The sequence below is a fragment of the Cibotium barometz genome, chromosome 32 (assembly GCF_041138505.1).
Source record: "Cibotium barometz isolate CiBa-2024 chromosome 32, ASM4113850v1, whole genome shotgun sequence".
In the NCBI taxonomy this organism is placed as follows: domain Eukaryota; kingdom Viridiplantae; phylum Streptophyta; class Polypodiopsida; order Cyatheales; family Cibotiaceae; genus Cibotium; species Cibotium barometz.
This window is the reverse complement of record NC_141077.1, coordinates 27,619,795-27,763,973: the sequence shown is the minus strand read 5'-3', so window position 1 is coordinate 27,763,973 and position 144,179 is coordinate 27,619,795. Positions and strand designations below refer to the sequence as shown.

Sequence of the window (144,179 nt, the reverse complement as noted above, 5' to 3'; positions counted from 1 at the left end):
TTGTACATTTTCAACTCTTCATCTTATGTGAGCATTTACTCCTTTTTGGATACCCAAAATATCTCATATTTTTAATATTACTCATAGTTTTTTACTAATAAACCTTGTACATTTTCAACTCTTCACCTTATGTGAGCATTTACTCATTTTTGGGTATCTTCTTTTTACAAATTGGATTTATCTCCTCCCTACACATGTATTGATGCTATTGGTCCATAAGAACCTTAATTGGACCATAGTCTAAAGATTTTCTGAAAATCTAGACCCTTAGACTAAGGTTCTTTATACCTATTTCCAATTAATTCCAATTGCACATTTGAAAATTCTTTTTGAATTTCTGTTTCAGGGAAATTCATCTTAATTATATGAGATATTTTTCTATCCAAAAATATTCGAAATCTGAATATTCTCTCTCTAGAATATTTTCTCTCTCTAGGTTAAAACAGTTAGAAACAAGGTCTTTATATTTCTGAAGAGTGATTGATTACAGGGGAAGATACTAGACATCAAAAAAGGGGGTTGGGGGGAGGAATCTTACATTCTACCCCACTTAAAAAACGCGAGATGTCCTCATCTCGCAACTTGGAATAATTTCGCAAGATGCACGAATATGAGACTTAGATGAAAATTTTAATCAAGATTAACCACCAAGAAAAGTCTTAAAGAGGGCAAGATAAGAACAAGATTTAAACTTTATTCATTCTCGAAACTTATACAGTAAAGATAGAAGAACTCTTTACACTTCCATAAGCCCGTCCATCATATGGTCACAAAAGCAGTCCTCACAAGCTGCACAAGTATAGGGTAACTCATCTATGGGAATGATTCTACTGGTTATTGCCGCACCTATCTCAGTGGTATGAGGTGATCCAACAAAAGGACCTCTGAGAGGTAAGCCAAAAACGGGGTAAAGGCATATCTTCTCATGAGGAAGAAAACACGCCAGTAAGAAGACCCGCTCAGAAAACCCAAGATGCCTTGATCTCATGACGCAGTAGTATCGGGGACCCAAACCCAAGGCTTCGATAACCATGGCCAAGCGGACATTGTTACGAAAGTGCTGCTGACCCCAAGGTGTTACCCTAGTTATGTTTTGATAGGTCCGCCATTTGGTCTGCGCTACAGAAGTTCCTAGGTGAGGAAAAAGTGAGCGCTCATACTGTTCTATAAATTCTTTCTTCACAGACTCTCTTGCGTCTTGAAGGTGAGAAATCATCATGGATAAAACTAGTTCTTGTTGCCAAGCCATGAAGGAGATTAAGAAAGAAAGGAGATTGATGGGAGTAAGATTACTATGAGCGACAAGTAAAAGTTACGACTTATATAAAGGAAGGAGCTAGCGTAACCTAGAAGTCAACGGTAACTTGCCACTGAAGTTTTACCGTCTTTCCATGATTTGTGTTTGACACATTTTTCTATAGAAGACATTAAGAATTTCGAGATGAGGAGATAAAAGAAACTTGTAGGCTAAGTCACTGACTTTCATTGAATTCAGATATAAGGGTCACAATATCTGGGGGATAACTTCTTATACTCCCCAAGAGATAAAGAACTTCTTTTGGGCCGTACTCGAATGAAAACCAAAACCTTGGTATCCAAAACACCGATTCTCACTTCTGGACTCATTGTTCTAAATCCTTGAAACAGGTGGGACTCCTGAGAAGTATTCTAGGGAAAGGGTCTTCCTTTTTTAAACAGAAACTTTCTTTTATTTTAGAGAGGGAATAATTATAAGATCAGAAAGGGAGATTCTTACTCCTGTATACCTCGAAGGCTGGGGAGGAATCTTACATTCTATCCCACTTAAAAAGTGCGAGATGTCCTCATCTTGCAAGGTAGAGGACAGCTCTTTTTCTTAAGATATAATTTTATTCTGGGGTTCCTTATATTCTGGTCAACCCAACAGAACACTAGGATAAATATCCCTTATATAGAACTCATCATTAAATAACAATTCATTCAGATCATATCATTCATATCTTTAATATGATAATGATCCATTAGACCGAAAAGTTTCCTTCGGAACATTCCTCCACGGAAATTTCAATCAAGCAAGTTCTCAATTTGACATCCCTTAACTTGATCTACCGGTCAAGTATTAACAGTAGCAATCTAACAGTACAACCCACTAACCTCATAGTGATTTGCTGAATTCATTATCATCATTCTAGTTATGAATATCATTACAGGGACTCGTCCCAATCCCCCTCATTGTGGTTTCATTATATTTCAACTAATTTTTAAAAATCAACATTTTTCAATCAGCATTTTCAATCAGAATCCAAATCAATTCATCAATTCTCAAACAGAATTAAAAATCATATCAATCACATTCGAAATCATCATCTAGATAGCATTAACGCTTATAATTTCAAGTCTTAGATTTACTCGTATATACTGTCAGTAAAGAGCTGCAGTATACTCTCGGTATATACGGGTAGTCACGGCCCTTGGAATTATAAGGTAAATACTATCATGTCTAGGCCTCAAGCAAGTCAGGGATTCTATATAATTGCGGTACTTCCATCTGAAGACCCAATTACCAAATTACGAGTTTCAGTTTGAATATCAAATTGTATGAATTATCTCACACAATTATAACCTTTTTGTGTTTCTTGATAAATTTTTGATATATTTGTCTTCTCAGTTGATCTTTATTAACCAAAGGCTCTGATACCAACTGTAAGATCCCTGTTCCCACCGAGCAACAGATTCGGGATACTAGCAACGGAAGTAACACTTCTCGCGCGGGACAGGGGTCCCACACTCGGGGCCTCACCCACGGATATCCGGATAAGAGACTAATCCGTCGGTTGTTCCAAAACCGAACCCGAAAAAAACTTCCTTTACCGGAAAGCACGGGCGATTCCACTAGGATAACTTTTTACTCTAATGTAGTCAAGATCATTTCTGATCGAGCTGATCCAATTGCATCTATAAGATACATGGTCAGAATAAGGAAGAAACTTGCACTTGGATCATTGGGATCAACGCTTTTTTCCCCATTCAAGAGGCACAGCCGTTGATTCCTATCCATAGAACAGTTACTGTCCGGGATTTATTTTATCTATCGTAAAAACAAAAGTTTGAGTCTCGATTTACGGATCCATCAGTCCAGCCTAACCCCATCCGATCCCATGGGTTAGCCAACCGCCCAACCACTGTAGTGATGGGATCCAATTTTTAATTTGGTTAGGTTTTGTCCCGGGTACCAAGGAAAAGAGTTCCAAGGCCCCCTAGCCGGATGTTCATGCAAAATAAAACTAGTCACACCACTCACACACCCAATATGAAATTGCCTTTTCACAGATTCAACCAGTTTAAAACAATCCTTTAATAAAACCATAGTATCACTGATCACCATCTTCCAATTTATCCAGTTGATTCTTAATTTTCCCATCATTCCTTCATCAGAGTATCTATGGCATCATTGGCAACTAGGACGCTCACCACCTGTCCACACAGGGGCCGTTTCCTAATCCCTAGCCCATAATACTCGGCAATATAATCACTTATCAAGATGGACTCTCGTTGAAGATCAGCAAGATCAACCAACAGATCCATATAAAGAGCCATGGACTCATCCATTGAAGACCAGCAAGGTCAATCAACCAGATCCATGCCCGATTTCAGAAAACAACTCCAACTCTGTTCCAATATCTTCCTCGACGCACGCGTGGGTATCCTAGGCGACGACCCAGAGCCCGAGCACCGTATGGTCAGCACCCTCTAGGATCCTTCGCAGGTGACCTAGCGCTTCACTCATAGGCCGCTTCCTTGGCCCCTCATCCACCGTACTGGAAGCTCACCATTTTAATCGCACTGAGGCTGGTCAAGACCTCGGCCGACCTTGCTACGCGAGACGTCCTTCATTGACTCTCCGTCAGCAGTTGCAACTTTATCAGGTAGGTCTTCACGACCTTAGTCACAAGATGGTCACAATGCTTTCCCAGTAATCTTGACATAAAACAGTCATTTACAAACAGCATTTACAAACAGTCACAAAATATAGTTTCTATATTAACTCTCATTTTTCCACATTATCCCTCATCAATCCACATTGCTTATCCCACATTCCAGTTATATGTGTACTCATCCCATCACTTCATTTTCCCTCTCATCACTTCAGATTCCTTCACATCACATATCATATATTCACATCCATACATCCACATCCACATCCACATCCATACATCCACATCCACATCCACATTCATACATATATCCACATCCACATCCACATCCACATTCACATCCATACATCCACATCTACATCCATACATCTATTTTCACATCCACATCTACATATACATATACATCCACATCCACATTCACATCCATACATCCACATCTACATCCATACATCTATTTTCACATCCACATCTACATCCATACATCTATTTTCACATCCACATCTACATATACATCCACATTCACATCCACACATCCACATCTACATATACATTCATGCATCCACATCCATACATCCACATCTACATCTACATGCACATTCACATCCATACATCCACATCTATATGCGTACATTCACATCTACATGCATACATCCACATCTCTATGTATACATCCACATCCACATTCACATTCTCCTCCATACATCTACATCTACATGCATACATCCACCTCCACATTCACATCTACATCTATACATCTACATCTACATGCATACATCCACATCTCTATGTATACATCCACATCCACATTCACATTCTCCTCCATACATCTACATCTACATGCATACATCCACCTCCACATTCACATCTACATCTATACATCTACATCTACATGCATACATCCACATCCACATCTATACATCTACATCTACATGCATACATCCACATTTCCATTCACATCCACATCTACATCTATATATCTACATCTACATGCATACATCCACATCCTCATCTATACATCTACTTCTACATGCATACATCCACATCTCCATGCATACATCCACCTCCACATTCACACTCACATCCATACATCTACATCTACATGCATACATCCACATCTCCATGCATAATAAAATTCTTTTAATTAATCTAGGATGATAGTTCCTAGAATATGGTAGGAAGTCCTCTTTTTATGCTTTGAATGAAATTATTTTATGCGTAATTTTTATAAAAATTTTGCCATAGCTCCGCTGCTATGACTGATAAATCTCAATTTTTCTAAGGGGTAAAGCTTATCATTAAGGAAATAATTAGAATGGTCTCTAATTGGATAATCAATCCATAATGGATTGAATCATCAATATGCATAAACTAAAAGTATAGAAAAAAAAAGCCATTAATTTGGCCTCAAGCATAACTTAATTTTTGGATTAAGGAAAAGCTTTATGAAAAGCTTCATTTGGATTGAGAATGGGTCATGAGTATGACCATTTCTTCAGTGAGAGAGAGAAATTACATAAAAACCATTAGAATTTAAACATAAATGGAAATTAACTTCAATAGCATTTATTAAATTATGTAACTCTTCACTACTATTCACCAATTAACTTCAATAGCATTTAAAAAACCATACCAATTAAGCTTCTCAAGCTTGAGAGGGGTTGAGAAGAGAGAAACATTGAGAAATTATAGAAAAATTCAATATTCACTAATTACCTTACAAATTGCTTGATTCTTTGTTCACGGTAGAGGCCCCCAACCAATCAATTGGTTTAGTATGTTGATGGAGCCACCAATGGGAATTGAAGAAAGAGAGAAGTATCAAAAACTAGTGAATTATTAAAGAATTCACAGTTCTTGGCTTAGGTAGAGTAGAGTAACAATGCATAAGACACTCTATATTTTGGCTTAGGTGGAGTAGAGTAACAAAGCATAAGACACTATATATTTTGGCTTAGGTGGAGTAGAGTAACAAAGCATAAGACACTATATATTTTGGCTTAGGTGGAGTAGAGTAACAAAGCATAAGACACTATATTTTTTTCAACAAGGGGAGGCTTCTATTTATAGGAAAATTTGAGCTCCTAACCAAACAAACTGATTCTAGAATTTTCCAAGTCAGTTTGGTCACTTTTTGACCATTTTTAGGTCAGTTAAGCTAACTTTTTGGAACTAGACTTGAATGAGGAGAGAGGAGAGATGAAATATCTCATATTTTTAATATTGCTCATAGTTTTTTACTAATAAACCGTGCTAGAGGAAGATCTAGCTCTGGCAATCTAGTTGTGGCATAATATCCTTCTAAAGAGTCCTTATAGACCTCTTGAAGTGGGTCATCTTGTAAGACCTTTGTCACTGGAATTTGTCGTACAAACTCCCATTGGTTCTCAGCCCCCTGATCCATTTTGCTCTTGCCTTTCCTATCCCTTTCCAAATTTAGATCTACAAGAAGTAAATCATCTATGGATGGCTTTGAGGACTGGGCATTGGATGGTCCAAGCATGTGTGGCTCAATGAGCCAATCATCTCTAGACTCCCTTGCTCTAGAAAGCTTTGATAAGTCTAAGAACTCGCTTTTAGAGAGCTCCCCTAATTTGTCTACATTCTCTGGATGATAGGTGACTTCGTAGTAGCGAACACCATCTCCACCCATGTACATGTTACCCTGGTCATTGACTAGAGGTGCTCTATCAAGTTCTGAGAAAAAGTCTACGATCTTAACAAGATACTGTTGTTGTGGATCCCTAAAGATCTCAGCTCCTTGAGCATTCGTGTAGACATATTGAAGTCTCACATTGAGTGGTAACCCCATGGTGTCGGCTTCAAATGGATTAAAAGATCTTGTGGGTGTCCTACTTGGGGCTAAGGGATGACTATTTGACGGCCCTAGATTGTCCATGGACAATGAGCTAGTTGTTCTGGAAAGGGTATCAGATTGGGATTCGGAAAAGGTTTCAGCAATATCTGCCAAATTTCCTACCGATTGGGTCCCACTTTCCTACGTAGGTACTCTAGAAGGTGCCCTAGGCCCTATGGCAGTGTCTATATGACGTCCTGACCGCAAGTGCATAAGGTCAAATTTTAAGGTTTGTTTATTTATATATATATATATATATATTTATGTATATATATATATATATATATATATTTAAACCCTACCTAACCACTAAATGCAGCTAACCTGAATATGTGTGTAACTATCTATTTTTTTTTCCTTTCTTTCTTTTCTTTTCTTTTTTTAAATATTTAAAAAATATATATATATATTTATGTATATATATATATATATATTTATTTTTAAACCCTACCTAACCACTAAATGCAACTAACCTGAATATGTGTGTAACTATCTTTTTTTTTTTTTTTTTTTTAATTAATTTTCATGTTTTTATATTTTTTTGGAAAAAAAATAAAAAAAAAGAGAAAAAAACCATAAAACAATAAAAATAAAAAATAAAAAAAAGAGAAAAGAAAAGAAAGAAAGAAAAAAAAACAAAAAATAAAAAAATAAGATAGGTATTTACACACCTATTCCTGATAGTTGCATTTAGCGGTTAGGTAGGGTTTAAAATATATATATATATATATATATATACACATAAATATATATATATATTTTAAAAAAATAAAAAAAATAAAAAAAACAAACCTTAAAATTTGACCTTATGCACTTGCAGTCGGGACGTCATATAGACACTGCCATAGGGCCTAGGGCACCTTCTAGAGTACTTACGTAGGAAAGTGGGACCCAATCAATAGAAAATTTGACAGATATTGCTGAAACCTTTTCCGAATCCCAATCTGATACTCTTTCCAGAACAACTAGCTCATTGTCCATGGACAATCTAGGGCCGTCAAATAGTCATCCCTTAGCCCCAAATAGGACACCCACAAGATCTTTTAATCCATTTGAAGCCGACACCATGGGGTTACCACTCAATGTGAGACTTCAATATGTCTACACGAATGCTCAAGGAGCTGAGATCTTTAGGGATCCACAACAACGGTATCTTGTTAAGATCGCATACTTTTTCTCAGAACTTGATAGAGCACCTCTAGTCAATGACCAGGGTAACATGTACATGGGTGGAGATGGTGTTCGCTCTACGAAGTCACCTATCATCCAGAGAATGTAGACAAATTAGGGGAGCTCTCTAAAAGCAAGTTCTTAGACTTATCAAGGGAGTCTAGAGATGATTGGCTCATTGAGCCGGACATGCTTGGACCATCCAATGCCCAGTCCTCAAAGCCATCCATAGATGATTTACTTCTTGTAGATCTAAATTTGGAAAGGGATAGGAAAGGCAAGAGCAAAATGGATCAGGGGGGCTGAGAACCAATGGGAGTTTGTATGACAAATTCCAGTGACAAAGGTCTCACAAGATGACCCACTTCAAGAGGTCTATAAGGACTCTTTAGAAGGATATTATGCCACAACTAGATTGCCAGAGCTAGATCTTCCTCTAGCACTTGTGGTGGTAGTCGAGAAGCTTGCAGAATACAAGAACCAAATCGTTGATAAATGGGCCAATGAATACCAAACCTTAGATTGGAAGGAGATTCGGGAGCTCAACAACTAAACAATTAACTGAAACTGAAACAACAACTATGAGGAAAAGTAATGTACTAGGAGCTCCTAAATGGATAACATCTGGGAAGGAAAACTCCAGCAACAAAGGTAAGAGAGAGAGAGAGAGAGAGAGAGAGATTACAGTACCTGAGTGCTTTCATCTGCTACAAACGTGTTGTTGATCCAGAGATCAATTGAGCTCTCTTTTGTCGGCATCTTCTTGTCCACCCAGCCTCGTGTAGAGTCCTCTAGCTTATCAAAACCGTGATCCTCCTAAAACTTTTTGAAAGACTGATCGTCCAGGACTAATCCATTATCCCTATACTGCCTTGCCTTATTGAAACACTTCCTTAGACAGTCTTTGCCATCAAAATTCAACTTGAGGGCCTCTTCGTTTCACTAGAGGCCTCTGAAACAAATCCCTCCTCTCCATCATAAAAACTGGCTATGGTAGATAGAGCATAGTCTTCACGTATCCCAAATGTATTCTGTAGGTCACTCAAAAGGAGATACACCTTCCCACCAATTTCGAACTCTGGGAGTACAGGCAGGATCAGCTAGCTATCTTCAACATTGAACTCCTGTAGATCATCTAGCATCTTCGAACCTTGACTCCTAAGAAGAACCAGGTCTAGGGTCTTCACTTCTTCTGCCTCCCATTCAAGTTGGACCTCATTAACAACTTCTATGTCTTCGTCATTAGGCCGTGGCTGGTGGTCTCATCTGCAGGCACATCCTCATCAACAGTCTCCTTGTAGAACACCTCTTCCCCTAATGAAGGGAGAATAGTGTATAGACAATGAAGAAAACATAGGAATCTGATCGATTCCTCCAGCAGCCTACAGTGCCTGGGGTGTATGGAGCATGTCGCTTTGCAGTCAAAAGGAAATTGTAGATACCTTTTTTGGAGAAGATTCAGGTACTTGGAACTTGGAGAGAAATCCATTAAATGTACATACTCTCCCACAAATAGGGACTCTCCCATTCCTGAGAGAAGCTTCAAAATCAGACCTCTCCTTTGATAGAAAATCTGCATGCTGCTCCAAAATTAACGAAATGTCAAGTGGCCTATTGAAAATATCAGCCAATATATAATACTGCTCACTAGCCCCAGAAGCGTAGACGAAATCATCAAATGATAGTGACTGATCTTTCAAAATCCCTGTTACAAACTCCTGTTCCTTACGAGTTCCTATAGAGAAATCAACATCCCGTTTTACTGACTTCCTTGCCACGATAGGAATCAAGGACAAGTTTGGCATATCCTTATTAGCTTCTACCATAGAATCTAAGCTATCAGCACTACTGTCATAATCCTTGCTAGCCTTAATTTGTTCCTTGGAATAGGGATCCTCTACTTTAAAGGCACAAATCTTTGGAACAACACTGGAGGACCTGCTTAATTCTGCAGACTCACTATAAAGTACAAGACCTGCAGAACTCTTGACATGCCCATAATCAAATATGGAAGACATTACTGCAATTGGTTGAGCAGATTTAGGTGCTTCACTCTACACTATAAGAGGCAGTGTCGCTTGAAGAAACAACTGAACCTGATGAAAAATCGATCAACCTCTTCTTTGAAATCTTTGGCTGCTTATCCAGTATATCTTTCCGTCCTCTAAAGCTATACTTTGCATCCATTTCAGAAGACTTTCTTTTAAATCCCCTCGACCCTGCATTATAAGAAACAGATATATGATTAATTTATAAAAATAGATTGCAAAATAGCTATGTGTCAATCTGTGTGTGTGTGTGTGTGTGTGTGTGTGTGAGAGAGAGAGAGAGAGAGAGAGAGAGAGAGAGAATACAAGTAGCCATTTGACACGAAGATACAAAAATAAGAGCTTTGAAATTAGAATATTGCGTCTTTTAACTATCAAAAGCAAGCTTGAATATAGTTTACGTGCACATGCAAAATCTCGTAGAGGCGTATCTATGCATATATACAAATTTACAATTACATAGATATACCAATATACAGACACACACATAGAAAAATATATCTACACATATAAAAACATATAGACATGCCCACACACACACACACACTTATATATATATATATATAAATATATATATATATACACACATATATATATATACACACACATGTATATAAATATATAAATATAAATATAAATATATATTTGTAGTATATACTTAAGGATATCTATATCTGTATGTGTGTGTGTGTGTGTTTGTGTGTGTATTTATGTATGTAGCCATTTGACGCGAAAACGAAAAAGTAAGGGATTTCAAAACAGAATATTGCGTCTTTTGGCTATCGAAACCGAATTTGTTTTTGTGAGACCCCTGCCCCACTCCACGGTGCCCCCTCCGAGGGCACTGGTTGTTATGTGAGTGTGTGTGTGTGTGTGTGTGTGTGCTTATAAGAGCTTAAGCTCTCTCTCCAATCCCAATTTTTTCATAGTATCAGAGCCTAGTTCAGGCTAAGGAGCTGAGCAAAAAAGAAAAGGAAGCTACGAAGGTAAAGAAAGCGATACTACATGGCTAAGAGCATCATCATCTCCTTTCCTTCTTATTTTGGTACGCACACCGTGTGGATAGCTCTAGGAGCTACAAGTCTCCGATTGAGGAGCTGTCTTTACAAGTGTGGAGGTACCTATATTCTGTGCAGTTTTGCAGCTAGATTTGCATTTCAGGCGCATTTTGGCCTCTGTTTGGCCACGCAAGGTGTTTTCAGGCACTTCTGGGAAGTTCTAGTTTGGAACTATCTCTGTCTGAACTCTGGTCATCGCAATGCAATAGTATATTTTGGGTGTGTAGACAGTGATTGCACATGTATTGCTGATTGTGGTTGTATGTATATGTACTCTGGTCGTGTATTGTGACATATAAATTATGCAAAAGTACTGCTACTTTTATGTTGTAGGTTGCATACAAAAATTATATGTTTACGGATTTCTTATTGTTGCAAGCAAAGACGTTTGATAACATCAACCACATTGTGTGAGAAGCTTGACAAAAACAACTTCCATGAATGGAAGTTAAAAATGAACAATTTCCTAATGGGAAAAGGTTTTTGTGACTATATTGAAGGAGGCAATAAGGAGTTAAAAATGAACAATTTCCTAATGGGAAAAGGTTTTTGTGACTATATTGAAGGAGGCAATAAGGAGCCTCTGGAATTGCTGAAGAGAACACTACTCCAACAGAGATAAAGGCATTTAAAGACTGGAACCAAGGTGTAAGAAAAGTCATGTATTGGCTTTCAAGCAGTGTGAATGACACTATGAATAGGGCATGTACAAGATCCCACCACAGCAATTGCATGGAAAAACCTGGCGAATATGTTCTAGCACAAAGGCAAGAAAGTTACAGCTAAAACAAGAGCTGCATACAGTGGAGATGCCCATCAACAATGAGTATGCATTGAAGATCAAGGGTATTATTGAATTACTTGGATCTATTAATATCTCAAGGGAAGATAATGACTTGGTGAGAGCATCTATTTGAATGGGCTAGGCAAAGAATACAAGCCATTCCAGACCTCTATTGCTACAGGAGAGAATGTTCCCAACTTTCAAGATTTGGTGTCTATGTTAATCATAGAAGATAAGTATTTGGGTGAGGACTCTTTCTCCCAAAGCAAGAACACTTCAGAAGAGGCCTTCTACTCAAATTCAGGTAGAGGTCATGGTCGAGGCCAAGATAATGGGAAATTAGAATTATGGACAACAACAGTCCAATATTCACAGCAAAGTAACAAACACACACGGGTGAAGAGGTTAATCTCAAGGCAAGGGGAGCTAAAGAGGACAAGGTAATTAGAAAATACAATAATCGAAATCACGTTCAAAGAATTTCTTTTATTGTGGCAAACAAACCAGGTCACTTTGTAGTAGAATGTCGTAAGAAGCAGAGTGACATAAAATATGGCAGGTTGCAGCAAAACAATTATGCATCTTCAACAAAAGCAAGCTAAAGATAGATATGAGATTTTTTTAATTATATGTAGTATATGTTGAATTCAGTACTACAGATATATCCACAAACGGTGATGATGTATGGTATGTGGATTCAAGAGCCTCTAACCACATGACTTATCATGGTGAATGGTTTAAAGATGTCAAAAATATGGAAAAACTAGGTTATGTAGAGATGAGGAATGACATGACTCATCCTATTGCTCATATTAGGAATGTGCCATTGCCTATACATGATAGCAAGGTGAGATACTTGGCTTATATACTTCATGTGCCTAACATAACAAAGATTTGGTTTCAGTTGGGCAGATGATTGATTAGGGTTTACAGGTACGCTTTAATCCTGAGGATTGCTATGTTGAGGACTTCAACAACAAATGTTGTTTGGTTGCAAAGAGCAAAAGAGTGGGCATAATGTTTACTTTGGATGTAAGCATGCCTGAGGTGAAAGTTGTTATGTTTGCACAAGGTGCAAGTGTTGTGGCTGATATATATATTTGGCGTAAATGTATTGGGTCATATGAATGAGCAATGATTGAAGTCTATACAAAATCCAAAAATTGTTACAGGTTTGCCAAAGTTTAAGGTGGATGGAATGCATAAAGTATGCACAGCATGTCATTTTGAAAAGAAAACAAATAATATATTTCCACATAACAGGAAAGCAAGAGAGAACTTGATGTGGTGCAAAGCATGTCCATTTAGAAAGCAAACAAAGAATGTATTTCCACGTGACAGGAATGTAAGTAAGAGAGCAATTGATGTGGTGCAAAAGCATGTCAGTTTGGAAAGCAAACAAAGACTGCATTTCCACACAAAGAGAATGTAAGTAAGAGAGAACTTGATGTGGTGCACTTGGATGTATGGGGACCGACAAAGATGATATCAATGGGAGGATGTCGTTACTATGTATCTTTCATTGATGATAACCACACAAGGAATGTGCGGGTCTATTTCATGTGAAAGAGAAAAGTGAAGTGTTTACTTAATTTCAAAATTTAAGAATGTTGGACTAAAAAGCAAATAGGTTTGCAGGTTAAGTGCCTATTAAGGTCAGATGGAGGGAGAGATTACTTCTCCAAAGAGTTTAGTGAGTACTTGAAAAAGCATGGAATTCAAAGGTAATTCACATGCAGGTTAAGTGCCTAAGGTCAAATGGAGGGGGAGAGTACTTCTCCAATGAGTTTAGTGAGTACTTGAGAAATCATGGAACTCAAAGTAGGTACACTTTGCAGCAAAATGGTGTTACTAGAATAGGCACATTGCAGAGGTTGCTCATGCATTGCTGGGCTGAGAAGAGCATGCCTCACCATTATTGGGCTGAAGCAATTATGACTATAATTTACATTATGAACAGGACTCCCATAGTGGTAGTGCATAGTGTAACTCGAGGAATTATATTGGTAGAAAACCAAATTTATCATACTTGAAAGTGTTCTATGCAGTAAGTTGGATCCACATACTTGAAAGTGTTCTATGCAGTAAGTTGGATCCACATGCTAAAAAATGTGTGTTCATTGGTTACTCCCTTGAGCAAAAGGGTATAGATGTTATAACCTTGTCACACATGAGACAAGGGTAAGTAGGGTGTTATCTTTGATGAGATAAGCAGTTGGTATGCTGTAAAAGACTTGATTAGGGTTGTTACATAGGAGCTGGTGGTTACGCAGAATATAGGTCAGCAATCACAATCATTGAGTGGACCAAGAGAGTCTAGGTCTATTGATAGACCATGGAGTGACAGGTTGCATTAGAAAATCAGTATTGAAAGTTCGCACAATAAGTGTATCACATAAAGGTAAAATGAAGGTTGATGAGTCTCTTAGTATGCTTGACATTTTAGCAGGGCATTCATATATTGATGGAGAGTATAGTGACTCAGAGCAGAGCCTTGATGAGGAGTTTAGGATTCTAGGTATTAGGACACCTAGTGCAAGGAAGGGTAATGTAACACAAGGACACTAAGTACATATCTAGGTCCACGTAGGTCGGGTAGGGTCAAAAATCCTACTTAGATATTGACGTATGATGGTTATATAGCAGCTCACCAATATCAACCCACATGTTTTGAGGATGTTGTTGGACATGTACATTGGGAGAAAGCCATGGATGAAGAAATGGTTGCATTGGATCTAAATAAGACATGGGAATTGGATGCATGGATGAAGAAAGTCATTCGTCGTGGCGGCGGTGATGAAGAAATGGTTGCATTGGTGGATGCAAATAATACATGGGAATTGGTGCCTTTGCATGAGGGTAAAAAGGTTATTAAATGTAAGTGGGTCTACAAAGTGAAGCATAACTTAGATGGAAACATTAGCAGTTACAAGGCAAGAGTAGTTGCCAAAGGTTACAGACCTAGGGCATTGATTATGAGGAGGCATTCAGCCCCATTGCCAAGATGGCAACAATGAGTATCGTTAATTGTAGCATTGGCTATGTTAAAAGGTTGGGTTTTGCATCAGATGGTTGTAAAGAATGTGTTCTTACATGGTGAGTTGCAAGAAGAAGTATATTTAGACCAGCCACCTGGTTATGAGGATTTGAATCACCCAAATTATATGTGTAGGCTATGTAAAGCCTTGTATGGCTTGAAGTAGGAACCAAGAGCATAGCATGATAAGATCACACAGTATCTTATCACCATTGGTTTTTATATAGCACATGTTGATCATTCACTCTATGTGCAAAAGAGTGATAAGGGGATTGTGGTCATCACCATCTATGTGGATAACTTAATTGTTGGGGGTGACAATGAAGAGGAAGTTAAGAATGTAAAGGGTCTCCTCAAGAAAAAGTTTGACATGAAGGATTTGGGTGAGCGGAGATACTTTCTTGGCATTAAGACCATCAAAGATGCTTCTTGAGAGAATATGGCTATCACAGAGATAGTATGCATTAGACATGTTTTCCAAATATGGTATGGCTAGTTGTAAGCCCCTTCTATATCATTGGATTAAATGGTAAGCTGAGTGCAAACGCAAGCAAGATTTTGGAGAATGCCATTATGTACAGGAAGATAGTGGGAAGATAGATCTACATGATAATCACCACGCTAGACATGAACTACACAATTGGGTTGGAGAGCCAATTTATGCAGGTACCTTGGAAGTCACATTTGAAGAGTGTGAGGCACACATTATGCTATGTGAGGTCCACAATGGATTATGGCCTCTTCTATGAGGCTGGTATATAGTTGCAAGTGTATGGATACATTGATATAGATTGGGTTGGTAGTATCTTGGATAGAAGATCTACTATTGGGTTTATGTTTTCCTTTGGGAGTGGTCTTATTACATGGAGCAACAAGAATTAGCCAGAAGTATTATTGAGCAGCATAGAGGCAGAGTATAGGGGTGGTACAATGGCAACATATGAGATAGCTTGGTTACGTAAGCTACTTGGAGATTTAGGGTTACATGTGGACATGTAGGTTGTCATCTATTGTGACAACCTTAGTAGCATCATATAGTTGGCCAAGAGCCTAGTGTTTCATGCGTGGACCACATAAATAGAGGTCCATTATCACTTCATCAGAGAGAAGGGCTTGGTAGGAGATATTGATCTCGTATATGTTAGCACAATAGAGAAGAAGATATCTTACATTTTCACCAAGGCTTTGGGAGCAGAGAAGCTTTGCAGATTCCACACTATGCTTGGAGTCTTGGAGATGGAGTTGAGCTTGAGGGGGAGTGTTAAGATGTCAAGCGGATGGATGGGACACAACTGGTGTCAGATTAATTAGGATGCAAGGACAACAACCCTGCAACAATTGCGAGGGAGTGGGGAGCAGCCTCCTCTCTGAGAGGGTGAGGGTGGTGGCACTTGGGGGGTGGAGAGGTTGGAGAGGGGTGAGGTGGAGGAAGAGGGGTGGGGATGGCGGGGTACCCTCCAGATGAATGGCTCTAGGGAGGTCAGTCCACCCTGCAGCATGATAGATGACCTTCATGAGGAGTGAGGCTGCTGCAACTTCCCTTGTGGGTTCCACACTGTGTCACGGCTCTATGTGGAGATACTCTGCCCAATTCACAGGCACTCCTTGCTAGACCTTGGCGAGTGTAGATAGGTGGCACCAACTAAAACAATCGATCCAACGGGTAGTGAGAAGAAAGGAGAGGACACACGCGAGCATGACCAACTCCTGTTGGGTGATATTGTTCCACTCGACCCCCTCCTTGGTGGTGGAACCCTAGTAAGTGCCACAAACCTAGTGCATGGCATTAGCGAGGCAAACATGAGGCTACTCCATGTTTGGGAGATGGAGTGCCTCCTAGACAAGGTTCAGATTGAGATGGAATGTCTAGGGGTGGCCCTCGTTATCCAGAACCTGTCCTATATAGCCATCTTGGCGGCATATGTCTTTGTGAGAAGAAGAAGGAGTTTAGCAAGTATGGGCCCTAGGATTCCAGTGTGGGTAGGCCACTGATCATGATTTGCTCTAGGCGGGCCAAGATTGCCGGGTCCGCAATTGCCCTATAGCATGGCGTTATATAGTAAAGGAGCTTATGCTCCACCTTATGATTATTCTTCATAAGGCTATGGACCATGTGGCCATTGACCTGGCACATCAGAGTCTCACCTAGGTGTGACAATTGGGTGGGGTGCTTTCCATATTCTTCAAAATAGCCCCTCATGGGGCGCTTCTTCTTCTAGGGGGTATGGAGGAGGACCTTGTAGAGAAGTTCAAGTGCGCCGCCATGTTGTTGAGAAAAAGAGGCTGGGGGAGGAAGGTGAGATCTCGAGAAAGAAATTGGCAAGAGTTTAGCTAGGGAGAGAGGAAAGAGTGAGGGAAATGAAGTGGTGGGCCCCTTTTTATAGATTTCCAAGAAGGGCACTGGCATGTCTTCAAGATGGTACAACCGTGGCTTTGTGATGGTACAATCATGTCTTCAGCATGGTACAGCTGTGACTTTTTTTTGACAAGGAAACGACTGTGTCTTTGGGATGGTACGTCCATGGCTTCTTTTTTAACAAGGAAATGGCCGTGTATTCAAAATGGTATGGCCGTGGCTTCTTTTTTTACAAGGAAATGACCGTGTCTTCAGAATGGTATGGTCGTGGATTCTTTTTTGACAAGGAAATGGCCATGTTTTCAGGATGGTATGGCCATGGCTTCTTTTTTGACAAGGGAACAACTGTGTCTTCAGGATGCTACGGCTGTGCCTTCTTTTTTTAACAAGGAAACGGTTGTGGCTTCAAGATGGTGCAATCGTAGCTTCATGGATTTTTTTTTTGGGGGCACCTTATAAACAGGTTTTGTACCTAAAGGCTATGTAGCTAGCACCCCATTGCAGGTTTTGTACTAACTCCTCGCCCACAAAGGCTACAAGGATGTCCCAATAATGACTCTCTTAGAAAGATGGTGCTTGGGGTGTGATGTTGATGAGCATGACTACCACTATAGACCACCACAATGTCTGCAAGTGGAGGACCACATGGCCCCAAACTATAGCTCTAAATATTTTGCAAAACCAAAAAGCTAATGTCATGTTCTTACTCCCATCAATGTAGAAAAAAGTGGCCATAAATAGCCATAAAATTTTGAGATAGCTTTAGAGGAGGCCTTGTGCTTATCATTATAGTGTACGTTTGTACAAATCCTCTTCCTATAGTCAATCTATGCTACATTAGTTTTTGTTTAAATTTGGTGAACCTAGGCTGATGACCCAATACCAATTTAGGAAATAGAGGACAGACTTTGGCGCACGTATGCCACCCAAGGAGAGCTTATAATTTCCATGCCTACTTTAGAAAGAGGTCTAGAGGGATCAGATTAGTGCATGCTCTCATACATGGGTTTTTAGTTATCTACACTTTATATATATCAAACCTTTAGTGTGATTATGCGTGAACAATCTCCACAAGGTACCCCCAAATGTGTGAACACTCCACAAAACACAAAAAACATAAAAACATGCTCACAAAACACTAAGCATGTGAACAATCCCCAAATAAAGTGCCAATGATTTCTAGTCAAGATCTATGGGAGAGAGTGTCGAAAAACATGCCCATTAGTCTTATAAGGTGCCTATAATTTGTTAAGATTTTGTAGGCTAATGGTTTTTAGTTAAGATTTTATATGCTAATAATTTGTCAAGATTTTATAGGTTAATGATTTCTGGTTAATGAAGACCTATACATGATCTCCTTGCAATTCTTCAGAAGGCTTCTTCTAGAGCATGTGGAGAAATTTCCAAATTTTTGAGCCAAATTTATGTTGGGAGTGTGCTTCAAGACTCTTGAAAACATACCCAATGGTGTCAGAATCAAATGGGATTTGATATGCACATAGTATAGACACTTAAGACCATTGGCATGTTTTTTGACACACTCTCTCTGTGCATGGGACTATTTCTGGGTAAGGTAGGCTTTCATAGATCAAAAAAGGATCTCCCATGCACCATTTAGTAGATAGGGTCTTCTCTGCACATGTTCAAAAGTACCTAGACAACAGGTGTACCCAACCTCCGATGATTCTGACATCATATACATTTTCCAACAAAGCAAAAGTGGCCTCTTAACAACTAGAGATTTCTCCACCTTCTCTGAAAAATACCTTTTGGTAAATCATATACTTCCATGCTAGTACACAAGAATTCCAAGTAGCAGGAGCTTGAAAACCCCACCAAATGAAATTTGGAGCCATGCCGAGCACTATACCCTAGTTGGTGGAGGATTAGGCAATTCTCCAACACTTAGATTAGATTATGCAAGAGACTACTACACGAACCCCCACAGGTGTCTGTTTTCCATGCCTACTTTGGAAAAGGCCTTATTTTACTCAAAACTTGGTATATCTAATATTACATGTGTAAAAAGATACATACATCATCAATCATAATTTTAACACTGTTTGACATGTTTTCATGAGTCGCAAAGTGGCCTCCCAACAAAGGATTAGCACCCTTGATCTAGAAAAGGCCTTTTGCTTGTCATTTTAACATGCATCAACATTCATGTAGTTGTGATTCACTATCATACAACTTTTTTACCAAATCTCAAGTTGAGCGTGTTGTCTTAGATGCTGGTAGGTTTAAGCTCCCCTAGGCTAACTATTTTCAATGCCTAGTTCAAAAGGGCCCTTAAAGGATTATATTACCAACTAGAATTCACATGGCAATAGAAAGTTACCAAGACTATAGGCCTATCAAACCCTCGTCTAATTCAACACCATTTGACAACCTCTTCCATCCTACTAAAGTATCCTTGCTACTACACAGGTTTTATACCCATGGCTTGAAAATTTGAGATTTTCCACGGGACATTGAAAGGCCAAAGAAACTCTGATTAAGGCACAACTAGATCCAGGGGTTGCTACCACATATCAAACCTTGGTTGAATCCCAATACAATCAGTGCGTAAACAAAGCCTCGGATCTACCTTTGCAACCTTACATTAAACCTAGTTAAATATAGATTTTTCTTTTTCTCACTTGGACAAGGGCAACTAATAAAGTCAAATGGGTATAAGGCCAAGTATAAATGTTGTCAATTGCCTCTACTTGAAGTCTATAAAGTGCCTTAAAATTCAGATGCATGCAATTAATCTCTATTAATCACAAGATTAAATGTTGAAATTTATTCTCTTCCAAATCCCTCTTTTCATGCCCTAAGTTCTTTTTGTTTATTTTTTGGGCAATATCTACTTGCTTTCTATGATTTTAAATCTAAAAATGGGATTTTTATAACCTTGTAATTAAATTACTTAATTAATCATTATTTTTTAAGCTTAAAGATTTTTATGATAAAAAATCTCCCACCAACATTTGTAACAAATTCAACACACAAAAGTAGGGAGAGATATTATCTTTTAAGTCTACAAAGCCATATTTTCCAAATATATGACCAAAACTTGCTAAAAATAGGCCAAAGTATTATCAAAATTTGTCCATAGGTAGACCTTAACAACCTTCTCCATATACTACAAAATCTCGCAGCTTTTTGCATGGATTAATAATTGGAGTGGAAATAAAGGTAGCAACACACGCATAGATATAGCAAGCAGGGATACAAAAAATCACAACACTTAAATTAGATCGATGAGAATAAGTGAAGTGACATAACAAGATCACTTACACACTCACTCATAAGAGTGTACACAATGCTCATGGAAAAAAACCTCTTAAGGAGGAAAAAAGTTCCCCAGCCCATTATTAATGGCCACACATCACTACCATATAAACGAATAGAAATTGTACAAGTGATCACACAAACAAACACAAACTCTCCCTCTCACATACACACACATACACACTCACACACACACTCCTTGAATTGTTTAGGTTGGCCATCTGTAAATGAGAAGTTGTGCTTGATGAACTTTAGAATGTGTGTTTGAAACATTTAAAGAAAATTTTTACAAAGCAACTACCTACACAAAAGTTCTTTTCTTCTCTTTTTCATCAGTGTGCCCACTTCCACATCCTTGAAAACCTTCAAAGAAACCTATAATTTCTCCTTAGCCACCTCTTGTAGGAATAAGGATAGTCTTTTTATATCGGAGTCCTCATATTTTCCCATTACACATTTATGCATGTGGAAGGTGTCTCCAATAGGTTTGGTACAAAATACAGGCTCCCAAAGACATGTAATACTCTTGTATGCATGCTAGGAAGATTTGCAACCAAGTGTGCCTATCTAATAGGCACATATTGAACATGTACAAGCGCATGCTGGTCCACAAAGGCCAAATAGGCGATGCCACATTTGATACACCACATCCTTAAGAAAGGCCACCTTCCACATTTATACATGTGGAAGGTGGCTCAAATAGGTTTGGGACATAATACAACATGCCAAAGACTTGTAATACTCTTATATGCATGCTAGGAAGATTTGCAATTGAGTGTGCCTATCTAACAGGCACATATTGAACATGTACAAGTGCGCGGTGGTCCACGAAGCCTAAATAGGCGATGCCACATTTGTTACATTGCATCTTTAAGAAGGGTTTATAACTAAGTGTGCCTATCTGATATTGAACATGTACAAGTGCATGTTGGTCCACAAAAGCCAAATAGGTGATGCCACATTTGATACATTGCATTCTTAATAAAGGCCGTCTCAACATGCATTGATGCAATAACATGTATACCTATCCTTCAATCTATGCACACAAAAAATGGCTTGAGCCACTCAAATGAGCATGTATTTTGAGGTCTCGGTGCACATCCTTGAACTTGTGGAAGAGCTTGACCTGCAATGGCATATACACTATAATATGCAACTCAATTCATCTTTTTAACAATTGTCACTATGTTAAAAAAGCATGAAGCGCCAAAAGAAGGTACATGTGCTATGAAGCACTCATAGCAATCAAAGGGTTTATACAACATATGAAATACTTGAAAGCAATAGAAGGTAACTAGTAGACTACAAAAAGGAACATGTGAACTGCTTAAAAGTAGTAAAAAGCAGCACACATAGTAAAAAATCATTATGCCAAAATAGTGGTGGACTATTAAAGGTACTAAAAAGTTTGGTTACAAGCATTGAAATCATTGTAGAGACTAAAAAAGCATTCCTATGGACCACTAAAAAGTAGTCATGTGACTACTAAAAAGCAATCATGTGACTACTGTGACTACTCAAAAGTAATCTTTTGACTACTCAAAAGCATTCATGTGACTATTAAGAGCAGTATATGGAGTGCTAAAGAATAGTCAAGGTAGTTTGTGAATTACAAAGGCTAATTACGAGTAGGAAAGTAGTCTAAAAACTACAAAAAGCACTATAAAGACTACTAAAAAGTGTTAAAGGAGTTGGTAGACAAGTGAAAAGCCTTGAAAGTAGTGTATGTTCAACATAAAAGCATAGTGTCTACTAAAATGAAATATAAAGTCTGCTAAAAATCATTTCCTAATATAATTACTAAGCTTCCTTAAGTATTGTAGACTACCAAGATTCACATTATAACACTCAAAAGCAATGTTGACATGTAGAGGGCATGTAGACAATACTAAATAATAGCTATTTAACTAGTATATGTACAAAACCTATGGTTCATGAATGGGATGCTTTAGGTGTTTCTGTCTATCCTCTTATGACATACATATTTCTTGTTGAGAGATACTTGTGTTAACAGTCTAAAATGTAAAAAGAATGTCCACCTCTTGTGTAAGGGTGCTAGTGTAGTTTTGTCTTGAGTATGTTAATAGTGGCAACAATCCATCCTCTTTAATGGATAGGCAAGATTTGGCTAAGTAGAAATTCCTCCTATGGATCCTCAAGACTTTGCAGCCTTCACAACATTCAAATCCTAGGATTCACCTAATCCATCATCATGGCAAATCTTTTCAAGAAGAGTGCATTGGAAAATCTTCACTACTTCACCAGGGTTAAGGTATCGTAGATATTTTGGACACAATTGTTGCTTGAACATTAAGCTTGGCTACTTCACTAGGGTTAAGGTTTATAGATATTAAACATTAAGGTCTTGTCTTGATACTTCATTAGAAAACCTTGGCTACTTCACTGGGGTTAAGGTACTATATATATCAGACATAATTGTTGCTTGAACATTAATATCTTGTCTTGCTTCTTGCACATCCTTGAAAACGGGATGAAGAAGGATCCAATGGAATATTTCCTTTCTTGTGGGCTGAGTTGATTCCCCTTATCCATTGAAAGATTTCCTTTCTTGTGGGATGAGTTGATTTCCCTCGTTCGTTGGTCAAAATAGCATGCCACATCATCGTCAAATCTTGTATTTATTAATATGCATTCAATGCCCGCCTCTCATCATGTATCTCACATTGATGTATGGTGCACATTTGTATGGCCCCCATTGTGAGAAGAAGCCATTAGTGCACATATCTTTAGGGGAACCCCAACTTAGATACTAGAAGGGGTCGTATTTGTGTAGGAGATGATGAGGAGTACAAGCATTAGCTGCCCCGGCTGAAAAAGGTATAGGAAATATTCCCTTGGATATTAATTTCATCATTAGTGGGTAGTAGTTGGTTGGAAAGCCTTATGGATGGGTGGGCGGTGAGCCATGTTAATGTAGCGTAGCCACCCACATCTTAGACGTGTCCACTGCACTACCTATAGCACTATAAATGAACATAGTTGGCACAAGCTAAGGCATCCAATGCCTCCTATACTCTCAGTATGCCCTCCATCCAAAGTTTATCTGGATTTTCATCTAAGCTCTACACTAGAGCACACGAGTGGACAACACCATCATATTGTACCTATCTCTTGTTTGGTATAATTGGAATTTTAAAATTCTCTCTATTGCGTTGTTTAGTGTACTTTCTCTTACTGAAACTCTTTCCATTATGCCATATTCTTATATGGTATCAGAGCTATAGAGTGCTCTTAGCAATAATAGTACACAAAGTCTAGTCTTTCTTTGCATAAAAGTAGTTTGGAGTGATGTCTATGTCAGGGTAAGGCACTATTATTGTTGTTGCTGCTATTCCAATGCTACGCATCCATCCACCTATCTTCACTAATGGCAAGTTAGATGGAAAAAACTACTCTTTGGAAGTTCAAAATCAACTCCATCCTTGATTCCTATGAGTTGTTGGAGACCATTCTAGGAACAGACCAAGAATTGGTGTGGAAACCATTGACCCTAGTGATAACACAAGAATGATTCCACTAGATGATGCTCTTCTTTAAGCATGGAAGCGGTGTAATGCAAATGCACTTTGTGCCATTGTTAGCAGTGTAAGTGATTCTATTCTTACTCTGTTTAACACATAACCAAGGGGCATATGTGGCTTGGACCATATTGAGAAATGAATATGAGACTCGGAGTCAAACCAAGATTCAAAACCTGGAGAATCAACTTGCTGCCTATTGAAAGTTTACTAAAGGAGAGGTTGCAGAAGTGTTTATCTCTCGGATCAAAAACATGCAAGACCAGATAGCTAATGTGGGAATAATGAAGACTAGCAAAGAGTTAGCTTCTACCGCAGAAGTATGATGGCTTGGTTACACCCAGATTAGAGTACCACCTCCTTCTTTTGAAGAATTTAGTGCTATGCTATTTGATGAGGAGATGCGGCTAAAGATCCATGATAGTGGTGACACCGCATTTACGGCCAATGCAAAAGGAAAAGGCAAGGCTACTTCTAAAGACAAGGAGAAGAAGAAGCCCATGAAGAAGAAGTTTTCTGGTACATGCTACTATTGTAACAAAAAGGATTATGTTATCAAAGACTAAAAAGAAGCACATTGATGAGAAGAACAGTACCATGAAGACTTCATGGAAGGGAAAGGAGTCAACCAACAATGCCCAAGTTGAGCAAGGAATCTGGGTTACCATAGAAGAGGTATGCTCATTCGCCTCAAGCTCCAGTTATTATTAACTGTTCATGAATTTTGGATAGTGGGTTATCCTCCCGACATATGACAAGCAAAAAGGATTGGTATAGTTCTTGGTAGCCTTTATAGGAATCCATCAATGTTATTGTCAGGAATAATGCTAAATATCTAGCTGAAGGGTCTGGAACCATCTCGTTTGTGGTAGCTATACATGTGAAGAAAAGAAGCTATCCGATATGCTTTATGTGCCTCAAATAAATAGAAACCTGCTCTCAATTACAGCAATAATAGATCATGGCCTTGAAGTACGCTTCAAGAAAAGAGGAGCAGAGATTCTAGAAGCTAACGGGAAGACAGTTGGCAAAGGTGTGAGGAATAACAATTTGTACAAGTTGTTGGCACAAGCAAACTTTGCATGAGAGATTTAGTCACATCGGATTTGCTGTGTTGAAGGAGATATATAAAATGATGATGGTATAAATTTTACCTACATTTGCAAAATTGCAGGAACCATGTGAAGCTCACATGATGGGCAAGCAACAATGGAAGGCATTTCCACAAGAGAGCAGTAAACAATCAAGCAAAGTATCCTCTAGATCTGGTACATGCTGAGATCTTTGTGGTAAGATGCCTACTTCTCCATTGGGGGGATCTTCTTACTTTATGCTATTAGTTGACGATTACAGTAGGAAGATGTGGGTTTATTTCCTCCATGAGATAAGGTTGAAGCTTTTGGCAAATTTAAACAGTGGCATAAATTTGTGGAGAATGAGACAAGACAAAAGGTGAAGAAGTTCCAAATGGATTGAGAAAGAAGGAGAATTCACTTTGGGTGAATTCAATGAATACTACAAGAAGCATGGCATCAAGCGCCATCTCACTTTGCTACTCATACGCCTCAACAAAATGGAGTCATCAAACACCACAACCGCACAATCATGTAAATGGCAAGGTGTATGATGAAAGGGAAAGGGTTACTAAACTCTTTCTAGACTGAAGCAGTCAACACTATAGTTTACATTCTTTACAGATCCTATATAAAGGTGCTCAAAGGAATCACACCATATAAGGCCTATTTGGGTAAGAAGTCTTCACATTCTCATTTTTTAACATTCTATTATGAATGTTACATGCATATACTAGATGCAAATAGAACTAAGCTTTTTGCCAAAAGAAAGAAATGTATCTTCCTTGGATACAGTATAGAGTCAAAGACATATCGGCTATTTGATCCAGTGGCTAAGAAGATAATGGTTACCCGAGATGTGGTGTTTGTGGAGCATCCACATTAAGTGGAGGATAGGGTTAGTGGAGGATAGGGTTCCATCCACTTTATCATCAAATGGAGAAATAATCCACCATGTGCCCAACCCAAGCACTGGAAAAGTAAAGGAGGAGGAGTTTTTGGATGATGATGACTCTTAGAAATCACACTAGCCTTCCCATGCACCTAAAGGACAGTCACTTCCTACGTGAGTAAGGTAGCTCTTTGATGATCACAACCTCTCACCTAACGTTGCAAAAACCTCCCACCTACGTGAGTAAGGTAGCTCTTTGATGATCACAACCTCCCACCTAACGTTGCAAAAACCTCAGCAGATTGCTTATAAATATCAAAGAGAATAGAGAAGCAAAGAGGTCTTATGAAAACATTGTCAATATGGCCTTGATGATGGGCTAAGATAATGGATTTAGTGAAGGAGCCCACAAATGTAGAAGAAGCTTTAGCATATCCAAAGTGGAAGGTGGCAATGCAGTCAGAGTATGATAACATTATCAGAAAAAACACTTGGGAGCTGGATAATCGGCCACCAAAACGAAAGGTAATTGGCACCGTGTAGAATACTAAGTATAAATCCGATGGTTCATTGGAGAAAGACAAAGCTAGGCTAGTAGACAAGGTTTTTCAAAGTTTAAGATTTTGATATCAATGAAACCTTTTTCCCAATAGCTCAAATGACTGCTATTCGCACAGTACTTGCCTTGGCTGTTAATAAGAAGTGGCCAGTTTTTCAAATGGATGTAAAATCAACTTTTTTGAAAATGGACATCTCAAGGAGGAGGTGTATGTCACTTAACGACCAAGGTTTGAGCTCCCTAAAGTAGAAAATAAGATTTGCAGGTTAAAGAAGGCTTTATACGGGCTAAAACAAGCCCCAAGGGCATGATACCAAAGAATAGATACTTTTTTAAAAAATATTGGTCTTTCTAGAAGTGCATCTGATGCTAACTTGTATGTACTTAGAAAGGATGGCAAATATGTGATAGTTGTTCTCTATGTGGACGACTTGATTATCACACACAACCATGAATGATTCAGCAAACACGAGAAAGGCTTGGCTTTGCGTTTAAGATAATAAACTTAGGGCTCTTGCATTATTGTTTGGGGATTGAGGTCCGGTAGGAGTTTGATAAGATCTTCATTTCTCAACAAAAGTATGCAACAAAGATCTTGAAGGCATTTGGTATGATAGACTGCAAGCTAATAAGAACAATATGCAGTTGGTGTGTTGAGCAAGTTCTCAAAACAAACCAAGGGAAAGTCATTGGAATGCAGGCGTGTGCTCAGGTACATCAAATGTACCATTGAGTTTGTAATTACATACATGTCTACTGACTCCTTAGTGCGATATTACGATTCCGATTAGGCTAGAGATTGTGACACTAGAAAGTTAGTTTCTGGAAATTGCTTCTCGCTTGGATCCTATATGTTCTCTTGGATTAGCAAGAAGCAACCCACAGTGGCACTTTCTTCAACTAAAGCAGAGTATAAGGCCACTTGTTTTGCTGCTTGGTGAGGTAGTATGGTTGAGGAGGATTCTAGTATATATGGGAGTTCCAGAGTGAGGGTGGCCACACAAACTTACAATGCAAAGAACCAGAAAGTTAGTGGCCATTTCAAAGAACCCTCTATTTTATGCTCGCCACATTGAGATTCAGTATCATTATGTGTGGGAGTTGATCAAGGATGAGATTGTGGAGCTGGAGTACTGTTCTACGGAGTAGAACTACACCCACATCTTCACTAACTCTCTTGAGAAGGACCATCTCACTGAAAATCTTCATGGACTTGGCATTAGGCCAATCTTCGGGTGGACATTAAGGTGGGGTGTTAGCATATGTTCAATGCCCGCCTCTCAACATGTATCTCACATTGATGTATGGTGCACATTTATAGAGCCCCCATTATGAGGAGAAGCCATTGGTGCACATATCTTTAGTGGAGAGCCCCAGCTTAGATACTAGAAGGGATCGTAGTTGTGACCATTAATAGTTAGGAGATGATGAGGGGTACAAGTGTTAGCTACCTTGGTCCGAAAAGGTATAGGGAATATTCCTTGAAATATTTCCTCAGATACTAATTTCATCATTAGTGGGCAGTGGTTGGTTGGGACGCGTTATGGATACGCAGGGGGTGAGATGTGTCATTGCAGCATAGCCACCCATGTCTTAAATGCGTCACCGCACTACTTGTGGAGAACTATAAATGGACATAGTTGGCATAAGCTAAGGCATCCAATTCTTGTGAGTATATATTCCCTATACTCTCAATATGCCCTCCATCTAGAGTCTATCTAGATTTCCATCTAAGCTCTACACTAAAGCGCACGGGTGGATAACGCCATCATATTGTACCTATCCCTTGTTTGATATAATTAGATTTTCAAAATTCTCTCCATTCTCTCTATTGCATTGTCTAGTGTACTTTCTCTTACTGTATCTCTTTCTGTTGTGCCATATTCTTATAGTATCTTCTTTTCTCATCAACTCCAAAATTCTCTTCAATTATAAATCCTTGATTTTTGGCACTGATTCCTTTTCCTCGAAGCCTCATAGTCCTTGAATTAATGATGACCATTGAATGACTTGTATGGGAGCTACATTGTGTAGCTGCCAGTACGAGAGGATTGAATGCACCTTCTTATTCCAACTGCATTGTTGTCACTTCATATGCATTGTGAGACATAAGGGTCATCTCCATGTTCCACAAAGACCTATAAGTGGAAATAGCATGGAAGATAAAAACTCCAAGGCTTCAATGACTATTAGAAGTTCAAAGAATTTAACCAATACAAATACCCTTTATACAGAATGCATTTTTCCAATGTAATGAAAGTAGAAAATTCATCAAATACATTAATGTAAGGGTACAAGTCTTGTACATGTATACCATTGTATATATCCAATGTCAAAAACTATAAATTAACAATACCATTACTATAACAAGAACCCTTATCAAGAAGGCTTCAAGGGCTTTGATGCCATTTATAGGTTGTAATTCAATAACCATCCAAACAAGTTCCAAACCCCAGCTAGGATGCTGAGACAAATTGAGAAAATAACTCATTGATTAGAGGAGTGGTAAGAAACATTGTTTAGAAACTATAATAAGAGCAAACAATGCATATTACAATATGTAATATAAATTAGTAATGGTCTCTTACATATTGAACAAACAACACACGCACACATACAAAGAGAGGGAGAGGTAGACTATTCCATTGTTAACCTTAACAACACACTCACACACACAAACACATGCACACAAAGAGGTATTTTCATATTGATTCATGGTGTGTGTGTGTGTGTGTGTGTGTGCAAGAGAGTGAGTGAGAGAGAGAGAGAGAGAGAGAGAGAGAGAGAGAGAGAGAGAAGAGAAAGAAAGAAAGAAAGAAAGTTGTATTAACATCTACAAAAGGCTAAAATGACCTATGAGACCAAAATCTTACATCATGTCCGTGAAATACATCATCGTGGGTACTAAAAATAAAAATCAAAGAAAGTAATAAGAGCTGAAATGTCAGATCTGGTCCCAAAACAAAAAATGTGTAATTCTCATATCACTCTAAAATATCCCGCATGGGACGCTACAACATGGCACCCAATGTAGTAAATCTGGGCCGGCGGGAGAAAGTCCTGTGGTGGTCGAAGATGATGGCTTTGATCCTCCGATAGTGATGCGGGCGTGGGCTAGGACCACGAGGTCGAGGGCGTCAAGCTCTACATAGCTCAATGGCTCTGTCTAGTGTCACTCCTCTCGGCCGAGCTCCCACATCAGCTTGAAGGTCGGGTGTAGTGGGTGAATCTTCCCTCGTCACTCTAGTCTAGAAGAAGTCTGTGAGAGCTCTCTATACTGGTCCTCTGATGGGTACCACTGGTCTAAGCTACAAAAGGGCTATGTCTGCGAAGCTCCAAGAGGAAAAGTCCCAAGCATCTCTGGTGTAGGAAATTCAAGATCCTAGAAAGTGGTCCAAATCCATCTCGAAAGAGGCAGTGGAAAATCCCCCTAATCTCATAGTATACTTGGCATCTACATACATAGTGGGTCTCTATCTTAGCCTCTGTGTAACAAAGCTAACATATCATGCCCTCTGGTGGAGCTGCCCTTGGCCCATATCTGGCTATCTCCACTCTCAACTAATGGGATGAGGTGTGGATTTGCACATTGCACCCCAAATGACAGATGTGTATCCATGTAGTGCGGGTGTGTGATGAAGTCATCCTCTGTCAAGCAAAGAAAATGGTCCTTGTAAAAGGCCATCTTTATCCCAAGGGGCTAGACGGGTGGGTGCCAAATCCTCTAAGTATCCACTCTCACGATGTCCTTCCTAATGACCCTGTTCAGCTCTGTGCGGCGGGCTGAGAGCAAAGGAGGTTGCCTCTATGCTATACTAGGACAGAGGGAGTGCCTCCATCTGCATGACATGCATACCAAACTAAGTGCTCACCTGGGTATACCAACATGGCGTGCCTCCGTCTAAGCTTTCTCAAGGACTCTAGGGTGAGTGAGCATAGGGTATCTATCTAATGGGAGCTCCCATAATCTATGCCAGTATGTCACTGTCTGGAAAATAACCTCTGTCACAATCAGTGCAGCCCCTATCTCCACCTACATAATCTCATGTGGCACTGATGGCTTACTTCTAATCGTGCGTGAGATCATCATCCCTAGTGGCCTCTCCATCATCTTCCACCCATCATATACACCCTCTTTGTGTGTCTCAGCTGGCTCCTCCCTCCATGACCTCCTGTGGTATAAACTAGGACCCTAGAAGGGAGCTCCATATAGTAGTGTGGGTGTAACTAGTGTGTCAAATAGCCAGAGCTTCGTCCTCAGCTCCATATAGTAGTGTGGGTGTAACTAGTGTGTCAAATAGCCAGAGCTTCGTCCTCAGCTCCTGAAACTGTATCTGTGAGCATTGCCTCTCAAGTGAGCCCAAGGCTACATAGCCACACATCAATCTAGTTTTGGCTACCATTCGCATAGAGAAACATGGCCCGATAAAAGCGATCCCAAGGTATACATAAGAGGTCACATGCTCCACTGGCTCCCCACTATATGTAAATTGTTGTGCAAATCTGCATATCCACTTCAAGGAGGTGTTAAAGATCATAACCTTGGTCATCCCAAGGTTTACAAGATGAGGTCCCGATCCTCACAAAAGGCCTATAATGCATCCAAGTGTCTCTGCAGTCCCTCTAGTAAGTTAGAAATGAGGACAATGTCATCTGCATATAATAGAATGGGTATCAAATCTCCTGCCAAAAGTGCTCTTGGACCTCTGTGTCTATCTATGTAGTCAAACACCTCATCAATGTAGAGCCTAAATAGATTGGGAGATAAGGGACAACCCTGTTTCACCTTGATAGTGCTATGTATGTCCTCTGATTCCCCTTGGGGCCTGCACTATGCCAATGACAGACTCATAGATTATGAGTCTGTATGTCCTCTGATTCCCCCTTAGAGCCTGCACTATGCCAATGATAGACTCATAGATAATGAGGATCCCCCAAAGCATCTCTGCTGTCGTCGTCGGTACTCCCATGTCTTGCAGTCTCCTCATCAATCTGGCCCATGGGGCTATGTCAAAAGCCTTGCGAAAATCTACAAAAAGCAACAGTATATCCGATGCCCCAAAGCATCTCTGTCGTCGGTACTCCCATGTCTTGCAGTCTCCTCAATCTGGCCCATGGGGCTATGTCAAAAGCCTTGCGGAAATCTACAAAGCAACAGTATATCCGATGCCCATGTGCTCTCCCCTCCTCAATGATACCTCGATGAGAAGATGTTGTCCAGTGTGGAGTGCCCTCTCTGGAAACCTACCTACCTACCCTGGTGGTATGAGTGTCTGCTCCTTCGCCCATCTACTGAGCTCATGCTCCAAGATCGATCCATAAATCTTGGCCCATGTGTGACTAATCATAATAGTCCTATAGCTACCAGGATCCATGGGGTCCTCTGCTTTCAGAATGGACACATTGATATTAGAAGACCAAAACTGGCGGGAAAACCCTCGCATTGGGCCCTATTAAAACATATGAATGAGAAGTGGAGCCAACACATCCCTCGCATGTGAGAAGTGCTCGACAATCAGCCCATCATGATCCTATGCTCTCCCATTCTACATCCTGTCAATAGCATTTCTCACCATGCTCAAGTGGGAGAAGGAGGACTGGGGGGGCGAGGCTCCGGAGGGTGGGGAGAGGTGGTTGTCTGGGACATGGTAAAGGGAGGTGGTGTATGCATGCCATATGTTGGGTGAGGTGATCGGGGTCAGTGGTGGGCGACGATCTTGGAAGAGCCTCCAGGCCTCCTTACAGTTCCATCCTAGAAACAATTGGTATAGCTCCTGCTCGAGGTGAGCTAGGTAGGCTCACTTCTACCTCCGTATGAGACCATGGATCATCTGTCATGCCTGCTAGTGAGTGGTGAAACCCAGAGCGACCTCCTGCTCTGTAGGCGGGCACGGGTCTCAAAGCACTCCTCATCATACCAATTGTATATAGATATATCATGCTAAAAGCAAAAAGGGATTTTGTATGGATATTTCCTAAATTTGGAATAGTAATAGCATGGATAAGTGCTTTTTGTAGAAAAATTAATTGCATGAATAAATGCTATATTTAAGAAAATCGATGTAGACATCAACATTGAGAAGACCTTAAAATAATAAATGAAGATATTCCAACCATCAACATACAACCATATTGATTGTCTTACTAAGATATTAAAAAAACAAAAAGTAAGTAGACCTTCATAAGAGAGTAGATAAAACCATGATATAAACTGTGTCGTCCAACGACCTCTCCATGGCGAGCCGAGTACCTAGACCTTCATAAGAGAGTAGATAAAACCATGATATAAACTGTGTCATCCAACGACCTCTCCATGGCCAGCCGAGTACCTAGCCCAATGCTTCCACGGAGAAGCTCCGTTTGGCACCTACCAAGATGAGGCCTAGATGCTCCGCCTGCAAGATACCAACATGAGAACAACACCCTCAGAGAGTAGGTGGCAGATACCCAGAGGGAGCTAACCGTGGGGCAAGGGAAGCCAAAAGCCGACCCGTCCATTTTACTAGCTTCCTCGACTCCCTCAAAACCCAAGACCTCAAAGATAAATCCCAAATCAGCTTCCTCGATGCCCAGTTCAAGGCCCATACCATCCCCTCCCCCATTACCATCCAGATCAACACTGAAGTCTTGGCCGAGCTCTCCAACACTTTTCATGATGACCTAAGCCGTCTCTGGGACCATCTCATGGCGTACTTCGCCTGCTCCTCACTGGCCAATGCAAGCAGTTGGCCATCCAGCCAAAGGAGGATGTTGACTTGGATGATGAAGGCAACATGCAATCCGGGGGCACTGAGCCAAACGCCCACTCCACTACAGTCTATTGCTCCAAATGCCCTGACAGATTTGACCCGATCCCCACCCCCAAAAGCATCAACCTCTACCGCCTACTATGATGACCTTCTCATGAAGATGGATAGGCTGGAACAAGATCTTGCCCGATGCAAAGCACATAACACCAAAGTCACTGCCCTAAGCAAGAAGCCTCTAATCGAGCCGCCGAACCCGAAGGAGCCAATTGACATGGAGAACCTGCAGGCTGGCGATGGCGCCCTACTCTGAGGGAGCCACATCTAAAGAATATTCGGCCACCATGGCCCTCTTGAAAGACCATGCGGCGGCCCTCCAAAGGAACTACGATGAGCTGCACAACCAGATGCGGCGGCCCTCCAGAGGAACTACAATGAGCTGCACAACCCGATGGCCACCATGAAGATGGTCTACAAAGAACAGTCCCTCCAGGTGGTCTGGGGGTGGTTTTGGTGTGAGGGAAAGTAGCTCCCGAGCGGATGTTTGAAGGGTGGCTACAAGTTATGTGGTAAGCTCATCAAGTGGTATGTGTGGGTCAAGGTCATAGAGGGTGCGAAAAATGTGGTCAGAGTAGACGAAAGAGGTATCCCTGGTGAAGTGGTATCTTGGGTGGCGGTGGTGTGGTTGTTGGAACATGAAGTCAAGGTGTCCTAGTGTGTACTAGGAACTAGTCTTTGTGTGTGAGTTGCCATGTGGCACTCTTTCTATTATCCCATATAGTTGGGTGTCATTGTAACACTTGTACTTCACTTCTATATAAGTGAGGTCTCTATCATGAATAGATCATCCAGCAAGCTCTCAAGTCTTTTTATGAACACAAGTCTCAATCTTGTGGCCTAACTGAACTTGAGTCTATGTCTGAGTAGTTAGCTTCTTCATCATGCTTGTCTTTGTGTTCTTTCCGCCTTAGCTTAGCCTTGCTCAGTTCTTCCTGCTTTCTAATCTAGCTTAGCAGTAGCTTCCATGTTCCTTCATGTGGTATCAGAGCCACGCTACCCTCGTCGTCACGTTGCCTCGTCTTCCTCCTTCTAGCCTTGATGTTGCCCTGATTCTCTTCTCCTTGCCTCGTCATTAGCCTCGTCATCTTTGCCTCAAATCTGCCCGCCATTGCCTGCATTCTACCAGCCATAAGCTGCCCCAGATCTGCGCCATTTTCTTCTCCAAGATCTGCGCCATTCTCCACTGGAAGTCTGCCCCACATATGTGCCACATTGCCTGAGATCTGCCCTCTATTTCTGCCCCAAAATCTGCGCCACATTTCCAGCCATCTGCCTCAGCATCTTCCCATGAATCAGCCCGCCATTTTCAGTTCACTGTCTGCGTGTATGGGAGCTGCGTATTGCTAATCTTCATTTCGAGTTGAGATATCTCTCAGATTGATTCATCATGATGAATCCTCACGCTGCCATTGAGAAGTTCAATGGCCAAGGATTCCACACCTGGCAAATGAAGATCAAGTTCCACTTGATGAAGCACAATCTGTGGAATCTGGTCAAGGGAACTTCTTCATCAAACGAGAAGGAGAAGGAAAAGGAACCTCAACGTCTCGAGCAAGCATTCGCAATCATTGCATTGGGTCTTGGAGACAATTATCTGCATCACATCTCTGATCTTGAAAACCCTGCTGACGCTTGGAATGTGCTTGACCACTTATTTGGTGCAAGTAGCAAGCATTCAAAGTTGTCACTCAAGATTGAATTCTTTGAGTTAGATCTAAAACCTGGAGCACCTTTGGATGCTCATATCAACAAAATGCGAAGCCTAATGAATCAATTGGCTTCCGTTCACTCTCCGGTGACAGAAGATGATGCTATGGCAGTGCTTCTCAAAAGCATGCCTGAAGATTATGACAACTTGGTCACGACACTGAAATATGGTCCCGATCCTTCATTTGAAGGGATCATAAGTGCATTGCAGGAAGAAGAAAGGAAGCGGGAGAAGCGAAAGGATCACCAAGTGGAGGGAGAACAAGCTTTGGCAACCAAGTTCAAAAGGATTTCTTTTAAAGCTTGTAGACATTGTGGCAAAAACAATCATGATGAGAAAGATTGTTTTCGCATCAAGCCATGTGGGATTTGTGGCAAGAATGGCCACTCTGAAAGTAACTGTTTCTCAAAGAAAAATTCAGCAAATATGGTGGAGGACACAAGTGATGAAAAAGCATATATGGTAGATGATAAAGATTTCTGTTTCTAGGGTTCCCTGCCTGGATCATGTTTCCAAAAAGGATTTTTGTAAACCTGTTGCAACCGCTATGAGTATGCAAGGGTATCTTGTCTTATCTGTTTGAACCTCTCAGAGGTATCTATTATATTTTGTGTGTTTGTCCTGGTATATCCCATATTCTGTACCTACCCAAGGATGTCCAACTTGCATGAGAGACTAGAGCCGTGGATTTATCCTTGACCAGAGACCCTGGCATGAGAGACCATGAGCCTATGATTTATCCTTGCAGTATGAGGCATTTCCTTGAGGGGGGATTTGTTGGGTATATCAAGGAACTGCATCTTTTATAAACTCATGATATCACTCACCTTTCCTTCATGGGGGGGTGTTGGAACATGAAGTCAAGGTGTCCTAGTGTGTACTAGGAACTAGTCTTTGTGTGTGAGTTGCCATGTGGCACTCTTTCTATTATCCCATATAGTTGGGTGTCATTGTAACACTTGTACTTCACTTCTATATAAGTGAGGTCTCTATCATGAATAGATCATCCAGCAAGCTCTCAAGTCTTTTTATGAACACAAGTCTCAATCTTGTGGCCTAACTGAACTTGAGTCTATGTCTGAGTAGTTAGCTTCTTCATCATGCTTGTCTTTGTGTTCTTTCCGCCTTAGCTTAGCCTTGCTCAGTTCTTCCTGCTTTCTAATCTAGCTTAGCAGTAGCTTCCATGTTCCTTCAGTGGTAAAGCCAACGGGCTAGATGGTGTATTGGCATGTGAGGGAGAAATCCAAGTATGCATGATCAGCTTGCAACATCAATGGGGTTGGGCAAAATGGTAAAATCTGAGATGAAGGGTATCAAGGAGAGAGAGCCCACTAAATAGTCCACTACACTAGCTCCATGTCCAAAGGGGTAGCAAGTGAAAGCGCTGGAGCCAAGCCACCGGGCGAGGCCATTATAAATGGCTAATCCATGAGCTCTTCCAAGGGCTAGGAGGTAGTCCCCATAGTCTATACAGGCTTTCATGTCCTATGATGTCTGCTCGAGATCTATGCCCATAGTGTCAATCTCCTCGTACATGGGATCCTCTCTCTCAAAGAAAGGTACACGTGCACCGGCGGTGCAGGCATTAAAGTCTCTAGCAAGGATATCCCCTAGATTAGAGAACTCCAAAATGTCCTCATAAAGTGGCAGGTATGGAGACTCCCCCCACGGGTGGCATATTTGGATGTGGATGGCGCAAAGTAGCACACCGCAAGAAGGTAGATATCTCTAACCATCTTCGTCCTGATCCTCACCCTCATGAACTATGCATCCTCATCCCGTCTAACCACATGTATCACATGTTGTAGTCCCTCTCTGTATAATATGGCCACATCTCTTGAACCTCTAGCGCTGCCTACTGTGCGTGGCTGTGGGCAGTGGTGGACAGACTCCCATCTATATCCTTACACCTCAGGTAAATGGCTCCCCTGGCACTGGTGTGTCTCTGTATAAAGGACCATGTCACGCCCTCTAAATGTTGCTTCAAACAGACCTGCATCTATTCGTAGAGCGCCATTGCAGTTCCAAACCACAATCTCTAGTGTGGTCCCATAGGTCGTGCACCATCATGGAGAGCGCCGCTCGGTGATAATCACCCTCCCTTCTCTGTACGCTGCCCACTTTCCTGCCCTACGTGCTTCCAATATGCGAGGCGTGCACTCACTCATGTGTGCCACCTAAGCTGGTGTAAGGTCATCCTTAAGGTAAGTCGTTTCCCCTTTTAATGTCTGTCCTTTGGTGAGGAATGCCTATCTTGCCTCTACCCCCTCAAACTTGAGGATGAGTGCGTGCCTCTTTGTAGTGTCTTTCCCCACCCTCATGCCTCAAGAAAGGGAGTGCCGGGAATCTCCATCTTCTTGCATAGAGACATGGTGTCTTCCTTTGGTGAGATCCCTTCCTTCCATCCCACCACTCTCACATTGAGTGCTCGGATCTTCTCTTCTCTTCTTAAAGCATGTTGTTGATGATATTCAGGATTGATGGTGGGTTTCGTGCCACTTGGCAACCTCAATCCAATTGCCCGCTTCTTTGACTTGTTGCTGCGTCTTCTCGATTGTTTCACATGTATTTGCTTCATTGGGATTCTTCTCCTCTTGGGCTTGGAGGGTCTACAATTTCTCCCTAAGTGTATTCAGCTCCTCGTTGAGGGATGGCTGAATTTTGCCTTCTTCATATTGGGTGCGTACCCTCAAGTGGTTGTTTTCCTCTTTAAGTATGGCTACTTGAGCCTCTAAATCCGAGATTAGGGGGGGCTTGATGGTGTTGGAGAAATCATAGTCAAGAGTGTACTAGGAACTAGTTTATGAGTCTTTGTGTGAGAGAGTGCCATGTGTCACTTTGGGAGTTATCCCATAAGCATATGGTACTTGAGTGTGTGTGTTCACTCTATAAGAGTGATGTACTTTCTTGTGTGTCACATCAATCAAGTCAACCTCTCTTGGTCTACATGTGAGTGCTTTTACATTGCTTTTATTTCCTTTCATTTCCATTTCAGTATGTTTGCCATCTTTCGTGGTATCAGAGCCAGCTCCCTTCCTCCTTGCACTTCCAAGGGATTGAGATGAGGGAGGCCAAGAAAAAGAAGCATGTCTCTCTCTTTCTCCTTAGAAGATTGCACTTCCCCTAACAACAAGTCGCTCTTCATCAACTGGTTGTTGCCCCCTCTCTTCATCAACTGGTTGTTGCCCCCTCTCTTCATCAATTGGTTGCTGCGGTTGCCCCCTCTCTTCATCAACTGGTTGCTGCCCATGCTCTTCAATTCTTCCCCTAACCATGATATTCTCTGCCCGCTCCACCTCTGCTCCAGCATTCTCTGCCCGCTCACTTTCTGCCTGCACACCTAGTTCTGTTCGCCATCTGTGGATGTAGACCTGCTCTCTTTCTGCCTGCACACCTAGTTCTGTCCGCCATCTGCGGATGTAGACCTGCTCATAAATTATGCCTGCATTCTCCTCCTGAAGGATGGGCAGCACGTATCCTTGTTGTGGGGCATGATTTTTTTGAGCAACGTTTTTTGGGGTCATTTGGAGCTGCCATTCGTCAGATAGAAGGCCATTTTTGTGGCGGGACTATTCAGCCAACTAATGTTGATGACTTCCATTGCTAAAACAGTAAGTTTTTAGTTCAAATTTGAGTCATGACTTCGCTATCTTCTAGTACAGTATTCATGGATAAGTTCAAGGGGGAAGGCTTTCCCACATGGCAAACCAAGATGCAGCTGCTACTTATGGGTGAAGGAGTCTGGGATGTTGTTGAGAATGACACACTTGATGCACTTGATCAACCCACAAAGAAAAATTTAGAAGCAGCAAAATGCAAAAGCCATTGCCCGCGGAATCTCTCATTCATCACGTTGACTTTACATCCACACGACTAAGGAGATCTGGCATCGATTGGAGAGAATCTTTGGTAATAAGGTCACTAATTCCAAAGTTTTTCTGAAATTGAAGTTTTATGAGCTGAAAATGCAAGACGATGAAGAGCTAAGTGATCATCTCTCCAAATTTAATTCTCTTGTTCAATAATTATTAAGTTTGAAGTGTTCTCCAGATGTGAGGACAAGATGGCAATACTAATCAAAAGCATGCAAGGTATTTCTCGCTTTGAGCAAACCATTGAAGTATTACGCCTGGCCGCTACTACATATGATGACTTGGTTGCTCTTCTCATTGAGAAAGACCACCAGAACAAGGAAACCACTTCTACATCCTTGACCTCCAGCACTGAAGAGGTGCTTATCTCCACTAGCAGATGGAAAGCCAACAAGAACATCATATGCAGATACTGTAAGTGAAAAGGTCATATTGAAGCTAATTGCTTCAAGAAGAAGGAGAAAGAACAAGAACAACACCATGCTACTATTCACCAGGCGAGCTTCCCGACCGCCATCGACGACAATCATGCACTTACTGCCCATGTCACCCTCGATGAGGATGACAAAGATTATTGTTTCTGATTTCTTCTATGTGTGTATGGGTGCTCTGCCCTTGCATTATGCATAAAATGGTTGAAATAAATAGTGTGATGTGTGATGGCCAATAAGGGACCTCTACCCTGGGTTGTCCCCCAAAAATGTGTATTGTTTTTTTTTCTTTGATATGATGTATTAACACCCATATCAGAGTAAGGGTGGGTGACTAGGGATGGTTCTCACTGCCGGTCGAGAAGTCACTATCAATCGGGAGGTGTTGGATAATTGAACTTGCTCTTTGCAGTATTGCGGTGGAGGGGGATTTGGTCTACTCCTTGCGTGTTAGGTCTCACACTCTTTGCTCTGAAGGGGGATGTTGGAGAAATCATAGTCAAAGAGTGTGTTCTAGTGTGTACTAGGAACTAGTTTATGAGTCTTTGTATGAGAGAGTGCCACATGTCACTTTGGGAGTTATCTCATAAGCATATGGTACTTGAGTGTGTGTGTTCACTCTATAAGAGTGATGTACTTTCTTGTGTGTCACATCAATCAAGTCAACCTCTCTTGGTCTACACGTGAGTACTTTTACATTGCTTTCATTTCCTTTCATTTCCATTTCAGTATGTTTGCCATCTTTCCTTTCTACACCTAGAGTTAGCTTGCTCCATTGTTCCTTCAGATGGCTGTTTTTATCTTCCGACATCTGATCCATTTCCTCTCCCACCTTGTTGCGTTGGCCCACCATGTGGACCTGCATCTCTTGCTTCCATTTGTCCATCACCTCTTGCATAGAGGTGTGCATCCCTTGTAAGAGTTCGTCCTTACCTTCTCCAAGCTTCTTTTGCAGACTTTCTATATCTGTATCTTGTAGTTTGCATATCTCTTTCATGGGTGGCTGCATGTTTTAGAATGGGGTCGCTGATTTTTTGTGTATTCACCTATACAGTGCTGTATTTCCTCTCCTTCTCACCCCTAGTTCTTGTATCCGCCGAAGAACACTCCATGTTGGTTTGCAGGTAAGAGAAAAATCACATTGGTAAGAGAGAGATAGAGAGAGGAAAGAGAGAGATGGGACCCAGGGCAGGTACAGAGAGGAGCCACAATACAGAGAATGGCGGGCGGGTGGCACAGGTGCTAGGCGAAGAGAGAAAAAGGCACTGGTTTGAAACCTGAAAACCTAAAATGACCAACAACAAAACCCTAAAAAACCGACTTGCAACAACAATGAAACCCTAAAACGACCCATCTACTAGCATCGAAACCGTCAGAGAGAGAGAGAGAGAGAGAGAGAGAGAGAGAGAGAGAGAGAGAGAGAGAGAGAGAGAGAGAGAGAGAGAGAGAGAGAGAGAGAGAGAGAGAGGAAAACTATATATTATTGCTACTTGCTTGGTGATGGAGGGAATAATTTTCCATAGATGCATGGTAGAAAGTCAAGGGAGCATAGTTCATGGACCTTGGGAGTATCAACCATACATATGGAGATAGAGAGAGAGAGAGAGAGAGAGAGAGAGAGAGAGAGAGAGAGAGAGGGGGGGGGAGGGGGGCCATGTAAATGTAAGTTATGTAGTGGGGGAGTTTTGGAATTAAAATTCAAATTCAAACTATCAAATAACAAGTGCTATATTCAACCAGCCAAATAGCAATGTCCCTAATGATGATTAAAAATTAATTTTTTTCTCTTTCTAGATTATGTTTCTTTTGGCTTTCTAATATGAATCTCTTTTGTATGGCTTTACTACTCTATCTTACCATGATCACAATTTCTTTAAGCAAGCTCTCAATAAGCAACTTGGACATTAATATAATAATAACACGTCTTCCCTTGGTTGCTAACATTTTGGCTTTCTAAGATGAATCTCTTTTGTATGGCTTTACCACACTATCTTACTATGATCACAATTTCTTCAAGTAAGCTCTTGATAAGCACCTTGGACATTAATAACAAATGTTCTATAATAATGTCTTCACAATTTTTGTGAGAGAAAAGCACCTTGGACATCGATAACACCTATTCAGTAATGATGACACATTTCTTCCCATGATTTCTAACATTTTGTTGGTTTTCTTAGATGGTAACATGTAACAATCATGGATAACAATTGTTCTATATGACGACACACGTCTTCCCATGGTTGCTAACATTTTACTGGTCATCTTGGATCATAGTAGGTAATAATCGACCTTGGAAAGATCTTAATGATATGCTTAGATACAAATTACTATTGTCATAAATTGGTTTATGCGATATGTTATATATCTACCTCATGTATAATTTAATCACGTTGTTGGCACTATTATAATCCATTTCTCCACATAATTTTATTTTCTTGGATTAATATAACTAATCATATAAGCAATATTCTTTACATTTTATATAATTGTGCCACTTAATATTTGTGTTTTATATTTTGATACTCTCATTTTACTTCACTCCCTTTGATTGTGATTTGATTTGCTTGATATGTTTAGAGTTATTATACCAAAAAAGTTTTTGTTATGACAATGAACTCTATTTAAGTTTATCTTCCATCCTTGATAGAACCCCTCGATCAACCCTTGCTGGGATTAGTGTCTTCCAGACTTTTGTAAATTAACTAGCCTGCTTTTTTTAATCTTTTATTTTCCTTTTCGTTCATTAGCAAGAAGAGTGCATACCTCTTTTACTCCATCTCTATACTCAATCAATAGGTATTCTTTGTTTCTTAAATGAATGACTTGTAGATTTTATTAAGATCAATGTTATTATTTGGCCTACTCTCTTTTAGTTCCTTATAAAGTTCACATTACACATTAAAGGGCTGGTCCTTTTAAACACACAATAGGAAAGGATCCATGCTAACTATAAACTTTACCCATTTTTACTTGTCAACGAGTCTTGGCAAGTAGCTCCAACTCTCCTTTAAGGGCGTTGTTAATTGCCCCCTCAAGAGATAGTCTAACTCTCTCTCTCTCTCTCTCTCTCTCTCTCTCTCTCTCACACACACACACACACACACACACACACACACACACACACACACACACACACACATGCTCTACTTTCAGTAGCTTAACTTTCTTTCTTAATGGAGGAGGATCATGCACTAAGGACTATTTTCTAGGATATTTAGTTTTAGGTGTTATATCTAGGACTTTACAATCCCAATCCCACCCATTGGAGTAGATCACATATATGGCATTTAACCATATATTGTAACCCACTATTACCATGTCTTATAACCCATTGTTACACCCCCCTCCGCCTTGATCCTCCCATTTCCAGCTTCACCCGCATTCATTTTCTTCAAAATCTTGATTCAATTTTAAGGCTTTTGATCCTTTCAAACCTTTACTTTCTTATAGCCAATACACATACTCTCTATGTGTAGTAGACTTTGCATCACCTTTATGGTATAAGGGTCTATAGATGTTTAATAATCTTGCAAGGATACTTTGCATTTTTCTAATGGTAGAGGATATTATGCCAATATTTTAAACATGTTGTGGAATACTTTATCATTTAAAATTTGCAATACCTTACATAAAATTGGCTTTATTTCATATAAAGTGAGAGAAATTGTGGTACACATTTTGTCACATCGATTATATCAAAGACTTGATTTTCCTACATCATAGTTCAACTTTCTCTATGCACTTGTTTATGTTGGTTGTTCATATATTTCAACTGTGGTATTGACACTTCTTACTTCATGATTGCTAACAATTTGTTGCTCATCTTGGATGGTGGAATGTAATAACAAGGACCTCAAAGTGATCTCTATGCACTTGTCTATGTTGGTTGTTCATATATTTCAACTGTGGTATTGACACTTCTTACTTCATGATTGCTAACAATTTGTTGCTCATCTTGGATGGTGGAATGTAATAACAAGGACCTCAAAGTGATCTATAATAACATACTCGAATCAAACTACTCAATCAATCCTTTGATTAGGTTACCTGCTTTTTATCTATAGATCTGCATCATATGTGCAGTTCCATCGATTTCAATCAACTTGTTTAATATACTTTTGCATCATTCTAATATATTTTTTTCATATTTATTTTATTTTTACTCATTTTATTCATAAGGCCACTTATTTAACTTTATTTTCTATTTTCTTGTGTTACTCAGCTTTGCCGTGTTGTGTTCTCATACTGCATTTTTCTTCATTTCACTTCATTATAATATGATTTTAATTGAATTTTCAATTAATTGATTTGAAAAAGCTTAGTGACAAGTGAATAACTTATTGGACTCTCTCTCTCTCTCTCTCTCTCTCTCTCTCTCTCTCTCTCTCTCTCTCTCATGGAAGAGACTAGAATTAATTGTGATGGGTGGTGCTTTATAAACTTCAAAACTTCCTTTGGCATGGTTCCATGAGATAATGTGTGGAGAAAGATGGTTAAACTAAATGTTTCACACAAACTATGCTTGCCTTTATAGGATTATATGGGAATTTTTTAGATTTTCAAGATTCACACGGTTTGAAACAAAAAATGTCCCCACTCTATTTAGCTTTCAATTGATATACACAAAGCCATGGTGCTTAACTATGCTAAGTCAGAGAATGTATCTAGGCCATGTAAGATTATTATATGATTTCAGTTTCAAGCTTTGTTGGTCATTTGAAACTAGCCTAATACTTATAACTTCCTATCAATGGATTTATTTTCATTAATGGATTTATTTTCATTAATGTTTGATCCATCCTAGCTCTAGATGGTACTTGTAAGCCTTCCAGCACCTCCACTAGCTTATTTTTGTAAAGTATGATGGGAAGAAGCCATGAAGTTTTTTATCACTTTTTTTTTCTTCTACGCATTGACCATAAGTTCAACGTGTATATAAAGTTAGTATAGGATAGCCAAATTTTCTTACAATAGTGGGCCATGAGAACATAATCTCTCAAATATATCGTGAGCACAAAGCACAATAATGTAACAAAGGCTTGACTATAAGGTAACTCAAAAGTCTATTGTGAACTAAATGACTTTTCTACAAGCAAAGTCCCTTGTTAGATTTTTCCTATGTTTCTTCTATTGCACCACCTGATGACTTTTTTCATTACCACCACCAACCATTAAATAATGCTCACTCAACCTTTCAACCTTAGCCTAGTTTTCTCTAACATACCCACCAAATACATTTGGCAATTCCGTTATAGATGGCAAGAATGTGTGACGCCTAGAGTGATACTATACATTTAAAAACATGTGTAATTACTATTCTTAAACATGTGTAATTAGGATGAGATGAAAAGTTGGTGGCCACTCATGCTACATCTTTTTAATATCTTGGTCTCACACACATAGTACTTACTTTATGAAGTGGAAGCAGGGTCACCATATCCATATCCAATAAACTACCCATCTCAATATCTAATAAACTACCCATTAAGGTCCTCTGAATGTAAAGGGAGGTTGAATACATAATTAAACTCCAACATGCATAGGGCAAGTTGAATACATAATTAACCCCAATAGACATCTTACAGAAGATTGCATGGGAAGTGAGATACATGATGAATGATGATTCGCTAGATGAGATGCCATGTACCTCTTAACTAATCTCGCATAAAATTGCATGGAAAGCAAGACATCTTAAACTCAAGGTGGGTTATAAATATTTATTAGATGAGATGCCAGTAGCTCCTTAATGATATCTATAGCTAGATGAAATGCGTGCACCTCCTTACTAAAATCTATAGCTACCAACTTGTCAATGAAGCAATTATCCAATGGTAGTGTTCGACTAAATGAAAAAAATAAAATAGATTCAAGAACTGGCACAACATTAGTAGCACTACAGTAGTTCATACATTAGGTTGTCACACAAACTCTTCTTTGTGGAAAAAAGTTGTAGAGCTTCCCACTACTCGATAGAATCAATGCCACAATTTACAATCTTTGTGAAAAAACTTGTAGAGCTGCCCACTACGCGATAGAATCAATGCCACAGTATATTGTCTGCTCAACCATAGTTGACATCCGATGAGCTCTTATTGTTTGAAATCTTCTGGTTGGAGTTCTCATTCTCACAATCTCATTTCCTCCTTCAACAAAAGTCTAAATCAGTAGGAAAATTTTACCATTTTTTGTTCTCGAGCATCATTGTGCGAGATATACATGGTGGGGTGTGTGAGTGTTTCAAAGTGCACTTGCACGTCAAATTTCTCCCTTCGTTTGATTTGTTTTGTGTGATGATGGAAGGTGGATAAATACCATCCATCGTGGAACGCGACGTGCTACCAGCAGCCCCCGTCAGCGTGATTTGTGTGTATGTGTGTGTGTGTTTTGGACAGGTGAAGGAAGCATTTATTTTAACTCACTCAGGACATTCTATGGCCCATCGGCCAAAGATGCGCGCATGACTGCCCATAGGAAACAACCTGCATGTAAGTATCCGCTAAAACATCTACCTTTTCCACACGGTACCCCGGCGACAGATTCTGCACAGCAATCCCTCACAGCGTGTTGAAGGCGATGCCGTCGGCCCAGCACCTGATCGCGCCGCTCCTGCAGCTCCCCTTGTTGCTGCAGATAGGCGCTGTGCTCCTCCTCCTCTGGCTCGCCTCTGCCTTCCACCTTTCTTCTATCTGGATCTTCGCCATCGCCTTCCTCTTCTTGTATGAGGTAAATACTCGCGGCTCCACCTTGTTTGCTTCATCATCACAGAGCGACCATTCTCTTACAGGGCATTTGTGTGCCAACCCTAGTCTCACTAATTCTCAGTGGCCTTGATGGATCTCACTGTGGACTTTCACCTTGTACGTGTGGTTCTGCTGGGATCTTCTTGCCGTTCATTGGAACAGTTTCCACTTTAGCTAGCTTCTTAAGGTCTCTGTAATTACCTACTCCTTTTGCTATGTCTAAATTTGGATCCATCTCACCAATCAAGTTTGTCAGAAAACCCAAATACGCACAAATACAAATCACGTGAGAAGTGGATGGTGCCCAGGTTTGTGTCTATGGAGCATCATATACAACGATGGCCTAATGTGAACTGATGTACGATGCGCAAATCCTGCTATATGCATAACCTAACTGACGACTATTGACGCCTTGCTGTCCTCCGCTTGAGCACGGAGGAAGACGCTCTGTTAATTAATGATCTGGATGTCACATCTGCTGCCTTGGGTCGTGGCTCTGCTAACGCTGTCTCTGAATTCCCTAGATGACCCTTGACCTGCTCTTAAAAAAAATAGGGATCCGAGGGCTGGTGAGCTGGTAACACCTGGTTGGCCAGTTGGCTGTGGGTCCACGATGCATAAAGTGCTGTGTCTACACGAGGCCTGGGCCGCTGGCCATGGGCGCCTGGCTGCCCCTTGTTTGGGTGCCCAAAACATTGCTCAACTGGACCAAACTCGCATTAGAACTTGTCCATTAGGAGGTTGCAGCTTAGGAGCATGTCCATGTGCATCCAAATTAGGGCATGCACATGACATTCCCTTGGAGCACTAAGCACATGATGCACCTTTGCTCTAGTGCTTTACTGCCCCTTGTCCGGGTGCCCAAAAATGCTACCTAATTGGTCCAAACTTCATCCTGGAACTTGGTTCTTCAGGTGACTACAGATTAGGAGCATGTCCGTGTGCATTCAAATTAGGGCATGCATGCATGTGACATCCCCTTTTGCTAAACTTTCTGCTAAACTTGGAGCACTCGGGTGCAAACAATCCCTTGGTCTTGTGGACTCTGGGTGCGACAAGAGATTCATGTCTTATAAAGTGTGGGAAATCTTGGGTAAACCACAGCTCAAACCAACAAACTTGGTTCTATCTTCTTTCAATGGGGTCATACTACAAGCTGCTTGGATATTTTAACTACTTTGTATTACATTGAAAATAAGTAGTTTCTACGTTATTAATGCAAGCGAGATGACCGAGGAAATCATCTTGAATCGTACTTGGCTTGCAACAAATGCGCTATCAACTGTGGGACGACAAGACTCTAGAACTATCTTTACCTCAAAAGTTGCAGTTCTCTTGTTCAATGAAGAGCCTGTTAGAAGTCATCTCCTGTCTATTTTTATACACGAGGGCCTTTGTCGTGGGTGTGCCCGCCCTTATGAGGTGTTTTCTCATTTTTCCCCACTCTCCGTATATTTCCCCCTTTTTTCCCTATTTTTCTGTGGCATGGGAGGCAGTCTAGTAGTGGCAGGAGGACCTTGAACTTGGCCGACTGCATCTGTGGAGATTCTGGAAGTGGCCGACTGCACTGCATGAGTCGTGGACTTCTCTGATGTTGGCCGATCCACTCTGCTGCTGGCCGACTGTGATTTTTCAGTCGTGGAGGTTTCTTGTGTCCAGTCGGCTGCCCTACAGCGTTATGGCCATGGCCTCTGACGATATCTCCTTCCCAGCCTGAAGAACTTCCTGCTGAAGAGCCTGCAGCTTGTTAATATGCTCCTGCATCGTCGCCGACTTTGTAGGGCTCATAACCCGCATCTGTACTTCCAAGGAAATCCTCTTCATGGACGATACCCTGTTGTAAAGAGAGGCCAAATGTTGCCATATACCTCTAGCCAGCGTCATATGCTTTACATGATTGATTACCTGCGGTGTGCAGTTGAGAAAGATAAACGAACGGACCTTGGCGTTGACACAATCCCACATCTGTGTCTGAGCCTCCCGGTCCTTTCGGATCGACGGTAACTCCCCTTCCTCTACTTCCGGCCGTGGAACCCCAACAACGACGAAATTGGCAAGGTCGTAAGACTCCAGAACAAATTCCATCATAACCTTCCATATGCCGTAGTTGCTCCCATCCAACTGACGGTCCCCCCGGAACGTAGGGAGTGTCGGGATCTTCACATGCCTCTCGGCCATCTCAAACAGATCTGCCATTGCGGGGATGTACTCTGAAAAGGGTGGCTGTCCAGCAAATCAGCCCGCCGTCCTCTTGCTTCTCCTCTTCCCAAACAGTCCCGTATGGTCCACCAATCAGCAACACAGCAGTCCTCCTCTTGCTCACACAAATCCCAAGAACTATCTAGAGCCTAGGCTCTGATAGCATGTTAGAATACGCAGCGGAGATGATGACCAGATCTGGGAACACGAGCAAAACGCAGTGCAGAAAATCACAGCACAAGAGAGAGAGAGATAGAGGCGTGTAACTCTGCTCTATCTACACAAGAAGATCTCGAGTATGATACAAAATGGAATGGGGGCTGGGGGCCATTTTATATGGCCCCCGAGAAGCCCGATGAGTAGCCTTGTTAGGGAAAGGCTCTCTGTGTTGCTTGCCATGGAAACAAGCCACACAAGTGGAGTGGAAGGGTTTCAGCTTCGGAAGACCCTCGACCATTTGCTGGGAAGACAGTTGCTCAAGAGAAGCATAGTTAAAGTGTTCGTAGCGAGCATGCCACAATGCTGTATCCACCTGAGCTACCAAGGTATGATAGCCTTGAAGAAGTTGTAGCAAATGAGATTGTGATTCATTCAAAGAGCCACCAAAGTCCTTCCTGTAAAGACCACCTTCTTGTACACCTATGGCAACAATTTGTAAGGTGCTGGTTTAATGACCTCAAGAATTGAACTGTCAAAGTACATGCCATAGCCTTTCTCTACAATGTGAAACACTGAGAATGGATTGATAGAGAGCTTAGGAACATAAAGTACATCTTGGATGGTAGAAGGTTGGCTAGGAGAAGAGTTAAGTTGCACGTTACCCACACAAGAGGCCTCAAGGTTGGAAGCATCACCAATGGACACCTTCAAAGAGCTAGGCCGAATATCATGCAGAACGGACTTGTCATGAGTCATGTGAGTAGTGCACCCATTGTCAACCACCCAATCCATAAGATGTGAGGTGATAGGAATAGGTGAGTCCGCGGGAAGCTCCTCAATGTCGATGAAGACAGTCTCCTTGGTGGAAGAGGATCTCTGGGATTGGTTGGTAGATGGAGAGGTTTGATTGGAGGGCTTCTTTGCAGAACCACCTTCTCTCTTCTTCTTTGCTGAATGTGATCTTTGTGATCACAATAATGGCAAGTAAGATCCTTATGAGCAAGATTGTTAGCAGGTTTAGAGTCAACTTTGTTGCTGGTCAAACCCTTAGATTGCCATTTGCCTTTGCCCTTGATTTGAAGAAGGATCTCGGAAGCACGTTGGCTTGTTTTCTTCCTCGTAGCTCTATCCTGAAGCATGCCAACAACAATATGCAGATCGGGAGTAGAGGGAAGAAGTGAAATAGTATCACAGAAAGATGAGAAAGTTTCGGGCAATTTGGCGAGGAGCCGATGAACAAAGTCTTCATTAGTAGTCTTGCTCCCCAAAGAGACCACCTGCTTCTGGATGGTAACAAACTCTGTGATGGAATCCATGATGTTGGTAGTATTGGAGATCATCAGGTTGCTGGGGGCTGCCCACTCCTCCTTAGACACTAGGTGAGGTGAAAGAAAGATGTAGAATTGTAATTCTTATGGAGATCAATGCACACGGGTGAAGATGGGAGCTGACCCTGTCACAAACCCCTATATTCTAGGGACATGCGGATGCGTGTCAGGCCTAGAAACATGCGGATGCATGTATGTATTATACCTGGGCATGTGTATGGATTATGTGAGTGGATGCATATGAGTCCAAGGACATGGCAGGACATTTGTGGACTTTCGGGCGTTCCGGCCATGCACACATGGTGTGTTATGATGGCAGGCGGAATATTTTCAAGTACAAGAATGATGATAGGTGGTTCTCCAAGTTTACATGTGCACAATGCATAAATGATGCATGCCATAACTTTATTTTACTTTGTGTGACATTGTCTTGTTGCCTGGACAATGCTTGTTATTTTGGCTTGTGAAGTCCGAGGGACCGGGGACGCCCGGGCACCTTGTAGACACACGTGTGCACTCCTGTTTGGGCCTAAAACTGTGGGCTTATGGGTTTTGCAGGTGGTAAGTGCGTCCACACTCAATTTACAGCTTACTTCATTTACTACTAAGGTTTATTGGTTTGCAGGTCCACACTCATTAATAAGTGGCCGGACAACTTATAATGCGTTCGCATTTGGTTGGACCAAAATTAATGAAGTCCGGACAGCTTATGGCCATTTCCCATTTGGTTGGACCTAAACTTATAGAAACAGGACAAATGGAGCACTATGGGCTGGACACCTACCTGGACACCTTATGGGGACACATGTCAGCCAGCATGTGTACCCACCAGGCCCCTGAGGTGGCACCTGAAAAAGGCGCCTCCCTCAAGAGACCCTTTTGGGCTGTTTTACTCATTATTCAACATATTGGAGAGCTGGTTGGAGCGTTGGGAGTTGCTACAGGGCTAGTTGCTTGCTTCCCGGACTCACACAAGCTTGGACAACGATCCCCACACTCTTCTAAAGGGCTGGTTGGTAAATTCAGACCTGCAATTTCTGGTTATTGCGAGTTTTGGGCTGGTTACAGGTGTCCAAAGTCAACTTGGACAGTACAGGACAGCTCTAGGGACCTCCACAGGGCTGTAGGACCCTTTTCAGGTGGATTTCTCGCGACAGAAAGTTGCTGTTTTGGACTGGTTATTGCACAAAACAGGCCGGACAGCAAGGGAATATGTGAGCATGGATGTGTCTCAAGGATTCCTGGTATAGCAGGTACTTAGGGCAAGCATTGGGGACACTTGCTCGTGGAGAACACAGGTTTCTGGATCAATTTCTCGCGTGGAAACAGGGCCTAAAGATCCATTTACATCTTGTGCCGGGCGGAGTACCTGTGAGGATTGTGATACTCTTGTCCAGGGCGGATGTACATGTGAAGAGGCTTGTGCAGGGCGGATGTACCTGTGTGTAGGGCGGATGTACCTACAGATTCTCTTGTTTGAAATGTTTTCATTCATAATGTATTTGGAAGAATCAGGTGCAGGTTGGTGGTGAATCCCCAGGCACCCGTAATCTTGTACTTTGCAGACTCTTTTGGTAATATAACCTAAAGGGGGGGGGGGGGGGGGGGGGGGGGGTCAGCCTATCATCGGCCCCTTTATGTGGTGTATTGTCATTTTCAGCTTTGTGGTTGTAATGCTCAAGTGTTAAGTGCTCAAAATCTTGTTCACATTTATACGATTCCAATACACGCGTCCGCCTCCTGTTACATTGGTATCAGAGCTCAGTTTTTCCCCTCATTGGAAAACGGTCCGAGGCTTGGAATTATAACTTGTGACCTGATTTGAGTGTCATGGACAGCCACATTTCTGACAGTGTGGAGAACACACAGGACCGTGAATTTCATGGTACAAGGGATGCAAGAGATGCTGCAGGCAATGATGTCTATGGAGATGCAGGTACTCATGACACTATGCATTCTGATTTGGAATCTTTGAGGCGTCAAGTGCGACGCTATAGGGCTGAAACTGAAGAGCTCAGGTCATTGAAAAATGACCCGGATGTACAAAGGGTGTTGGCTGCGAAGGCAAAGGCTTCGGTCCATGAAGTCACTTTTGAAGCAATTGCAAAGTAAATGGATGTTGAGAAACCCCGAGAGCTTGCACTTGCATACCTAATGGTTAAGGGTGATGTATACACCGAAGCAGATGGTAGATTGGCTTTCAAGAAGCCACCCCTCATGGCTGCCCGTGGTGGTGCACATGATGCACAACAAGCAGGAAGAGCACAGCAAGTGCCAAATGCTGAAAGGACAAGAGTCCCTGGTGCTAGGCTTGATGCAGGTCAAGAGAAGAGTAAGGATGAGGGATCCTCTACTCATTCCTGCTTTGCTCCAAGAAGACATATCCGTTCTCGTGTTGAGCTTTCCACTCATTCGGAGAGTGTGGCTCAAGAGAGAACGAAGAGGGATCGTGAATCTTCATCGCGGCATCATCACCATGGAGATGAACAGGATGTACATAGGGATGCACATAGAAGGAAGAAGCCTCGAGAGTTCAAGTCCGGTGACAAGGATGTAAAGTTTGAAAACTTTCACGGACGGATGGACTCTACCAAAGCACTTGCTTTCATTAGACAGTTTGAGATAGCTTTTTGCAATGAAGACTTTTCGGAAAAGTCTATGCTCAGGCATGTGGGAATGCATCTCAAGGATACGGCAAGTGATTGGTGGCTTGCAAAAATACTTGATGGAAGTGCTGCCCCAACTTGGTCTTCTTTCAAAATTCAGTTTTATGATCAATTCTTACCACCAAACTTTGCAAAGGATGTACGCAAGGAGTGGGATTGGCTGTCCCAAGATGAGGGAGAGTCCGTTGCTTCATACATAGCAAAGTTTTGGAAAGTCCTTCTCAAGGTTACTCCCTTCATGAAGATTGAAGAGGACGAGAAGAAGAGAAAGTTTGAATCGGGGCTCCATCACATCATCCAACAAAGCTTGGGAGTGTACCCAAATAAGACCATACAAGAGCTTATACACTCAGCCATGCTTGTGGAGAACTTGCACATGAAAGCACCCACAAATAAGCCATTTGCAGGTCAAAACAAGAGCAAATTCAGGGCTGGTTATGACCAGGAAAAAGGGTGGACAGCCACCTAAGAATGCTCCCAAAGATGGCCAAGATGCAAAGGATGACTCCAAAAAGAAGCCGGGGGGTAAACGCCACAATTTTGGGCTCTCAAAACCGCAATTGGAAGAGTACAGGAAGACTGGAAAATGCTTTAAGTGTGGCAGTAAAGATCATATATATCCTAAATGCCCACAGAATCCTAAGAATGCTGAGCCTAATGTGGAAAAGCCTCTTGTGAATGTTGTACCCGATGTGCAGGGTAATATAGGGCATGAGCCCAAGAGTAGAGTCATATGCAAGGCTTGGGGCAAATTGAAGGATCAGCCCGCTTTGTTTCTTTTTGATGATGCTTCCACAGATAACTTTATACCCGTACAGATGGTTGCCGCTATAGGTCTCAATGTGGAAGACATGGGAATGCAAATGAATGCAGATGCTGCCTTTGAGGGCAAACAGGTTACCATTGAACATTCTAGTGTTGATGTTAGTACATTAGATCAAGACAAGCTTAACTTTTTGAATGAGTTCAAAGATTGTTTTGCGAATGCTTTGCCAGCAAGGTTGCCACCCGAGAGGCCGGAAGATCATTGCATAGATCTAATTCCCGGTAGCTCTCCACCTAATAGGCCACCATACAGGGTGAGTGCTAGTCAACAAGAAGAGATTATGGCACAGGTGAATGAACTTTTGGAAAAGGATTTGATTCGGCCTAGTTCCTCGCCATATTGCTCGCCGGTACTTCTTGTTCAAAAGAAGGATGGTACTTACAGGATGTGTGTTGATTACCGTGCCCTCAATAAGATAACCATCAAGAATCGGTTTCCGATTCCGCGCATTGATGACATCTTGGACAAGCTTGAAGGTTCGGCATGTTTCAGCCGAATATCAAGGTTCGGCATGTTTCAGCCGAATAGACCTCAAGAGTGGGTATCATCAAGTGAGAGGCACCTCAAGATGTACACAAGACTGCATTTAGGATAACCTTTGGTCTTTTAGTTTTTGGTGGTGCCTTTTGGCCTTACAAATGCACCCGCTACCTTCAACAGGATGATGGACAGGGTGTTCAGAAAGCATAGAAAGTTCACGGGTATATTCTTTGATGACATTATTGTATTCTCAAAGAATGAAGCCCAACATCGTGAGCACCTGGCTATTGTGTTTAAAGAGCTTAAGGAAAATCAGCTCTACATAAATGCAAAAAAGAGTGAATTCTTCCTCCCAAAGATTCACTATCTTGGTCACATTGTATCAAAGGATGGTGTGCGCATGGATCCCGCAAAGATACAAGCCATGCAAGAATGGCCAGAGCTGAAATCAGTCCATGAAGTCAGGAGGTTCCTTGGTTTATGTGTTTACTACAGGAGGTTCGTCAAGCATTTTGCTTTCATTGCCGCTCCGTTACATGAGTTAACGAAGAAGAAAGCAATCTTTAAATGGACACAAGAAGAGAGAGATGCCTTTCAAAAGTTGAAGAGTGCAATCATCTCGGGACCGGTACTCATTATTCCGGATTTGCAAAAACCTTTTGTGGTGGAATGTGATGCATGTGGGGACTGCATAGGGGCTGTTTTGAACCAAGAAGGACATGCCATTGCCTATGAGAGCAGACGCTTGCAACATGCAGAGCTTCACTTACAGGTTTATGAGAAGGAGTTGTTGGCTGTAATTCATGCCCTTACTATTTGGAAACACTGTCTTTTAGGGGCTGATTTTATGGTCAAAACTGATCATCAAAGTTTGAGATACTTTTTGACTCAAAGTAAGCTCTCAGAGAAGCATGAGATGGGCAAATTTCCTCTCAATGGCAGATGTCTTATCTAGACGACCACAGGTTCATGCTATTACAGTTGCATACCATGAGGACTCATCGGATATGCGTAATACTTATCATCTGGATGAGGATTTTGCACATGTATGGGCTGATTTGCAAGAGGGTATTGCTGTCTCATCTTATGTCATAAGAGATGGATATCTCATGATGCAAAATCGTATGTGTGTGGTAAAGAACCTTCGCCATAAGGTTATGGATGAGTGCCATGCTTCTCCATATGCAAGGCATAGAGGCATTTTGGCCACAGCACAAGCTTTGGAGAGGTATTTCTTTTGGCCAGATATTCGCAAGGATATTGAAGCATATGTACGTGAATGTATGGTATGTTAAAAGGTCAAGTTTGACTGACATAAAGCACCTGGATTGCTTCAGCCTTTGCCTATACCAAATGAACCATGGGAAAGCATTGCTATGGATTTCATTATGGATTTGCCAAGGACGCCACAGGGAAATGATGCTATTTGGACCATCATTGACAGGTTTAGCAAGCAGGCACATTTCATTCCCGTGCGCAAGACAATAAAGCCAGATCATATGGCTAGGATGTTTTTGGCACAGATATTCAAACACCATGGCATGCCTAAATCTATTGTGGGGGATAGAGATCCTAGAACCACAAGCTTATTTTGGCGCGCATTGTTTGACAATATGGGTACAAAGCTGAACTTCTCATCAGCTTACTATCCACAGACAGATGGGCAAAGTGAAATAGCAAATTCAGCCGTCCTCGACTTGCTGAAATCTTATGTATCCGACCGCAAATCGGATTGGGAGAAGTATTTACCACTTGTGGAGTTTGCCTACAACAATACGGTACATACTTCTACGGGCAAGGCGCTCTTTGAGATTATCTATGGCAAGGTGGTACTACCACCCATACTTCGTACAAAGGATGAGATTTTTGCAGCAGATGAGTATGTCAGAGACTTGGATACTGCATTTGCACAGGTACGGACAGCCATAGAGAGGTCTCAAACCAAGAATAAAAAGGCAGCTGATAAGCATAGAAGGGATGTACAATTCGAACAAGGTGATTGAGTCTTGCTGAAATTTGAAAAGGCACGCCTTCGGAAGAGGCCAGGGAAAGAGGGAAAGTACCCTAAACTTTCCAACAGGTACTATGGACCTTTTCAGATCTTGGAGAAGATCAACGATGTTGCATTTCGGCTTGTACTCCCAGATCATTGGAACATGCATAATGCTTTTCATGTGAGCCTATTGAGGCCTTATGTGGGACCGACACCGTTTGAGCCGGTTTTGGAAGACCCACCCGAGGTGGATGAGTTGGAAGAGATTCTTCAACCTGAACAGATTGTTTTTCACAAGGAACGAAAGCTTGCGGGAGGCAAACTTGTTTGTAGGTACCTTGTGAAGTTTAAGAATTATTCAGCTTTGGATGCGAAATGGATGGATGAGGCCTACTTCGAGGATTACCCAGATCTTTTGAAGGCCTATCTGGAGGCTTTTCAGTTGCGGTCAACTGATTAGAAGCCGGGGGGAATGTCACAAACCCCTATATTCTAGGGACATGCGGATACGTGTCAGGCCTAGAAACATGCGGATGCATGTATGTATTATACCTGGGCATGTGTATGGATCATATGAGTGGATGCATACGAGTCCAATGACATGGCAGGACATTTGTGGACTTTCGGGCGGTGCCCGTGTGGATTCCGGCCATGCACACATGGTGTGTTATGATGGCAGGCGGAATATTTTCAAGTACAAGAATGATGATAGGTGGTTCTCCAAGTTTACATGTGCACAATGCAGAAATGATGCATGCCATAACTTTATTTTACTTTGTGTGACATTGTCTTGCTGCCTGGACAATGCTTGTTATTTTGGCTTGTGAAGTCCGAGGGACCGGGGACGCCTGGGCACCTTGTGGACACGTGTGTACACTCCTGTTTGGGCCTAAAACTGTGGGCTTATGGGTTTTGCAGGTAGTGCGTCCACACTCAATTTACAACTTACTTCATTTACTACTAAGGCTTATTGGTTTGCAGGTCCACACTCATTAATAAGTGGCCGGACAACTTATAATGCGTTTGCATTTGGTTGGACCAAAATTAATGAAGTCCGGACAGCTTATGGCCATTTCCCATTTGGTTGGACTTAAACTTATAGAAATAGGACAAATGGAGCACTATGGGCTGGACACCTACCTGGACACCTTATGGGGACACATGTCAGCCAGCATGTGTACCCACCAGGCCCCTGAGGTGGCACCTGAAAAAGGCGCCTCCCTCAAGAGACCCTTTTGGGCTGTTTTACTCATTATTCAACATATTGGAGAGTTGGTTGGAGCTTTGGGAGTTGCTACAGGGCTAGTTGCTTGCTTCCCGGACTCACACAAGCTTGGACAACGATCCCCACACTCTTCTGAAGGACTGGTTGGTAAATTCAGACCTGCAATTTCTGGTTATTGCGAGTTTTGGGCTGGTTACAGGTGTCCAAAGTCAACTTGGACAGTACAGGACAGCTCTAGGGACCTCCACAGGGCTGTAGGACCCTTTTCAAGTGGATTTCTCGTGACAGAAAGTTGCTGTTTTGGTCTGGTTATTGCACAAAACAGGCCGGACAGCAATGGAATATGTGAGCATGGATGTGTCTCAAGGATTCCTGGTATAGCAGGTACTTAGGGCAAGCATTGGGGACACTTGCTCGCGGAGAACATAGGTTTCTGGATCAATTTCTCGCGTGGAAACAGGGCCTAAAGATCCATTTACATCTTGTGCAGGGCGGAGTACCTGTGAGGATTGTGATACTCTTGTGCAGGGCGGATGTACCTGTGAAGAGGCTTGTGCAGGGCGGATGTACCTGTGTAGGGCGGATGTACCTACAGATTCTCTTGTTTGAAATGTTTTCATTCATAATGTATTTGGAAGAATCAGGTGCAGGCTGGTGGTGAATCCCCAGGCACCCGTAATCTTGTACTTTGCAGACTCTTTTGGTAATATAACCTAAAGGGGGGGGGGGGGGTCAGCCTATCATCGGCCCCTTTATGTGGTGTACTGTCATTTTCAGCTTTGTGGTTGTAATGCTCAAGTGTTAAGTGCTCAAAATCTTGTTCACATTTATACGATTCCAATACACGCGTCCGCCTCCCGTTACAGACCCAATGCGTGATGAAGTAATGGAAGAAGAGCTAATGGAGCAAGTGTACGGTGCTACCACTAGTCTTTGGTATAGTGCTACCACTAGTCCGTAGTATAGTGCTACTACTAGTCTGGGGTAGAGCGGGTCGTTTGCAGGGACCGACGAGCGTTGAACAAGCCATCTTTGCGGCCTGGGGCTTCATGCTTTCCTATCCTGCTTTGTGGCGAAATCCACGGTAACGGCGTTGAGGTGCGGAGGTTGCTTTAGCGACTTCCTCGAGAGAATCGACCGAATTTTACCCTTCGTACAAGGATTCCCCAGGAATTAGGGAAACAAAGAATTTGTGTTTAAAAAAACTGCCTAGGTTGGGGAAAAAAAAGAAAACGTTGAGTATTGGTCTTCATGTAGAGTGTAGAAGTAAGGTCTTGAGAACCATAGCACTCTGATACCATGAGAGGATGGTTGAAGGCAGCAAGTGGAAGCAGAGGAGAGACTTGGAGCAGCCAATAATGATCCAACACTTGAGCAAAATGATGAATGAATTAAATGGCAAAAAGCCTGTTCTTATATACATCACAAATAGCCAAGTCGACCAGTAGAAGAAACCCATGACTAGTGAAAAATACCTATGTCGGGGAGAGTATCTAAAAATGTGGGAAAAAAAACCGACGACTAAGTAAAATACATTAGATAAATATGCTACATAAATGGTGCTATAAATCGGATAAATGTTGGAGATGAACACAGTCCAACAAGAGTGTGAAATGGCGGGCAAGGAAGGGGCTGGGAAGGAAAGGGGGAAGAAAATGAGGGACAGAAGGATGTGCGCAGCAGAACAGAGAAAGGGGGGGGGCGGTAGTACGGGGAGCGTGTAGCTGAAACATATTCAATTAACATGATGCCAGTTTTGGTGGTCATCGAGATATGAATTGACCTTGGAGAAGCTATAGCGGCATTCTACTAGCCACATATGAGGTGTTATGTTTTTACATATGTAAAGCATTGTCCCGTTTGTCAAAAGGTGGAAGTGTCTCACGGGAAGAAGGTGGGACTCTTGTAGTTCTTGCCCATTCTTGAGGAACCCTTTCATGACATATCGATGGATTTTGTGACAAACTTTCCTCTTGGTACGAGGAAGAGGAATACACAATGTTTGATCATTGTGGATGTGTCGGTCAAATGCGATTGCCGAAAGACATTTCTCTTTTGTTTATTCAATATTCTTACCTAGTTTGTGGTCCCTCATGCCATAGTGTGAGATAGAGATGCAAAATATATAGGCATGCATTATTCAATAATTTTGGTACTAAGTTGAATTTTCGCATTGCATTTCACTTATACACAATATAGGGATTTGATGTTTGTGGACGCATTTGAAGCGACTCTTACTTGATGTCAATTTTAGAGTAAGCTTGCACGAGTATCCTCCTCCTTATAAACACTTATTACTCCACTCAGTGCATTTGCTTAAAATTGCTGCAGGCGGACAGAAATTATATCAAGAGAATAAAAAGACAAATACGCAGTGAGGAGAGGAGGTCTGCATATCAAGGACGGGTATGGACACAGATACTTAATTTCTATGATACCTTAAACCTTGTTTTTTCATTGCATTCTGGTTTGCCTGCAGTACAAGTAATAAATTTTCATGCTCTGTTTTATCTGCAGCCACTCTCTGATTTTGAGTCAGTACAATGGCTTAATCAAGCTATTGAGAAAATTTGGCCACATTTTCTTGAGAAGTTTGTGTCACAAGAGCTTCTGACACCCATGATTCCTTGGTTTCTTGACAAATACAAACCATGGACAGTTGTAAGATTTCAAAGACTATTTCTCTCTCCTTCAGGTTTAACTTTTTTCTCACCTCTATTTGCATATGGCCAGGCTTGATTGACCCTAGAATGATAAAGTGTCCCTAGAATGATAAAGTGTTTTGTTCATCAAGCATAGTGCAAACTGTACTCTACTTTCCTCATCCTTCTTCTTTACATGACAATGTTGGGCATGGAGAAGCGAGTGGTCATGACTTCTTTCACCACCTTAGTGAGGCTAGTGGGATTTTCTTCTTCACTCCCTGCATAACTTGGAACCTTGTATTCTTTTCTACTTTTCTGTCCTTGTTCATGGCTGAATTCTTATACACAAATATCTATCTATCTATACATCTATATACGTATGTACGTACATACATACATGTATATATGTGCGTACACACATTTTTTTTTTGGGTAAAAAGCTATGCTCCATTACTTCACTGTACAAAGAAAGCAGCTGTCTAAAGCGAGGCAAACTTCTTGAAGATCAGAAACGTTGAGCAAACAAGTCTAACTGCAGTTGGTCTAGCTCTTTTACTCTATGGGAATCAAATAAAGATTGCGACAAAGACTAGCGGAAGTATGAGTACTTGTCAATCTGCGTAAAGTGACAATCAGATGATTGCGGCTAATCGAGAGTGTCCAAAGTGCCCAAAAGCATGCCCAAGCAAGAAAACTTGCATAATCAGGCATAATCAGCTAGTCTTTGGTGATATCTTTCAAAGATCCAGAAATGCTTGGAGAATGTAAGCCCAACGGAGAATGTAAGCCCAACGGAGCGTGTAGTGACAGATGCAACCATGTGTACGAGAGATAAAGATAGAGAGAGAGAGGGGGGAGAGAAAGATGGGAATAGGGGATTCACACGGTACACCATGCTGAGTGGGGAACATGCCCTGCCCCCTCTTCAGGAATTTATTTTAGGAACAATCCACGGGCTTTTCCAAGCCAAGATCAATACAACAAATGAATACAATATCAAACAAAGGTGTCAATGTCGAGATTGGGCCGATGTCGATGTCGAGGCACAAGATAATTGATGCCGAGCTCACCACGAGGATGACCCACAAGAGACTTACACTGGGCTAGTACCAAAATCCAATGAGTCCAACTGATGTTCCCAAGTATCCACGAAAGCTCTTTGTTCTCAATCCAATCCGTTCAAGGTATTCCCAAGATACTCCCACACTGAGGAGAAGATAACACTTCAATGGAGTTTTGAAGGTGACAACTTAGTAGAGATTTGGGCGGTGTTTCTAGTGTAAAACAATGTTCTTCACATGCAGCAGTGAGAGGCGGTACTGCTTTAAGATAGAAGGTGGCACACCAAGAAGCGAAACTGCAGCAGGGCAGAGACTGTGTACAGATGGCGGTGCTGCTGCAGTACAGAGGCGGCAATGTGCAAGAGAGGTGTCTGGGCAAAGTACTGTAGGCGGTGTACTTGGGCGGCGGCAGTAGCACACATGTAAAGGCTGCACACAGGTGCTGCAGGCAGTGCTCAGTCGGCTGGCAGCGCACGGAAGTTCATAGGTTCTGCAAGGGCAGCGCAGCCAGAGAGGGTGGAGGTGGTGATGGGATGCGGTAGCAGAGTCGGCTTCGAGTGACACAAGGGCTGTGCAGGTAGACTGAAGTGCTGGCGGCGTACAGAATTGTGGCGGCATAAATAGACAAGAGTGCTGGTGGCGTACTGGGCAGATGAAGGTGGCGGCAGTGGCTGAGTACACCTGATGGCGACGGAACACCGGCTGAAGTAGGCGTTGTTGGGCTGAGTGCCGGCTGAGATGGGTATTGCTGGGCTGAGTGCCGGTGATAGCCTTCCAAGGTGACTGCGGTGTATGGTTGTAGGAGCAGCACACAAGAAGATTGATGGTGTTCTTGCTTTTCCCAAGGGAGTTTCTCCACGTACTTCGTATATGAACCTCCAAGATTTCATCTATGATCCACCAAGAGGGTGCATGGTCTTTGAATACTTGAGGGGATGCTTGCTTTTTGCCACGCTTTTACTTTATTCCCTAGCTTTTGCTTTGCCTCCTTGCTTTTGCTTTAATAATAGTCAAAGTTCTTGATTTATGCTTTTACAACTTTAGGGCCTTGCTTTTTGAAAAAGCGGCTTATAGCTTTTTGACTCAGTTCGATGTGCTCTTTGCAACGGTGCCCTCAGATTTTTGGTCAACAAAGTTTGACTTTTGCTTTTTCGTGCTTTTTGACCCAGACGAGTGCTTTTTCCAATTCCAGCTTTAGGAACCTTGTTTCCATGTGTCCATAATCCTGTCCATATGACTGGGCATGAGTTCTCTCATGTGAAAAGAGCATGGAGGACCAAATGGTTACAAAGAAACAACATCTTGGAAATCTGGCAGCCAAAGAAATAGATAATTTGAGCAAGAAATCTTTGGTATCCAAACAAGCCCAAAGTAAATGAGATGCAATCTCATTGCGGTTTGAGCATCTAACACAAGAAGCATAATCTATCCTTCTTTTGGCTAGAGTTTCACCAATAGGTAGTACTCCAACCAAGCAATCACCCAAGGAAAACTATGCGCACACTTTTTTTTTTTTTTGGGGTAAAAGCATTGTTTTCTTTACTATATTAAAAAAGGAAGCCCTCAAGGCAAGGAAAATTGTCTAGGATGATGCAAAGTTAAAAACAGGGGAAAAAAGGTCAATTGGCCATCATCAATCTGATGCATATGGATGCCGTCAAACAAAGACTGATGTAAGCATTGACGAACGTAGTGATAGCGTGCAATCCTTATGGAATGAAAAGCCAATTGATTTTTTGCATGTTATATTGTCCACAAAGCCCAATATCTAGTCTAGATTAGAAAGGGTCGTGCATAATCCAATCTAGAAGGCCTCTTGCCAAAAAGCCAAAAAAATTTAGAGAAGGAATACCGTGGGAATCTGAGGTTTAAGAGAATGTGAAATTTGCCGAAGGAAACTTTTGGTCTTTGGACAAGACCAAAGAAGATGCATCACTGTTTCCTTTATGCAACAACGACAAGAAGGGCACTTAGTAGCAATTGTGTCTCTTTTTTCAAGAAATTCTCCAACCGGGAGAACTCCCAACAAGCATCGCCATAAAAGTAATCTAGATTTGAGTGGCAATTTACTATGCCAAATTTTCTTCAGGTTTTGTTTCCACCAACGAGCTGTCTTAGTGAGGAGCCAAATCTTATTAACTCGATTGACAAACCAAGGCGCATGAATAATCAACGTGTAGATCAAAGTAGCTAAAACCTGAGAGAGAGAGAGAGAAACTAGGGTAAGGTCCGAGATTTGTCCTATGGAAAATCCAATCCTCTATCCTTTAAGAGGAGTAAAAGGCAACAACTGTTCCTGTAGCGTGCACCATAAAGGTTTGTAGTGCATACCCAGTTGCCGACGGCTTTGAGCTCAAGGACAGGATAGAATATTTCCTTCAGCATCAACATCTTGACAAACCTGAATGCCCTTTGTGGAAAGAAAGTAGGCTCGCCGTGGGAAACGGAGAGCCAAAGGAGCAAGGAATGCATGGCTCCAAATGACACTTTCTTGTCTCAAGGTATTGGTAGTCTCAGGAAGTCTACCCGACGACTAAATATATTGCAGAACAAGCTTCTAGTCTGCAAGGAGAAGAGAGACATAAGGGCATCCAAAAATCTTACCCTCCACATTGCCAAATAAAAGTTCCCAGTGAGTTAGCTGCCATTTGCCAAATGCAGCTATGTTCACATTAAAGCAAAGAGCTGCAATCATAAGCGTCGAGGGTTGTTTGTGTGCTAGAAAAGTCGGAAGCAGAGTGGTTTCGCATGCCAGAACATGATAATGGATATTCAAAATGTTAAGCTGTCCATGTATTTTCGGCAAGCATATGAACTCATACTTAAGGAGACGCAAAGCCTTCTTATAATGAGAATTTCGCCAAAAGATGTGAGTCCCAATGGTAATCTCACGCTGTAGCTGTGCTCGTGTCTCACGACACTCATCATCATACCAACTGTTCTGTGGGGCAGTGCTGCGGCGCGGGCCGGGGGGGGGGGGATGGATCATAGTGCAGGGAAACGCATATGAGGCGGATGCATGTAGTGCACCTGCCAATCCTCTCGTAATCTCGTCCAGAGGGCTATGCGGGTCTAAAGCAAACAAGCCATCAGATACTGCATCTCGGTAAATCCCAACTGTCTCACGTGTAAACTGATATCTCGGGTACCTAGGTAGATGAGTGGCTGGCCCATCTCTGGGGGATCTACCTACTAGTGTGAAACTCAGGTATGCATGATCGGTTGCTATGCCAATGGGCCGATGGGAAATTGTGAAACCCCGCACATCAGGTATCAAAAGGAGATCCCATCAAGTAGTCCACTGTGCTCGCTCCCCCTCTAGAGTTCCAGTGTGTGAGAGCATCTGATCCTTGCCATCTCGATAGGCCATTGTATGTGACCAACCCGTGTGCACTCCCGAGAGTGGGAAAATGCTTGCCATAATCTGTAATCTCCCCCTCAACCTGTGCTGATCTCTGCAACCCTACATCCTTTGCCGTGATCTCCCGGTACATAGCCTCTTGAGTATCATACAGCTCTCTTGATGGTGCAAACCTGGAGTGGGTTGGGGGAAAGTAGCATACCGCCACATATAGCTCGCGGAGCCCCCCTCTGCATATTCGGACCCACATGTACCTCGCATCTGCATCTCTATGTACCACATGTTTTTGTCACGAAGCTCCTCCCTGAAAAGTATTGCCACTCCTCCAGATCCTCTGGTGCCTCCCACTGTGCGTGGTTGAGGGCAGAACACTGATTCCCATCTATAACCCCGCACGTCAGGAAGCCTCTTGTTTGTGCACTGATGGGTCTCCGTATACATAGCAATATGATATATCACTGTGTCTGAAAGTCTCATCAAAGTATCCTGCATCTGTTCTAAGGGCTCCATTGCAATTCCACACTGTGAATCGCAAGGTCTCATAGGCAGCACACCGTCAGGCGGGCCTCCTCTCCATAACGATGACTCGGCCATCTCTGTATACCGCTCATTTCCCCTCTTTCCTTCCCTCAAGCACACGCGGCATGTGTTCCTTCCGGTGTGCTATCTGTGCCGGTGTAAGGTCCTCATCCAACTAAATCTTTTCCCCCTTAAGGGCCATCCTTTTGGAGAGGAAGGCCTTCTTCTTCTTCGAGTCACTAAATCTGACGATCAATATCTTTGCCCTGGTTTCATCTCTGCCTACTCGCCATGCTCCAGTAATGGGTACATCAATGGCTCCAATTTTTGTTGAAACAGCTTTTGCATCCTCTTGGGGATTTCCCTTATCTTCCCACCCAACTACGCGTACATGTAAGGCACGTGCCCGTCTCTTGGCTTCCTCTTCTAATGTAGCATTCATCACCTCTACTTTATTGACTGGTGTATCCTTCTGCTTTTTTACTACTTCAATCCATGGGCTGATTTCCTCAATTTGTTTCTTTGTGGCACTCGCAATTTCAGCCCATGAATGCATTTCCTTCTCACCTGCAGCCACTTTTGCCTTACATGATTCCAAAGTGTTTTGCATTTCTGTGATGTCTTTTTCGTGGTCAGCCATACATGTCTTCAAAGTGCCTTCGTACGATGCAACTGTTGTGCCAATCTCCCGGAGCATGTCATCCTTCCATTTCTACATCTCTTTTTTCATTTCCGTGTGCATCAAGGCTTGGGCTAATTCCATCTCAACCCGTACTTGGGCTTGCATTTCTCCCTTCAATTGGGCATATATCTCTTCCTTCAGCGTTTCGTATATCACTTTCCTTTGGGCATGCATCTGCACAGTCCATTCCTTTTCAAGCTCCTGTCGCATGGTGCTCATCTTTGTCCTTATGTCCATCTATGTCTCCTCATAGAGTGCCTCGTCTCGTCGGGCCATCTTCGCAAGCCTTCGTGAGCCAGCAGGGGACATGATCCCTTCCCTCAGTCTTCTGCGGTAGGCATTTGGTGCCTTCGTGGGGGTGTGAAAGATTGTTTCACCATCGTGTTCTCCCTCTTGGGATTGAGACAAGGGGGCCTGGGCAAGGGGGCCTGAGCAAGGGTGGGAAAAGGCCGGGAAACCCCTACATACAGAGCAAGCAGAGGCGTGGAGGTGGGCAGTGCAGACAGGGCAGCCAGAGGCGTACAGCGCAGGTGGGCAGCGCAGACAGAGCAGCCAGAGGCGCACAGAGCAGGCAGCGCAGGTGGGCAGCGTAGACAACTGCTGCTGCTGCAGAGCGAGAGCTTGAGCTTAAGCTTGGTTCAAATCAGGGCTGAAATTGCAACTCTGCATTCCAACTGAAACCAATTACTCAGGAGACTTTGCTTGGGGTGGCCTGCTTTTCAAATCCAAATTTTCTCAGGAGAGAAAGAAAGAAAGAAAGTTATATTAACGTCTTCAAAAGACTCAAAAGGGTCCATGAGACCAAAATGATGTGTACATAGTGTCTATGAAATCTTGTCATGGATGAAATAAGAAAAATAACGCTAAACTAAAACTGAAAACTGAAAGCTAAGAGAGAGAGAGAGAGAGAAAGAAAGAACGATATATTAAGCGTCTACTAAAGACCCAATGGGCCTATGAGGCAAAAGTGATACAATAATGTCCATGGCATATCTCATCATGGTACAAAAGAAAACAAAGACGAGAGCTATGAGCTGGGAATGTCAAAACCAAGCCATATGATACAAAGTGGGACCATCATCATCATACAACCTATGGAGAGAGAGAGAGAGAGAGAGAGAGAGAGAGAGAGAAATGAAATGTTATATTAACGTCTTCAAAAGGAGAGAAGTGCTCTAATGGGTTATTCCATATACAGAGAAAGGCTACATTGCGGCATCTATATTTAGGAAGGAGTCCACCTATGTTTATTGGTGTTCGCACCCTTGAACCGACTTCAGATGATGATCATCTAGTAATCATCTGCCCTCTTCATGTTTATTGTTTTGAGCCTTTTGCTGCATCTTATAAGTCATTTTTCTCTATCATGCAGGTTATGGATTTGTGTTTGGACTTCTTAGCAGCAGATGATATGGATGCAGTTTTGATGGTGCAAATGAGGAGGCGGCTTGGGTTAGGCATTTCGACCAACATACACATCTCCAGGTTACAAATTGAAGGGAAGGTACGTGTGTGTTGTAAATATATGCCATTTGAATTACTTTTCAGATTTTTATATCGAGCTCTTAGGTTTGAAAAAATTCACCCATTGTCAGGTTCGTGTCGGAGTAAAATTCTTAAACAAATGGCCTTTCTTGAGCCGTGTCCGCCTTTGCTTTGAGAATTCCCCTTATGTGCAAATGACAGCCCGGCCAGTATCTTCACACGGTGTGAATGTTAGTGAACTTCCTCTGGTAGCTGGATGGATGGTAGGTGAAAGATTCTTTTATATATTATTTACAAAATCTGGCTAAGTAGTCTGAACACCCTTTTAAACTATACAAACTAAAGGCAGATGCAAATATCCAATGCCGTCAGTCCACTGTGAAAATTTTCAGGAACGGATGGTGGCAGATGTTTTCGAGCAGTCTTTGGTTGAGGTATTCTGCTATACCTTTTTTTAACACATGGTCAGAAACTCTTGAGTTGAAGCGGTAGGCATTTTTCTATCAGGTATGATGAGGTAAAAAATGCCTTTTGGACTTCTATTACGGGCATGTGAAGAAATTAAAAGGCATGTATTTGGGAAAATAAAGTCTTAAAATTATAAATTTGTGCTGCCTGGGATTCTGCACATTTGATTGGCCACCTCCTTTCGAGCAGTTGATTGGTCATTTCCTTTTGAGCAGTTGATTCTGCATATTTAATTGGCCACTTCCTATCGAGCAGTTGATTGGTCATCTCCATTGGGCTGAAATATTTCTAGCTGTTGACTGATGGGAGTCTGACATCGTCGACAACCGTCACCATTGTTCTCTACATTAGGAGCCTAATCATAGTCACAATATTAATTTTTGTGGTTTTTTCGTTTCAAGGGTTTTGTTTTTTTCTTTTTTCTTTTTCAAGAAAGAGACTTCTATTAAGTATGAAAAAGGCATACAACAATCACAGCTAAAAGAATAGAATCACCCCAATATGTAAGGTGATTTCAACCACTGAGGAGCATCATGATGCCATGAGAGACATGTGGACTAGAGGAAAAGAAAATGCCATGGTCCCACTCCCGCATAAATATAACGCGCTTTGCCTGTGGAGAACGAGAGGACTTCTGAATACGAGCCCAAGTAGCCATAAGAGTATGGATGATATCACCCCATATAGTACTAATGCACTGAGACCCAAAAATCTGGACACCCTCAATAGCCTCTGTGCATCTAGCTCTCCAAATCTACCATGCTATAATACTGGCAATAATCTCCCAACTGGTGTCACTCCTTTCTCTAGGGGGTGTATAATCAGAGTGAGGGACATCCTGCAAAAAACCATGCTGGGCAATACCTCTACGAATGAAAATAGCAGAGTTTGTACCACCGGAGAGCCAAGCAACTGCCCCCAGGTCACATGCATGGCGCGGCCACTTAAATTTGCCCATAAGTTGGGCTACAAAACCCCAAATTTGCTGTGCAGTGCTGCATCCCCATAAACAATGTTGTATAGTCTCAGAATGTGCCGCACACCTAGGGCAGGTAGGTGCTACACCGACACCCGATCTCCACTTATTGGTGGGAAGACCACCATGTAAGAATAACCAAAAGAAACGAGAGATCTGGCTCCTTATGTATGAATGCCAAAGCCTCTGTCAATATTTGCGCTGTATCATTGGAGAAATATCATGGCTCTCCCAATGAAGGCTTGAGAGTAGGGATACTATCATCTGTCGAGTGAGGAGAAGCTTGGCATTTTGGATTGTGAAACTGAAAAAGGGAAGGCTTTTCAAGGTTTTGTTTCGAAAGGTCTCATTCGTTAGCTTAGAAACCATGAGGTTTCAAGAGAGTAATATTTTTCTAAATTATAAATATTTAAAAAACTTTTGGAAACCACTAGAAAACTTAGTTGATTGGCAATTAAGCATTTTCCCATTGGATGTGGTGGTGTACTCCTATGTCTCTATCTTCCTAGCGGCTGGTCTTAGTGCGAAAATTGGATGGGTAAAGTAATTACTAATTCCTAGGTAGATATATGAGAAAGAAAGAAAGTAATATTAAGGGCTACAAAAGACCCTAAGGGTCTATGAGACCATAAGTGATATACAATGATACCACGGATATACTGAGCCATGGAAAAAGTAACCGGAGAAAAGGAAAAACGACTATCACTAGTGTATACAGAAATGAATTAGAATGTGATTGTGTACGGGAGAAACTAGCCATGATCAACTAACAATGATACCCTCCTCAGCGAATACGGATCTGCTTGCTGAGATAATATCTGGCCTTTGTCATGAAGGCATGTCATGGCGTCAAAGAACCTCCTGGATCCGCATCTGTGTCTAAGTCGGGGACATCTGACCCGTGAAATAGATCGAGCTCCGGGTGATTCAGTTGATCTCTTGTCGTAAGATGTCCAAGAATGGAGAGTCCAGACTATACTGAAAAGGGGGTAGAGGGTCCATCTGGAGGCCGTGTGCATCAAACCAGTCGACTACCTCGGAGTACCATGCTGGCAAGGATAGTGATGGTGATGGTGTTGATGAGGTGGAGGGCAGTCCAGCCAACCTAATCCTCTCCTTCTCTCTCTCTCTCTACACATGGAAAGGCTTAGGTTGGCAGTCCAGTGAACCTGACTCTTTCCATATACTCATTAGCCCCATGGTTGATATATTGGAGAGTGATATACTATCTATTGGGGCTGATGCTTCTCTCATGCTTCATGTTCCTTATATTCCATGTACATTTGTACCACTCCAGTGAGATAAAACTGACTTGTTCTATTTTATTTTTTGTTCCATGATGAGATATGCCATGGACATTTTTGTATCACTTTGGTCTCATAGGTCCATTTGGTGTTTAGTAGACACTTAGTAACTCTTAATATGATGAGATATGCCATGGTCTTTAGCAGACACTTAGTGACGCTTAATATATCTTTCTTTCTTTCTTTCTTTCTTTCTCCTGATATAACTGCATATATAACTGCATAGATCCCGCCTTTGTGCCCCCCTTGTCTCACCAGCCCCTTCCACCTACTCCCCCACCTGTTGCCCTCACCCTTTCACGTGCAGCCCACCCCCTTTGCCTCCGCTTCTTGTGACCTGCCACCCTCCGCTGCCTCACTCCCCAGCCGCCTCCGCTTCCCCAGCCCCTCGCCAACAATGAAGAATTTGGAGGACCAGAGAGAATTGACCGGAGAGGGCGGAGGGACTGTCGAAGGGCATCCAGGTCTGCTGCTTGGGCCCATAAAGAAACGAGCTCCGTGGTCTGCTGTGCCACCTGGTCACGTCCTGTGTGTCGTGGCAAGATGAGGTACAGAGGTGAGTGAGCTCTCTTTCGGATTTCTGTAGGTGGTACTCCAGAGTGGACACTTGAGACTGAAGGCCTTGAATGGTGTCCTCAGCTTGACGAGTGCAATCCCTCTAGCGACGACGATCACGGGAGAGTTCAAAGATGTAGTTGGTGAAGTAGGTGGAGTAGATGCAGGGATCAACAGAGAGGTTGTTTAGACCCCAAACTATGCGATGAGCTCGACGAAGATGAGGCAAGCTTCTTTGGAGGGTCGGGGAACCACAAGCAAGGGAGATCACCCACAGCGATGTACGGAGTGCTGTAGGGAAATGGAGAATCAGGAAGCGTGATGTGTTCTGTGTCCTCCTCTTGATGTACACGGAAGGCCGGAAGGCCACCTCGTGTGGAGAACCCAAAGTAGTCCTCCAGTTGTGATGGTAGAGGTAACTGTACGGATGGCGGTATGCTCGCCATGGTAGTAGGAGTGTCAGGAGGAGATCTTGACGACATCCCGTTGGCCTGGATGGAGGTGGAGAAGTGGGGAGGGTTGGCGAGGTGGGATGACGGATGGAACCTACTAAAAGAATATTTCTTTGTCCTTGAATTTTGATTCATGATCAAGCAAAGATGATTCTATGTCTTGAAGCTTAGTGTTAGGTATATTTTTAAGTGTAGCCATAAGTGATTCATATGGTTCTTTATCAACACTTGTTAATAGTACATCAATAGACTCATCTTCTTCAATAACTTTCTTTAAGGCACTTAGTTGTTGCTTGATACCTTTGAACTTGCTGATGTGTTGTGTCATGCTCTTTGTGTCCTTCTTCTTAAGCTTGGAGAAGTGCATGAGGAGGTTAATCTTGGAGCTCTTTGAGTCGGTGCTGAAAATCTTGTTAAGCTCTTGCCATGCCAATTTGGCATCCTTGATGCTGGCAATGTGACTAATCACATCATCATTGAGATTTTAAGCAATAAGGCCCAATGTTTTGTTATTTTTGAGTGGCCCAAACTCCACTTGTTCATCGTTAATTAGATGCCAGAGCTCCTTACGCACAAGCAAGTACATGGTCTTACTTTGTCATATAAAAAAACCATCACCATTGAACCTTGAGATAATTTCTGCATGCTCCATGATGATGAGGAGGTCTTACCTTGAGCCTTGATTTTAGTGCTCTGGCAATGTCTATCCCTTTTACAATTTTCTTGCAATTTATTGGGATTATGTCTAATGCAAGAGAGGACTAGATAGGCAATGCAAATGATGAGATGAGAGAAATAAAATATGCATTGAAGACAAGTAACCACTCCCCTAGCTCAAAAACAACCCAAGTTTTTCAATTTTCAGCTTTGAAATCTCTGATTTTTACTAATGCTCCATTGATGATAGTGATTAAGGCATAAAACTAGTGATTAGCATAAACAAAAATTGGAGGATACAATTGAGCTCACCAAAGCAGATTTTGATGGAGTTCTTTGATGGGGATGAAAACCTTTGATGAAGAGATGTGTCCCAAGCCAAGAGTTCAGTGCAAAATCCCTAGAAACGGGCACAATCAGGGCAAAAACCGGCGACTATTGATGCGCCTAGTTCTCCGCGTTTGCTGCTTCAGAACTCACGCCCATTTGTGAGAGTGTTGCTTAGGGTATATGCTAGCTTTGGCTAAGAGAAATTGATCCAATGTGTAGTGTGCCGGGAATGCCATGCTCTATAGTAGCTATTGAGATTAACGCAAAATTGGGCTGTAAATGACGAATTTAGCGAAACCGTCTGGTGATAAGTTGCGCCTATAGTTGAGAAACCTTCTCCCAAAAGGATTTTCTCAATGGTGAAGTATGTGAGAAGAACAACCTCATGCAAATTTCAGCCACAAGGTGGACTGTAGATAAGGCTTGTGATAAGAGTGATTAATGAGCTCTATTAGTGTTAATGAGTTGAGATTAGTGTAGTCGGAGCTGAAGGAGGTGAATGCTAAGCTATAGGGAGCAAGAGACACGCTATGTTATCATGTTAAAACTTGAGGATCCAAGCTCCCATGGTGATGGTGATGGTGAGGGTGAATTAATCTTATCCTAATTACAATGTGATTAGTGCTAATCTAAGCTAAGGTGGATGAGACCTAAGTGCAATCATAATGATGAATAAACTAAACTAATTAAACTTTAGACTCAAGCACACTTAACGTTACAAGATTAAGACTTGTACTAATAAAGAGGCTTGAGAGCTTGCTTCATTTCATTGTTTGAAAGTGACTCCTTTTATATGAGGTAAGTACAACAAGGTTTTCTTTGAGTTTATGGGATTTCTTTGGCTAGGTGACTTGACACTCTAGCATCACTTATCTCAACAATGGAGAGCGACTTGGTTGTACCCACTAAATCTATCCATGAAGTTGCACAGGGCATGTCCACTCTAAAACCCGATCCATGAATGGGAGTGGAAATCCGTGCTTAATGGTTGCTTTGTTGAGGGATGGGAAATCCACACAGACATGGATTTTATTGGTCTTCTTCTTGGAAGAGATGACCATGGGGGAAAGCCATTCGGAGTGTTCCACTAGGGAGATGATGTGGACTTCCTCCATCTTTTTCAGCCCCACTTTGACTGTCCTGGCACTTTGGGTTGAGCTTGTAGGCCCTCCCACGAACGGGTTGAGTTCCTTCGTGGAGTGGTACGGTGTGAACACCAATGTCGGCTGGAACACCATCCAAGTCCTTGTGTGTCTAAGCAAAGACATCCTTATAAGATTGGAAGAAGGCGGCGGCTTGCTCAAGTAGGGTTGGGCCAAGAGGCTAACAAGATGGGACAAGGCTCCTCTGTGGTGACGAGGTTGAATTTCTGGATGAGGTCTTGGCAAGAGGGAAGGGAGAGGGGTTCCCCTGTCTTTGCTTTGCTGCTTTGGAACAATTCACACTCCATGTAGTAGGTCTCAAGGTAACAAGACCAGCCAACTTTTGTGTTCGGATGGCCGACCAAGGGTAGGTGATCCATACTTACCAAGGAACGGGAACGGGGGAACGTTTTGATCCTTGGAAATGGGATTATTTCGGGGGATGGGGGGAATGAGGGAACGCCATGTCATATCTTCACTTTTGATTTTTTTTTTCAAAATACATTGAAATTATAGATGTGCAAAACATAATATAATGAGAACTCCAAAATGGAGTTGTAACTTTCAAGTTTCAAGTCCTGACAGACCTTATTACAAATTACATCAATCATCAATGATCAATATCAGTTCATAGATGATCTACAATCAAGAGTGACGAAACCCTAGCAGTGGAACCTGAAAATGGAGGGGTGGGAGAGGATTGTTAGAAATCTAGCATGGTATCACACTAAGCTAGAACATGGAGAAGAGTGCAAGAGGAATGAAGCAAAACTGAGAGATATTTCCATTGATGTGATCCCTGAATAAATAGGGCCAAGTACAAGACATTGAGCAAGAGTGCTTATGGGATAAATGTAGAGGTGCCACATGGCACACACTCAAGACTCAAGACAAAAACTGAGACTAGACAAATGTAGACTAGAGAAATAGTACACCTAGTGTGCACTTATTTCCAACACCCTCCTTAAGTGGACACTAGGAGGAAGACAGAAAGACAAGACTAGAAGACAGACATAAAGACCGATAGACTGAGAGACAAGACAGAAGACATGACAGACAAAGATCCTGAGACACCCCTCCTCAAGTGATATCCTCATATGGGTCCACAAGGGTAGGGACAAGAGTGGATCATAGACAGAGAGAGAGAGAGAGAGACAATCAGCCAGTAGAGTGGTCCTAGAGAGAGAGAGAGACTGTCAGATAGACATGAGAGAGTCTCACAGATAGAAGATAAATGGGGACATAGACAGAAAATGCCAAGAGAATGTGGGTAGCTAATCCACAAAAGAGAGGCATATAGACTGATAGACAGAGTGTCAGAGACATATGACTGTAAGATCACACAAGATAGACACATAGACAGAGAGACTGACTGATTGTAGATAGACAGAGAGATGGACCTTGATAGATAATCCCTCCTCAAGGGCAATCCTCCTACTAGAGTGGGTAATGCAGGGGTGCCCCTTGGATAGGGACAAAGATAAGTCCATGTAGACGTGACATTACCCCATGATCTACATCATTGGTGATCAATGGTGGTAGATAGCATGAAAGCATAGACAAATATGAGAGAGATGGGAAGGTCTTACCATATTTGGCGGTGTCTAATCCCGTACAAGATAGAGAAGTAAATGAGGGAGAAGGGAAGGTCTTACCACTTGCTGAGGATGTGAGGTGAGCACAGAAGAACCTTTTCATGATGTATTCTCTCTCTATATTGCTTAGCAGCCATAGCTTGCACTAAAGAAGCTTCCCATGATGCATTGTCTCCTTTGCATTTTCGTCTCACCATTGCCAACCCTCTCTATGTTTCTTTGGCTCCCTTTCTGGCTTCTTTCTCTATCCACAATGTAGCTCTAGGCAAGGGCAGTGTCTAATCCCTAATTAGAGAGATCTTTGTAGTTTGATATTTTCGAGAGGAGATAATAAAAAAAAATTCAGAACTGAGATTTTTAATTTTCAAGAGATAGAAAGTAGACTGAAAATACTTCTTAGTTGGAGTGTGCCTTGAGCTGCTGCTGTAGAGGTTGCTGGAGTAGAAGATGGAGACATAGAAGCCGCTGGAGTCGAAGATGGAGACGTGGAAGTTGGAGTGGAGGCCGGAGGAGAAGATGATGGGGGCTTCGTAGAGCGGCAGATGAAACGGCAGCTTTAGGCGAGCTTGCTGGACGTCGTGGCTCCATGAACAGGCCGGTAAGCTCAAGTAGAGAGGCGGCAGCACCATGATGAACCCCCGCAGCAGCAAGAAGGAGAAGACGGGCGCAGATCTGGAGTTGCAAGCTGGAGCAGAATCAACAGGCCGAGCAGAGGCAAACGGGGCAGGTTGGTATGGCGGGCAGAAAAAAACGCAGCTATGGCTGCAGCAGACTGAGGATAGGGGCAGCACGGGCAGCAGCTGGAGAGGTAGGCTGAGGGGAGAAGCGGGCAGATCCAGCAGAAAATGGCGGGGCAGATGCAGGAGAAGATGGTCAGAGAATGGCGGGGCAGAGGTAGAGGTGCGGCCAGATCTAGAGGGGGCAGCTGCTAGAGCATGGCTCTGATACCATGTTAGAAATCTAGCATGGTATCACACTAAGCTAGAACATGGAGAAGAGTGCAAGAGGAATGAAGCAAAACTGAGAGATATTTCCATTGATGTGACCCCTGAATAAATAGGGCCAAGTACAAGACATTGAGCAAGAGTGCTTATGGGATAAATGTAGAGGTGCCACATGGCACACACTCAAGACTCAAGACAAAAACTGAGACTAGACAAATGTAGACTAGAGAAATAGTACACCTAGTGTGCACTTATTTCCAACAAGGATAGTGCATGGGAACAAGGTGCTGAGGGATGGGGGGGAACGGGCGGGAGGGCAGAAAGATGAGGGCAAAAAAGGGGGGAGGAAGGGGGACTAGCATCAGGGCGTGCACGCCAAGGGGGCGTGAAGGATCAGTGGAGGAACAAGAGGCAGGAGGTGGTGGGAGAAAGAGCGGGGAAGGAGAAGGCTGCAGGTAGGAGGAAGGCGCAGAGGAGGAGGCAGACGGCAGGAGAGAGGAGGGCTGATGTATGGGTAGGGGGGGCAGGGAGCAAGGATGTGAAGGAGGCGGGCAAGGGGGGGGGGGCTCCGGAGGGGGGGGAGGGGCGGTGGGGGGGATGCATAGGAGGGATGGCGATAAGCGCAGGGACGATACTGTTTTAAGGGATGATATTTCATTACTGGGGGGCTGATGGTCAAAGATTTCACTTTTGCTTTTGTTATGTTTGTTAAACAAACACCATTTTGTAACATTATGCATATCGTTGGCATTTTAATTTCCATACTACAGGCATTTATCCTTATTATGCTTAATTTTATTCTGTTTGGGCTTTAAAATTCTATTTATTCAATCATGTTCATACTTATGGTTTGTGTTGTACAAAACATTGGCTGACTTTGAGAATGTGCAGCCAAATATGCTTGTTCTAGATGTGGAGAAGCTCGTTAGCTGCATGACAACTTTGAAGACTCCAGTTTCTTCGATGCGGGGTATCTTCTCAAACCTACTTTTGTTGATCTAATCCATTAAAAAACAAGACACTGGTTTTATTGTTTGATGAAGATCTCTAATTTTGACAGAAGGGTGTCGATTTGAAGGAGTTTTATAATCATCCTCGTGAACGAATTATTTAAAGAACATCTAAAACGGCATCACTTACTATTTGTGATACTTTTCTTATTAGGTGTGCTTATATCGTCATCCACTTCCTATATCTCTACCTACCTACCTCTAATGTATTGCTGTTGTTACATGTGTAGTGGAAGTGATGATGAGAGATGGATTATGAAGGTTTAGCATCATGCCAAATTAGGCTACATGCAAATGCAGGCTGATATGATTGATCAAACGGCACTAGGATTTGGAAGGTCTTCCCGAGACACTCTGTTCTAGGGAGGTGAGGTCCGATTTGGGGCAAAGATAAGGCTGGAGTCTTCTAGTAGGATCTAGAATCTATGCTTTCAAGCACCCTTGTTCTCTAGCATACAGCCTTTCGTCTAGTAGGATCTAGAATCTAGGCTTTCAAGCACCCTTTTTCTCTAGCATACACAGCCTTTCGCCTCAGCAGTTTTTAATTCTCCGTATCTGTTGCTTTGAGTCTTGTTTTGTGAAGATCCTGTTGTATTGTGTTAGGGCAAAGTTTATAAGTTCTTCCAGGTTGCCGGGGGATACTGACGTTGAGAATGCACCTTCAAAATGCTGCAACAAGGGCTTGCCTTTGATCTGCTTTAGCCTTAGGGCGGTCCTCCTGGGCACAGTGAGCAACCTTGGCTTTGTGTTGTGGCTCTTCAGACTGCAATTGATTGACCTCCATGGTTCTTTGGTGTTTGCATTCTTGCTGTGCTTCTCTAGAGCCTTGGTTGTTAATAAAAGTCTTAACCAGATCCCAATAACTACTGCATAGTGGGATTTTTCTGGGAAGTGATGAGAACTGGGGTACTTTAGCCTTAGGGCGGTCCTCCTGGGCACAGTGAGCAACCTTGGCTTTGTGTTGTTGCTCTTCAGACTGCAATTGATTTAACTCCATGGTTCTTTGGTGTTTGCATTCTTGCTGTGCTTCTCTAGAGCCTTGGTTGTTAATAAAAGTCTTAACCAGATCCCAATAACTACTGCATAGTGGGGCGACGAGAACTGGGGTACTGGGGTCTCCTCAGAGTGTGAAGCCTGAAAGTCTCCTGAATGACAGGTGTCTCTTTGGAGTACTTCTTGCGGGTGGCATAGTAATTTTTTAGGAGCTCATGCAAACCATCCACTAGGACTATGTAGGTGGATCTTAGGGGTGTTCCCCGGAGCTGAATAAATCATCCAATGAGAATATATCTTTTGACTAGTTGCACTTGTCACAGCTTGCATGATAGTGAGAAGGTATTTCTGAGTATTAATGGATTATGCTGAGCACAAGGATATTACAAATTGAATGCTTGACCTTGTGGACGGAGCGCTATGTTGAGTTCCTGGCTGACTGGCAGCATTTACTTCATCACCCAGGCGGGTTCCTTGCTTGGGCAGGCTGCTATAATATCGTGGGGGACTCCTTGGTGCTTATGTCGTGCAGAGCTAGTGTTACGACCCTATGTTTTTCCCTCTGGACAACAAGCAGACGGGCACGGGATGGACACGTGTGAACAAGCATCAAGTTTGAATGTGAAAAGGAAACCTATAAGTGTGGCCAGCCCAAGTATGAAACCGGCCTTTAGAAATTTGACGGGTGGTGGAATAAACACTCGCACACAAAACACTTCATCACCCATGAGAACCTGGAAAAGGAAAACAAACGGGGGAGCTAGAATGCTCCTGCAAATAGTACAAGGACACTGATTGGCCCCAAAACGCAGTGGCACCCCTTGCGGTGTATCTTTACTTGATCAAAAAATGAGTACAAAGTACAACTTGTCGATTCCTCTACCATTAGGATCCCTTTATAGCTTTTCACCTAGGACTTTCCAAAAAAGATCTCTCGCTATTACAGCAAAGCATTCCATAGAGAAGGCACATCTGTACGACACCTCCCCGCTTGAAAAGGTCTTCTCCATCTCAACCATGGATCTCACGAACCCTTTCCCAAACAGCAGTAGGGCTGTACCAAACCATATGTCCTTCCTATAGTCATAGCTTGCATGTAACTTCGAGAAAACTAGAACCTCTTCACATGAATCCAGAGACATGCTTTCCACACGAAACCAGAGACCTGTATCTGATAAACCAAAGACCTGTATCCATAAACCATAGGCCCGTATCCTCGATACCAAAGTCTTGTTTCTTCTCGAAAGACCAATGTCCTGTTTCCATGACAGATAAATCCACATATGCACCATCCAATCACGATGCCAAAAAAAACAGAGAGAGAAAGATAGAGGATGTGTCAAGCCATCCCTGAATACACATAAGTCCCAGACGAAGAGCAACACACATCTCTTCCAAGAACATCATCCTGTGCATCTTAACTTGATCCTCTGTATCCAAATCTCGTAAACAAAGCCTACTTGCGAAGAGAGAGAGAGAGAGAGAGAGAGAGAGAGAGAGAGAAATGAAATGAAATGAAATGTTATATTAACGTCTTCAAAAGGCCATAATGACCTATGAGACCAAAAGTTACATCATGGTGGATCTGATACAATGTCTGGATAAAAAAACCCAGAAAAATGAAAAATAAAGATGATACTACTGGTACCTAGAAAATGAAACTGGAACTGGAATATAGCGAGGGGGGGGGGGGGACGCTATGGAGGTGAGTGGAATATAGTGAAGGGATACAATATCATGTGGGACGGAGGGGTACACTATGGAGGTGCCTCCATCTCATAGTATGTGCCGCATCGGACACTGGCGGATCTCCTCAATATCCTCTGTGGTCAGCACCCTGACTGGGTGTCCCGCATGCCTCGCAAGAATAATCCGAATCTGCCGCTGCAACCTCCGTCTATGCTGGGATGCCCCCCTCCGTGGTCGTGGGCGTCTGAACCACCCAAGCTCAATCGCACGATCAATCAGTGTACCCCTGGTGTGGGCGGTATCCATGTCCTGCTGCTGCTGTGGTCCATCTGGCACAGTGATGGCTGGACTAAAGAAATCTGTAATGTGCCTCTGAGTCTGGCTCTCTGTGTGCCTAAGCAGGCTATCTCTATGTCTCCGCAGCTCAAGCAAGAACAATCCCAAACACCTCTGGTCCTGGTACCCCATGACTCTGGAAAGTGGTCCAAAACCCTCTCTGAATAAACAGTGGAAACGACCACGTATCTCATAGTATGCAGTACAATGGCATATATAATGCAGCTCTGTCTCTGGCTCCCCATGGCATACTCGGCATATCCTGGCCTCAGCTGGTATACCTCTATATCGGCCAATCTCAATCTCAAGCTGGTGTGAGGATGTGCGAATCTGACCAATAGCACATCGTACTGCATGAGACAAGTGTACATCCATGTAACTGGGTCTGATCACAAAACCATCTGCTGTGAGCTGAAGAAAATGCTCTCTGTAGAAAGCCATCTTCGTGCCCAGCTCCTCAGTCGGCTGTATCCATGTCCTCCTAATGTCCAGCTGAACTAAATCCTGACGGATGAGTCTGGTAATCTCTGTCCGTGTGAGAGTGAGAGAGGGTGCCTCCAGAGAATATTGGAAGGGAGGCAATCTGTCCATGCTAAAACCATGTGCCTGGAACCAAGATGTCATCTGTCCATACCAACAAGCCGTGTCTCCCTGTAAAGCTAACTGTCGGGAGGACTCCAGGGCGAGGCGTGCATATCTGTCTCGGGGGAGATCCCACAAGCCATGTATGTAGGAGACTGATCTCGTAAGAGCCTCAATCACCAGAGGGGCAGCCGCCAGCTCTGCTCGAATAATCTCATGAGGTACCACGGCCTTGGCTCTTATAATCCTAGCAATCATAGATACCAAAGGCCTCTCCATACCTCTCCACCCGCCTGCGTTGTGATGGCCCACTGAAGGTCCCCATATCTGCACTCCATAAAGCATAGCTGATGTCACTAGAGTGTCAAAAAGCCAAAGTTTCGTTCGAGGTTCCTGAAACTGAACCTGCGAACACATCCTCTCCAAACCACCCAGGGCTGCATGTGCTCTAGTCAATCTAGTCTCTGCTGCTCTCCTCATCGAAAACACTGGCCCACTGAATACTACCCCAAGATATGTATATGCATCTGTATACTCCACAATCTCTTGCCCATATGTAAATGTGGAAGCTGATCGCCTAACCCACTGTGGCGTGGTGTTAAACACCATAACCTTGGTTTTGCCAAGGTTGACAGACAATCCACTATCATGTGCAAACTCATGTAAAGCATCCAGATGACGCTGCATACCCTCAGGGGAATCAGAGATCAACACAATATCATCAGCATATAACAATAGTGGGATCCATGTACCTGCTAGCTGGGCTCCTCTGTCCCCCAATCTCTCAATGTAGTCAGAAGCCTCATCCACATACATACCAAACAGTGAAGGAGATAACGGGCAACCTTGCTTCACTCCTATAGTGGAGTGAACCAAAGTAGAGACCCCCTCTGGGGTGCGTACCTGTCCTGCAACTGATCTATATAAAGCCATAATCCCCCATATGAGCTCTGTGGGTACCCCCATCTCCTGTAATCGCCTCATCAATCTGGCTCTGGGCACTGTATCAAATGCTTTGCGGAAGTCCACAAAGCTACAATAAATCCGTCGCCCATGCGACCTGCCCTCCTCAATAATGGCCCGGAGAGTCAAGATGTGGTCAAGAGTAGAGAAACCTCTCCTGAACCCTGCCTGTCCCTCTGCTCGAATGCCAACTCTCTCTGCCCATCTACTCAACTGCTGCTCAAGAATGGATGCATACAATCGTGCTAGTGTGTGACCAATCATAATAGTGCGATAATTCCCTGGCTCCATAGGGTCCCCTGACTTGAAGATAGGCACGATGGTGGACCTACTCCAAGTCTCGGGTAAGCCTTCGCACATAGCACGATTGAACATCACTGCTAGAAGCTCTGCCAGCATGTCTCTCGCATGAATAAAGTGCTCAGCGACCAATCCATCATGATCATATGCTCTCCCAGTCTTCATCCTATCAATGGCCTTCCTTACCATCTCTGCGGTAAAGAAAGTACATGTCTGTGGGCATGGTGCTGGCGGGTCAGGAAAAGGTGTCTGTCCAGGAACTGTATATAGAGATGCTGCATAACTACCCCAGACCTCTGTAGAAGTGATGGCCAAAGCAGGGGAGGACTCATGAAACAGACGCCAAGCCTCCCTCGAGTCCTGTTGATTGCTAGCCCCTCGGTGCCTCCTTCAGCTCGTCTTCTTCCCGGAGAGAGAGAGAGAGTGAGACCCACACTGACTGCTTCCACACATGCAGCCACCTGGCGTAGAGATCCTTCCATCTGACACTCGTCTGACTGCCCAACTATCTGCAGAAAAATTCCTGCTTGATGCCTGCCTGGCTGTAGCCCATAAATATAGTCGCCTGGTCGCTTTTTTTACTTGGTAGTAGCCCATGCTCAACTACCTAATCACCTGCATGGCTACCCATGTGCAACAACACCCTGCTGTAGGCCATGTGCATCAGCACCTTGTCAGCGCCCAGCAGCAGCAACTCCCGGCAGGAGCACTCGAAGGCGGCGGCTGCGGCAGCGGCAACAGCACCTAGCGGCGGGCGCAACGGTACCCAGCGGCGGCGGTGGCACCTGTACCCGGCGCCCGACAGCGGTTGTACCCAGCACTCGGCGACGGCTGTACTCAGCGGTAGCGGCGGTACCCGACGGCGGCACCTGTACCCGACGGCAGCTGCAGTGTACCCGACGGCGGCAGCTCCTATACCCGACGGCGGGTGAAAAGCTCTAAAGGGATCCTAATGGTAAAGGATTCGACAAGTTGTTTTTTGTACTCATTTTTTGATCAAGTAAAGAAATACCGCAAGGGGCGCCACTGCGTTTTGGGGCCAATCGGTGTCCTTGTGCTATTTGCAGGAGCATTCTAGCTCCCTTGTTTGTTTTCCTTTTCCAGGTTCTCATGGGTGATGAAGTGTTTTGTGTGCGAGTGTGTATTCCACCGCCCGTCAAATTTCTGAAGGCCGGTTTCATGGTTCCATCGCCGGGATATCGTCGACTTTCTCAAGGAGGCGAGCCCGTGGTTGTCACATCAAAAGCTTCAACATGTGGAAAGTGAAAAGGAAGTGTAGGAGACAGTGCAGGATTATGTGTCTTTGCCTATATGAGGTGAAGAGCAAAAGCTGAAGATGAAGCTCAGAAGAAAAGACACCAAGGACAGGAAATAGTGGCCAGGAACAAGCAGCAGATGAAGAGTTATAGTGCAAGAGATGGGTTGAAGGCTATGGCTTTCGACACTTTGTCACAAGTGGTATCTTCACGGAGGCTTCATGGGTTCGGAAGGCAGCTTCTTTCTATGTTTAGCAGTGGTGATCTACTATGCTTCATTGGGACTTGTGCTTACCACTTGGGTGGAGTGCAAGCAGGTTTTGGGTGCCTATGGATGTATCAGATGAGGCTCAGACGGAAGCAGAGGAACTTGATGAGGTTCTTATTCCAGAGCAGATACTGGCACATAAGGAAAGAAAGGTACAAGTTAAAGTTTCCCGTCGCTATCTTGTGAAGTTTAAAAAACTATTGACCGATGGATGCGAAGTGGATGGAGGAGGGTGACTTAGCAGATTCACCTCAGGTATTGCAGCTTTATCTTGATGCCTTTGAGTTGGAGCCAACTCTTGCGACGGCTCATTCAGGTTCAGCAAAACTGGGGTCTGGAGCATTGCCTGATGCTCAAGAGGGGGGGTAGCACCTCCGCTCCCTTGTTATAGACAGGCTCAGTTTTTCATCTAGAAGTTGCTTGGTGACATCATCTAGAAGTTGCTTGGTGACATCTATGTATTCACCCGAGGTACTGAGGTTGACAGTACATCTGCTTATGGGACTTCTATGATATTGTGTACTAGTCACATGAGATGGTAAAGTTGGGTATGGTTCACAGTCGGCCGCACCTTGAACTATAATTGCAACTATGAATGGTTTTTGCCTTTGGAACTAAGGTATGACTGAGGAAGATTGGAACATTGATCTTTGTCATATGGTTCTGGCTATTCTTGACCACAGGATCGGTCAATTGGATTTTGAGATGATGCTATTTGCGGAGTTGGTCTCCTTTGGAATGGCATGGTTTGGTTGAGCTCAAAGTTTGCAGCAACTTGAGCTTCGAGACTCTATGAGGGCATAAGTCTCGCGAGCAGTCCTATAGTTGGTTTGGTTCATTGATATATGGATTGAACTCTATCTGTGCATGTATTTATAGAGTTTCTGAGGTATTATTGTATTCTGGTGCCATTGGATCCTGGTACCCTTGAGAATACATGGGTAATACTCTGGTTGTGTCAGGATGAGATGCATGTATATTGGTATGATACATTAGGTACTTTACCATGTTCATGGTGTATCACTGAATGTGGCTCCTACGGGATGGCCATAAGCAGAGTGGGTAAAGCATCAAGAGGGACATATGTGGGAAGTACTTCGTGGATGTATAGTTTAGATGCATTGAGTTTTTTCATATGCTCATGTTGTACCATCAGTCGTGGGTCCTACGGGATACCCATGGGTGTAAGGCTTGCGAGCAACCCTCAGACTGTTATTTTGGAGTGGGTAGAGCATCTTGAGGAGCATATTGCTCACGAATGCATATATGTGTCATGCATATGTTTGTCATATGTTGAATGATGTATGGTTTTGTTTTTGGCTAACACACGTAACCTGTTTCCACTTGGTTTTAGACTTTTGCTGCAGGTTTTGAAGGAACAAGCAAGAGTTGTTTGTCACTCTGACATGACGGTTTGGCCTTATTGCTTAGGATGATTGTTTCATCACCCAGATGCACTGGAGGGGCATTGCTTTGGTCATATGGGGAATCCTTCTTCATTGGATGCTTACTGTGTTATTGAGTGCAATCGAGGACGCTTGCTATTTTTCAAGAGGGGGGTATGTTACGACCCTGTGTTTTTCCCTCTGGACAACAAGCAGGTGGGCACGGGCACGGGCACGGGCACGGGCACGGGATGGACACGTGTGAACAAGCATCAAGTTTGAATGTGAAAATGAAACCTATAAGTGTGGCCAGCCCAAGTATGAAAGGGGACAAAAAGAATTTTTAAAGTCAAGGTTCTTAAACCTTTGATTGCTAAAAATAATAATATTATTGTAAAGCATGCGTTTTCTTAAAAACTTTGCTTTTGGCGTTTTTGAGAAGAAAAGCGAATCGTTTTCTTTATAAGAGTAGCGAGCAGGCAGAGGAAGGTGTGCGTATAGATCATCGTATGGATCTTCAGGGGTGGTGGCCATGGCATGGCACATGGGTGGCGCTGCTGCATGGGTATTGCTGCCGCTGATGGGTACAGGGCTGCCGCCACCAGGTACCGCCGCCGCCGCCGTCGGGTGCCACTGCTACCGTCGGGTACCACCGCCGTTGCCACCATGTATTGCCGCCGCAGCCGGGTGCCGCCGCCACCGCTGATGAGTACTGCCGCTGCCGGGTATAGGAGCTGTCGTCGGGTACCGCCATCGCCGCTGCCGCTAGGTACAGGTGCCGCCGTCGGCCGTCGGCCGCCGCCGCCGCCGAGTGTTGCTGCTGCCGCCGCCGCCGTCGGCTGCTGCTGCCCCGTCGCCGTTGGCTGCTGCTGCTGCCGAGAGTTGCTGCTGTTGGGCGCTGACAAGGTGCTGATGCACATGGCCTACAGCAAGGTGCTGCTGCACATGGGCAGCCAGGCAGGTGATTAGGTAGTTGAGCATGGGCTACTTCCAAGTAAAAAAGCGGCCAGGCGACTATATTTATGGGCTACAGCCAGGCAGGCATCAAGCATGATTTTTTCTGCAGATAGTTGGGTACTCAGACGAGTGTCAGATGGGAGGCTCTCTACGCCAGGTGGCTGCATGTGTGGAAGCAGTCAGCGTGGGTCTCACTCTATCTCTCTCTGGGAAGAAGACGAGCTGAAGAATGCACCGAGGGGCTAGCAGTCAAGGGGTCTCTCTCTCTCTTGTATGAGATCCACCAATTGTTGTAACCTTTTTGGTCTCATAGGTCATTTTGGCCTTTTGAGGACGTTAATATATCATTTCATATCATTTTCTTACACAGACATTGTATCAGATCCACCAATTGTTGTAACCTGTTTGGTCTCATAGGTCATTTTGGCCTTTTGAGGAGGTTAATATATCATTTCATTTCATTTCTCTCTCTCTCTCTCTCTCTCTCTCTCTCTCTCTCTCTCTCTTCGCAAGTAGGCTTTGTTTACGAGATTTGGATACAGAGGATCAAGTTAAGATGCACAGGATGATGTTCTTGGAAGAGATGTGTGTTGCTCTTCGTCTGGGACTTATGTGTATTCAGGGATGGCTTGACACATCCTCTATCTTTCTCTCTCTGTTTTTTTTGGCATCGTGATTGGATGGTGCATATGTGGATTTATCTGTCATGGAAACAGGACATAGGTCTTTCGAGAAGAAACAAGACTTCGGTATCGAGGATACAGGTCTACGGTTTATGGATACAGGTCTTTGGTTTATCAGATACAGGTCTCTGGTTTCGTGTGGAAAGCATCTCTGGATTCATGTGAACAGGTTCTAGTTTTCTCGAAGTTACATGCAGGCTGTGACTATAGGAAGGACATATGGTTTGGTACAGCCCTACTGCTGTTTGGGAAAGGGTTCGTGAGATCCATGGTTGAGATGGAGAAGACCTTTTCAAGCGGGGAGGTGTCGTACAGATGTGCCTTCTCTATGGAATGCTTTGCTGTAATAGCGAGAGATCTTTTTTTGGAAAGTCCTGGGTGAAAAGCTATAAAGGGATCCTAATGGTAAAGGATTCGACAAGTCGTACTTTGTACTCATTTTTTGATCAAGTAAAGATATACCGCAAGGGGTGCCACTGCGTTTTGGGGCCAATCGGTGTCCTTGTACTATTTGCAGGAGCATTCTAGCTCCCCTGTTTGTTTTCCTTTTCCAGGTTCTCATAGGTGATGAAGTGTTTTGTGTGCGAGTGTTTATTCCACCGCCTGTCAAATTTTTGAAGGCCGGTTTCAGCTAGCACTTTGGCACTTATCCCCACTGCTGAAGGGATGAAAGCTGTTTCTCTTCAATATCCATGAGATGAGAAATGAGGGAGACCAAGGCTCTGTTTGTAGTTTTTTGGGGAGCCTATTCATGTAGTCGGCCAGCCCTATACTTTTCAAACTTGGAAAAACTGGGGGGAAAAATAGGGGAAATTATCCAATTCTTTGGCCAACCCTAGATCCGCTATGGTTTCACATGCTTCCTGATCTGCTTTACAACCTGCCCATGTTGAGCTGATGCAAAAACTTTAGACCATGGATAATAAGTCCATGCTTTGACCTAGCCTCATCATAATGCCAGCATGTACTATGACCTAGGATGTGGCAACAATTAAGGTCATAGTGAAGGAGTTTCTTCAGTTTTTTTTCCCCCCTTTTTTTTGGAGAGAGAGAGAGAGAAAGAAAGAAAGAAAGAAGAAAGAAAAGTTGTATTAACGTCTTGAAAAGGCCAAAATGACCTATGAGACCAAAAGGTTACCTCATATCCATGAGTTACATCATCCTGGGTACAAAATAGCTGGCACGAGAAGGTCCTGCGATGATGGCCCCCGGATCCTCTTGTGGTGGCGTGGCCATGGGCGAGGGCCATGGGGTCTGGGGCGTCGAGCTTTGCATAACTCAGTGGCTCTGTCGAGTGTCAGTTGAGCTCCTGCACTAGCCTGTGGTCCGGGTATAATGGGTGGATCGGCCTTCAGAGTGCTGGTATGGAAGAAGTCGGTGAGAGCTCTCTGTGCTGGTCCTCGAGCAAGTACAATTGATCTGGATCTCACTAAGGACTCCCTGTGTCTACGGAGATCTAGAAGAAAAAGTTCCCGGCATTTCTGATCAGGGAAGTCCATGATCCTGGAAAGTGGTCCGAACCCAGCTCGGAAGAGGAAGTGGAACCTCCCCCGAATCTCATAGTATACAGGGCATCGGCATATGTAACGACCCTCTGTCTCAAGCTCTGTGTGACAGAGCTGGCATATCCTGTCCTCTGGTGCGGCCACCCTAGGCCCATATCTAGCAGTCTCCATTCTCAGATGTTGGGACGAGGTGCGGATCTGGCCGATCTTACATCTCACCCCAAAAGATAGGTGTGTGTCTAGGTAGCGTGGGTGGATGATGAAACCATCCTCTGTCAGGCATAGGAGGTGATCTTTGTAGAAGGCCATCTTTGTTCCCAGTGGATGACTGGGTGAACTCCATGTCCTATGAGTATCCAGTCTGACAATGTCCTTCCTGATAACCCTGTTCCACTCTATGCGGCTGAGAGCAAATGACGGGGCCTCTATGCTGTATTGGAACGGGGGGAGTGCCTCCATCTGCATGCCGTGCATGCCAAACCAAGTGCCTACCTGTGCATACCAGCACTTTGTATCTCCCTCAAGTGTCAGCTGTCTCGAGGACTCCAGGGCTAGCCGGGGGTATCTATCAAGTGGAAGCTCCCATAGCCTGTGCCAATATGTCACTGTTTGGATTAGAGCCTCTGTCACTATCGGTGCAGCCCCCATCTCTGCCTGCACAATCTCATTTGGCACTGATGGCTTACTCCTAATCATGCGTGAGATCATCTCCACTCATCGGCTTCCACCCATCATATACCTCCTCTATATCTGTCTCGGCCGGCTCTCTCCTCTGTCTCCTCCTATGGTATAAGCTAGGACCCCAAATGGGGGCACCATACAGTAGTGCAGGTGAAACTAGAGTATCAAATAGCCAAAGCTTCGTCCTCGGAGAGAGAGAGAGAGAGAGAGAGAGAGAGAGAGAGAGAGAGAGAGTGTATTGCTCTCTTAACTTTTCCAAGAGCAGCATTATGTACTGTCAAGTCATGTTATCGCTCAGCTGTGTAACATGGGTGCTTTGTGGAAGTGGTTTTGGATTAGTTTATCATGATAAAAGATTAATGCCTAATCAGAGTCTTGAACCCATGCGCATGCTTCTTCTTTATGCAAGATATAGAGTAGATGGAGAGATGACCTAACCTACTGAGATATTCATATGCATGACTTACTTACAATGGAATAGAGATACCCGATGGTAGCACAACTCCTAAGCTCTCAATGACTCAATTATGAATGAACTAGATGGCTCTCAGCCATAGCCCCCTATTTATAGTGACTTTTGGGCTAATTGGCTGGCCAAACCTAATCTATGGCGTTCACACCATAATAATGATAATGTTGTCCACACATGGCTGCTCATTAGGTGCCTAGACAAGAATACAATGACTTGCCACAAATGCCCTTACATCGTGACATCCCCTCTTGCGTAACTTGGAGCACGGGTGCACATGATGCGCCTTTACTTCACGCTATTGATCCTTGACTGTGGGCTTGGCCTCCAACATGTTAACTTTTTTTTTTCCGGGAAAAAGATCCTTCTATTAGTTAATAAAAAACAGCCACGAAGGGCTAGATACAACCACGAACGGCTAGATACAAACTCGCTTGCATGTACGGGGCGGGAAACAAATAATCAAGAGGTGGAGAAAGATGCACTTTTCCTCCGGCTGGCTGCTCTATGAGGAGAAGGCTATCTCATACAGAGGGAGGGGGGAATAACCATAGAGGTGCTCTGTAATGCCAAGTGGGATCACCATCTCTAGCGGTGAGAAAAGGGCCAGGCCGCCAGAGCCTCAAGAAAGCTTCCGGCCGCTTCTACATGCGGTCAGAACTTCCTTGTAACTTCCACCATTGACCGCACAAGATATGGATGATATCGAGCCAAATGCTCCTGATGGACTCCGCAGGCGGAGTGTGGGTACCCTCGATGGCTTTGTTGCATCTAGCTCTACATATATGCCAGGCTGCAATGCTACTGCAAATCTCCCATCTCTGACATGAACCCGGACTCCAATGGTCAGTAGATGGGGCTGTGTGACTGGTATTGCCGAAATGCGGAGGTGAGAGACCTGAAGGGCTAGGCCCCCACCATCCTCCTCATAAGCCTTGACAACCTCAACCTCTATGGCCCAAGTGACAGTGCCCCATGTAATGATATGGGTCGAGCTATCCATCGTGAAGATTCAGAGAATCTGTTGCCAAACCTGTTGAGCTTTTGGGCAATCCCAGTGACCGTCGCTGAGACTCCTGAGGGTGGCCACACCTTTGGCAAGCTGCTGGTTAGGCTCCAAATTCCAATGGCCAACCACATGCCTACCGCCAAGCTCTTGTGTGCGATTAGCCAAAGAAAGAGGGTGATCTTTCAAGGCCGAAAACTGTCCCAGTGCCTTTTCCAAAAATTCGAGAGAAAACGTTGGGAGAGGCCCTATGACTGCCAATGTAATGCTACTGTTGGGGTGCCATCAATCTCTGGCATCTGAATCCTGCGGCCTAGCGGCGTTGTGTATGCAAAAAAGGGTGCATCCACAGTGTCCTCTTGATCAGCCGGATCACGCCAAGTCCACTCGCCTGGGTCCCACTGGAGACGCGTTAGAGGTCCGCTCTCCCAAATCCATAGCTGCCAGAGTCTCTCCCTGGCCACCTTGGCCGGTGGGGGTCTATGTGCCACTCATGTGCCTGGAATCCAATCACCCTCACCCTCTAAATCCTCCAAGGGGGGCTCGGATCTCTCTAATCTACCATGGGGACCAATAGAAAAAGTGAGAAAACCACAACCCTCCTCCGCTCCATGGATTGCCAATAGAATATCATGCCTAGTAAACACGCCAAGCCACTTGGGAGGGGGGGTGGGTGGGTTGTTCTTTGATAGGTGTCAGCCACTCCTGAGGAATAGTAGCCTCGATGTCGAGGCTGAGCGTGTCTCTACCTTGGATCCTTGCCAGGCCTCTCTCCTAAACCTCTGGGGGCGGTTGCCTGTGTGTAAGCCAATCTCCAAGGGACTTGGCAGGTCCTATGCTCAACGTGCCCCATGATACATGAGGTCGGGCCCCCAACATATGGCCACTGGGTAAATGGGTTAGGGCGTTCCAGATCAGTGGCTACGGCATACGCTCCTTTGAGGCTACCGGAGCTAGCTGCCTAAGGGCCGGCCTGAGGTGATCCCAAGCTCGGAGTAAGCTAGGTGCAAATCTGTCCTCAAAAGTTGGGCTAAATCCGCGGGCCCGCATCTTTGTGAAGATCCATCTAGTACTCAGCGGCCAGGGCCTCCCTAGGCTCAGGGTACGGGCTGAAATCCGAGCCAAGAGGAAGTCCTTCCAAGGCTTACCATCGGGAAGGAGTCCTCTAACAATCACCTTGCCCAGTAGGCCGTGGCTTTGAATAGTGGGGTCAACGATGCCTAGGCCCCCTTTGCGTCGTGGCTGATCACTCTCCATGCCACCTTCGCTCGGGTAGGCCTCCCGTCATTGCCGGCCCACAAGAAGTTCTGGATCAACTGTTGTACTTGACCAATGCATGCTCGGGAGAAGGCCCAAAAAGAAGTAATGTACCACATGTTGGAGGTGGCTATTCTCGTAGCTACTCTCGGGTTATCGTATGACTAGAAGTTGTGGTGGATTATTCCATATGCAAGAGCATGGGAAGTCGAAGAGCCATATATAGGGTGTGGTGGCACCTTGTCATAGATATCTCCTCCGGCTGGGTTTTTTTTTTTTTGGGGGGGGGGGGGGGGGGGGAGCAACGGCTAGGAGATGGGAGCCTAGCCACCACTGACGTTGCTCAGTGCCCTAGGGTGGTGTGCGTGCTGCTGTTGCGTGATTTTGACATGGTATCAGAGCTCAGCCTGTGTGGTCCTGGGTGGTGTCCTAACCTTTGTTTGATCGAGGTGCTTGAATTGAAGGAGGGTGTCGGAGGTGGCAATTCTCGTAGCTACTATCGGGTCATGGCATGACTAGAAGTTGTGGTAGATTATCCCATATGCAAGAGCATGGGAAGTCGAAGACCTATATATAGGGTGTGGTGGCACCTTGTCATAGATATCTCCTCCAAGCGGGTTTTTGGGGGGAGCAACGGCTAGAAGATGGGAGACCAGCCAACGACGTTGCTCAGTGTCCTAGGGTGGTGTGCGTGCTGCTGTTGCGTGACTTTGACACCACATGGTGGCAAGAAGGACCTGGTTTGCCACCACCACTCGACCAGCTAAGGAGAGTCTTGTAGAACTCCAGTACAATAGCATTCCTCCGAATGCTCAGAAGAAGGGGGATGAGTTGTTGCTCCGGAGAGATGTTCATGCCCACCTGGCATCCAAGATAGTGGATTGGAGTGCCCCTCGGGTCCACTGGAAAGCCTCGACCGGACGCCAAGTTGGGGCTGGTGTAGAGCCTACCCAAAAACTACACGATTTGTGCTAGTTGATCTGCACTCCTGATGCGCGACAAAAGATCTTGATCGCCTCAGCGAATCTTTGGGGATTCCCAATATTTCTTGAAAGGTAAGCTGCTATGTCATCTGCAAACTCTGAGTCCAGTAGCTCCTCCTAAGAACGGAGGGGGAGACGCAATCCCTAGAGCCCAGTCTCCTCAGCTGAGAGAGAACTTCTCATGGCCTCGACAACGAATAGGAAAAGATAAGGTGCCAGAGGACAGCCCCGTCGGACCGAGCGGGAAAGGGGGGATCTGTCGCCTTGGGCTCCTTGGGGATGAGAACCTGACTGTGAGAGGTTGAGTAAAGTCCTGAAACACTATGGATCCACTCCACTGGGAATCCCATCCGGCTCATCGTGTCCTCTAGAAAGCTCCAATCAACTCCATCATAAGCTTTCTCAAAGTCTAGGAGTAGCACTATGAGGTCTTGGTATCGCATCCTGGCGGAAGTAGGCGCCTCCTAGAAGGTGAAGATAATGTCCAGAATGCTCCGATCCTGAACAAACCTGTATGAGTGTCATGGATCAAATTTGGGAGGAAAGGCTGAAGTCTCCGGCTGATGGCCTTGGCCAAGATCTTGTAGGCAGTCCCAAGAAGGGTGATGGGTCTCCGTTGCCGGATCTCCAATCTGTCACAACCCTTCTTAGGAATCAAATGTATCAAACCCTCTGAAAGCCTCTCTGGCGTCGGTGATGTGAAGATTGTGAAGATGGTGAGAGAACGCTCTACTGCCTGCCCCTGGATGGCGGTAGCCACCGACTTCGAGTCCCACTTCCTCTCTGGGGCTACACTGAAGGGAAAGGAGAAGATCATTGCGCCACTTTTTGGTGAAGAAGGCTTGGAGTGATGAAACACCACACATATCTGAATGGAAGCTACTATCTCCTCAAAAATATATGTCCCTTCTAGATTGGCGCCGAGGGCAAGCTCTAGCGAGGTGGCCCATCAACCTGCAAATGAAACATTGGCCCAGAAGGTGTGAGTACTCCACTTGCTGAACGATGGGGTTGCCCCGAAGGCATGGGATAGATATGGCATGAGGCACTGTCTCTGGCGAGGCAATACAAATGCAAAGGGATGGAATCCCGGCCGCCCGTGTGAGAGACGAGGCAGCAGTTGGGGGGGGGATTCCATCACTCTCCCAATGGCTCCACGATCACCGGGAAGCGAGCCGGGGGGGGGGGGGGGGGGGGGGGGGGGGGTTGCAGCAGGAGCAGACAGTGGGGGGGAGAGGGTGGCAATGCGGGGGATGAAGGGGGGGTGCGCAGGTGGAAACAGGGAGCGAGGGGGGCTGCAGGCGGGCAGCGAGGGGACAGGGCAGAGAAGAGGGGGGGGGGGGAGATCACAGATCCATGCTTGAAGTCATCTGACACCTTTTTTCAATACCTCCAACATGTCACTGTGCCATACAGATTTGAAAAAATGCAACCTTGATAAGGAAAACACAAACCTGAGGTGAAAATGCTGATGATGATGGAGTTCTTTGCAATGGATCTCCATGCTCTTAGGAGAAATAAAAATTGTACCCCTTCCTCTGTGAAAACTTGATGCTATGATATTCTATGAGGGATTTGAAACGAGAGGTTGTGAAGCTCCTCGCTGTTGAGTGCTGCGCCTCCTTGCCTTGTCCTCCTTGGTCCGCCCCTCCTTTGCTCTCCATCCCCCTTTGTTGCCATTCCTCCCCCCCCTACCGATCCTTTTCCCACCTCTTCTTTCTGCTCGCTTTCTTTTCCCCTCTTCACTGCTCTACTTCTCTTACTTCCCTACCTTGGTCCGCTCCCAGCCTTGGTTTTGGACCCCCTCCTTTTCCCGTTAGCCTCAGAGTTGGAAAGTTTTCCTAGTGTTCAAGTGAGTCTATTTTGCTTAGATTCATATCATGGCTAATCATCCTCATTTTGCCAAAATCTTCAGGTCATATCCGTGCCATCTCCAGGCCCGTGATTGGGTGCTTGCAGCGTTGCCCTCCAACTTTGCACTCCACTTCAAAGATGTGAGGTTACTTGGGAGTTGTTTCTTCCAAGTGGATTTTGATGCTGAGAAAGCAGCCTCAGAGGTGCTGAAGGGCAGCCCATTCCCATTGGGCCGGAGGAAGATGTTCTTTCTACCACACACTAGCTATTTCGGCCCTGTTGAAGAAGACCAGAACCGCTTTGCTCTTACACTCAGATTCCCAGGTCTTCCACATGCGTATTGACACCGATGCTGGAGGCCATTGGGTGAGCTTTTGGTCTGGTCCTACAGGTGCTCCCTATCCCTACCTTGCCAACCTATGCCGCCCAGGTGGTCACTGCCTCGGGAGACGTCCCCAAGGTTATGGTGCTTGCTCATGAGAGTGAGCTTATTGAGGATTTTGTGTTGCTTCCAGGACCTAATGGTTCATTGAAGCATTGTACAGAGATTGCGGGTAGACCTGACCATTGCCGGGTATGTCACCAGCAAACAGCACTTTGCAAGAGATTGTCCTAGGGATAGGGATCATAGGAGATGCCACAAACGCCTCTCAGGTGACACAACCTAAGGTTCCATCTTGACCAACGTTCCGCCAGGAGTGGCGAGTCGTTTCTCATGGCCACCCTCCTGGTGAGAATGCTAGGACACAGGATCATACATCACCACTGCAGAATGATAATGTATATGGTTAGAGTGATAAGGTTGTGTAGCTGAACCTCAACCATCTCAGATCTTCATCTTGCCAACATGGGACTTGGCAGCCTTGTAGCTGTATGCTTGTGGACTTTGCTTCTTCAAGAAGTTTTTCTGTGCCTTACGAGCAGTGTTGCATAGAAACGCGTTTCATACACTTTTGAAACGTACGAAACGTTTCTAAACGTTTCGTACAGTATGAAACGCGTTTCATAAAACATGCAGTTTTTAAAAACCTTAAAAAACGTTTCTTTCCTGGATTCGTACGGCGCATATTATCACGCTTCCCAGTGGCCGCCGCATGCGAGTTCGCCGATTTGTGTGCCATCCTTCTTGTCCTTCCATCGCATCTGTCGACCCCCAGCTCCTTGGTGTCCTTGGGCCTTGTGGAGGTCTTCCAAAGGGGTAAAGTCCTGTTTTGCTTTAAGTTGGTTTTCTCTGCACAACTCACAAAACAGCACACTTTTTTCTCTTCCATCAATATTTATGGCATATCTTCCACGGTGTCGCACTTGCAGGGCCAACAATCTGCATTTATCCTCGTCTTGTAGGATGCCTCGAACAGGTGATTCTCTTTGGAACAATGTCACCTTCGAGTCTAGATATGGTGGCTCAGGCTCCGGAAAGTGGAAATGCAACTTTTGTGCTGATAAGCACCATGGCAGTGTCACCAGGTTGAAGGCACATTTCTCACAAACAAAGGGTTCCGGCATTGGGCCATGTAAGCATGTGCCACAAGAAATCTATGATAGCCTCAAGGCTTGGAAGGCCATGCAGCTAGGTATCCCCCTTGAGGATATCCCCAATCTGGGAGAGCCTGAAGCACGTCAAAGTGTCTCCAAGAGGACTCGCAGTATCAGAGAGGAAGATACCAGTGGTGAGGTTGCAGGTGGTTCTAGCTCGGCACCTCGAGCCAAAAGAACTAGTCTTCCAGTGTTCAAGAAAGGACATGTACAGGCAGGGATGCAAAAGGCTGCCATGAAAGAGGCAACGAGGGAGTTGATGAAGTTGTTTATTCAATGTGGATTATCCTTCCACATTGTCTGGACTCCTCGATGGAAGAAGGCAATGAGAGCTATCTCCCGCATTGGGTGTGAGTGGGATGGCCCCTCCTACGAGACATTGCGCACTACTGAGCTTCGCAAGGAGCAACTGGCTGTGGAGATGGAGATGGAGCCTCTCAAGGCCACTTGGGCAAAGTATGGTTGTACTTTGCTTTGTGATGGATGGACAGATGCGCGGAAGAGAAATGTGTACAACATTCTTGTGTCCTCCTGCAAAGGCACAATGTTCATTCGTGCCATAGATGCATCGGTGCCAGGGATAGTGGTTACAGGGGAGTTCATTATGTCCCACATGCGCCAGGCAATCAATGAAATTGGGCCTGATAACATTGTGCAGGTGATCACGGACAATGGGTCCAATTGTGTATCCATGGGCAGGATGTTAGAGGAGGAGTTCCCCAAGATTGTGTGGACACCTTGTGCAGCACACAGCCTTGACTTGATGATTGAGGATGTGGGAAAGCTTGATTGGGTGAGCCATGTATTTTCAGCTGCATCTACCATGGTGAACTTTGTCACAAAGAGGCCAAAGGTTTTGAGCATGTACAGGGCCAATAGTGATCTTGAGCTTCTAAAGCCCTCCAAAACTCGGTTTGCATATATGTTTATTGTGGTGGAGAGACTAGTGAGAGTGCGACATGGCTTATTACGCACTGTTGTGTGTCGTGAGTGGACAGCATGGGAGGACAAGGATGAGCCCAAGTCTATAGCATTCTCTCGTATGGTCATGAGAGATACTTGGTGGCAGGATGCAGAGGGACTTGTGAAGACACTTCAGCCCATGTATAGTGTCCTTCGGCTCACAGACATGGAGGGAAGTACCATTGGGCTGCTTTATGAGTTCATGGACAGAATTGGTGAAGCTCTCAATGATTTCACTACCTTGTCGCGTGACAGGTGCTCACCCTTGGGCTTTAACTTTAGTCTTTGAGTTATTTTATAAATCTTGATCTCTTATGTGTGTCACATGTTACATGCAGAGTTCAAGATATTAAGGAGATCTGGAATCGGCGTTGGGATTGGTTTCATAGGCCAATCCATGCTGTTGCTCACATTTTGCATCCCCTTTGGAGGAATGAGGAGCAATACCTCAATGAGGAGCTAGAGTCAGGATGGATCGAGTACATCACCAAGTTGGTGGGAGTGGGAGGTGATATACAGCTGATGAGAAAGCTCGAGGATGAGCTTCTCATTTACCGCAACGGTAGCCATATGTTTGGGCGAGCTACTGCATTGCTTAGGGAGACACAGTTGGAGCCAGTGTCTTGGTGGGAGAAATACGGTATTGGGACACCCAACTTGGTAAGGTTTCTTGATTCTTGAATCTTGTATCTTTGTCTCGTGAGTCCTATTCGTTCAAAATCTACATTCAAATGCTACTGTCTTTTTGACTCTAACTTAACATTCTTTTTTGTGCAATGTAGAGACGGATTGCACTGAGAGTTCTCTCCCAGGATTGCAGTTCAGGGCCTTGTGAGAGAAACTGGAGTACATGGGCTCTTTTTCACACGAAAAAGAGAAATAGACTGTCCTCAGCACAATTGGAGAGGCTTGTCTTTTGTCATTGCAATCTCCGATTGCTAGAACAAAAGGGTCATCCCATTGAGCCTCGCCAAGTGAATCCAGACAAGATTGATATCATGAAGTGCAAGGAGATTCCCGACATTCCTCAGGAGGAGAGAGACATCTATTCTATGCTCTATGAGGAGATCATGGCTCCGGCTCGCACTACACGATCTTCTCGAGAGGCTAGTACTAGTGGTGCACCTGCACCTCTAGAGGATGAGGCCTTTGAGGACTCGGCTACCGGCAGTGACCTTGAGAGTGAGGCTGCAGAGGCAGAAGATGCAGATGAGGATGAGCATGAGGATGCAGATAGTAGCTAGCAGCTGCCAGTATCATTTTATTTGGACATGTTATTTAGTTTGAACTTTGGACATGTTATTTATTTTGATCTTGGATTTAGAGTCATGAATCATCACCCATGTGGTGATGCTTTTTGATTTTTGTTTAGTCATCAGTGATCACCCACGTGATTTGTGATATCATCATATCTTACATGTATTCTGTTTTTATTGAAATGAATTCAATGTGGTCTCTTAAAAGTTCTGTCAATATTTTTTTCTTTTGTATATTTCAAGTAAAAAATATACATGTTTTTTCTGTTTTGTATGAAACCTTTTTTTACCCGTTTCTTACCTTTTATGAAACGTTTCAAAACGTATGAAACCCGTTTCATACCTGCCGTTTCTGAAACGCATGGCAACTATGCTTACGAGTCACGACTTTGTTGCCAAAAGAGTAAACCAGTTGAGCAAGATGGGTGATAACAGGAGAATGGTGTGATAAGCAAGGTGTGACGAAGGGCGATAAGCAAGGAGTGAGGCAGCTGATACACAGGTTAAAGCCAAGCCTCAAGTGACACATCACCAGTGTGTATCTTTTTGCAAGGACGCCAGGAAGTTTATGTGAAAGGGAAATGTGTGGCTGAGATGTGAAATGGCGGACAGCAATGTGTAGCTTCTTGCAACGGCTAGGCACACAGTGCATCGTTCCCATGGCCACCAATGAAGGAGAGGAAATACCGGCAAGCAGTGAGGAACTGGTGAGGGTAGGTGGGAGACGTAGGAGAGACGAGGTGGGGACGAGTTGTTGGAAGGTGACAATGATGCACAGGGAGACGGGTGAACAAGTGGAGGCATGTGTGTGAAGGGGGCAAGGAGCTAGGAGTTGCGTAGAGGGGTGGCGAGGAGAGCGGGGCATGTATAGTAGTCAAGTAGATAGATGAGAGCAATGGCAGCACATTGCGAGCAACGAACCACCACACAGGAGCATTGGGCGTCTGGACAAACAGTCCTTCACATTGGTGATGACCCCTCAGTAGTACTGCAGACACTCTCACGAAGCCCTAAGCAGCAGTAACCCTCCTTATTGATGACGAACCCCTAAAATGAAGAAAACGGTAGGATAAATCCCTATCCTAAATAGCATAATAGAAACCCTAGAAACAATGAGCTACAGCCAAAATTGGGCTACACTGTAGCTGAACTGAATGCCAATGACTAGAACAAACAAGAGAGTAAACACATGATCTGGACTATTTCCTTCCTTTGATGAGTGGAAAAGTCCCCTTTTACACAAAAAGCCCATAGAGCGTTTGCTTAGGTCCGGGGTCAAAACCACATCTTTACCGAGGCCTGACTGGGATCCGGGGTAGAGACAGTCTGAGCCTCGACATCAACTCTACCATTCCTCCGGAGTGGCTGATCCCGATACCTGAGTCTATTCCCCGGCAAGCTGGGAGTGCTTACTAGGCATGATATTCTCTTGGCAGTTCATGGCGCGGATGAGAGCACTGCCTTGCTCACTTTTTTGATTGGACCTCATGGTTGTGAGATTAGAGCCCCCTTGGAGGACTTCAGGGCATGCACGCTACAGAGGGTGAGGGTGATCGGATTCCATACATTGACCCACCACTGGCCAAGGCGGCTAGACTCTGGCGTTTATGGTTTTTTAGAGCCAGCCCATCATGCACCTCCAGTGGGACCCAGGGGAGTGGGTGTGATCTTGCAGACAGGGAGAGGAGACTCTAGGTACCCCATTTTTTACATACACCGCACAGCTTGGCTAAAGGATCCGGCAGCAGCAGGACAGTGGCAGTCTCAAGGCCTCTAACCACGCTCTCTCACATTTTTGGAAGAGGCTTTGGGACAGTTCTTCCCCTGGGGATAACATAGATATTTATGGCAATGCAGGGAAGCACAAAAGATTTGGAAGCACAGAGACCGTCTACCATTGTTTATGGGAGTGTAGGGAAGCACAGAGGATTTGGACGCACAGAGATAGTCTACCATTGCTTATGGGAGTGCAAGGAAGCATAGAGGATTTGGATTGTGATAGGAGCATCTTTGGAAGGATGAGGAGGCATGCTTACATTTCTTTTGGTGCTATCATTTGGTTAGGTACATCCCACTTGCATAGAGGTTGGAGAATGCATTGGAGATTTTTGCTAGCATTGCAGCCTGGCACATTTGGAGACTAGATACATTGAGGCCATTGAGGGCACTTTGGTTTATGATACACAGTGCATTTGCACAAGATTTGGAGTGAGATTATCCACACCCTCATAATGGCCACTTGGGCAAAATTAAGGGATCTTCAAGGTCTGTGAGAGAAAGCATCCAAAGATAAAATCTGTAGCAATACTCTCCCATAGAACATCCAATGGGTGCAATAGTCTTGCTTGCTTATGTCGATCAAACTTGACCTTCTAGCAGACTAAACATTCTCGAACATATAGCTTAATGTCCTTTCTGCTAGGCCAATAGAAGTAGCTTCTCCCAAACTTGAGTTGTAGTCACTTTTGGCCTCAAAATCCTGTCTCACATAAACGGGTTTGCATCATAAGAAAACCCTTTTTGATGACATAAGTAGTTTATGAGACAGTGGGAGCATGGCATCTTTTTCATTGTCACTCATATGGGACCTTGTTGGTAGCGCAAGGGACTTGATTGGTTGAGATTTCCTCATTGTTGGTTTGCAATCTCCCTTTTGTCGTTGGTGCTGGCTTAGCTTGTTTGAGATGTGGAGAAGCTCCAGAGACAGTCTACCATTGTTCATGGGAGTGTAGGGAGGCACAGAGGATTTGGATTGCAATAGCACACCTTTTTGGAGGGATGAGGAGGGAGCCTACAATTGTTTTGGTGCTATTGTTTGGCTGACACAGTCGGTGGGCCTGCAAATTAGGTTTGAAGGGAATGATAGAGATATGGTTATGTGGGGTTACCTAGGGATGGTCATGTGGGCTATCCATGGAGTGGGTCGGCGGTGCCGTCTTCAAGACATGCTAGAGTCAGGCTACATACATCTAGCACATAGATAGGACACTGCATGAAAGATCATTGCTAGCATCACAGCCTGGCACATTTGGAAGGCTAGAAGCACTCAAGCAATGGAGGGCACTTTGGTTTATGATACACAATGCGTTTGCAGGATCTAATTTGATATTATCCACACGCTCATGGCCACTTGGGCGAGGATCCAAAGACATTGGAGGGTTGCAGAGAGAAAATGTGGCCAATTCATGAAAGAATGGGATCATGGCATCTTTTTCACTCTCTCTCATATTGTACCTTGCTGGCAGCCCAAGGCACCAGATTGGTGGAGACTTCCCCTTTGCTTGGTTTGAAATCTCCCTTCTTGGAAATTTTTTTCATACTTCCTAGAAGTCTCTTTTCCAGTAAAAGAAAATCCACGTCTTGTACATTTTTTCATACTTAATAGAAGTCGCTTTCCGAAAAAAGAAAAATGTGACGCTCTGATACCAATGTAACATGGTTGCTTTTGAAAGAAGTTTTGGATTCGTTTATCATGATAAATCTGAAGATTTAATCAGGGTTTCGAACCCATGCACATACTTCTTCTTCATGCAAGATACACAGTAGATGGAGAGATGACCTAACCTACTTATGTAATCATGTGCATGACATATTTACAATGGAATAGAGATACTAAATGTTAGCAAAGCTCTTGGGCTCTCAATGTCTCAGTGATGAATGAATGAATGACTCATATGACCCTCAGCCATAGCTCCCTATTTATAGTGACTTTTGGGCTAGTTGGCTGGCGAAGCCTAATCTAGGTTGTTCACACCGTAATAATAATAATGTTGTTCACACTTGGCTGCCCATTGGATGCAATGACTTGGCACAATTGCCCTTACATACACATGAATCTGGCCATGTGCTTGATCTCTGAGCTGGCCAATGGGTAGAAGCATGTCCACGTCACACCTCAGAAGAGTGTACGTGACAAGCTGGGTCCAGCTCTAGTTACCTTTCTTATTTTAGCTGATTTGACGAGTACTGGATGGTGAGGAGCAGAGGTGCTTTTCTCCAAGGATGGAGCTTCCTCTAAGTGGTGTCGAATAGATGTAATCTGTTGCAACATTGATATACCAGCCTGTGTATGTCTCTGGCTCCAAAGGAATCATTTGTAACGGTAGATGGTAGCTCTACTTTATGTACTCCAAGGTGCTAGGTAGCTATACAAACAGTAACATTTGATTAGTTCGGATTGTCTCTGGCTCCAAAGGATTCATTTGTAACGGTAGATGGTAGCTCTACTTTATGCATTCCAAGGTACTAGGCAGATATACAAACAGTAGCATTTGATTAACTCGGATATATGAGGATTTTATATGACAGGGCATTTCATTAAGGAGGTAAAATGCTAACGTTTTAACTATTCTGACTATTTGTCCTTTGGAGTTGTTTCATGATGTTTCAGATAACTGGTTTGAGATACAAGAAAAGGCTCCAATTGCTGCCGTACACCTAGAGATTCTTGAGGCGTCAGACCTGAAGCCTTCTGATGCAAATGGTAAACTTACTGCTCAGTGTAGAGTCAGAGTTTCACTTGCTTTGGTTAATATTTCAAGTCTGACAAATCTCATGAATTAAACATGCAAACGTAATGCAGAAAAGTGAAAGATTTAGGTGAATGACAGGATTAAGTTACTGCTTTTTGCGTATAGAGATTAACCGATGCCCCACATATTTAGTGGATCTGTGTCTGTCTCCAGTGAGATAGTTTTGTTTTGTTATATTTTATTTTCTGTTCCATGATGAGATATGCTGTGGGCATTATTGTATCACTTTGGTCTCATAGGCCCATTCGGTCTTTAGTGGACGCTTAACATATCTTTCTTTCTTTCTCTCATCATCTTTACATTTGTTACAAACATTCTCATGAATTAAACATGCAAACGTAATGCAGAAAAGTGAAAGATTAGGTGAATGACAGGATTAAGTTACTGCTTTTTGCGTATAGAGATTAACCGATGCCCCACATATTTAGTGGATCTCTGTCTGTCTCCAGTGAGATAGTTTTGTTTTGTTATATTTTATTTTCTGTTCCATGATAAGATATGCCGTGGGCATTATTGTATCACTTTGGTCTCATAGGCCCATTCGGTCTTTAGTGGACGCTTAACATATCTTTCTTTCTTTCTCTCATCATCTTTACATTTGTTACAAACATTCAGAGTAGAGGAGGTGAGAAGAACACAGCCAGTGTTCTTCCAGTGCATTGGACAATGCTGAGCTAGAGAGCCAGACTAGGGCAAGGAGACACAAGTGCAACAGATCAGGGCACAGGTAGAGAGGTTCTAGCCACAGATGGTATCATCATTGGTCTCATGGGCAGTTTTGCCCCTGGTCCGGTTTGTCTCCCCCCCACACCCCCCCCCCCTTTCCCCTTTCCGACGTTAATAAACCTCTCTCTCCCTCTCACTCTCTTCAGAGAGGAACAGCCTTAACGAGCACATGTTGACAAAATCTTCACTCTTTCTTTTTATTTTGGTAGAACCATGTACTAGAGTCATCCTTAATCAGGCCTTGGGGTTTTAAAATGCCCAAATCTTCATCGTCACCTTTTTGGGCTCTTATTTGTGCACTTCTATCATCAAGTTTGTTGTCAACCTCACTATCAAAGCTTTGACTAGGACTACCTTAAGAATGCTGCAATTCATAACTTAACTCCTTAATTACTTTAGTTATTTATTAATTATTCTATGGACCAGAAAGAAGGTTACGTAAATAGACACATCTATTTATCAAGGCTCACACCTATTCATGGAAGGTCATATCTCTAGGCAATGGGCATGACCCTTCGGGTGACTTCTCATTGTAACTCTTCTTAGTCTTTTTAAGAGAGCCTTATGCATCAATGCAAAACACACCTTGTTTTCTGCTCTACCCTACTCTAATTTCAGAATTCAGTCTTAATTATTTTCAATTGAGTAGCCAAGACAAACAATAGTCTTCACATTGTTACCAGAGCACTCTTAGTATTCTTCAAAGTGATTCTGACATACTTATATAATGTGTGCACACCCTTCTTCACCAGCAACCAGTGTGTGCTGTGGCTGATGGTATGCTCCTCCTCCAGCAAACACTGCATCCTGTTGGCTTGGCTGCGCTCAATACCAGGTGTCGTCCTCCAATGGGCATCTAACCAGTTTCCCTTCTCCACTTGATGGAATTCCATGGATTTGAACCTCCCACCTTTCTTGTCTGATGCTTACTAGAGGTAGAGGTCAAGCCTATCATCAAGCCAAGTTTGTAGGAGTGGCCAAAGTCTAGTCTTAACCGCTCTTCATTTGACGAGGTGGGTCTAGCCGATCTGGTGATGAAGATCATTATTTAAAAAAATTCAACTCTTGAAGTTGACATCACATCTCCGGAATCTAAAGTTCTTGTGGTTAAAGATGATTATGTTGAAGTCCAGACAAGTTATAAGCGACTTTCACTCACACTTCATTCATCAATGTATGGGCAGACAGCTTATAAGTGAGTTTGGGCACTCCGGCCGGGTAGGCTAATAAACAGGCACCCAAATTATAAAGTGGTGTGGACGGGCATCCTCCCACTTATGGGAGAGGTGTGGCCTATGATGAGGTGGACCAGTGGCTAGCCATTATCAGTTTGGAAACCTCTCTCTCTCTCTCTCTCTCTCTCTCTCTCTCATTCACACCACCATTGAGGAGGAGAAGATGAGGCATGCCTGCCGCCTCAACATTCGAGTCACAGGTATAGCCGAGACACCCGACTCCACTCCCGAGAAAGATGGACAGCTTCTATGCATGAAGCTTGGCTACAGGGAAGAGCACCCTCTCCCCTTCACCAAAGCACGGAGAGCCAGGAAAGACTCAACACGCAAGCGAGCCCTCATCCTACAGTTTGCAGGAGAGACGGAGAGGGTCACCTTCATGAGGAAGAGGGTCATACTACGAGGTTTAGAGGGAGCTCCTATTTTCTTGGATGATGATCTCACGAGGATGCAGCTTGAGCATAGGAGAGCTTGCATGCCACGAGTCTTACACGTGAGGAGAGAAGGCAAGAAGGCCTTCTATCGAGATGGTCGGGTCATCATGGATTAGCGGTTTGGGGCCTATGGGACACAGACCAGGCCACTGACAGAGACACACATGGCAGTATGGAACTGTAATGGTTCACTATGGGTGCAGCTTGGACGACTGGAGCATGTTATGGTGGGGAGAGACATCATACTTCTGACAGAGACACATCAGAGCCCAGAGAGAGGGCTACCTCGAGTAGAGGGATTCCAGTGGGAGTCAGCATACAGGAGGACCACACGCCAGGGTACCTCGAGAGGGTCGGTGGGAGTAGCAGTTCTATTCAGACGGGAGCTACAGGGGAGACTGAGAGTGGTAGCATAGGATCCAGAGGTCAGATACATGTGGATCAGCTTACAGCTCTCACAGGACAGGGTTATATACATAGCTCTATGTTACTTTTCTCCATCAGGATCCTCCTATGTCATTAGAGAGGACATGCCATAGGAGGAGGAGACAGGAGCCTCACCATACACTTGTCTATCAGAGGAGATTATGCATTATTCTACACTAGGGAAAGTATTTCTTACGGGCGACTTCAATGCCCACACACAGAGCAGACAGTGTGAGGTGTATGACTATGATGACATGGAGATTCTCCACCCTGTGGATCTAGAGGAGATAGCCGCTAGTCGGGCATCAGAGGACACTGGACCAGACAGAGGACATTATGGGGACCACTTACTAGAGTTGGGAGCCAGGCATCGTCTCGTTCTTTATAACGAGATGCTACAGTGGCCGGGATCAGGAGGGCTGACATGCTTCCCACATGGGGGTCATACACGGACCGGAGGCACGGTGGTAGACTACATTATGGGGTCTTTGGAGGCATCACAGCTTGTCACCTCCATTCCACCTCGTCCTATTGGGGCAAATCATACATACTTGGCATTTTCACTAGCCGGATCAGCAGTATCACCAGCCCCCGACATACCGACGCCACACACTACCATCTACTTCACACATGACATGGCAGACATATACATTGGCAGAGTAGAGGATGGGCTCCTACTCATGGATCCCCTGGCACCTATGGATACCATTACAGCCCAGTTGGCATCACTCCTACACACGGCTGCATTACAGAGCTTCCCACATCGTGTCCACTCAGGAGAGCCTGCAAGATCTGGGACTATGTCCTAGAACAGATGGTACGATGACGAGTGCAGAGCCCTATACTCACGGCTCCGCATACAGAGAGCCTTGGGAGCCATCACAGAGCAGGAGTCGAGGAGAGAGATGACGAGACTTACTCGCCGCAAAAGGCGGGGCTTCGCAGAGATACAGGAGCTAGAGATCTTTCATTTCTTAATGAGTAGAGATAGCCGTGTCTCATGGCAGCACTTCAGAGAGCCCCGGACACCGATACCTACTGCAGACCCACAGACATGGCACACATATGCAGAGGGCCTATACCACGCCCCACAGCAGCCACCTATACCTCAGCCACAGGAGCCTCGACCTACCACAGCTAGCTTCTTTACCCACTCGATGGTATAGGAAGCTATCCGCCGCCTACAGCATGGACGGGCCGCCGACCATATGGGCTTGCAGGGTGAGCATCTCATATATACAGTAGATTCTTTGGCTCCTTTTCTTGCACACCTGTTTAACAGGGTACTAGCAGAGGGTTTGCCTGCGGAGTGGACGATGCACACCATTGTGCCGATTCACAAAACAGGGGATATGCTCGATCCGAGCAACTACAGGACGGTTATGGTTGGCCACGTGCTGGCCAAACTCTATGGTGCAGTGTTGGAGCAAGAGCTTAGCTTATATGCTGAGCGAGCAGGTTTACGCTCATCAGGGTAGGCAGGCTTCAGGAGAGCTTTCTCTACCACTGACCATGTATTCACTTTGAGATGTATGATTGATCAGGCCAGAGTGAGGAAGAGAAAGCTCTATGGCTGCTTTGTGGATTTCCGCAAGGCATTTGACACAGTACCACGAGAGAGGCTCTTTCAGCGCCTGCAGTCTCTTGGCATACCAGCAGATATGACATGGGGCATCTATGCATTATATGAGCAGGTTTTTGGGCGAGTCAGATGTCCAGGAGGTATGTCCGAGACTATTGCTAGCACCATTGGTGTGAAGCAAGGATGCCCACTTTCCCCCACGCTATTTGGGTTATACATTGATGAGGTGGCTGACTTCATTACACGGGGAGGCGGAGATGGAGTTGATTTAGCAGGTACCTCAGTACATATTATGCTTTATGTTGATGATATTGTATTAGTGTCTGAGTCTCCAGGTGGTCTACAGCAGCATCTACATGCACTCGATGATTTCTGCACACAGAGGGGTCTTACTGTGAACCTTGGGAAAACTAAGGTTATGGTCTTTCATACATCGAGACAGGGCAGGAGTCAGCTGACATTCACTCTCGCAGGACGCCAGGTGGAGGTGGTGACATCATATGTGTACCTAGGGGTTGCCTTCTCTGTAGTAGCCACACGCTTCACCATGGGTTCAGCAAGCAGAGCTAGATTGACACGGGGGATATGCAGCATTGGCTATGCTAGAGAGACAGTGCCACCAGGCGCATTTTCAGGAGCCCCGGACGAAGGGGTGGCTATTTGACACATTAGTCACACCGGCATTGATGTATGGAGCAGCGGTATGGGCGCCAGGCCTTGCTACCCATTGGTGGACACAGATAGAGAGACCACAGGCCCTCAAACATTATCCGAGCAGAGTTTGCTATGCCTCCTATGATGGTAGAGGCCATATTTCAGACTATATGCCTGTTAGACAGATTCAGAGAGATGCCACAGGATAGATTGTCATACAGAGCTTTTGAGGCATCTAGACAGCTGGCTGAGGCAGGAGACAGAGGATCATGGTATGCACAGGTCACACATTGGTTCTCACAGCATGGCCTAGACATGGATCATCTACCACCATTCCAGTATGACAGGGATGCACCACATATTAGTGAGAGGAACAGAGTATTGAGACAGGACCTATGGCAGCTCTATACACGAGAGACATGGATATCGCCTAGACAACCTCTTCCACCGAAGATGCTATACTACAGAGATCACTTCATGAGTATCATTGATGATGGATTTATAGAGAGGCCTAGATACATGGAGGGCTTTTTACCACACGGCTCCCGAGTGGCTATTGGTCAGCTTGGAGTTTCATCACACCGATTGGAGATTGAGACTGGCAGAGCAGCACGGATCCCCCGAGAGGAGAGGGTATGCAGATTGTGCAGAGAGGAGGTGGACAGTGAGGAGCATTATGTATGCAGATGCAGAGCATAATATACAGCCATCAGAGAGAGATATCCCATTTTATTCAGAGAGCCACATTCCCTACGCCAGATCTTTGAGGCAACAGACCAGTGCATATTGGGGAGATTCATTCTAGACATACAGCGCCACAGAGAGACATCATTACAGACTCAGACAGCTCCAGAGGGGGGACGACAGACACAGATTACTACATTTTTTCAGAGATCCATCCCACTCCCAGCCCCTACACGGCAGGAAATTACTCTCCAGAGAGCAGAGACACTCAGAGCCCGCAGGAGACAGAGGACACCTGGCTTTCGGACACCACGCCTATACCAGAGAGAGATGACAGAGATCAGAGTTCAGTTTCACAGAGAGGGTGCGGAGCGACTGGCTCGCTTCAGAGCACACCCAGGCATGTTCTTCAGGGAGCTGTGGACACCCCCTTCATTGATGTATACCATTTTATACCCCCAGTATGGTACAGGATGGAGCTAGCTAGGTTGCATATCATGATTGTATACTCCATGCATATAGCTTTGCATTCTCCTAGTAGTAGAGCTCCATCCCCTCCCCCACTAATTGTACTTATTGCACACCCAGATTCAGCTTTTTATTTCAGTACTTTTTCATTTTGTTGGGATGACAGAGGATACCCCATACAGGTACACCGATTTGTCTCATAGGCCGAGTTCGGTCTTTTGGAAGACGTTAATAAAATCTCTCTTTCTTTCTTTCTTTCTCTCTCTCTCTCTCTCTATCGGAAGTGGGCACCAACTTCTAGTGTGCATAAGGGAAGTGGATTTTCAGCAAAACCAGTCCAAGAACTTGCATTTTCGCTTGCTCTTGTGCCTCTCCAGCTCTTGGGACAGCCGGAAAATGGATCCCTTACTGCTGTCCAGCCCTTGGGTCCTGGGAATCCTTCTACACTGCTATTTCATGGATATCTACATGCTGAAAGTGCTTTGGAGCATTTCTATCTCCGACAATTTGATCAAAAGTAGATTTCTTCTCTCAAAACCAGAAAATTCAGCGGTAAGAGTTTTCACAAATTCTCTCTACCTACTCTACATCCGCGTGCTTGAACATTAAGGTCTTCTATGGCTCGGCCTGGCACACACATGCTTGTGTATGGATGCCAGTGGAGCATAGTTGCTTGTGGCAAGACACTGGGGATTGGGGAGTAAGGTTCTTCGCGACAAAAGCTGTGGAATCAACCTCTACTTTGGCAAAACATGTTTGCACGTTGCATGGATGCCATTGGAAATCTGGCATGTGATGCCCATGAAGCTTGTATCTTGAGAAATCCTTGATAATACAAACATATTACAAGGGGGGTCAACCCTTTCCGGCCCTATTGTAGTGTCATTTAAATTTCAGCATTGCTATCTCATTTGGTTTTGTGCCATTTCATCTTGTTTGATAGTATTAATAGTTTAAGTGTGTGGCAAGATTGAACTCAGCCCTACTTGGGGCAATTACATTGGTATCAGAGCCTAGGATCTGTCTCCTTTCTGTGTGGAAGACGATCCTATCTTGTATACATTGATTGTTAGTGCTTTTAAACACTATGGCAAGTCATTAAGGTAGTGGAGTGAATGTGTATACTCCAGAAGGCAAGCCTGTGGAGAACATTTTGTCGAAGATATACATCATGGAACTCATGTAAATGATGAACACTATGCTGAAAAAGTATCTCATGCATCCCGTGGTGATTATGCCCATGAGGGAAGATCGTCCCCTAGTAAAGGGAAAGACCGTGGTGATTGTGTAAATGAGGGACAGCCGTCCCGTGGTAAAGAGAAGGTGCAAGACACTAATGAACTTGATGCTATGCATGTTGAGATGCAAAATCTCAAGAGACAGCTACATGAGAAAGGTGCCCAATTGAAGAGCTTGCATGAAGATCTGGAAGTTAAGCAGGTATTGGATGCACAAACGCACACAGCTTTTGTGAATGATGCGTTGGAAACTGTTGTACTTGAATTGGGTGTCAAACCAAGAGAGATGTCACTCTCTTTTCTCATAGGTCAAGGTGACATGGTGGAGGGAAAAGAGGGTGAGCTTATGTTCAAAAGGCCACCTCATCTAAACCCTCGTGGAGCTGCTTCCGCAAAGTTGAAATCTGTAATTCAACAAGAGAGAGAAGAGGTGTCCGTAACCTCTCGCCATGCCTCTACTAGTCATGGAATCCCATCTCACAGGCATGCTTCTTCACTTTTAGGTACACATGGCAGGGAACTGACTCATGTTTCGATTCCCACAAGGAAGGAATTGAACTGTGAGATTCCTCATGGACACAAAGGCAAAAGAAGAGCCAACATTGGTGAGGAGGATGTGCATCATAGCAAGAGGGCCAAAGAGTTCAAGGAAGGAGACAAATCTATAAAATTTGAGAACTATCATGGCGAGTATGACTCTAACAAAGCTCTATCTTTCATCTCCCAGTTTGAGATTTCTTGCTTTTCATGAGGGAGAGTTCATGGAGGGATCAAAGCTTAGACATGTTGGCATGTACATGAAGGGGACTGCATCACATTCGTGGTTAGCCGAGAAGCTTTCCGGCAATACCATTGCTACACGGGATGAATTTAAAAGAAAATTTTATGCTCAGTTTTTGCCTCCCAATTTTGGAAAGAACATATGCAAAAAGTGGGATTGGTTGGGTCAGAAAATCCATCACTTCTTATGTATCAAAATTTTGGAAAGTACTATTGGAAGTGGTTCCCTTTATGAAGAGGAAAAGAAGAGGAAGTTTGAGTTGGGGGTGTAACCTATCTTCCAAAATGCACTTGAAATTCACCCCAATCAAACTCTTTAACAACTCATAACTTCAGCTTTAGCCTCTGAGCAACTCAATGTCAAATGGGTTCAATCGAAGATTGACCTAAGCTGGTTTTAGCATGCAAAAAGGTAGACAGCCACCAAAAAGGGACTTTAAGGATGCCAAAAGTGCTTTGAAGCGGAAAATGTACAGGAGAAGAAGCCTTGAAACAAGAGGAGCACTTATGGGTTATCTTAGTAGCAAAGGGCACAATACATGCGAGAGGCGAAATGCTTTAAATGTGGTAGTAAAGACCACATATTGTGTCAATAAAGACAAGAAAGCAGATGAGCCTAAAGTGCATGTGAGTATGGTGCCCGATGTACAAGGCAATACAAGACATGCAAGCAAAGATAGAGTGGTATGCAAAGCATGGGGGCAACTTAAAGATTAGCTCGCCTTATTCATGTTTGATGAGTACTTTATTGACAACTTCATCTCCACTCAAATGGTTGCTGCCTTGGGGATTGAAGTGGGAGACATGGGACATGAAATTTATGCATGTTCAGCTTTTTTTGAAAATGATTTGAAGGTTACTCCTCTCATTGGAAAGCTGCAAATTCACATCCAGGGTTATCTTAACCATGAGAACTTCCTTATTGCACGTCTCAATGGATGTGATGTGTTGCTTGGCAAACCGTGGCATGCACACCTTGAACCCCGCAAGAACTACAAAACAAATAAACTCTCTTTGCCAAGAGCATCTTATAGATGCAGGCGAATCGGGTGACACTATCCGCATTGTATCACATGTACAAATCAATAATGCAATGAAAAAGAGTGTTTCTTCGTACTTGGTTTTTGTACGCGATGATGTGGAACATAGCAATGTGCATGTAGATTCTCTTACTTTTGATAGGTTGAATTTTCGAAGTGAGTATAAAGATTGTTTTGCTGATGCATTGCCGAGTATATGGCTAGAGGATCATCATATTGAATTGGTGCATGGTAGTTCACCTCCTAATAGGCCGGTATATCGTGTGAGTGCTTGTCAATAAGAGGAGATTATGAAGCAAGTTGGTGAACTCTTAGAGAAGGGTTTAGTGCGACCAAGTTCCTCGCCATTTTGTTCACCCGTTTCTTGTGCAGAAGAAGGATGGAACAATTCGTATGTGCATGGATTATAGGACACTTAATAAGATAACCATAAAAAATTAGTTTCCTATTCCGAGGATTGATGATATCTTGGACAAATTGGATGGTTCGTCATGTTTTAGTCGCATTGATCTCAAGAGTGGTTATCAAGTGAGAGTGATGCCTCAAAATGTACATAAGCTAGCTTTTCGCACATCTTTTGGACTCTATGAGTATTCGGTTATGCCATTCGATCTGACAAATGCTTGGCTACCTTCAACCGAATGATGGACAGGATTCTTAGAAATTATAGAGCATTTTACAGGTATCTTTTTCGATGACATTTTGGTGTTTTCGAAAGATGAGCAATAACATAAGACGCACTTGAAAGTGGTCTTTGATGAATTGAGGAAACACAAGCTCATGATTAATGGCAAAAAGGAGTGAATTTTTTCTCTCGAAGATTCACTATCTTGGACACACAGTGTCAAAAGATGGCGTGCGAATGGATCCTGTGAAGATCCACGCCATTAAGGATTGGCCGGATTTATATTCGTACATGAAGTTCGTAGTTTCCTTGGTTTATGCTCATATTACAAGAGGTTTATATCTCATTTTGCAATGATTGCCTCGCCATTACATGAACTTACAAAGAAAAAGGCTATGTTTAAATGGTCAAAATTTGAAATTGATGCTTTTCTTAAGCTCAAGTGTGCCATTACATCGGGACTAGTTTTGGTGATTCTTGATTTGCAAGAGCCATTCAGTGTTGAGTATGATGCATGTGGCAGTTGCATAGGAATTGTTCTAAATCAAAAGGACATTGAAACCGGCCTCTGGTAGAAACCAAAGTGCGGTAGTCTAGCAGTCACCCTTCCAATTGTAGTCCAAATAAATAACAAATTAACAGGAGCTAGAATGCCCCAGAACTGAAAGGAAATCGACACCTGTTGGCCCCAAAGCTTGGCGTCCCTTTCGGTATTTCTTTATCCAAATTCAATGAACTGTACAACTGAGTACAACAAAGCCAGTCCAGGAGAGTAAACCTGCATGTCCAATCTGGCAGCCCTCAAGACCTCTTAGCACAGAGGATTCAAACACAGATCTGTGTCCCACAAAAGCAACACACTGTGCTTCCCTCTAATCAACCAAGACAATTCAACAAGGCAGCCTTGAGCACATATCTGGCTGTTCCATGAACATGGTTTCAACTCAGTTCAAATACACATCCACTGTCCAATCTCTGTTTCCACCCTTCAAACTGCCATACCCCTCCTCTCACAAGGGGCCAGATGACACAACTCTGCAACAGACATAAGCTAGTGGAAAGAAAGAAAGATTGATATGTTCCGAGCTTACCAATTTTAATGCGTGGTTCTGCACCAGAGGGACTGACCGTACCAGTGTGTACTTGCAACAGGCTGTCTGTACTTTTCTCCCTGTAGCCGCCTGGCTGATGCACCGACTATACTCTGATAAAGCGTCGCCTGCAGAGCTGAAGATGCGTTGCCTGCAACTGTTCAGGACTGTATCCGCCTACACCTGTCCGTACAGGTTTGTAGTACTCGGCTGTACCAGTCCGTACAGTACTGTACGTGCAGCCGCCTGTGTTAGAAGAATCTGCAGCAATCGTACCCGCCTGCGTCAGATGGCTGCGACTATACTGTTCTGTACAGTACCCGCCTACGTTAGATGGCAGCGACCGTATTGTTCTGTACAGTACCCGCCTGCAGCCCTTGTACCGTACAGGTCAGCACCTGCACAGCAACCGCCTGTTGTCCGTACCTTGGTCGCCAGCGCCGCCTGAACCAATTGCCACGTGGTCTGTACGGCCTGCAGTCACGTGGTCTGTACGGCCAGGTTCTGTACGACCTGTGTTCTGTACGGCCTGTTCTGTACGGCCTGCTCTTCACACAGCAAAACCAGCAACTATCCTCTCTGCAGCTAGCTTCCACGACTCCTCCAAAAGCGAGAGAGAGAGAGAGAGAGAGAGAGAGAGAGAGAGAGAGAGAGAGAGAGAGAGAGAGAGAGAGAGGCGTGTACCTCCCAAAGTGGAGTTGCCCCTTTTTCCCAAAAATATCCTAGTGGCCCCTTTCTAAAGTTTTTCAAACTTTCTAAGGGTCACTTATGCCTAGGGGCCACCCAAGGTTAAAACATTAAAAATATTAGTCCTTGGTCCCCCTTCACATTTGAGGATGTCCACACATCATACCATTTGTCCGGGCATCCCAAATATGAATCATTTAATATTTATCTTGCTCACCAACCACCATGCCCACACTTGTGCTGTTCCACTTTCACAGGGTCATGACATACCCTCCTCTTGAAAAACGGCAAGCGTTCTCGATTGCAATCTGGTGATACAGCAAAATATCCAAAGTGAAATGTACAATATGGCAAGATCAGCGTCCCAATCTCTCTAAGCCATGCATATGTAACAACATTCACTGCAAACCAATGGTGTAGTAGTAGTCCAAGTTGTATACCACTGTGAACCATACACAACCACAACATCCAATGTGACTAAAGTCCCATAAACAGATGTACTGTCAGCCATCAGTACCTGCGGGTGAGACAAAAGCTGCACCAAGCGACCTCTAGATGTCATCTGAGCCTGTCTGTATCAAGGGAGTGGAGGTGCTACCTCCCTCTTTAGCATCAGGCAATGCTCCAGACCCATGCTCTGCTGAACCTGAATGAGCCGTAACAAGAGTCGGCTCCAACTCAAAGGCATCGAGATAAAGCTGCAAAACCTGAGGTGAATCTGTTAAGTCACCTTCCTCCATCCACTTCGCATCCATCGGTGAATAGTTCTTGAACTTCACAAGATAGCGACGGGAAACTTTACCTCGTACCTTTCTTTCCTTATGTGCCAGTATCTGCTCTGGAATAAGAACCTCATCAAGTTCCTCAACTTCCGGCTGAGCCTCATCTTATACATCCTCAGGCACATCCCGACGGAAAGGTCTAAGTAGACTCACATGAAATGCATTGTGAATCCTCCAGTGATTTGGTAGCTTCAAGTGATAGGCCACCTCACCAATCTTTTCCAATACCTGAAAAGGTCCATAATAGCGCATGCTCAACTTAGGGAATAAGCGCTCTTTACCCTTCATCTTCTTGAGCCTAGCTTTTTCAAATCGCAAAAGAACCCAATCACCCAATGCAAACTCTAATGCACGTTTGTGACGGTCTGCTGCTTTCTTTTGCTTTTGCTGAGTTTTCTGGAGTGCCAACTTAACTCTCCGATAAGCTTCATCCATATTTTCCACAAACTGATCAGCCTCAAAGATCTTATACTTTGTGTGCAAAATGGGTGGTACCTTCTTCCCTCCTTCCACAATCTCAAAAGGCGTCTTGCCCGTCGAGGTATGGACTGTGTTGTTATAAGCAAACTCCACCAAAGGAAGATACTTTTCCCATTGTTGCTTGTGCTCTGACACGTAACACTTAAGAAGATCTAACACTGTAGAATTAGCCTCTTCCGATTGACCATCTGTTTGTGGATGAAATGAAGATGAAAACTTGAGAGTTGTACCCATGTTGTCAAACAACCCTCTCCAGAATAAACTCGTCATCCGTGGATCACGGTGACTAATGATAGACGAAGGCAAGCCATGATACTTGAAGATGTTCGCCATGAACAACTTCACCATATGATCAACTTTGATCGTCTTACGCACGTGAATGAAATGAGCCTGCTTACTGAACCTGCATATGATAGTCCAAATGCCATCATTCTCCGTTTGTGTACGTGGAAGATCAAATATAAAATCCGGGGCAATGCTCTCCCATGGTCTATCTGGAATAGGTAAAGGCTGAAGTAACCCTGGTGTCTTTTGACGGTCAAACTTCACCTTCTGACATACGATGCATTGCCTAACAAAAGCATCAACATCTCTTCTCAAGGTTGGCCAATAAAAGAAAGTCTCAATTGCTTTTACCGTGGTGTCAATACCTCTATGACCTGCATATGGTGGAGCATGACTTTCAATCATAACCTTGAGTCGTAATTGCCTGGTAACACACAATCTACCATGCATCAATAAAAACCCATCTCTGAGAGTATAATGATCATGCCGCTGACCCTCAGACATCTGATCATAAATCCTCATCATGGGCATACTGCTCTTTCATCTCATCAAGCTCATGATGATAAGCAAGTGAAACTGCCGAGACCTGTGGCTTGTGTGACAAAGCATCAGCCACAACATTCTTTTTGTCTTCCACATGCACAATCTGGAAGTGGAACATAGACAAAAAGTTTGCCCATCGCATAGTTTCGTTTGCGTGAGGAAATAACGGAAGGTCTGATGATCTGTCTGCACAGTGAAATCAGCCCCAAGCAAATAGTGTTGCCATGTAGAAAGAGCATGAATTACAGCCAATATCTCTTTCTCATAAACCTGTAAATGCTTCTCGGCATTCTGCAATATTCGACTCTCATAGGCTATCACATGTCCTTCTTGCATGAGAACTGCCCCAATGCTGATTCCACATGCATCACACTGGACAACAAAAGCCTTTTGGAGATCCGGTAATACCAATACTGGATCCGAAGTAAGCTTTTTAAATGCTGTAATTTCCTGATCAGCCCATCTAAACGGAGTTGCCTTCTTTGTTAAGGCATGAAGGGGCGAAGCAATCGCAGCAAAATACCGTATGTACTGCCTGTAATAGGAACACAATTCCAAAAAGCTGCGTACATCATGCACGGTCCTCAAATCTGGCCAATTAAGAATTGCTTTCACCTTAGAAGGATCCATACGGACTCCATGCTTAGACACAATATGCCCCAAGAAGTGTATCTCTTGCAAGAAGAACTCACTCTTCTTGCCATTAATGACCAGCCTATGCTTCCGGAGTTCTTCAAATACAATGGCCAAATGCTTCCTATGCTCCTCCTCCGTATGTGAATGCACAATCATATCATCAAAGAATGTGCCCACAAACGTTCTATGAGGCCGGAAAATCCTGTCCATCATTCTGTTAAATGTGGCAGGTGCATTTGTCAAACCAAAGGGCATAACCAAGAACTCATATAACCCAAAAGTGGTTCGAAATGCTGCCTTATGCACATCCTCGGGTCTAATACGTATCTGATGATATCCGCTTTTCAAGTCTATCCGACTTAAGACTGTGGAGCCTCTGTAAGCGGTCCAAAATGTCATCGATCCTCGGAATAGGGAATCGATTCTTGATGGTATTCTTGTTCAGCGCCCCGTAATCAATACACATGCGCCAAGAACCATCTTTCTTTTGCACTAAGAGTACAGGTGAGCAAAAGAGTGATGAGCTAGGCTGAATCAACCCTTTATTCAACAGCTCCTGTACCTGACTCATAATTTCTTCTTGTTGAGCTGCACTAACACGGTACGGCGGTCTTTTTGTTGGAGTACTACCCGGAATCAGATCAATAGCATGATCTTCTGGCCTTTCCGGAGGAAGTTCTCCTGGCAATGACTCGGAAAAACAATCTTGGAACTCACATAAGAAATCAGTCCTGTCTTTATCTAACGTAGACAAATTAGATTTAGACTCATCATCTTTTGCATCCTTTACATAATCAAGTACGCGGAAAGATGCTTTTTCATTATTGATGAAATTGCCGAAGCTGATACAATAGGAACAGATTTCCTTTTTAGCTTTACATTCAAAATATGTCCTTTCCCTCTATGAGTCAAAGTAATCTTCCTATTGTATGTATCCACCACCGCATGTACTCTATGGCACCATGGCATACCCAACAAAACATCACATCCATCAAGTGGCATGATGAAAAACTCCTCGCTGTCCACATAACCCTGCACATGAAGCCTGAGCTTCCCAATAATAGGAGTGACGGGTTCTGCATACCTAGGACAAGCCATATTAGCCTCATACAAAGGCCCCATCTCCTCTGTACGAATCCCCAATCGGCCAGCCAAATCTGGTGAAATAAAATTGGCTCTAGCACCTGTGTCAAAGAAAATCAAGGCATTTTGATCTCTCACTTTGCCCCATGCCCTGCACAACTCAGTCTCTTCACCACCTGGCTGTTCCCCAACAAGATCAGAAACTAACCCTGCAGAAGGTTTTGGTTTCTTAGACTTGGGCTCCTCTTTAGTGTCAGAGTCCTTTTGGGACTTTCGCTTGGGACAGTAAAAACATTTCCGAGCATCCATCAAAGCCTGTCTCTCCTCAGGAGTTCTCTTGGGCATTGGTAACTTCTTATACCGCTTCTCTGTAGACCCTTTTGCATCACGCGAAGCATGCCTTGACTTTTCAGATTTCTTGCTTGAGCTTTTACTTCCTTTAAATCCAGATGAGACCCCAGTGAGTAACGCATTTGCTGTCATAGCATTCTCTATGATCTGTGACATATTTGTTACTCGAGTCTTTATGCAATAGACCCTTTTGCATCACGCGAAGCATGCCCTGACTTTTCAGATTTCTTGCTTGAGCTTTTACTTCCTTTAAATCCAGATGAGACCCCAGTGAGTAACGCATTTGCTGTCATAGCATTCTCTATCATCTGTGATATATTTGTTACTCGAGTCTTTATGCAATAGTCACGCACTTCCTTGGGCAGCCCACAACACTACTTCTCCACCTGCTCAGACAAAGGCACTGCACGATAAGAAGTAACTGGGAGTAAAGCTTCCCAAAACTTCTTATTATAATCCTCAAGATTTTCACACTTTGATGCATCCAACTTGTGCCATGCTGTCGTTACATCCACCTCAAAAGTAGATGTGAGCCATACGGAAGAGAACACTTGCTTAAACTGTACCCAAGTAGATGGTGCTATGCCCTGCAAAAGAAGAGTGGACCACCATTGCAATGCATTGCCCTTGAGAAAAGTCGCAGCTTTTCTCACTTTAGAGGACTCCGTGTAATTACCACCAGAAAAAGCAGCATCAAACTGCTGTAAAAAGGTAAGTGCCTTTAGCTTATCTTTGGCCCCACTGAATGTGTCAAATTTCACAGCAACTCCCCCTTCCTTATAATCCTTCGCCTTACCCATAGACGTTAAATTACCGTAAGGAAGTGGCTTCACAAGATTGCTACCCCCTGCATTCATGCCCATCATAGGGTCAACATTACCAATTCCCACACCTGGCATTCCATACATTCCAGCCATGCTTCCAAACATACCACTATGCATACGAGGCTGCATGCCCCCATACATGTTTCCTTGCATTCCGGGCTGCATGCAAAACTAGCTCCAAAATTCCCTGGAATACCCATGCCTCCCTGAGGATAACCCCCAGTCATGGATTGGAACACAGAGCCACCACCAAAATAGCCTGGATGCATAGACTGCTGTGGAATAGATGGCTGTCCGAAAAAGGAACTCTGTGAGTTTGCACCAAAAGCATGTTGCATGTTCGGAAATTGTCCAAAAGATGGATCCTGTGGGAAGGCACCACTGCTGCCCTGAGGTGGGTTCTTAGAACGCACTTTCGTCTTCTTTTCAGGCTCAGAACGGGATCTCATAAATTCAGCAAACTTCTCACTTTGAGTGAGCTGCATAAACACATCCATTACACCTGCCAAACGATTTTTAAATTGAGCATTATCTTCCTCTTTACTAGGCATATCTTCTGGCTGTGTTACATCCTCATATTGTGCATCATCTGCAGCCTGTTCTCCTGCAAGAATATCCTCAGATTCATTTCTCTCAAGAGAGGTATCTTGCTCTTCCTCTTATTATAAAAATATTCATCTTCTGTGTCTGACATGTTGCTGAATTTTTCAGCAATGACTTTCCTCGAGTCAACCACGAGCTCACCCCCTTAAGAAAGTTGATGATGGGTCCCGGCAACGGAACCTTGAAACCGGCCTCTGGTAGGAACCAAAGTGCGGTAGTCTAGCAGTCACCCTTCCAATTGTAGTCCAAATAAATAACAAATTAACAGGAGCTAGAATGCCCCAGAACTGAAAGGAAATCGACACATGTTGGCCCCAAAGCTTGGTGCCCCTTTCGGTATTTCTTTATTCAAATTCAATGAAATGTACAACTGAGTACAACAAAGCCAGTCCAGGAGAGTAAACCTGCATGTCCAATCTGGCAGTCCTCAAGACCTCTTAGCACAGAGGATTCAAACACAGATCTGTGTCCCACAAAAGCAACACACTGTGCTTCCCTCTAATCAACCAAAACAATTCAACAGGGCAGCCTTGAGCACACATCTGGCTGTTCCATGAACATGGTTTCAACTCAGTTCAAATACACATCCACTGTCCAATCTCTGTTTCCACCCTTCAAACTGCCATACCCCTCCTCTCACAAGGGGCCAGATGACACAACTCTGCGGCAGACATAAGCCAGTGGAAAGAAAGAAAGATTGATATGTTCAGAGCTTACCAATTTTAATGCGTGGTTTTGCACCAGAGGGACTGACCGTACCAGTCTGTACTTGCAACAGGCTATCTGTACTTTTCTCCTTGGAGCCGCCTGATTGATGCACCGACTATACTCTGATAAAACGCCGCTTGCAGCTGAAGATGCGCCGCCTGCAGCTGTTTAGGACTGAACAGGACTGTACCCGCCTGTACCTGTCCGTACAGGTTTGTAGTACCCGGATGTACCAGTCCATACAGTACTGTACGTGCAGCCGCCTGTGTTAGAAGAATCTGCAGCAACCGTACCCGCCTGCGTCAGATGGCTGCGACTATACTGTTCTGTACAGTACCCGCCTGCATCAGATGGCAGTGATCGTACTGTTCTGTAGAGTACCCGCCTGCAGTCCCTGTACCGTATAGGTCAGCACCTGCACAACAGTCGCCTGAACCTGCAGCCGCCTGCTGTCCGTACCCTGGTCGCCAGCGCCGCGTGAATCAGCTGCCACCTGCTCTGTATGGCCTGCAGTCACGTGGTCTATACGGCCAGGTTCTGTACGGCCTGTTCTATACGGCCTGCTCTTCACGCAGCAAAACCAGCAACTATCCTCTCTGCAGCTAGCTTCCACGACTCCTCCAAAAGCGAGAGAGAGAGAGAGAGAGAGAGAGAGAGAGAGAGAGGAGAGAGGCGTGTACTTCCCAAAGTGGAGTTGCCTCTTTTTCCCAAAAATATCATAGTGGTCCCTTTCTAAAGTTTTTCAAACTTCCTAAGGGTCACTTATGCCTAGGGGCCACCCAAGGTTAAAACATTAAAAATATTAAAGTCCTTGGTTCCCCTTCACATTTGAGGATGTCCACACATCATACCATTTGTCCGGGCACCCCAAATATGAATCATTTAATATTTATCTTGCTCACCAACCACCATGCCCACACTTGTGCTGTTCCACTTTCACAGGGTCATGACAGACATGCCATTGCCTATGAGAGTAGAAAATTGCATGATGCGGAGCTTTCTCTTGGCATCTATGAGAAAGAGCTATTGGTTGTAATTCATGCTCTTATAGCATATTGGGAGTTGAATTTACAGTCAAGACAGATCACCAAAGTCTGCGGTATTTTCTCACGCAAACTAAGCTTTCAGTGAAGCATATTAGGATGGCTAATTTTCTCTCTATGTTTCATTTTCAGATTTTGCACATCCGAGGAAAGAAGAATGTAGTGGCAGATGCATTGTCACGAAAGTCGTATGTAGCAGCTATTTGCGACTTATATTATACGGATGCTGATTTTGCCACTATTTGGGCTGATTTGAGGGCTGGTCATGCACATGCCTTTGATCAAAGAGGGTTATTTTATGAAAGATAATTGCCTATGTGTGGTGTCAGACATGAGGCAAAAGGTTTTGGATGAGTGCCATGCTCTTCCATAATGCCTACCACACACATGATTGAGCGGTATTTCTTTTGGCTAGGTATGCAGAAGGACATAGAGGCACATGTACGTGCATGTGTCAGCTGTCAAAAGGTGAAATTTGATGGGCAAAAGGCCCCTTGTTTGCTTCAGACTTTGCCAGTTCCAAACGAGCATGGGAAAGCATTGCCATGGATTTTATTATGGATTCGCCTCGTACATAGTAAGGCAATGATGCAATGTGGACTATTGTGGACAGGTTTAGCAAGCAAGCTCACTTGTTGCCTGTCAAAAAAGACCATAAAAGTTGAGCATATGGTGAGAATGTTTTTGTCACAGGTGTTTAAGCATTGTGGTATGCCCGAGTCAATTGTGGGGGACAGAGATCCCAAGACAACAAATCTCTTTTCCATGTGGATCTCTAGGGGTCCAAGGATTTGCTGGTGCCAAAGAGGCAGGGATGGCTGTCACACGGAAGTGGACCCTCACTATCCTCATCAAAGAGGAGTGGCTCAAGCTATGGCTCCCCAAGTGATGGTTGGGTGGGTGCTGGAATCTGAGGTGAGCATGCGTGGAATCGTCCACCAAACCTACTGCTCCTTTCTGCAATCCCTAAGGCAATGATGTTAAGTCTCTTGGGGAGCTTCACACCGGCTGCATATAGCAGGACGGCCTGCAATGACTAGCCATGTGCCAGTGCCAAGGCTCTTGTGGGCCAGCAACAAATGGAAGAGGGTGATCCTTCTAGGCCTACAAAGCGTCATAGATTTTAAAAATACTTCCTAGAAAGATGAATATGCAGATTGTCAGCTTGCACCATTGTGGATTCATGTGAAATAAATAATGTTCGTGTGTCCACTACAGGTTTGGCTGATCCATTTGTCAAAGGATCTTTTGCTACTTGTCGATTTAAAACAAAAGTTCAGAAGAGAACTCTTAAGCCCAAATGGCATGAAGAGTTTAAGGTTCCAGTTGCCAGCTGGGAGTTGCCTACCATATTGGTCCTACATGTCCGTGACAAGGATCCATTCCGTGATGATGACCTTGGGTAAGGCACATGTCTCTTGTGAAAATAGTGGATAACATCTCCCTTTTTAGAGAGAACTTCAGCTGTCTGGTCTTTTGGTTTCAGGTTTTGTGAAGTTGACCTGGCAAAATTCAGAGGCGGTCAGCGCCACGACCTCTGGATTCCTCTTCAAGACATCAAAATGGGGCGCCTGCACATAGCTATGAAGATCATGGAAATCGTAAGGCATATGGTTAACATGTAGATTTGATACACTCCAAAATCTTCTAGAAGGTTCTGAACTCTCTTTTTTTCTTTATGCAGGACACTGGCTCCATCCATCAAGGGTTATCTTCCAAAAGCTTTCAATCAAGTAACTTAACAGGAAATACCACTAATGTTTTTGTTAGTGATAAGTTCGAAGTGATCAACCTGGGAAAAGGGGAGGATGGGTTTGTGTCTATTGTGAGCCCAGGGCAGCCCCCAGTGGCAAAGAAATGGCAGCAGAGGCATGGGATGAAGAGACGTGATAGTTCCACAAATGAGATGGGAGTTGTAGAGTCTGCACACTTGGACACATCAAGTTCTAGCAGCAGTGAAGAGGCTGGTGAAGAGAAGAGGACAAGGACCAAAAGAAAGCAAAGATGGAGCTGGCGACAATCACAACCCATTTCTCTTGGTAACACACAGGATCAGAAGAGGACACCAGAGAGCAGTAAAGAGTATCTGGCTGTGGGCAATATAGGAACAACAGTGTGGATGAAACTGGAGGAACCAGCTGAAAGCATTAGAGCTGAGGAGTTGCACCATTATCATGATGAGCAGAGCCATGACCATGAGGCAAACAGGTCTCCTGAAAGCCCAACAACGAAAGCTCACATGAAGAACATGGCCAAGGGTTTTATGAAGCAAGCTGGAAAGACGGCTCATAATTTGAGTATTGCCTTGACTCGGAAGGGCTCTAGCAGTAGGGAGCCTCAAAATGCAGAGCTTCTGGACATGACAGCCACCGACATTCCTGTTACACCTGTAAGGGGACCAAAACTTTGTGAAGAGCAAGTACATCTATCCAATGATAATAGTCTGGACAGTGCACACATGCAAGAGCCCAAGTTTGAACATCTCGAATCTCATCCATGATGATGCTCTTTTGTAAAAATCTTCATGGATTTGTGAGGAGTCTGTCTTAACATATTTCAACCTTAGTAAAACACCCTTTCCCGGGTGATATAATAAAGGGGTTAAAAGTAGTGTTTGCATCCTAGGTTAATGAAATCATCCATTTATAGTAAATAGAGTATCTTGGAGCTCTGGAAATGTGCAGTATGTCACACTGGTGGAACATTCCTTACTTCACTGCTGGGCGTACTATGACATCCAAGGGCATTTCCATTGCTCACTCAGGGAAGGATCTGGCTGACACTTCCAGCCCTCATTCAAGGGGAAGCATTTGGCTCCTTGCACGTTGTCATTGAGTATGATGACTTGAGGTGTGTGGCCCTTTGTGACATCAGATTTGGAAACCTAGAGAGATTATTGCGTTCACACAGTGGTTGTGTGGAGGACAAAACATAGATACTTCTCCTCCTTTCTTTTCGGAATGTAGGGTTGGACATGTGAACTAGATGACTCTTTTACTCCTAGGGCCACCACAGGGGATCCATCTTGAGATATCCAAGAGACATGCATCAACATGGAGACCTAGGATGCATTCATTCTACGTCCATTGTATAAATCAGAGAGTACAGAGAACCCCAAAATACACAGCCTACTAGGGCATCTCAGACTTCTTTGGTAGAAACAATGTAGATTTCGTATTTGGACAAACGAGAGGAATTTATCAGTCCTTGTAATAGAATTGTTCCTATTAACAACTCTAGCTACTTCTAAACCTAGCAAAAACCACCACAATAGCAAGGTGCAACGCGCGCAGAGTTAAGATAATATAACATCATAACAATAGAATAAGAAAAAAGTTGCAAGAGGGCACATGTTAAGATCAGCACATGAGTAGAGCTAGCTAGCAGAGCTATAGTGGTCTTTATTTGTAATGAGATTTGAACCCACAACTTGGGAACTCTCGAACTCCATTCTAATCATTGCACTAACACACGATTAGTAGAGTTAAAACTTAGAATGAAGAGACAAAGGATGGAAATGTTTGGACGAAGAGACAAATTGCCTATGGGATAAATGAGCAGCCCAAACGACATGTGGCATGCACTCATCAAATCCTCAAGTTAGTAACAAAATGCAGAAGTACACAAACTTTGATTAAAAACTATCTACAAGCTGTCCCATTTACTAACCAAAGTAAGGGTTTATGACCTAAGATAAATGTCCTCAAAATTGACGTGGACATTGCAGTAGCAAGGCAAATATGGACCCACAACTCACTCACATGTTTTTGACAGTAGAGGTTGGTTGCAAAGTGGCCTCTACATTTGGAAGTCCCTTCCATGTCATGAAGTACTTAATTATCACCTTGTGCTATAGAATGTTGTTTGTGTACCGAATGAGATGTTGTTTGGTATATATAACATGCCTCTTCACCAACGATATGGTGAATCTTGGTGGAAGAAGGCAGGTTCAATTGATATGCTAAATTCCGTATGTTTTTTAAACATGTTGTAGGGGCCATAAAATCTATAAACCAACTTGGTGCTGGTGAAAACCTTATGAGAAGCATATGTGTGTCTATGCCTTCTCTAGTCTACACTTTTCTTCCTTGATTGGGCCTTTTCCAAACCAATCGTAGCACATCAGGAATTCTTTCTAGCTTGTCTAATAACTCTTGGATGTATTCGGCAATCCCATGCTTTTATGTCCATAATAGTTTGTAAGGAGCATTTTTTATTGGTTTGGACCCTTCTTCAAGAATTATGGCATGATTCACGTTCTAATTTCTCTCCAATTGTGTTAGTTGGGATGAACTATGTTTTTTGAGGTTGAATTCTATGCAAGTATACCTCCTTTCTTCAAGATATATGGCATGATTCACTTTCTAATCTCTCTCTAATTGTGTTAGTTGGGATAAACTATGTTTTTTGAGGTTGAATTCTATGCAAGCATACCTCCTTTCCATTTTGTTGGAAAAATCATAGTCATATGTTGAAGATTCATTGTAAAGTTGCCCAATGTAACCAAGGATAACATCTATTGGGTTGTTCAAGTCAAGAGCTTACTATAGCCTTGCCGGAGCATGTGTGGTTGGGGTCTTGCCTTAGAACTGCAAATGCAACTTCCCAATGCGGGTATGCTAGCTTGTTCCACTGCATCCTCACTCTGTTGTCACACTTGAATACTGTTTGCCATTGGGTGAGAAGGGAGAGCTCTCTTCACCTAGATGGAGGCAAATCTTCACAATGGTTCTCTCTCACAAAAGATGGGGGAAGAAGAGGAAGTTAATGCAAGCAGGAAACCTACAAACAATCTTATCTAGTATGCATCCATCAAGCAAGCAAGATTCAATAGTATACATGTAAGCAAGAAGAGGGAAGAGAAGAGCTTACAGGTATACTATTGCAAAGGAATGATTGTGTATTACTCATTGTCAAAAATGACTTATATACAAGTGACTAGTTTTTACATTATGTTGGCCAAACTTAAAAATGTTACGGTCTCTATTACTAGTCTTAAGTATGTGTACGAACTCTTGAGACTTTTCCTATTTGGGTCACTGTATATGTTCCAACGTCATCTTACAAAAGCTAAGTGCTTATTTGAGTGGGTAAGATGGCAAAGCATCTTACGGTAGGTTGGGCGGGTGAAACCATGTTAACCTACGGAGTGGTTAATATACCTCCCTTCCTAATGGTGACCGAGTCCTCGCGTCACCCAAGTTAGTGGTGAAAGTGTTGTCGAGGTAGAAAGGCGTGGATGGTTTATGGAGTTGGTATGCATCCATTAGGCAAGCAAGATTAGATAGCATACATGCAAGCAAGAAGAGGGAAGAGAAGAGATCACAAATACTCTATTACAAGGAAATAATTGTAAATTGCTTATTGTAAAAAATGACTTATATACAAGTGACTAGTTTTCATACTAGGCCTACCAAACCTAAAAATGGTATACTCTATTACTAGTCTTAAGGAAGCATATACACAAAGTCCTTAGACTCCTTATTTGACATTAAGCACAAGGCAAGGCCACTTTATATGTTTGAGAGCCATCTTATAAAAGGTAAGTGCTCGTTTGAGCAGATAAGATGGATGATTGCCTTATGGTACATCGAATATGTGAAACCATGTTAACCTACGGAGAAGTTAATATTTCCCCCTTCTTAATGGTGATCGATTCCTTGGGTCACCCAAGTTGGTGGAGAAACTAATGCTGGGATGGAAAGGTGTTGATGGTCCAACATACGCCATGAAGTTGGCATGCGAGGTTAAGTGGTATGGTTTGGGACCGGTCCACAGTGGATGCATGCGAGGTTAAGTGGATGCATGCCATATTGGTGAGAAGCTTTGGGTAGCTCTAGTGGTAGGCAACTTGTGAAGGTGGCATGAAAGGTATAGGCAATATAGAAGTTCTTCATATGAGGCCGCCTTTTTTTGTGGAAATGGTTCTGACACTCTTCAGACTTAGGTAGTTGGTAGAAGTGGTCTGCACCTTGTGATTGGCGGATTGAGTGCCAGGATAACCATGGAATGATTTGTATAGATATGTGGCAGTTTTGATCTTCTTGGTGACATAATAGTGTGATGCTTCGAGATTGGGCTTCTTCGTGGCGAATACATCAACTAGAGCGAGGTTTTGGTGGTGTTGAATTAGAATTGAAGCATAGGTTGCATGCCTTAAAGCTCTTTGGAGATACCTACGAGGTTGAGGGATCTCTAGGCGATGGGCCATACCACCATGGGCCAAGCTTGTGCTTGCCATGGTCCCCCCATCGAGAGATGTACCCAAAAGGTTGGGATTGATGAGGTTAGATAGTTGCAAGTGGATGTGTTTGTGTGTGCCTAAGATATGAGATAAAAAAAATTGTGATGCCGGCGTTGTGAAATATGTAGGTGACGTGCATGGGTAACGGCCAGAAGGTGTACCCATGCATGTGTACTCCTCTAACGTGAAGATTTCTTTAACTCAATTGCTTTCTTTGGATTTCTTTGCTACTTTCTTTGACATTTTCTCGACATTCCTTTTCTTGAAAAGTCAAGATTATTAGATTACTCAGGCATGGCAGTGGACTTTGCCCATAGCGGCGATGGAGCTAGGCGACATATGTGGCTTGAAAGTTTTGACATTAGCGAGCATTGGGGATAGAGGCAATGTAGATGAATGGGTAGTGGGGCTAAAGAAGTGGCTATAGAAGGTTCCTACTGATTTGAGGAAGATCCAAGCGATGGGTTGTACCATGGACTAGGCTTGCATCCACCATGGTCTCCCCATCGAGAAATGTACCTGGATGGTTGTTGACAATGAGGCTTAATGCTGGTGCTTGAGATATTAGTTACTCTATTGATGTGTACTAGATGCAAATCCCGTGTGTATATTTCAAGTGTCGTGCATGGGAATTGGGAAAAAGGTGGGCCTATGTATAGAAGCTCCTTTTGGTGAAAACTCCAACACACCGCTTTTTTCAACACTTATTTGTTTGCTTTCTTCGACTCATGGTTTGAGATAGGGAATTGAGTGTTGATGTGTGTAACAAGGCTAGCCGTTAAAGGAGGTGGGTGTAAATGAGAGATGGAAGAATTTAGAACACCCAGTATGGCATATATGTTGGTAAACTAGGAGTGATGGGTGGCTTGCTGAACATGGCCGAATGGATCTGGGCATTGTTTGAGCCTCTTGGTGGCTACTTGGCACGTTTGCTAGAAGCAACAAGAGAGACCATGTGTGGTTTCAAGGTGGAATTATGGATTGCCGGACAATTCGACCATGGCATGCAACCTCTGGGGCATCTTTAGCTCAGTTGATTTTAGCATGGTTGGAGGAATGTTTTCCACCTTGGAGGGAGATGTGGAGCTCAGTTGATTATTGGGCTTTTGTAGACTTTGGTTGCATTGCCAACTCTGCTTCCCGATTAAGTTGTCTTCTCGGTTCTTTTCTCATGAAAGGTTTTCATCCCCCCCTTCTCTCTCTCTCTCTCTCTCTCTCTCTCTCTCTCTCTCTCTCTCTCTCTCTCTCTCTCTCTCTCTCTCTGTGCTTCGAAATAAGTAATTAAAAGCACATTTTTATTTTCAACACTTTTTTCCTCGAAAGATGACGTGGAACCCGGTGCATGTGACGACGTGGACTAGCATTATCATGTGGCATAGGCAAACTTAATTTTTTTTCTTGGATGATGACGTGGTACCCAATGCCATATGCTTACGTTGCATGATGTGGCACCCGATGCCATGTGCTTACGTTCCCATGTGGCACATGCAAGGCCCATTTCAAGAATTTTTTGGGGGTGTTGATGTGGCACTTGGTGCCACGTGACACATGCAACCCTTTTTTAGATTATCTTTTTATGGGTGATGATGTGTCACTCAGAGCCATGTGACAATGTGGGCCTTTATTACCACATGTCACTCACAACCTTTTTGTGTGTGTGAAAATTTTCTCCAAGGAAAGAGGTGTTGCAAACATTTAGGGGGAGAAAATTTATAGGATCTACAGGGATAATTTTTTGAAGAGAGGAGAGGGGGTGGTTTTTAGAGGGGAGTTTTGTGCGTGGGTGCATGTGTGCATATGTAACCATGTGTGGAGAGTGTGCACTTGTTGCAAGAGTGGGTGTGTATGTGATGTGTGTTCGCAGATGCATGTGCATGTTTTTTAATTTTGGTTGTTTTTTGTTTTATTTTGGGTTTCAAGTTTTTGATCATTCCCAAGTATACGTGTATGTACAACTAATGGAAAATGCTTTGTTACATATGTATAAGGGTTTCAAGTTTTTGATAATTCTCAAGTATATGTGTATGCCCATGTGTATAGAAAATGATATGTTATATATGTACAAGGGGATTTTAAGGTTTCCCTTACTATGTGGCCTCACTAAGCGAAGGCTTGATGTACTCTTAATTGAGTTTTGTCTTTCGAGTTTCAGCTAGCGAGTTAGTGTTGCAGCATAGCACACATGATTGTTGTGGGGTCATGGTAATCTTTTTTAGCCTTTTGGGGTTGCTCGGTGGTGCCATGGAAGTGTGTGCACGACGCTCTTTGGGATTTGGCACCATAGGTGGCTCTTTTTTAATGGAATCAGGGATAGGGCATCCACAGACTCCCCTATCTTCTTTGAGAGTGGTGTTGGCACATGAATCGAGGTGAAATCCACCACTCTCCATTTTTGCTTAATCTTTGGGGTTGGCATGGCTAAAGTCTCAACTCCATCTTTGGTATAACATTTGATGACGTGGTTGGTAGAGGGTTGTGGTGTGGGTTTTGTTGATGGCGTTGGAGGCATGGCTAAAGTCCCAACTCCATCTTTGGTCTAGCGTTTGATGACATGGTTGGCAGAGGCTTGTAGTGTGGGTTTTCTTGAATTCGGAACCCAAATGTAGGGATTCCCTTTGTAGAAGCCTTGCTCTTCTAACATCCTGGTCTTTGTACTTCCTTGGCTAGCCAAGGAACTCTTGGGTACCCACACCTTAGTGATCTCTCTGAAGGTTTGTTGAGGTTAAGTTTGGCGGGATGATCTTCCTTTTCATCAAAAAGGTTTTGGATCTCCATAATGGTTTAAGGAGGTGGTTGAGGCGGTGAGGCGAGAGAGTTGTTGAGTGCTAGGGGTCACATGAGGCGAGAGAGTTGTTGAGTGCTAGGGGTCACATGAGGTGATGGCTTTTAAGTAGAGGACAAGGCTTGGGATGTGGATGGGTTTGGGGTGCCTTCCTCCACCAAGGGTGGTACGATAACCATCCCATGGTGAGGCTCGAGCGAGTGTGTTGAAGTTCTACACTATTAGTGGGGCTGCAGTCCCAGTGAGAGGCCTAGGCTGTCCTACCTGCTCTTGGGTCCACCACCACTTGGCATGCACACGGGTTGCCTCCACTTGGGTCTCAAAATTTTTTATTGAGCACAAGGGGGTAATCACATATAGCATAAGAACCCGTGTACAACATGCTCATGCAAGGATCTTCGAAGAGCTTTATCATCATATAACCTGCAAAAAAGAAATCACTAGAATCATATGGCCTCCTCATATAACCTGCAATTTAAGAAATCACTGGCTCATTTGGCCTACCCATCCATAGGCTTGTACGTCAACCATGCTCCCATTTTCCTTCACGACACTTGGACAATGGGGCCGACTAAGCTAGGGAGCATCATCACCATGGTTCCTCTTCGCCTAAGAACCTCTCACCAGCAAGCCTCACCACCCCAAGGTCCCTAACCTTAACCTCATCTAAGGAGCCGAGTTAGGGCTAGTCATACCTTAGAATTGTCACTTTCCACGATGAATGTAAACTCTCTCACTACCCTCATCCATCTTTTTTGCTGCTAGTCCTAATTCCAATCTTTATCATTTGTTTTTATTTCATCTCTTTAACATAACCGTTGCATAAAGTCATCTCATCGCAACACTTTGGAAATCAACTTATCCACTTTTGTATTCTTTTCATAATAAATAAGTAATTTGCATTCTTTTTAAAATCTCCCTTAAGCACACCCACTCAACAATTTGCTTTCAAAAGAGTAATTATGGTATTTAAATTATTCTTAATTACCATCACTTGTAAATTCGCTAAACATGAACCACAAGATCTATATTAAGAGAAGAAAATATTTTTTACTCACACACACCATTTTACTTACAATACTCTCACAGCTTAGCTTTGGGAGAGCGAAAAGTGGTCTTCTAGCTCCAAAACTATTTCAAAAGAACTTGAGAGTGGAGGGGGTAGTAGTAGGAGGCAATAGGCAGCACCAAGAGGGAGGATTAATTTTGACAAAAAGTAACTCCCAGCAAGGGCTAGGGAAGTAGGAAATTTTTTTAGCTTGAGGATAGAGAGGAGAAGTCTCAAGACATCCCAAATAGAGAAGTAAGAGAGTGGGTATGGTCACATAAGGAAAGAGAATGAGAAGCATCCTACCTTTTCTAGAAGAAGGTATGGTGGACACATGGTTGGGGGACAGTCAAGCAAGCCCCTTGAGGAGGTTTTCCAAGTAGTTCCCTAATTAACTAAGGTTATAGTATATACTCACCTAGGTGGTTGAATGGTCACTTATATTGAACCAAAATTTTATCTTTTACGAAAAACACCAAAAATAATTTATTTTAAAATTTTAAAAGAATTTTACATTTTTCTTTGATTTATTGCTAATGTGCCATGTCCATCTTAAAATTAAGATTTATCGCCATAACTCTCAAGATTACCACATTGATGCTATTCAAAATGTATAAAATATCTATTATTTTCCATCTCTAAGTCTTGGCATCAAAAAGTAATTTTATACCTCTTTATAATGGGTAGCTCAATAATTTTCCTAATTCACAAGTTTAATTTTTACAAATAAGAGTATAGTAGAAGAAATAAAATGGGGATAAGTGTGACGAATATCATCAACCTTTTCCCAAGTAACATCATGTAGTAGCAAGTGTTTCCACTTCACCAAAATCTCTCGGAATAGTCTATTATGGAGAGGCTTCTCATATATATTCTGGCTCTACTTCAAATTTTCTTAGGGATGATCACATGGGCATCATCTAATATATGGGAGGGGTCAACCACATACCTCTTAAGGAGACTTACATGAAAGATGTTGTGGATCCAAAAAATGAGGAGGTAGAAGCATCTCATAGGCTTGTTCATCAATCTACCTTGTGATCATATATGGAACACAATACCTAGGAGAGAGTTTTTGGAAATTTCCCAAGGATAGGTAACTCTTCTTAGGTTTAACTCAGAGAAACACCATGTATCCTTCTTTGAATAGGCTATTAGATCTCCTTAGGTATGCACAAATCTTCTATCGATTTCGAGCAGCCTTGAGACCTTGTCGAATTAGCTTGACTTGATGATCCATTTAGTCTAGCATATGCTTAGTGGCCTCAAGTCTAATCAGAGGATTTGACCAAATAAAAGGTGTAAACACCATATCAGATAATATGGGAAAATTCTCACATTTTGGGAATTTCAAGATTGAGAGGTTTTGTATAATTTGGGAATTTCCCACTTAATGTGGGAAAACATACATAGGTATAGTCTAAGAGATCCATATTTGTAATTTGATTGATAGATTATGCAGCAGGAAGGTTGTGTTGAAAAACATCGTAACCAGGAAGTGGTGTTTGTCCCTTGCATAGACCTGCATCAATTAGATTGAACATTGAAAAATGTAAAACACTCAAATATCAACACTACCAAGACATAAAGAACATCATAGGCACAAACGATGATTCGTATTAAGTGCAAAAAAAGATACAAAAGGCATAATTGCAGCACCACAAAATTGAGTCACAATTCTACTATTGCTCAATGGGGGCACCATCAAGTTCATCCCCATATGGATCATGCACACTAGTGAGACAGAAGTCTTCTTGTGCTTTTTTGGGTTCCCTACCTTGTATCTTGATTCTTATATATGGCCTTGGGTTTTTTGGCCTCCATGACCAAACAATTGCATTAGCCATTTCCCACACTCATGGATCTGCCTTGTTCTCCATCCAAAGCCCCTTCCAACAATCAGTGTAGGCCTCTACATATGTCACACCATTCTTCCTTGCACAAGGTCCCCAATACTGTATAAAAAGCTTCTTGTAGTTTGGTGATGTCCTATCTATATCAATCTTTGATTCAGATAGCAAGCTAAATGGGATAGATGTCTCTATTATCTGGGTGCAACAATATAAAGTCCCCTTGCTTAACATCATGCATTGGGTTGAATTCTTCCCTTGGTTTTTCTTGTTGAGGGCCACAATAATGATCATTGTGCTCTTCGTAACCTAAGAATCTTTCAATATCCATTTGAGCATCCACATCATCCAACTTTTGGGAAGATTTTGGCCAAAAATTTGTGTACAATCTAGCCTCTGATGCTATTGGTTTCTCAAGATCTTGGATTACATTATTCCAATAATCTATCACAGGCCTATAATATCTTGGCACACATGAACCATTTCTAAGATCCTGCCAAAATTTTATGTAAGATTTTATTCATGATACCACATCTTCATGTCCCTTTATATACTCTGCCATTGGCAATAGAGGTGGATTTCCCAGTGGTAGCATCGGTTTGCCTTCACTGTCTTTCTTCCACAGTGGGATACCTCCCTCACTAGGTCTCCAGTCAACTGCCGCCAAATGCACTTTATATTGCACTATCGGTGTGACCACCTTCATGAGGAACCAAAATTGAAGTGGTTCTGAGTGGCCTATAAGTGCTTCTTTCCCATCACAAAGGTCGCCATCATAATATCTCTTGAAGTCGGGGACTTCTATAAGCAAGAAGGGCACTGGAGAGGAAGTTGAGCTAGTCCTTAATGTATCCATTAAATGTGGTAAAGTGAAGGTATGAAAAACTCTCAATTTCTCAGAAAACCTACTAAACATTGCATCTATGTCCTCATGTGTGTGCCCAACCGTAAAAATCCTAATTGGACAACCTCGAAAACACCCCCTGCAACAACAAGAAGAGACAAATATGCAAACAAGTACCGATTTTTGTTTTCACTTGCATAATTATCTAGCTATAGGAGCAAGTTCTCTGGCAACTTACGGAATGAGGAAGCCCCACTGGCATCCTCATTTGCAGATGGTTGGTCCGCATTGGTGTGCTTAGTGCTCTTGATACTATGGGCTTGGAAGTAGAACAACTTGCATGAGTTGCTTCAAAAGGTGGTGTGGGATACCAAGTTGTGGAAGTGGCATGCGCATTATCACTTAACACCTGATTAATAATAGGCGCTTTACCATCGTTGATATTTTGGTAGTCTAAAGCTTCCCTTGAGTTCAAAGCACCAAGAAGTGAAACATTGCTTCTCGAAAGCCCATTTGTTGCTAGATCACCAAGAGGGTGCTTATCCATCCTCTCTAAGCTATTTGAATAGAATGCAATGGAGCCAACTATGAGATTGGGATCAGACAGCCATAAAACTTTTAGTGCAAAGTGCTCATAATGACCCTCCCCCATGCCTATGGGTGATCATACCAATCAATGATGCCTGTAGTAGTTGCCATGCTGAATCTATATCTTTGGTACCATTCGTAGTCTAGAAATGGTTGTATTCTTTTGATCCATCTTATCGTGGATGATGCACAAATATTTGTTTGGATTTTTTTAAAAAATGTACACCATCCATAGTACAAGCTTCTGCAACTTTGTTGTTGATTCATGTGAATGTTCCTTTCCTCCCTGATCCTTGCTCTTTCTTGTAGACTTGGCGGCTTGGCTCCCATTCTAGCCTTGAGTGAACTACATAAGTTGCACTTGGAGAACTCACTTGTCTTTGTCAAGGCCACATGTGGGAACTCTTTATTCCAAATTCTCCCAAAAGAAGACTTGGATAGCTTTTTGTCATATCCCAATTGATCAAGTGTTGTGTTGATCTCATCTAATATGTCCACTTGCTTATATGTTTCTGGTATCTTTAACTTAGTCTCCCTTGAACCATCCAACATAGTTCTACTCTTGTTAGGCATCCGCTTTGAGTTTATGTCCACAAAGTCTTGAACTGGTACTCTAGCCACACCAGTATGCTCTAAGCTTCTTCTCATTATTCCTGTGTTTCCATGCACATGTTGACACACACCAGCCTTAAAATTTTCTCTGTAGCGGTAGAAGGATGTCTTTAGGATTCCATGCACTTCATACCATGCTTGACAATAGACAATCATCCCATTGAGCTTACATTCATATTTAATCTTCTTAGTTTTGGAGTCTTGAAGCCAAGGTACGGAGAGCACATCATATACATAGTTTGTACGAGTTTCTTGAGACTTCCCCCAAAAATCTTGGCGTATTCTCAATACCATGTCACGGTCCTCAAGATGATAACATTTACTCTAACAACAATCAATAGTGGAAATGCTTTGTGTATTGATTCAACTGACACATAAAAACTGCAATTGGTGGTGCTCTCTCTTTTAAAATTCTATTTATGAAAGTGTAGGTCCTTTTTTTAAATGTTGGGGCATCATTAACCACCATTGGAAACTCATTAGTGGTATGTTCTCCATCAACCTGCATGGTCTCAATGGCTACATAGCGTTGTAATGTACTGTTATCTAGCATTGTAGTCTATTTAATGGGCCACTTAACTAAGCTGATGCTATCCACATCGGTACTTTCATGTGCCCTTTCAATAGCCACACCCACACAATCCTCACCAAGTTGCTCAAAGTTAACATAGTTGTTTGGAAACACATACAAGATCAACCCCTTGTACATCATCTAAGTCTTTCTCTCATTCCATGAGATGACCTTTTTGTTCTTCCAAGATTCTTGAATTTTTAGATCATTCTCTAAAGATGTTATTGACATTGCATCAACAACAATTGTAGGTTCTAAAAGATCCGTTTGTCCATCTTCACTTTCAATAGGCCCTCCAAAACTCATAAAGTCACCAAAAAGCCTTAACAACATCTTAGGCCACCAGGTGTTGTAGATTATGGATTATGGCTTTACGCATTGTATGAGAAGGGAGATGGCTTCCCTCTATGGTTAGGGTTTGCAATATACATTAGGGTTTGCTCTTCTGTGTGTGCTCCCTCTCTCTTGATCTATTTTGAGTGGCAGGCTACGTCATAATACCAGTCCTGGAAATGTAGTTAGTACATCACATAAAGGCAAAGAGAAAGTGGTTGATCCCCTTGGTATGCCTGATATTTATGCAGGGCATTTTCTTGTTGATGGAGAGTCTAGTGGCTCAGAGATGAGCCTTGATGATGAGGAGCTTGGGATTCCAACAATGAGAACACTTGGTGTAAAGAATGCAAAGTTACGAAGATCTAGAAGAGTCAAAGCCCTGTGCAAAGGTTGACTTACGATGGTTATGTGGCACATCACTATGCTTATATGGCAAAAGTTGTGCAGATTGTAGAGCCCACATGTTTACGGTACTCCAGATTGCACCTCTTAGCTAACTTCTATCCACTGGAGGAAAGGGAAGATGTGCATCCTTCACACACTTCTCCACAAACACAGAAACATTCCCCTACCCAATCTCTGTACCGCTGCAAAAACAAGTTGGATCTACTCTAGATACGCAACCAATACAACCACATTCGTTTGCTAGCATCATATAGACCTTGAATCCTAGATTCTCCTCTGTTCCCTAGAGCCATTCTCTCAAGATTTTATGGTAGAATGGCCCTTAGGCCCATCTATGCATATGCATGCCAAGAGTGACCCTTGTTGCAAGAGAATCTAGCTTGTGTTGAAATATACAAGTGAATAGGGTGTGTGCGGGAACAAGCCCTTGGTTAGAGGTTGTAAAAGAGAATCTGTAAATGTGAGAGAACCTATGAAAAGGTGAGAAGAATCTATTGGGAGAGAATAAAGGGTAGCATGAGAAGATTTAGGAAGTGTGGAGATATTCTGGGAGAGGTGGAGAGAATCAAGCAAAAGAGGTGGAGTGAATCAAGGAGAAATCAGTGGGATTAGATGCTTGGATGTAAACTCTATAAATTGAGGCATTGGCCTAATGAAAATTTGCTGGTTTTTGATTATCCATGCCTACATTAATCTATTTGTTAATTATCATCTAATCACTTTATTAATGATGTTGATTCTAGCATTTGATCCACCATAGCTCATCACATTGCTGTAATTTCAACATGGTATCATAGCCAAGCCTAGAATCCATCAATTTGTGAGCTCATTATCTTGCTAATCATTTTGCTAATTAGGATTAGTAGAAAATTAATATTTTTCCCTCTTTTTCAACTATTCTCTGCACCCCCAGCTGGTCGAGGAGCTCTATCTCCTTACACACTCAACATTAGCTCCATTGCTTCTAGCCATAGAGAGCCAACACCCTTGTGCTCTAGCCAGTTGAATCAACGCAGCAAACCGCCCACGCAAGCGTCGGATTTTTGTTGATTAAGAAGCACCGTTTTTCTAAAGAAAATCAGAGATCTCTACTTCCACAAATCAAATGGGTCTAATTCCCCTTAACCCCAAGTGTTTTCAAGCATGCTCTACAAGCTGGTGAAGTCAAAATTCAATTTGATCAAGTCTACAGTGAGATCCAAGCTCTTCATCAAATCTGCAGGTGACTTTGGTAAAACAGAGATTAAGCATTCAATATTTGGTCAAATCTTGTGTTTATTGGCTTAATCCTCTACTAGACTCATTGGTATTGATGGCCTTGAAAGGATTTGAGCTCATTTGAAGTCTAAGGTCCCAGATCTGGGCTCCCCGCATACTCTGTTTTTTGCACACAAAATAGAGGATTAATTTACTAATCAATGATTAATCAATACTAATCACTATATTTTGGTACAATTGAGGGTTCAAATTAACCATTAGGTATCTGATACAGACCCCTATAACTTCAGATTGCAATTCGGAGTTGGTTTGATACTCCAACCATTCCGTACAAATTGGCTACCCTTGATTTAATGTAATTTTTGGTAAAATTATGCTGATAAAATTGTGGTAATCATCATTTTGCATTTAACCCTTGGTTAATGCCTATAAATCACACTCAAATTCAAGATTATTCACAGCCAGAGTTGCGTTTGGGAATGTGCATAAGAATGAATGCTATATGCATTATGTATTGGGCACATTGCATCAGTGTAAAAATGGGATCAGACACTGCCCTTGTCCAGAATAAGGCAAGAGGTAAGACCTCCCGCATAGATTTGGGTTTGCATTGCATAATGATACAAGATAAACATCAAAAGCCCAAAAGAACTGTCAACAAAACATTTAAACATGTTGCTCACATGGAGCAAGAAGACCTGACGGACAAGCTCATGGCCCCAGCCATGAAAGAAGAAGAACATCTCTTTCCAAGAAGAGAATCCACAGCAAGAAGAAAAGCTAAAGGAAGCATTGAAGGAAGACATGGACACGAGAAGAGAAGCTACCACAAGAAGACTGGAAGAAGAGGAAGACATGGACGCATGGAGAGAAGCTGCCACGACAAGAAGACTGAAGACAAGAGAAGATGTGAGGCTCCAAAGAGTGAGGAGCCATGTGAAAATCTCTGTGAGAGAGAGAGAGAGAGAGAGAGAGAGAGAGAGAGAGAGAGAGAGACCCCACAATCCAATGTAACCTACCCCAACAAAGTAAAACCACCTCTGAGAGCCACCGATGATGTAGGCCACATGGTAGATGTATGTGTGAGCACTTTAGTCAAGGTCATGGGCACTTGTAGTAGCCTTGGACACATAGAGAGAGAGAGAGAGTGTCAAAAAGGACTATGAGTTTAGGGACTTGAGGCACTGGTCGCGCGGACTATCAAGTAAGAGAGAAACTTGGTATAGGGTCCAGGTGTGCTAAGTTAACTTGAGGGGAGGTGTGCTAGACACTGGTCGCGGACTATCAAGTAAGAGGGAAACTTGGTATAGGGTCCAGGTGTGCTAGGAGTATTCACTTGAGAGGAGGTGTTGAAATATACAAGTGAATAGGGTGTGTGCGAGAACAAGCCCTTGGTTGTTAGAGGCTGTAAAAGAGAATCTGTAAATGTGAGAGAACCTGTGAAAAGGTGAGAAGAATCTACTGGGAGAGAATAAAGGGTAGCATGAGAAGATTTAGGAAGTGTGGAGATATTCTGGGAGACGTGGAGAGAATCAAGCAAAAGAGGTGGAGTGAATCAAGGAGAAATCAGTGGGATTAGATGCTTGGATGTAAACTCTATAAATTGAGGCATTAGCCTAATGATAATTTGCTGGTTTTGATTATCCATGCCTACATTAAGCTATTTGTTAATTACTCACTAATCACATCTTAATTATCATCTAATCACTTTGTTAATGATGTTGATTCTAGCATTTGATCCACCATAGCTCATCACATTGTTGTAATTTTAACAGCTTGGCACTAGGATCAAGCTACCTTGTAAGAGAATTTAGCTTAGCCCTAGGGCCAAGCTATTAAAAATAAATCTACATTCTCTTGCTAATAGCTTGTCCCTAGGGCCAACAACTATGATGTAGATTTTTTCATGGTAGATTGGCCCTAAGGCCAAGCTATATTCTCGTGTGTGGTAGCTAGATTATCTTGTGTTCCCTAGAGACATTCTCTCAAGATTGCATGGTAGAATGGCCCTTGGGCCCATCTATGCATGTGCATGGCAGCCAGAGTGACCTTTGCAAGAGAATCTAGCTTGGCCCTAGGGTCAAGCTACCTAGGGCCAAGATTCCATGAACAAATCTAAATCCTCTTTACTGGTAGATAACAAATCTAAATCCTCTTTACTGGTAGCTTGGCCCTAGGGGGCCAAGCTACCATCAACAAAGCAACCCCAGCTTTACTGGATAGGTCATAGGGCCAAGTTGGTAGTAAAGAAGATATAGATTTGTTCATGGTAGCTTGGCCCTAGGACCAAGCTAGATTCTCTTGTGTGTGTGGTAGCTAGACTCTCCTATGTTCCCTGGAGCCATTCTCTCAAGATTGTATGGTAGAATGGCCCTTTGGGCCCATCTATGCATGTGCATGGTAAGATTGACCCTTGTAAGAGAATCTAGCTTGGCCCTAGGGCCAAGCTACCAAAGAACAAATTAGCATCCTCTTTGTTGGTAGCTTGGCCCTAGGGCCAAGCTACCATCAACAAAGCAACATTATCTTTGCTCATAGATTGGCCATAGGACCAAGATACCAACAAAGATGATGTAGATATGTTCATGGTAGCTTGGCAATATTTATGCTTTTAAGAGAATCTAGCTTAGCCCTATGGCCAAGCTACCATGAACAAATCTACATCATCTTTGCTGGTAGATTGGTCATAGGACCAAGATATCATCAATAAAGCAACACCATCTTTGCTGGTAGAGGGCCAAGCTACCAACAAAGATGATGTAGATTTATTCATGGTAGCTTGGACCTAGGGCCAAGATAGATTCTCTTGTCTAATGGTAGCTAGATTGTCTTATGTTCCCTAGGGCCATTCTCTCAAGATTGCATGGGAGAATGGACCTTGGGACCATCTCTGCATGTGCAAGGCAAGAGTGACCCTTGCAAGAGAAACTAGCTTGGCCCAAGGGCCAAGCTACCATGAACAAATCTATATCATCTTTGCTGGTAGATAGCTTGGCCCTAGGGGGACCAAGCTACCATCAACAAAGTAACACCATCTTTGCTGGTAGATTTGTTCATGGTAGCTTGGCCCTAGGGCCAAGCTAGATTCTCTTATGTTCCCTAGAGCGGCCATTCTCTCAAGATTGCATGGTAGAATGGCCCTTGGGTCCATCTATGCATGTGCATGGCAATAGTTATTCTTGTAAGAGATTCTAGCTTGGCCCTTGGGACAAGCTACTAAGGGCCAAGCTTGCATGAAGAAATCTACATTCTCTTTGTTGGTAGAGCTACCATAGACAAAGCAACACCCTCTTTGCTTTGGTAGATTGGCCCTTGGGGGCCAAGTTTCTATGTAGATTTATTGATGGTAGCTTGGCCCTAGGGCCAAGCTTGATTATCTTGTGTTCCATAGGGCCATTCTCTACTCCCTTGTATCTTGATGTACTCTAAATTGGTAGTAAGAAGCAACCTACTGTTGCTTTATCTAGTATAGAAGGCTGAATACAGGGGTGTAGCCATTGCTACATGTGAAGGAGTATGGTTAAAGAGTCTCTTGGCTGATTTGGGTGAGCCTATTGATGGCAAGGTTGTCATTCATTATGACAACATGAGCAGCATACAGTTTTGTCAGACCAAACACATAGAGGTCCACTATCATTTTGTCAGAGAGAAAGTGTTGGATGGTACAGTGGATTCGCAGTATGTGAAGACTGAAGAGCAGGTGGCTGACATCTTTACAAAGCCACTGAACAGGGAGAAGTTTGAGTACTTCCGCACTATGTTGGGAGTACATGGGATGAGCTTGAGGGGGAGTGTTAAGAGATTTGATAGCCCAAGCTCATCTACATCTTCATCTATGGCAGTACATCATGAGCTTGAGAGGGGCTGTTGAGATTCAAGCTTGATGTTAGCTTGTGCCAGCTACACTATGTGCTGGCATGTTAGGTAGTAACATGTGTGAGACATAAATGACCGCGTCCAGCTAGTCATAGTGTGTGGACATTAGCTAGGGTTAGCAGTGTGTGGACACAACGCATGTAGTGTGTTGTAGATTATGAATTATGGCTTTATGCATTGTGTGGGAAGGGAGATGGCTTCCCTCTATGATTAAGGTTTGATAATACATTAGGGGTTTCTCCTGTGTGTGTGTCTCCTCTCACTCTACCTATTTTTCATCACGCAATTAGCGCTTCACTCATAGGCCGTTCCTTGGTCCCTCATCCACCGTATCGGAGGCTCACCATTTAAACGAACCGAGGGTGGTCAAGATCTCGGTCGACCTTCCTATATGCGAGATGTCCTCCATTGACTCTCCATCAGCTGTTGCAACTTTATCACTTATGTCTCCACATGACCTCATTCACAAGATGGTCAAAATGCTTCCCTAGCATTCTTGACATAAACCAGTCATTTAAAAACAGGTTTCATAAATATAGTTTCTAATAATGAACTCTCATCTTTCCACATGGTTCCACATCATTTCTTGTTATTAATTCACGTTGCTTATTCCACATCCAGTCATATCTATTCCCATCGTCCTTCATCCATTCTCATCCAATCACATCATACTACATCTCATCACATCTATCCATATCTATCCTCATTACATCATGTCACATCCATCCACATCACATCTCATCCATTCACATCTATCCAGGTCCACATCACATCTATTCACATCACATCTCATCCATTCATATCTACCCAGATCCACGTCACATCACATCACATTTATCGACATTACATCTCATCCACCTATTCACATCACATCACATCCATTTATATTCATTCAGATGCATATCTCATCACTCATGTAACATCCATCCACATCACATCTCATCACATCACATCTCATCACATCTCATCCACATCCATTTACATTTAATCACATCACATCCATTCACATCTACCCAGATCCATCCACATCACATCTCATCCACATCCATTTACATTTAATCACATCACATCCATTCACATCTACCCAGATCCATCCACATCACATCTCATGTAACATCCATCCACATCACATCTCATCACATCACATTCACATCCATTTACATTTAATCACATCACATCCATTCACATCTACCCAGATCCACATCACATCCATTCACATCACATTCATCCACATTACATCTCATCCATCCATTCACATCACATCACATTCATTCACATCTCATCACAGCCATTCTCATCTTATCACATCTCATTCACATCCATCCACATCACATCACATTCATTCACATCTACCCAGATCCACATCAAATCCATTCACATCACATTCATCCACATTACATCTCATCCATCCATTCACATCACATCACATTCATTCACATCTCGTCATCACAGCCATTCTCATCTTATCACATCTCGTTCACATCCATCCACATCACATCACATTCATTCACATCTACCCAGATCCACATCACATCCATTCACATCACATCTACTCACATCTCATCACATTTACATCCAGTGTACGGATACTGGATACTCTATTTTTGATACTGATGTAGAACTTTTCTAAGTTTCTGCCAATTGCTTGGCTTAGTTAAAGGTAACTTTTTCTCGATCCCATTAAATCTAAGCATCACAGTGTTGTTGAAGGTTTAAAAAAGGAAATTAAACCTTATCAGAATTGAATAGTAAAAACTCAGAAAGAGCATTTACGTATTGTATTTTCATTCCTTAAGCTTCATTAATGAGAACTAATTCTAAACATCCGTTTACTCATTGGATCCTCGATCCTCCTAGGGATTCCAAATTCCCTTTTTTGAATAAGAATTAAGCAAGTTTTCTCGATGGATATTTTCTTATTCTTCCTCAAATTTCTCAAGTAAGATATATTCAATATTTTTCTTTTTGAATAAAAGATTCATGGGTTTTACAAAAATCAATTCTACCCATATTTCTCAATAAAAATGATAATACTCAAAATTCCACTTTTGATAAATACTCATAATTTGAATTATGCCAAAAATTCATCTTTTAATATTTAATTGTTTGGATCTCGAATATCATGGGAATTCCTCTTTTTGCATAAAAATAAACTTACCAAAAATTTCTTTTTTCTCTTAATTAAATATTTATGCATAAATACTAAAAAAATATTTTCCATGAATATGATGAAAATCAATTTTTTTTTGCATAGGATGTCTAATCCTAGAATATTGTAGGAAGTCCTCTTTTAGCATTATGCATAAAAATAAGATATGTATTATTTTTTAAAAAATTTACCATAGCTTCGCTGCTATTACTGATCATTCTCAATTTTTCCTAAAAGAATAAAACCTTGTAACGAAAATATGATAGAAGTTCTTCTTTTAAGCTTAAAATCAAACAATGTATTCAAATCATAATTTTAACCATAATTATAAACATAATTATGATTATCCCACTAAATTAAGCTAATTTAAACATTCCTCTTTTCCCAATTTATTAGGATAATCCTCTTCTCATTTAGAATGCGTTAAAGTGATTCTTATCTACTCATGCACATTCTAAAAAGAAATAACTATTATTTTCACTAATCCAAAATCATGAAAATATCAATTCTTATCCTCTAGCTCCTCGAGCCTAGAGTTTAGATTTGAAATAAGAGACTATCATTGAGAAGCATCCTTTCCAAGAGATTTAGCCATAAAGTTTGCTACTCTTTTAGAGAGAGAGAGATTTACTTAAAGAAAGCATTACAATTAAGCATAAAGATTAACTTAATGCTAATTAAACATTAAGAATCTTAGGGAAAGCTTAATTTGAATAAAAATAATAATTTTGAATACTTCTCAAGCTTGAGAGGGGTTGAGAAGAAGAAAGTCATTGAGGAAATTGAAAAAAACCATATAAATTAATTTTACCTCCGAGTTTGGCTTGATTCTTTATTAGCAGAATGAAGCCTTCAAACAATCAATTGGTCTACCAAGAGGAGAAGAGAAACTTCAAGATTTGTTGGAGAGAGAGGGAAGCTCCAAGCTCCCAAGAGAGAGGAAAATTTTAGGGATAATAGAAATATGATTATTTTAAGATAGGACTGGCATGGTATAGCTCCAATATGAAAA

General features: G+C 43.3%; 2 protein-coding genes across 3 annotated transcripts; both read left to right on the top strand.

The window, feature by feature from the left end:
* Positions 1-45,592: 45,592 nt before the first annotated feature.
* Positions 45,593-123,297, top strand: LOC147620038 (C2 domain-containing protein At1g53590-like). 2 transcript variants are annotated; one of them, XM_086772176.1, is made up of 12 exons: positions 45,593-46,103; positions 59,328-59,402; positions 59,514-59,657; positions 66,463-66,558; positions 66,637-66,768; positions 66,860-67,012; positions 67,142-67,183; positions 76,064-76,142; positions 101,495-101,587; positions 121,863-122,046; positions 122,131-122,245; positions 122,329-123,297. In XM_086772176.1, the coding sequence occupies exons 1-12, from the start codon at positions 45,954-45,956 to the stop codon at positions 123,142-123,144; spliced, it is 2,079 nt and encodes a 692-aa protein (XP_086628302.1). In that variant the 5' UTR covers positions 45,593-45,953; the 3' UTR covers positions 123,145-123,297. The 2 variants fall into 2 exon arrangements, with proteins under 2 accessions (XP_086628302.1, XP_086628303.1); XM_086772177.1 differs by having other exon boundaries at positions 45,902-46,103; positions 59,514-59,691.
* LOC147620039 (uncharacterized) lies at positions 95,917-101,488 on the top strand. Its single transcript, XM_086772178.1, has 3 exons — positions 95,917-96,103; positions 96,187-96,508; positions 96,631-101,488. The coding sequence occupies exons 1-3, from the start codon at positions 95,928-95,930 to the stop codon at positions 97,090-97,092; spliced, it is 960 nt and encodes a 319-aa protein (XP_086628304.1). The 5' UTR covers positions 95,917-95,927; the 3' UTR covers positions 97,093-101,488.
* Positions 123,298-144,179: the final 20,882 nt, after the last annotated feature.

Excerpts from the sequence above, each read along its gene's own strand:
- LOC147620038 (XM_086772176.1), top strand. The coding sequence starts at position 45,954 with ATGCCGTCGGCCCAGCACCTGATCGCGCCGCTCCTGCAGCTCCCCTTG. Across the intron at positions 67,013-67,141 it reads CTCTGGTAGCTGGATGGATG|GAACGGATGGTGGCAGATGT; the intron begins GTAGGTGAAAGA and ends GAAAATTTTCAG. Across the intron at positions 67,184-76,063 it reads TCGAGCAGTCTTTGGTTGAG|CCAAATATGCTTGTTCTAGA; the intron begins GTATTCTGCTAT and ends GAGAATGTGCAG.
- LOC147620039 (XM_086772178.1), top strand. The coding sequence starts at position 95,928 with ATGGTCATGAGAGATACTTGGTGGCAGGATGCAGAGGGACTTGTGAAG. Across the intron at positions 96,104-96,186 it reads ACTACCTTGTCGCGTGACAG|AGTTCAAGATATTAAGGAGA; the intron begins GTGCTCACCCTT and ends TGTTACATGCAG. Across the intron at positions 96,509-96,630 it reads GTATTGGGACACCCAACTTG|AGACGGATTGCACTGAGAGT; the intron begins GTAAGGTTTCTT and ends TGTGCAATGTAG.